The following is a 127,898-nucleotide window of genomic DNA, read 5'->3' as shown; positions in this document are numbered from 1 at the left end:
CCGAATCTGCAATAAAAAGTGGGGGTTGCTATTTAAGATTTTAAAGTTACCCCCTACCCCACCTCCAGGGGGTGGGTTGGAGGGTCATGTTTGGTGTTATTCGATAGGTTTTCGAAAAAGATTAAAAATCTGTTTTTTGGTTTCTCATTTTGAAGTGTATTTCGTGAGATATTAGACCGTTTCTATAATTTACCTATGGTATCAGGATAAATCGTTTTCCCCAATTATAGCGCCATCTATCCGCAGTTCGAAAAAATGTCTTGAATAAAAGTTGCCTACTTTTACGTAACGAATCCAATTTTGAAAGAAAAACTGGGGGTTTTCATTTGAGATTTTAAAGTTACCCCCCACCCCAGCTCCAGGGGGTGTTGTGGGGATTGGTGTTTGGTGTCATTGGATAGATTTTTGAAAATAATTTAACACGTATTTTTCAGTTTTTCGATCCGATGTATAGTTCGCCAAATATTCGACCGTTCCGCTACTTTTGGGACATCCTATATATAATTATATAATATACCTAAAATTAATTTTAGATATAGTATGTGAATACAGCTAGAAGCTAAAAAACTTACCTCAGTGCCACCAAATCAAAAAGAGTACTAATCTGTAATCACCATAAGCAGGTTGGTCTATGAAAAGATGAAAAGAACTGAAGAAAATAAGCTTCAGCTTAGTAGCCGGTTAGTAGAAGCGTAGCAGGTTATTTTTCCCGTTTTGCCAGCCGCCGAGTAAGCTTTTTCTCTAAACTTACCTTAAAAATTTCTTACTTTTATGAAAAAATCCCTCGCCTATTTACAAAATTTGAGAAAATACCTATATTAATATTGAAAATATATTTTCAAATATTTTGATTTTTTTAAATATTTTAAGGGCGTTTTACAGCTTGCAATTCTACCTGCAAGACGCAAGAAAGTTGCATAAAGGCATGCGCAGTATGTCGTCAGTTGATTATTGCATTCAACTTCTTGCAATAAAGGGCGCTTTACAGCTTGCAATTCTACCTGCAAGACGCAAGAAAGTTGCCTAAAGGCATGCGCAGTATGTCGTCAGTTGATTATTGCATGCAACTTCTTGCAATTGCGCGATAATCGGTTTGGTGCCATTTTTTCTGCAAGTTTTCATGCAAGTCTAGGGGAATTTGATTTTTCCACAATATCAAATGTCATTGACGACACGGATTCACGAATACATGCCGATCATCTGTTTTCTGTTTGTGAAATATATCAACGATGGAAATGAATGAATAATGAAATGGCACTTTCTGAGATTCTATAATTATTTTAAATTGTATATTAAGCTACGGAAGCTCTCTCTCCTCTAGCTAAGTACCTTACAATAATAATTAATTTGTGTTTCGCAGAAATAGTATTTCGAAATATAGATTTCTTTGTAATTGTTCAATTTTTCCCAAGGGTTTATTAAAATGTACATTCATTCCTAGAAAATTAGAGTCATTTTCATCATCTACTTGGATAAATTCTTCTGTTGGAGATACATTATTACCCCTCTTCTTGTTCAACTAAGATCTTACTCACCATCTCCGATCTCGGCGTTCTAAATTAGTGACTAAAAGGCTGGCTGCAGCAATAACAATACTTAAAGTTGCTGCTACCGCCTTTTTCCTTTTATATTTGGTTATTTCTGATAGTCTTGGCACTTCGAAATTTACCAAGTTAAATAAACAGCAATAAAGTAATTAAAAAAAACAAAAGTTTATAAGTTAGGTTAAGGGTAAAACTTTCAAATTGCATGCAAGCCGGGTTGCAAGCTGTAAAAGAGCATGCAATAGACTTGCATGCAAGAAATTGCAGCAAGTTTTCTTGCAAGCTGTAAAGCGGTCTTAGTCTTTTCATCGATTGTCATTTGTTTCGAGCTTCTGCCATGTGTCACATAATATTAATATATCTACGCCATACGTCTTTGATTTCTATTATTGTATATACCAATATTAGAAATACGTGTGACGTAGATATATTAATATTATGTGACACATGACAGAAGCTCGAAACAAATGACTGTGAATGAAAAGCCCTATTGCGCGATAATCGATTTGGTGTCATTTTCTCTGCAAGTTTTCATGCAAGTCTAGGGAAATTTGATTTTTCCACAATATCAAATGTCATTGACACGAATTCACGAATACATGCCGATCAGCTGTTTTCTGTTTGTGAAATTGAAATATATCAACGATGGAAATGAATGAATAGCTAATGAAATGGCACTTTCTCGAGATTCTATAATTGTAAATTGTATATTAAACTACGGAAGCTCTCTCCTCTAGCTAAGTACCTTAGGATAATAATTAATTTGTGTTTCGCAGAAATAGTAAGGTATCTCGAAATATAGATTTCTTTCTGATTATTTGTTCAATTTTTCCCAAGAGTTTATTAAAATGTACATTCATTCCTAGAAAATTGGACTCATTTTCATCATCTACTTGGATAAATTCTTCTGTTAAAGCAGCTTTACATTAAGGCTATGCAAGTCCGTCTTGCATGGCATATTTCTTGCCTAGCCTGACCTTTTTACATCAGAGCTATTTCTGTGCAATTTTAGATACCACTTTCATTGTTGCCAATAGAAGAAATATATCAAAATATTAACTTTAGATATTTCGCTTGGAAATTTCAGTCCATAATTAAATATATTCAAATAAAAATCACAAATTATTACATCCAATAAATACCATTTAAATTTACACAATAAGGTTAAGTTTTTTTCTAATCTATAAATTTTGTCATATTGGCAACATAAATTTTGACAGGACTTACATCAAAATAGCATGAAAAATAGAACATGTTTTAATTTTTCGTCTAGCACAGGAATTGCATGGAAATAGCTCGTGGGCATGCGCAGTAGCGTGATCTGTCTTGCATGGCTCTTGCCTAGCATGAAAATAGCATAATATAAAACTGTTTTTATTAGAGATACATTATTACCCCTCTTCTTGTTCAACTAAGGTCTTACTCACCATCTCCGATCTCGGCGTTCTAAATTAGTAACTAAAAGGCTGACTGCAGCAATAATAATACTTAAAGTTGCTGCTACCGCCTTTTTCCTTTTATATTTGACTATGGCCCGGTCTTTTCACCTCCGAATAACTATTTATTGGGAAGTTTATCCGGCATATTACATGTAAATCTGTCAAATAAACCTCCGAATAACTTTTATTAGGAGGTGAAAAGACCGGGCCTATTTCTGATAGTCTTGACATTTCGAAATTTACCAAGTTAAATAAACAGCAATAAAGTAATTAAAAAAACCAGAAGTTTATAAGTTAGGTTAAGGGTTAAACTTTCAACATTAATTGCATGCAAGCCGGGTTGCAAGCTGTAAAAGACCATGCAATAGACTTGCATGAAAGTCTACCATGCAAGAAATTGCAGCAAGTTTTCTTGCAAGCTGTAAAGCACCCTTTACAATTTGGACTGGAGCAAAAATTATCTTTCGAGTTAACTTTTTCCCTTTTATTTTGAAAATTCTGGCAAAAATAGAAATTTCTCTCCGGGTGGCAACACTTTCGTTGGCGTGGGCGTGACATCAGTCAGGGTACCAAACGAAAAGCTAACCAAACCGAACGTAAAGGCCGCGTCTCACCATCAAATAATTTGATCAAACAGTTTGAGCAAACTCCGGAAGTACGTCAAAGTGACGTCACAATTGCAGTTTTTTTGAAATTCTAAAAATCTGTGCTCTCACTATCAGTCTAGTTTGGTCAAATTTTTGTATTGAGTTGTCTAATGGCTGTATGACACTATACATTTTCTTGTATCATTTCTAATATCGTTTCTGATATGTCAAAAAAATGCATAGTGTCATACACAGATACAAGAAACGATACAAGAATTTGAGTCAGACACAGATTCCTGTACAAGAACTGCGCAAAGAGCAAAAACGTAAAACCTGCTGGTAAAACATCTAAAATGTCATAATTACTTACTCATAATGGCGGCTGAAATGAAAATGGGATCATGTATTGATGAATTTATTTGTGTTTTTGTAGGTATTATTTATAAATCTTTTATTGATACTTAATATACCGTTTGGTATGGACTACTGTTCTACTAATAAACATATATTTATATAGCTCCTAGTAAAGTTCAAACTATAAATTTAGGTTTCATGGTGCATAATTTTTTAATAGACGAAAATACAATAGTTCCTAATTTGGATCAAACTGAAGATAATTCTAATGCAAATATTTTAGCACAAATATCAAAACAAAATAAAAACACAAATAATAATCAACCTCAAAAAATCAACGTAAAATTCTGGTTAACATTAAAATGTTAATTAAAAGTTTATAAAATCTTTAAAATCAGCTGTAGCTGTAGATGCATTACTACCATAACGTGACACAGGGTGACAAACAAAATTTCGACCAATCACGTGCCGAATTTCATACAATTTTCGATACAAGAACTTGCATAGAAGGTCACAGGGCACAAATGTACGCACAAGAAATGATACAAGAAACGATATTAGAAATGATACAAGAAAATGCATAGTGTCATACAGCCTTAACTTGTTTGTACTTTATTTAAAATAAAAATGTTTCATTATTATCCACAATGAACACTCAGGATGTGACGTCACTAACTGTCACTTTCAGTTTGCTCAAACCAGTTTGATCAAATTATTTGATGGTGGGACGCGGCCTTTAAGCCTGCAGCAAAGTTGCTACAAATTTGACTCATATTTGACGCAGCAATGTAAACTCGAAGAAGAATCAAACTTGCCATAAGTTTACATACTATCTAATCGAAAACTGAATGTATTGTATGACAGAACAGTGGCAATACTTATAAAAAGTCTTTCAATTATTTCATTTTAATTGTGGATAAGAAAATTTTGAAATGTAGATAAAACACAAACAAGTCATTAAGGCTGTATGACACTGTATCATTTCTAATATCGTTTCTGATATGTCAAAAAAATGCATAGTGTCATACACAGATACAAGAAACGATATCAGAAACGATACAAGAATTTGAGTCAGACACAGATTATTGTACAAGAACTGCGCCAATTTCTGCGCAAAGAGCAAAAACGTAAAACCTGCTGGTAAAACATCTAAAATGTCATAATTACTAATTACTCATAATGGCGACTGAAATGAAAATGGGATCATGTATTGATGAATTTATTTGTGTTTTTGTAGGTATTATTTATAAATCTTTTATTGATATACCGTTTGGTATGGACTACTGTTCTACTAATAACCATATATTTTTATATTTAGCTCCTAGTAAAGTTCATACTATAAATTTAGGTTTCATGGTGCATAATTTTTTAATAGACGAAGACGAAAATACAATAGTTCCTGGATCAAACTGAAGATAATTCTAATGCAAATATTTTAGCACAAATATCAAAACAAAATAACACAAATAAACCTCGAACAGTCAACGTAAAATTCTGGTTAACATTAAAATGTTAATTAAAAGTTTATAAAATCTTTAAAATCAGCTGTAGCTGTAGATGCAGTACTACCATAACGTGACACAGGGTGACAAACAAAATTTCGACCAATCACGTGCCAAATTTCATACAATTTTCGATACAAGAACTTGCATAGTGTCATACAGGGCACAAATGTACGTACAAGAAATGATACAAGAAACGATATCAGAAACGATATTAGAAATGAAAAAGAAAATGCATAGTGTCATACAGCCTTTAGACAACTGTCGATAGCTTTGTTTCAACAATCCAACCGTTTTCGTTTTGACTGGTTTTGACACTGACACAGAATACCCCAACCAACTTTTGACTATACACTTAGGTTTGTTCCAACACGACCGAGAACCGTCACGAAACGGTAACGCTTCTGCGCAGTAAACAAAATCCGTTCCAACAAAAATATGATCGTCATCGGATCGTCCTTCCCACTGTTCCAACAAGAATTGTGATCTTTCGGTGACGGTTTCGTGATGATCATTTCAGTAATCTGGCAAATGCATAAGGTTTGTTCCAACATGAACTTTTGGACGGTCCAGAAACCGTCACGAAACTACTTGTACCGTTTGTTGTGCGCATGTTCGTAATTGTATCGCCCAGTTATCGTCCCATGACGGTAATCATATATTTGTCATTTTTGTTGGTGACAGCTTGTGTGCTTTTAGTCGATCAAAGGCTCAAAAACTTTAAAAAGAATTAAATCCTAGTACGCAAGTCAGTCCAACCAGCACATTATGCATTTGCCCGATTACTGAAATGATCATCACGAAACCGTCACCGAAAGATCACAATTCTTGTTGGAACAGTGGGAAGGACGATCCGATGACGATCATATTTTTGTTGGAACGGATTTTGTTTACTGCGCAGAAGCGTTACCGTTTCGTGACGGTTCTCGGTCGTGTTGGAACAAACCTATAATGTGCTGGTTGGACTGACTTGCGCACTAGGATTTAATTCTTTAAAGTTTTTGAGCCTTTGATCGACTAAAAGCACACAAGCTGTCACCAACAAAAATAACAAATATATGAGGTTTGTTCCAACACGACCGAGAACCGTCACGAAACGGTGACGCTCCTGCGCAGTAAAGAAAATCCGTTCCAACAAAAATATGATCGTCATCGGATCGTCCTTCCCACTGTTCCAACAAGAATTGTGATCTTTCGGTGACGGTTTCGTGATGATCATTTCAGTAATCGGGCAAATGCATAATGTGCTGGTTGGACTGACTTGAGCACTAGGATTTAATTCTTTAAATTTTTTGAGCCTTTGATCGACTAAAAGCACACAAGCTGTCACCAACAAAAATGACAAATATATGATTACCGTCATGGGACGATAACTGGGCGATACAATTACGAACATGCGCACAACAAACGGTACAAGTAGTTTCGTGACGGTTTCTGGGCCGTCCAAAAGTTCATGTTGGAACAAACCTATGATTACCGTCATGAGACGATAACTGGGCCACATAAAAAGAACAAGCAGAAGGCCCACTCTCTTTGGCGGGAGAAGTACGCGCAACTCGTTTGCGTCTGAGGAATCGGCCATTTGTTGAGAGGAAGCAGTGCTGTTCAGTGGAATTTTACCTTGTGTGCATTAGAAAGTTCAGTGGTAGCGTGTATTGTGTATTCACTGTCATTAATTTGTGTTGTGTTGTTATTTTGTGTGAGTTATCGTGTGCTATACATAAATAAATATATTATATACTTACATATATTATTAATAATATAATATAATTATTATTAATAATATTTATATTTTTAATAATAATTATAAATTGTTTATCTAATTTTAGGCAAAATTGGCAAGTCACATCTAGTATGTGCAGCAATAAATTGCGACAGCAAAGCATATAATTGCAATTTGTCTTTTTTTGGTTTTCCGAAAGACAAGGAATACTGAATATAATGCAGATGGCAATTTAAGTTGAATTATCAAATAATTATTATTAGATTGAAGTTTACTGCTGTAATTCTTAAATTTGTTTTAAATATATATTTCAACTTCGAAGATCTGAATACTATACTAAAATCACAATAAAGATCCACTAGAAATAAACCAACAAAAATACATTGAATGTTACAAGGAGCACTCCCAAAACATGATTTACAATGTACATACATTGTAAATCCCAAATAATGATTCGGGAGTGCTCCTCGTAACATTCAACGTGTCTTGGTTTGTTTATTTCTAGTTCATTTTTATTGTGATTGTATTATAATTGTTCATTTTCTCACCCATAGGAAAAGTAAAAAAATTTCATTACATTTCAAACGGGTCTTTTTACAATTTTTAACAGCACGTAATATGCGTCCACCCCTTTTTTCCACTTATATTCACTTTACTTCTAAAATAGTCAAAAAACTTGCAATAGGGCTTTTCAACGATTCTCATTTGTTTCGAGCTTCTGTCAAGTGTCGTTTGCCCAATAAATGACCGTTTGGGAGTGCAATTTCCAGGGGTAACTCCGAATTGCATGAAAATTTGGATTTAGGTTCTACTTACCCTCCACTTCAAAGTTGAATTTGTACCGTTGGTTGCTTTTACTTAGGGGGTGACATTTACCCCTTCTCGGGGAGTGAAAAACGCGTGTTTAAAATAAGTCCGGAAATGGATAAATTGACTTATTTTAAGCACATTTTGTTCTATAAAGTTTTTTTACGTAAGTCAATACTTTTCGAATTATTCGTGATTTAAAATGTTGATTTTTCGACAAAAAAACTACGTTTTCAAACCGTTTTTCCCAAATAACTCAAAAAGTAAATATTATATCTAAAAAAATATTTTTAGCAAAAGTGTAGCCTATAAAAAAAAACGAAAAAAATTGTGTACCAGTAAAGTCTACAAATTGAATAGAAGCAAAGTTATAGCTCATGAAAAATACGTTCTTATTCGTCTAATTCCAAATCGAATAATTCAACGCGAAATCACCGAAGAAAGAAGCGTTTTTCGGGAAAACCTTATTAACATTTTTTAAGTATCGAAAAAAAGCTTATTATTTGTTTTTTACAAAAGTTTACAGCATCAAAAATAAACGAGTTACACTGAAAAAAAAAGTTGGCCCTTTTTTTTTGTAAAAAAATCGTGAAAACCTCCCTCTATTTAGCACCCTAAATGAAATTAATCGTTTGGCTTTACCATATTTTTTAACTGTGTGTGTATTGTTTATATGATCTGTAAGTTTGATTGGTTTGAAGTGCTTATTTTTGAAAACATTTGGTTTTATATTAAAAAAAATTTCTAAAAATTTTTGAAAAATTTCATTTTTTCAAAATAACTTAAAAAGTATTAGTGATAAGAAAAATCTTAAAGAGTAAAAAAAATGTAGGTTTTGCTATTATAAATATGATAGTTTCATTTTGTTTCTCCGTAAGACAAAAATTGGTTAAGATATGGCTGTTCAAAATTTGCATACACTCGTGATTAGTGACCCATTCCAGCTTTCTCAATTATAACCCTTTCAAAAATAAACACTTTAAACCGGTGAGACTGACAGATCATATAAAAAATAGATAGGTAAGTAAATTGTTTGTAAAGCGGTAGCGAATAATTTCATTTGGGGAGCTAAACACGGCGAGATTTTCATGATTTTTTACAAAAAAAAAAGAGGACCAACTTTATTTTGAGCGTAACTCGCTTATTTTTAATGCTAAAACTTTTGTTAATAATTAAAACAAAGCTTTTTATAAACTTTTTAAACAAGTTTAAATGGGGTTTTCCCGAAAAGTGCTAAATTTTTTGGTGATTTCACCTTGAAATACTCGATTTGGAATTAGACGAATAAGAACGTACTTTTCATGGGTTACAACTTTGTTTTTATTTTATTGATAGACTTTACTGATACACCATTTTTTGGGTTTTTTATAAGCTACACTTTTGCTAAGGATATTTTTTTGATAAATATTTACTTTTTATTTGCGAAAAACCGTCTGAAAACGTAAATTTTTTTGTCGAAAAATCAACATTTTCAATGGCAAATAACTCGAAAAGTATTGACTTACGTAAAAAACTCTATAGAACAAAAGTTGCTTAAAATCAGTCAATTTATCCATTTCCTGTCTTATCTTGAACATGTTTTTTCACCCCCTAGAAGGGGTGACTGTCACCCCCCAAGTTAAAGCAACCAACGGCACAATTTCAACTTTGAAGTGGAGAGAACCTAAATCCAAATTTTCATGCAATTCGGAGTTGCGCCTGAAAATTACACGGTATCGCCGAATTTCCCGTTCATTTAATGGGCTATTTGTATTTATTTATTACCTAATTATGTGAAAATTTAAAATTAAAATAAACAATTTATGAATGTCATTTGTCATTTTTATTTATACTAATTTTCCACTCAATTAATAAATTCAATTATCAGTTGTTTATTAACGGGATAACAAAATGTTTTATTGTATTATTTATTATATTTTAATTCAGTACATTTCAATTATATGTTTATCCAGGAATAGAAAAATTAACCAAAATTGATTCAAATTAAATTTGTTTACGGCAACCATAGACATAATAATATACAATATTTCATGTCCTACTTTTACTTGAAGAATACACATGAAATTATTTCAAATTTACTAAATTAAGGTCTGAATATTTAAATTACGGTTCTGTCGTAGCTTGTCACAAATTTCTCAATCCGAACCTGTGCTTTTCCTCAATACAAATGGCGGGCGCGTACTCGCAAACATCAAAGGCGGCATCCGAGAGTGGGCCTTCTGCTTGTTTTCTATTCTGTGACTGGGCGATACAATTACGAACATGCGCACAACAAACGGTACAAGTAGTTTCGTGACGGTTTCTGGACCGTCCAAAAGTTCATGTTGGAACCATAGAGTTATATATTAGCATAGAGAGAGTGTCATTCAGAGCTAAGTGACGACACCATCTTTTTTATTTGGATTAGTGCTGTTTCACTCTTACGCATAGTAAAGCTGCTACAGTTTTCCTCTTCTTCCGTGCCTATATTCACACTGAATGTCATCATAGATTTTCGATACAATTTGTTAGAAAGAGATGCAGCAAACCAGTCCATGAGATCTTGTCGTCAGGAAGCGCGGAAAGTAGGCTCCCTCTATGTTAATATATACCTCTATGGTTAGCTCAAACAGCTGCGGCTAAAACTCGCTCTGATGGAATACAGTGTTGCCAAATTTTGGCTGACAGAAATTTCACTTTTGGCGGGCAATTCAAATTTCAGTAAGTCACTCAAGGACAGTAGACTTTAAAACTTAGACTTCAGTTCAAAAAGTAGACTTCATTTTTTTCAGTCATTTCAGTATTTATGGAGGACGGAGGCTACTGATTGATAATTCCGTTCGTCTTAGATGTGTTCAATTGTATGTAATTATTATAATATGTATAATATGCAAATATTTGTTTGTATGATTGTTTTTAGACTACAAATAACAGAGATATAATATAATACCATACATTAATTAAAGAATAGGATTGAAATTGATGTCTATAATTTTTTTTGTTGAAGTGTTCAAATGCCAAGAGCCAGGAAGGATGTAGTAAAACTGAAGAACAAAAAAAGGAATACATGATATGGATTAATAGTAATAAGGTGTAAGGTGTACGGAAAAATGAAACGAAAGCTTAAGAGATAACCAAAACAATGATAATAAATAACAAGGAAGGCCTAAAACAACAGAGAAATAAAGTGCAATCAGATAACATTAAAAAAAGTATCAACCTATGAATACCTAGGTAGGGAGTATAATAACTCACGACGGGAAAATAGACACTGAAATTGCAAACGAAGGAAATAAATCGACACGAATATTTTATACCTTAAATAAACCCATACTAGGACATAAATACATACAAATGGAAGTGAAAAGGAAGATGCATAATACAATAACAAGACCAGTAATAACCTATGCAATGCGAAAATTGGACAATACAGAAGAAACATGAGTCAAAAATAGCAGCAATGGAGATGAAACACTTAAGAATGATTGCAGGAAAATGAAAATGGGGTAGAATAAGAAATGAAGAAGAGAAATAGAGCCAATATTATATCACATCCAAAATAAACAACTGGAATGGTATGGACATATCATAAGAATGAAACCAGAAAGGATGGCCAGGAAAATTCTGGAAATGGGAAACACAACAAAAAGGAGAAGAGGACATCCCCGAAAGAATTGGAGGGATCAAATAGAGGATATAGTACATGTACAAGGGAAAACGAAAGAAGAAATGAAAAGCCTAGCCAAAAACAGAAAAGCATAGAAAAATGGGTGAAAGAAACAACGGACCATAATCCGACACAGTAATAGGCATAAGGAAAAAAGACAAGAAGAATAGATAAACTAAACAAACATTCATTAAAAATTCTTGTTTTATGTAAATTCTATCTATAAAATTTACATTTATATTGAATTTAAATATATGGATTTGTTGATACTTTTTTCAAAAAAAAAAAGTAGTTTGATAAAGAAACAACAGTTCAGAATAATTATAATTATTTTATTTGTTCTTAAAAATATTACAAAACTAAAATAAAAATAATACAAATGAAAATAAAATATACAAAACTACAACCACCCATTTAATATGAATATACCTTTGGCCGCCCTTTAATGGTAAATTAATTTACAAATGCTTGCATGTAAGATCAATGTAAAATTAGTATGGCAGAGGATCACCAGGAAATAATACGAAATTAAATAGCATTTCAACTTATTTTTGTAACTCTACACAGAAAGCAAACATTTTGTTTTTATTTTAACTAAAACTTTGGTTTAATAGTAAAGTTTTTATTATTATTTTGTGTATCTGATGAAACGCATTTTTTTAATACTTAAAAACTTAAGTAACATCAATTTTTTGGTGGTTTCGGTCTACCTGGGGTAAAAACTGAACATACTTTTTTATGAGAAAATGGTGGAGAGTCTAAATTTGGGATTTAATATTGAAACAATGAAAAAGTGAAGCTGAAAGTTTCAAAATTTTATGTCTATTTTGTATAACAAAGTATAATAATATGTCCTTAGACTGCTCGTTAAACATGTCTTACACAAACATATGGCAAATATCATCAAAAGCTAAACGAGTTAAAAATATTTACTATAACTTTTTTCTACTCCCGCAAGAAGTAAATTTAATGTTGTTCATTATAAAAATAAGATATTTATATTTTTAATTAAAAATATATGTTTTAATACTAGGTAATACATACAATACTGGAAGTATAACATTTAAAATGAAAATAAACCAATAATTTTATTGCATCTATAAGTAAGCGTCCTATGATGGCCACATCTACACTAAATTTAAAATTAAGATGCAGTAGAAATAAACAAACCAAGACAAGTTAAATGCTACTATTAGGAGCACTCCCGAATCATAATTCACAATGTACAAACTTTGGAAATCATGATTTGGGATTTACAATGTATATACATTGTAAATTATGATTCGGGAGTGCTCATAGTAGCATTTAATGTGTCTTGGTTTGTTTATTTCTACTGCATCTTGAATTTAGTATAGTATATTTCTATAAATATTTAGGTAAATTTAAATACCAAAACAAAATATAATATGTTATTACCACTGAATGTAAAAAATATTTAAGTACAGTAAAAACTATTAAAACTCTATTTTGTCTATTTTGTGAAAAGTTACTATTCACAAAGTTTATTTAGCAATTATGTATCAAACACGGTTTTACCACATCTGTGAAAGACAGTACCTCCGTAGACTAGCGTAGGTTTCTGACTATGGCCACTAATGTAGACACAATGAAATTCCAGGTTAATGTATGTAAGTGTAAATAATATGAAATGGAGATTTATTATTTTTATAACAATACAATAATTTCGATGGTTAAACAGATTAGGTTAATCTTCATTGTACAGATCTATTTATTCTTACGAGATCTTTCCTTAGAACACTTAGAAATCAAATGCACATTGTTTCTCACTGGCCCTGGGAATAAAAATTATGGTTACTATTAATTTGTACACCAAGTTACTTCAGGCAGGTAATATTTATATTAACCATATACTTTGTTTCTATAAATGTTTAGATCAATTAAAAATGGTCTTCATTTGCCAATCTGTTAACATTTTTTCAACTCATGTACTGAATGTTCCATTAATTTCACATTTTCCCTAAAACAATATCAATGTAAAATCAAAAATATTCAAATAAAATAATTTTTTTTTGAATAAGAGCCGAAAATTGCAATTCGAGGGACTGGACTGCGCTCCGTATTCTAATTGAAAAGTAAGATTGTTTTGCCTTCGCATTGCAACTGAATTAAAAATAAAAATTTTATTTTATTTTTATATTGGTCTTTACTCCTTTGAGTAACTAGGTCCATTTTCTGTTGGAATTTACCAGCTGAACAGACGGGGTCGTAAATTGTAAGTTTTTTGAATTCCCTCTTGTCTTCTACGCTTCAGCATCCATTTGGCTTGCAAATTTTAGAAGCCTTGGAGGTGTTACCAAGGAAATGGACCAATAAGTTTTCGATTTAAAAATCTTTTAGTAATATTTTAATATTTTCTAAATATTATTAATAGTGCTATTAGGATCGAAAACTTCATCTTTCAAAAATATTCCTTTCATGATTCCATTTATTTTTGGAACTTTACATACCTTATACTTACATTTAACAAGAGTAGAGACATGTTTACATTTTCCACTATTTTCTGCTTTAGAAGAACATAACATTTGGCTAATGCTCATGCCATTTGTGAAAGATAGGGTTCCTTTAATTTCGTGGGGATTGGACCTTACTGAAGGAATAAAGCATATTATATTTTGATGGTATGCTCAGAACTTTCCTCTATTTTTGCAGCCAAAATAAGATGACTAGAGTTTAAAACTTCTTGAATTTTCAGTACCCAAGAACTTCAAATATCCCACGATACTACTTAACTTCATGACTAAAAAATAGAACCAAATAGAAAATAGAACTTCAACAAAACAGACAAAATATAACTTTGAATGGTGGATGTGTGAATTGTTCCTAAGGGGATTTTTCCACATTCTCTATTTCATCTATTTGATTTCGTACGAGTGGTCGTTAAACCAATAACCTTGGATCTTTGGCTCACTGAGTGTGTTTCAAAGATCTACATCTTATGTTTTTAAACATATATTTTACTTACTTTAAGTAATTAGGGAATTAAAACTTGAGACTGTCATTGTCGGATTTGCCGTAGACTTACGCACCTTCTATGTCTAGGTCTCGAATGTTGTTTTTTGATTAGAATGTGTCTAAAGATATTCAACCTCTTGTCTTTACCGACGAGCCCAGAGAGGTTGAAGAGGGCGAAACACATTTCTAAGAACTGGTGTTTGGATCTTTGATTCTATTCGAAAAATTTTTCCCAGCCCGAAATGGTGGATGTGTGAATTGTTCGTAAGGGGATTTTTTCCACATTTCATCTATTTGATAACTTTGAAAACAAAACCAAATTTGTTTTTGACAGAATGACTGGAATGACAGACGATTTGTGACGGAACGGAACAGTAAATTTGGCAACATTGTATTCCATCAGGGCGAGTTTTAACCGCAGCTGAACAAACCTCTTGACGGCGGGTACGAAACCTTAATTCGCACACTTGATCCAACGTTGCCAATTGTACGGGTAACAGTCAATGCGCGGTAAATTTAAAAAAGTCGATGCATTGTGCCAGCACACAATGTGACACAATCATAATATAATGATTAGTAATATATTAATTTAATCATTAAAGGTAGTCAGTAACTGCGTGCGTCATACATATTATATTTTCAAGTTTAATTTATGTCTTACTAATATACATACATGATAAAACTCAAGCTAAAATAAGTTTATTCAAGCGTTTAAGCTATTAGGTCAGGATCCCGCGTATGAAAAAAAAATTGATAAATAGCAAGCTGAAAATTTGTTAATAGGTTAAGGGTGTCTAGTCGGACAAACTTTGATATATGGGAACACTGGAAATTTTAATTGTGGAACAGGTTAAAAATTTGGAACGGTCAGACCACGAAAACGTCACATGTATTTTGTCCAAAAGAACTTCCAATTGATTTGTTACCCTTTCATGCAAAAATCAGACTGCTATTTATCACCTGCCATAATTCCTGTCATTTGACATATTCTACGTGTTCCACTCATTTATAATTCTCATTTGGTGATAAATAGCAACCTGATTTTTGCATGAGAGTTTAATGAAAGGGTAACAATTCAATTGAAAGTTCTGTCGGACAAAATCCATGTGACGTTTTCGTGGTCTGACAGTTCCAAATTTTTAACCTGTTCCACAATTAAAACCCCTTTTCCTATATATCAAAGTTTGTCCGACTAGACACCCTTAAGCTATTAACAAATTTTCAGCTTGCTTAATCAACTTTTTTTTCATACGCTGGAGCCAGACCTATATACATATATGTACAAGAACTGCAAGAAATTTTGTGAAAGTGGCTTACGAAAAAAAAAAAAACAAACAGATCGCTTCGTAGCGGCAATTAAGATTGCTTCGTAGGGGTAACTTCAGACATGGCCTGTTCTGTTGGGCCATAACAGAGGGTTACTTTAAATTGTCGGCTCGAGTGGGGAAAGAATTTGGTAAGATACTGGGTGCTATGTAAATACCACGTAAATTCAGAACCAAGTACTAACGTTTATTACAGGAGTGAAATGGAAAGAATAAGCTAAAGATAGCCTAACTCAGCGACCTTTAATATATTACTCAGACACATATTTGCTGTTTATTTAGCGTTTGCCTCTAAATCACCGCCTTTGAAATCAATAGGCAGTGATGTGTTGTTGCCATATCAATTTCTAAAAGTAAAAGTTGATATAAAAATAGTGTTTTTCAAACTAAGCAAAACGAACGTATATAGTCGTACCGAATTTATTTTGCAAACATGAAGTTGGTCAAGTGCAATAAATTACACAGTTTAAAAAAATACCTCTAATACAAAGTATAACAATACTTGAATATATGCTATACAGGGTGTTATAACAGAAAAAAATAATAAGCAGTAGAATATGATCGCCGTTTACAATTAAAAGAAAATATGATTTAAAAATTGTGGCCTTCTATGGAAAGTTTTTGTTATCAATGGGTTAAAGTGTTTTTCACTCAATAATATGTAGTATGTGTAATAATATGTGTAGAGCACCAATTCAAGTTAAACTTGTTATTGATTTTTGTGTTTGTTATTGTTTTGTATTTTTTATGACTGTAAGCATTGTCTATAAAATTGTACAATTCTCCATGATAATAAAGCATATTTCTATTCTAAGTTGTCTATTTCTTAAACCAAAGCATTGATTTTATTACTACGAAATATTATTTTGTAGAAGTTGTCAAACAAATAAAATATTTGGGAATTATTATTGATAATTTATTTAATGGAAATTAAGGTAATAATAATAATAATAATGTTTATTCAACACAAATATAACAATATACATAAAATAATAAACTATAAAATCTTCATGCGACTAAAAACATATCAAAGTGTAGATATAGTTAATAAGAATAAACATAGGAAGCCACAAGAAAATAAATTTGCACGTAGCTATAGCCCAAAGTAACTCCTGTTGTTTATCCAAATCTTCACTAGTCAAAAGCCTTTAAAGTAAAGTTCCAGCAGTTTTTCCTTTTTCTACATATATAAAATAGCTGGTGTTTGTTCCTAAAAACAAATACATAAATAAAATTTTTACGTTGTGTACCATAAAAATCATACAAATGTGGAAAGTACCACAAAAGTACAGTACACACTTGATACTCCGACATGCTCGGTAGTCTGACCTTTTGGTCCCATACCTGTCGGACTATCAAGGGACAACTGTATTTTAATATTAGGACAGTTACACCTATAAGGTTTAGGTTAGTTTAGTTAGTTTTATATAAGGGCAGTTGCCATAATAAGCCACAACAAAAAGGTATTAAAAGAAAAAGCTATAGACCTGAAATGGGAAGCTACTATGTTTAGTTTATATATAAATGAAAGTAAAACAAAATATATAGAGTGCACAAAGTAAAATCAACATGAACATCTGAAGGTAGAAAACCATACCTACGAATATGCCTCCCATTTTCACTACCCAGACTCAATAATAAATGACAACAACGCCAGTCAAGAAAAGCATGGATTCTTCGCAGCAATAAGTGATTTTATGCATACAAAGACTTGACGAAAAGTAAGTTACTAAGTCTAACCTTAGAATCTACAAAACAAATCTACACATTGCAGTGATGGTTTGTGGAGAATTAAAATGAACACGAGCTGGATAATACTAATGCAGAGCGCAGATATTGTTAGAATTGTAAAATCTCAAAGACTAAATTGGCTTGATCACTCAGAAAGAATGCCAGATAATCGAGCTGTACAAGTAATACAGAGATGGAAGCCCCAAGGAAATAGAACAAGAGGAAGAACCCATAAAAGATGGATAGACGATATAGAGGGGGATCTTAAAACCATGAACATCAGAAAAGTATCTGGCAGGGCAGAATGTTGCTAAGCACACCAAGACTCACAAAGGGTTGTAGCACCATTAGAAAAAGATTGAAGGACAGTTTAGGCTATATGCATTAAAACATGGTAAGCTTTGCATCTAACCATATTGTAATAAACTATATCTTAATATCTTATACTTACATGGTCAAGAGAAGTCTCTTCATTATTTTCTTTACATTTACTTCTTTCATCAGCTCTTCTCTTGCATTCTAGATCACCTTTTCTTTTTATTGCCTGCTTTGGTAACCCATGTTCCATGTTTTAGTTTGGAACTATTTACATTTATTTTTAAAAGATAATCTGTCAATTGTCAAATTGGTGTCAAATATTGAGATTTTAGTGACTTGGCAACGTTGGATCAAGTGTGCGAATTAAGGTTTCGTCGGCGGGTTACGAACTGTCAATTCTGACAGTATTGACAGTTCATTGGTATTGTTTTTGTTCCGTGGATTTTGTTTATGTTTTGACGTAGACGTGGATTTACCAAAAAATTTTGTTATAATTTATATTAATCTCCATCTCCAATTACTGAAACATTATAAAATCATGTTTCATCAAACTGAAGTAAAACAAGAGGTGAGACAAACAACTGAGACAACTTGCAAAAGAGAAATAGAAATAATAGATAATGAAGTACTACAGGATACCTTTAAAATTGAAGTTAAGGAGGAGCCTAAGCCAGAAAGTGCCTGTGATACATTTGATTATTTAGACGTGAAGAAATGTCCTATAAAATCTGAAATAGATCACGATGATGGTAAGTAAATAAAGAGTTTTTATGTACTCCCTGGCCTTACAACCCTTCCTTTAGCCGACTCGACAACATGCCTCCACTCAGTGGCGTAACAAACTCCGTCGGGGGCCCCCCGCAGAATTGGAAATTTGCCCCCTTTAAAAAATCACCCAATGCGACATATGTGTAACAAATACCTATACATGTTACAGCCCAGTAGATCAACGTAAAATATGGCGATACCGTGTAATTTTCAGTGTCACCACCGAAGTGGTCAACTCAAGACTTTTCGGGTTATTTACGAGTAAAAAAAATGTTATTGTTCAACAAAAAAAAAATGTTTTTATAAAAAAGAAACGAATATTGTTAGAAAAAATGTATCTAGCTTATATAAAAAAGTGAAACAAAATGAAGTCTATCGACTCAGTAAAAGAAAACTTGTAGCTCATGAAAAGTTTTTCTTATTCGTCAAATTTCAAATCGAATATTTCAACGTGAAATAACCAAAAAATGAAATACTGTTCAGGAAAACTCATTAGAACTTTAGCGTTATTTTTTACAAAAGTTTCTAGCATCAAAACTAAGCCAGTTACGCTCAAATTACAGTTAATCCCATTTTTTGGTAAAAAATTGTGAAAATCTCCCCCTATTTACAAATTACCTAACTTTTTATACGTCCTGTAAGTTTCACTGCTTCAAAGTGCCTATTTTTAAAAGGGTTCTAGTTTAACGGCTTGAACGAGTCACTAATCACGAGTATATGCAAATTTTAAACAGCCATGTCTTAACCAATTTTTGTCCTACAGAAAAACAAAATAAAGCCAAAATATTTATAAAAGCAAGACCTACCTACATTTCTTTACGTAAATAGGCGCAGATTTTAAGCGATTTTTTTTACCAAAAAAGGGGCCAACTTTATTTTGAGCGTAACTCGTATAGTTTTGGTGCTAGAAACTTTTATATAAAAAATAAAATAAAAAATTTTTGAAACATTTAAAAAAGTTTTAAGTGTTTCCCGAAAATTGTTTCATTTTTTGGTTATTTCAGATTGGAATATTCGATTTGGAATTTGACAAATAAGAATAATTTTTCATGAGCTTTAACTGTGCTTTTACTGTGTCGATAGACTTCATGAATAAGTACACCATTTTCTGAATCTTATAAGCTACATTTTTGCTACAAATATTTTTTCGATATCTAATATTTAATTCGATAAATATTTATTTTTGAGTTATTTGCGAAAAGCCTGACTGAAAACTTTGTTTTTTTTTAATAAACATTTTCACTCGCAAATTACTTCAAAAGTATTAGCACAGATAAAGAAACTCTATAGAAAAACAAAATTTGCTTATAATTAGTCAATTTATACAATTCCGGACTTATTTTAAACGTATGTTTTTCACCCCAAGGAGGGGTGTCAGCCCCTCCAATGAAGTAAAAGCAACCAACGGCATAAATCCAGCTTTGAAGTGGAGTGTAACTAGAACCTAAATCCAAATTGTCAAGCAAATACATCCGTCATGACACTGATAATTTCACTCCAAAACTGTCATTTACTGAGCTATTGGGGTATTCATGCATTGTTTATGACAACTTACATTTTTCATCTTTACTGGTATAGAATAAAATAGAACAAAAATTACTAAATGATTACATTAGTATTATTCTATGAGATGAACACCTTTCTTCGTGCACTATCTACTATCAGCGAATATATCTACAATTTTATTAATTCAGACAGACAACTTAATTTTTAATACTGCACTGCTTAAAAAACGTATGTATGAAAATAATATAAAAACACATTTTTACATATATTAGACAACAAGATGGGGCCCTTGACATATTGGGGCTTCATTCCGCAAAGATTAAAGAGAAAACCCATTTCGGCAAATTATAATTCTCAAATCTTTCATTAGTCACGTACAAACCAATATAGTTTATTGTCAAACCATAAAATTTCGGTAGGCCGGAAGGGATTAAGTTTCTAGATATTATGAGATGATTCACTTGGCAAATACATCTATTTAGAAATTTACGTTTTTAATTTTAAACACACAACGTAAAATAATATAACAATAACAGTTTTTTATATAATACCAGATGACACGATAGGGCCCCTAAGCGATTGGGCCCCCCGCAAGCTTCACGCTGTGGGGGCCTCTGTTACGCCCCTGCCTCCACTGTTCAAAATCACTACTATTAAATTTGTTTGCATTTCTACACATTCTCTGTAAGGGTTTATTAATTTACAGTATAAGTCCGATTATGGAATTCTACATAAAATAAGTCTTGGGGTTTTTTCTTTTTTTTTTTTGGGAAGGAGGAAATTTTCCTAAGACCGTCAGGGTAGACCGCAGCACCCCAAAAAATTAGTGTTCTGCCCTCTACCCTGGTGTGTGGGATTCAGTCTGCTTGCCCGATTCAGACACCCGTGAATCCGAGCGAATCAATCGTGAAAACGCAACTGCCTACCCACTAAAACCCCCTCATTCCAGCCGTGGACACCCGGTACGTATTTTAAAAAAACGTTACTTCAGATGCCCCGCTGCTGACCCTATCTCTACTCCATGTCGGTGGAGCCGACTGTGAGGAGTAGTTATTCTTTTATTTGTTCTAGAAATAAAACATTGAGTACTCTGTACAAAAAGAAGAGTATATAAAAAAAGTTAAAATAAAACGAAGTGTACACAACTGAAATAAAATAAAGTAAGATAAAATAAGTATTCATAAAACATTGTAAAGATAAAAGTGTATAGATAAAGGTGTATAAGTAAAATAAATGATAAAATATCCTTGACGATGTCTTCTGTCACTCTCTCATCTCCCATCTTGTCTCGATCTCTCTCGCGTTTCCTTTTTTTTTATTATCTCTGTTATTAGGTCTACTATCACATTGAAATTTTCTTTGCTTTGCATGGCTACATTCATTATAGTCTCTGGTGTTATCTCACCTAGTTTTCTTCTCATGTCTTGTTGTTTATCATGGAAAACGTTGCAATGGAATACACAATGCTCTGCGTCGTCACGCACTCCACATTCTATACATAAGTCATCTTCAGTTTTCCTTATACGATATGTGTAAGACCTGAATGAGCCGTGCCCGGTCAGGAATTGAGTAAAAAAGTAATTTATTCTTTTAAACCTACATTGGTACCACTCTTTCACATCTGGAATTAGTGTTTTCATCCATTGTGCTTTTTCTATCTGTTGCTCCCATTCTTGTTGGCATTCGTTTAGCATTTGCTCTCTTACCTCGGCTTTCACTCCTATTAGGTGACCGTTATCATTTTCGTATATAATCTTACGCTCTTTTGCTAGGAGGTGAATGGGGAGCGTACCTGCGATCACCTGTAGGGCTATCGTCGATGTAGTTCGGTATGCACTTACTACCTTCAGGAGGGGTTTTCTTTGACTTCTCGTTAATATTTCCTCATATTTTTTGTATCTCAACGCTTCAAGCCATACAGGTGCCCCATATAGGAGGGTGGATTGTACTACCTGGAGATACAATTTTCTTTTATAGTTGCTAGGTCCGCCTATATTTGGCATAATCTTTGTCATAGCAGCAATTTTCTGTTCAGCTTTCTGAACTGTATTTATAAGGTGTTTAGTATGTCTCAAACCTGAATCAAGGTGTATGCCCAGATATTTAGCACAGTTACTCGGTTCTATAATGCTACCATTTAAATCAAAGCTCAAAGTTGGTCTCTGTCTTGGTCCCTTTAATATTACTATGTCTGTTTTATTACTTGCCAACTCTAGGTCATTCTCTGTCATCCACCTGTTGACTCTTCTGTAACAACTTGTCACCTTTTCTTCAATATCCCCGTTTATGTTAGACTCTATTAGGATTCCAAGGTCATCTGCATATGCTATGGCGTAGGTGTCTTGCCCATAGTTTATTTCCAATACCCCGTTGTACAGTACATTCCATAGAGTAGGTCCCAAAACGGACCCTTGCGGTACTCCTGATGAGAGTTTCATGTCTGTATTATATGCCACATTTAAATATCTGTTTGTCAGGTATTTATTTATAATATTTATGATGTAGTCTGACACTCCTGCCACTTCGAGCTTCGTTAGTATGTGATGCCAATTTGCAGAGTTGAAGGCGTTCTTCACGTCGAACATCACAAGAATGGCCCATCTTTTTTCTGATCTTTTTACAGTATCAGAGATCTTCTTCACCGCATCTATAGCCGATCTGGATTTTCTAAAACCGTACTGTCTATCTGAAATTTTTCCCAGAATTTCAAGTTCGTCTTCAAGACGTTTCTTTATGAGACCTTCATATAATTTTCCTATGCAATCTAGTAAGCATAGAGGTCTATAGAGCTGGCTTCGTCCGGGTTCTTTCCTGGTTTTGGTAATAATACGAGTCTCGCCAACTTCAGTTTATCTGGGAATTCTTGTGTGTTCAACAATTCATTGAATACTTTGCGCATCACTTCAGGTTTCTCTTTTACTACCAGTTTTATTGCTTCTGGCGTTACTTTATCTGGACCTGGTGCTTTTCCTGGCTTTATACTTTCTGCTGCTTGTATGATCTCTTCAGTAGTGAACTCTGCAGGTCTAATATTATTGTCTATCCGTAGGAATGTGTTGTCGGGCTTCCTTGGAAATAGAGTGTTCGCTATTTCCATCTTTCGTTTTGCACAAAGGTTATATGGGGACTCGAACCTTAGACTTTTCATGGCGATCTTATATGCTTCGCCCCATATGTCTTCTTCCAGCGCGGCACACAAATCCTGCCAACATGTGCGTTTAGCCCTTTTAATTTCACTACTTAATTCTTTTTTGGCTCTCTTATATGCCTCCTTATGTTCTTCTTGGTTTCTATGCCTTTGTGCTATTCGCCTGCGTCTTAAGCATTCCTCTCGCTTATTTTGGATTTGGTCATTCCACCAGTAGGGTATTGTATATGTAGTGTGCCTATTTATGGTACTTCTTCTGTGTGCATTTATGATATTTTCTCGGAGCTCGTTAAAGTTGGTAGTTTCTTCTTGTAGGTTATTTATTTCTCTTTTAAATTTTTCCTTGTCGAATACTGCTCTCTTCCTGCCGTATTTCGTGACCTTGGTGCCAATTTCGTAAGTAATGTACCTGTGAAAGGTGAAAAGGTTCTCGTCCAGTACGTCCCAATCCCTGATCTTTTTGGCAACACCACCGCTAGCTATGGTGACATCTATGTGGCTTTTCGATGTACCTCTCACAAAGGTTGGTTTTCCATTGTTTAGCACTATGAGGTCCGCCGCGGAGATCCACTCATTCCAAATTTCACCCCTCTCGTCGTTTCGGGGGGATCCCCATAGAATGGACTTTGCATTTATGTCTCCCGCTACTAAAAAATGTTTCTCCCTCTGTGTCGTGTCTATTATATTCTCCGCGTGTTGTCTGTAACGCTCTCTAGTAATATTCGGGGAAATATAGCATGCTATATGGTTATTTTGTCGATTTTTATTGTTACATGCCCCTCTTTTCTTACTATTTTACAGTCTTGGGTTCTGGTGTCTCCACAGGGAGTACGGAAGTAAACTTTTTCCAAAATAGCACTAGCATCAATGCCTCCTCATATTAATTTATATATAAATGCTACATCTAGCAATATTCACCTTTCTTCAAGAGTAGGTAGGCAATTTAAGTAAAGGTTGTAAAATAATGAATGTATTCAATTTCATTTACAGGTATTCTCAATTTAGAGCTTCTCAATTCTTTATTCAGCCTTAATGTCCTATGAGAATCATTGTATTAGTATAGAATCTGTCTGTAACAATTTTCCTGAACACAAGTTCATTCTAACAGGAGACTACAATCTGCCAAATATCGAATGGATAAAAGAGTTGTCTTTAGTAATAATAGTAACACTGCTACTGATACTTTAGTTGATACTTTTGCATTTTATAACCTATTTCAGCTTAATCACATCACAAATGGTAACAGAGTTTTACTTGACCTAGTTTTTGCAAATGATAATGAAAATGTAACAGTTGAAATTACTAATGATTATTTATTGCCTTGTGATCGTTATCATCCTGCGTTATCTATTTCTTTAGCTATTAAAGATAATATGCCTGAGCTTCAATATGATAGTTTTGCCTTCAATTTGAGGAGAGGAGACTATGTTGCTCTTAATATGTATCTTGCTAGTATCTCCTGGGAGAACGTTTTAGGTATTTGCAGAGATATTAACAAAGCCACGGAATTGTTCTACTCCATATTGCAGTTTGGTATCCATTGTTCATTACCACGTGTAAGATTAAAAAATCCCAAATTTCCTCGTTGGATGACTTATGACCTAAAATCATTAATATTTAGGAAAAAAATTGCTCATAAGATATATGTATAAACAAACAAATTCTTGGGACGATTATCTACTTTTCTCTTCCTTGAGAACCAAATGCAAAGAATTAAGCAGGTCATGTCATGATATTTATATAAGTCAAACTGAATCTAGAATTAATTCAAACGTAAAGCACTTTTGGAATTTTGTCAACAGCAAACGCAAAAATAATGGCCTACCAAACACTATATTTCTTGGAAACACAGTGATTAATAATGGTGCAGGTATCGTTAATAATTTTGCGCAATGCTTTCAAAATATTTACAGAACAAATGATGATGATTTAATACAGCCCATCTTAGAGTATGAAAAAACAGTGAGTCTAAATTCTTGTAATGTATCTATTGAAATCATATTTAAAAAATTAGGCAATTTAGACATTTATAAAGGCTCTGGATCAGATGAAATTCCACCCATACGTAGATGTAGATGTACTTTAACCAGTCCCTTATATTTTCTGTTTTCTCATTCACTTGACTCAGGTATTTGTGGAAATCTAGTTTTATTGTTCCTATTCATAAATCAGGTGGCAGGAGTAATATACGGTAGGAAAAATGAAAGAATACCTATGAACGAACATATAAAACATGCTGTATTTTCCTGTCACTGTGTCAGACAAAAATTTGGCCAGCGCAAGTACATATAATAATTATTATTACATGTACTTGCGCTGGGCAATTTTCTTTGTGACACGGTGACAGGAAAATACAGGTTTTATATGTTCGTTCATGGGTATTCTTTCATTTTTCCGACTGTAGCTAACTACAGACCAATAAGCATTCTTTCTTCTATTCCTAAAATTATAGTGAGTATAATATGTGACTCTATTAAAACACCTTCAACGAATCTTTTACTTTTCACGCAATACACATCTGATGCTTTGGAAGGGAGACTACAGGTGGATGCTATTTATACAGATTTCTCCAAGTCATTTGACACTGTGAATCATAAATTGTTGTGTAACAAGCTTAAAGCTTTTGAATTTACAGGCAATCTGTATAACTGGTTATGTAGTTACCTAACTAGCAGAATACAACTTGTTAAAATTAAACACTTTCAATCTAGTGAAATTTCCGTAACATCTGGTGTTCCACAAGGACGCCACTTAGGGCCTTTATTTGTTAATGACATTAAATCTCAAATCAACTATAAATTTCTGCTATTTGCTGATGATTTAAAAATCTATAGAATTATCGAATCCGTCTCAGATTGTGAAAAACTTCAAAATGATACTAACAAAATTATGGCATGGTGCAATTGGAACCAAATGAGCATTAATGTTGGAAAATGTCACTTTATTAGTTTCTGCAGAAGAATTAACAACCTCTTTTATAATTACAAATTAGCTGAAGAACCACTGAAGGCTGTATCAACTGTAAGAGATCTAGGTGTTCAATTAGATTCAAAACTAAATTTTTGCGCTCATTTTGATTATGTGAATAACCAGGCATTTAAAATGTTAGGCTTCATTATTAGAACTTCTAGATGTTTGCATAACATTAATTCCATCATACTGATTTACATTTCCCTAGTTAGATCTGTTCTTGAGTATTGCTCAGTTGTTTGGTCACCCACTTATGAAGTCCATAGTCCATATAGCCAAACTTGAAAAGTCCAAAATAAATTACTTAAGGTACTTAAGTTTTAAATTAAACAAACCTTTAAGTGACCATTCCTACTCAGAAATTAGAAATATGTTAAACCTTCCTAGGCTATCTTCCAGACGGATGTATGCTGTTTCTTCATAAACTACTGAATTCAAAAATTAATTGCAATGATCTACGGTCTCTAATTGACTTTAATGTTCCCTCTAGAGTTACTAGAACATCTCAAAATTTTGCAATTAAATTTCATCGCTGCAACTTTGGTAGGCATTCTCTCCTGAGTAGAATAATTCTAAATGGAAATATAATAGACTTTGATTTGTTGCTGTGCGCTTCGGAAAATGTTTGTAGACAATGTTTAAAAAAAATTTGTAATCTTATGTGATTTATATTTGTTATTTACTTTATATTATTTTACTATTTGTTTTTTTTATAGAGCTGCATCGCCAATTTTTGTAATACATATTTACTATATCTTTATATTTATTGTATCACTAGATAATAATTATAATATTTTGTGTATATATTAAATTGGGTGGTATCCCGTTAATAAATAAATAAATAAAATAAATTTAAAATCAATAAATCTTAAGAACTTTCTCTGTACTCTTTCTAATAGATCTTTGTAGCAGTTATAATGCAGAGACCAAATATTGCTACCATATTCCAAAACCGATCTAATAAGGGAACAGTAGATATTTATGAGACAATAAATATTATCAAGTTCGGAGAGTCTACGTTTCATGAAACCTCATGGTTCATATAAAAAGTGGTCCCTGAAGCTTACTGTAGGGTCAAAAATTACCCCAAGATTCTTAAATGTTGTGATTACCTCTGTTTGTATGTTTTTTTCTAAAAAAATGCATTACCTTGCATTTATTTCAAATTCAAAGCATTTAAGTTATACCAAAATCCAATAATGTCTCATTGACTGCCTCACTGCATCATAGCACGGCCCTGTCCACAACTCACTTCTAGATCAATCTTAGATATAAATTCAAATATACCCTATTCCACGGACATACGCCTGTTTTGGATTACTTCGACAACGAATATTTTACTGTGCAAAATAAGAAGAACGAAAGTACATTGCAAATTACATTGTTGTTTATTGGAATAATTATTAGCGCCATTTACTTTCGTACTTCTTATGTTGCACAGTAAAATATTCGTTGTCGAAGTAATCCAAAACAGGCGTATGTTCGACGTTCGTGGAATGGCCCATACATTTAATACAGTATAATCACAAATTTCAACACAAAGACTATTATCAGAGTTTACAGCTGGATAATATGTATTATTAGTAATATGTTGAATTAAAAAAAGTACTAAACAAATTTGCTATATTTTGGGAATTATCAAAAGTTATATTCTCATATTTCACTGTGTTTGGCAAACCAAAACATTTTCTTTTATAACAGTAAAACCTGTCAGTAACGGCCACTACAAATGAAGGAACTATTGGCTGATGTAGAAAGGTGGCCGGTATTGCCAGCTTTTGTAGTCCACAAATACATAAAAGATAATTGAAGGGGTTAGAAGTAAAACCGTTTAAGTGCAATTTTCACGAAAACGACTTTAGTGCTGTGTCACGTTCTGAATATCTTATATTGTTTGGTAGTAAAATCGACTATGCTCTAACCCTACTTTATTGTCATCTTTTGACGAATGGAAAAAACAACCAAAATGAAATTCACCAACCGTTAAGAACAGAAATCGTCTTAGTGCACCTAGGCTCTTTTACTTCCAAACAAGCGACTGGAAATAAATTATATTTTTATTACTTATGTTGTTTGGGTTTCACTCAACGGTTTGCATTTGCTTATGGAGTGTAGGTTATACTACTCTAGTAGATTAATATCAGTGTTTTAAGTGATAGTGATACTATTGTTTGCAGAAATTATATATTTTGTCATTTGTCATTACAATATTTGGATCATGTTTTTGAGTCAGGTAAGTTATAATGATTTTCGGAAAAAAGAGAAAATAAGAATCTATTAGTTAAGAAATGATCAAGTAAATGTGATTGATTACAGTGACTCATGCGGCGTGCAGAATAAGAATAAAAATATAAGAAAATTATTCATACACATAGTTCGCACTACACATATTGAAAATATTGACCACACATTTTTTGAATCTGATCACTAATATTTGGAGTGTGATCGGAGTTTCGCTCTAATAGAAAAACTGAAAAATAAAAATCCTGAGATATTTGTACCTGATCACTGGTGTGACTTAGGTAATAAAAAAAGTGTTCAAAAAATTTGGTGTTCATAAAATGATAGGTTTTGTGTCCCTTTCAAATTTAATTTTCCCTTTTCTGTGATCCCTTTCTAATTTTTTACTGTGATTTGTTATTCTTAACATTAATCATAAATTTAAAAGGTACCTACTGCAACAAAAAAGTTTGTAAACGCAGCCTTCCTTTTTGTCGCTGATACCAATAATTTTTTTATTTCCAAATCGGTATTATTATATAGGTCATTAATATCTGCGTACTTTTTTTCAATTCACTCCACAACTCATTAGCCTTATTTTGACAAAAAACACCACTTTTATCGGGGTATGCTTTCTTAACTGCATCATATAGATCTTGATTTTTATTTTGTTTTGATTTCGATGCCATTTTTTCTAAAGTATAAATACGACTTGACTTACTAACTAAATAGAAAACAATATTTTATTTCTATTCATTCGTTCAGAACTATTGTTTCACACACAGTATGCAGTATATAAATGAACTAACAATTTAATATTTTTTTGCTTCCAGATGTTGTTCTATACATAGAAGCGATTTTTTAAACCCAAAGAACAATGTCTTATTGTTTGTTGTCCTGTACAACAGTGCTACACCTAATATTATTTTAACGCTGTGACTGATAAAAACGAAATGAAACGTATGCGATAAAATTATCTAGAATAGAAGTATTCTTTTTAATTTTAACAAAGGTATATTTATTCGTAAACGTTTTGTTTTATTTTCAATTTCATATCAAAAACTATACGTTTTTATACGAATATCTGATACTTTAATGCTGGTAGAAGCTAGTAAAAATTATTTTTATAGACAATAGCGACAAATTTAAATATACCAATATATTAAACGAAGTCGAATGGGCACTCATACCCCCTCCCCCTGTCGTATTCCGTCGTAATAAGCAAGCCGCCCCCCTCCCTCTTCTCAACGACGTAATTTATGGATCATCCCTAAACTTCATCAAAAACTGTAGAAGAAATCCTTGCTTTAAGCATCATCATATTTTCATCTGACATATCCCTGTAACCGATGGGTTTTTATATTTTTTCTATACTTTATTGGCTTGCAAATTTACACTAAGTGAAAATGCTTTATGGTCACTGAAGTGTCCCTCGAAAACATTTGACCTGTAAAGATGTGGTTTGATATTTGTCAATATGTAGTCCAATTTTGTAGATGATGTTTTACCCACTTTATCTAAGAAAACTCTTGTAGGAACCTCAGACGTGACTCTCAGATTATAACTTACTAAAATCTCGTTAAAAGATTGCTTATTATTAGACATGACAAGATAATCAATGTTTAGATCCCCACAAATATAAATATCATGATGTGACTTACTGCATAGCTCCAATATGTTATGTAATTTATACAGAAAACTCTAAACTTCTGATGGCGAACGATAAACACTAATAACACAAATTTTCCTATTGGCTATAAACAGAGAAATCGCCGCACAGCACTCACACACCATTTCTTCACTAAAGTTGGAGACATCTAATGTTTTGAATTTAATAATATCAGCTTTGATGTAGATGATGGATCCTCAATGGATATGGAACTTTCGATAAAAATAAGAGGCGATGTTGTATCCATTCAAGGTCATAAATTGGATGTTTTCTTCCGTGCACCAATGTTCTGATAGACAAATTATATCAGGTGTTTCTTGCAATGTTAAGACTTCAAGTTTGAGTAACTTATATGTCAAAGATTAAGCATTTACTTGCAATATTTTTAAACAACTGTCTGGTGATGATAAAAGCAACGTTTCTCTTGGATTTACTTTACTAAAAAAGAGTCTGGTCTATCTTCTCCAGTTGACAGACGACTATTGTGATGTTCTCGATCTAAAAATCTTCTTCCTAACCTAAAGTCAAATCGTTCAATGCCAATTCTTTTCAGCCAAAAAGCAGGATTGTAAATTTCTTCCCTTAAATCAGGTAGTACCTACACCTGTCATGAAACATTGATTATCCCTTCTTTTATGGTCAGTTGGTAACAATTTTATTTGTATATCCTCACAGTTTGTCTTAGTTATGAAACTCTTGATGTGGTCCGCATTTACACTATCCGGAACTTTTGAGATGAATAGCCACAATTTTTTGTCTGGTTTTTCGGATTTTCCATGGAAATCCTTATCACCAATTCCAGTTCCCATTATTTTCCTGCGTCTTTTTGTCACAACCTGATATCCTTCATCGTTCGTTTTATTCTCTGAACTCCCCATTGTGATATGATTAAGATTCATCTTTGGGCTTTTCTCGTTTTCAACAGTTAAATTTGTAATGTAGTCACATGTTTGTTTGGTTTGAATTTCCATTAATTGTGCATTTAATTCGTTTTTAGTAATTTTTTAATTGCCCTGTATATTGGAATTCCTTTCAACATGTTTGGTGTTTTTATCATTAAAATTTTTATTTGAGTCAGTTTCATTGTTTGTTTTGTATTTAGAATTTGTTAACTGGACACTGGCCGTATTCTGTCCAATATTCTCCTTCACTTGTTGTTGGGTATCGGTTGTTGCTAACTTGTTTGTTTTGTTGACAAAATTGTTGACATCTGACTGAATTGGTTGTTTATATTTATGTTCGATGTTTTTATTTTCTGGGTCATTAAGTTTAATTGGTATTTTATTTTTATCTTTGGTCATAGTTTTTTAATTCAGTCTTTAATAAATCGACTTTTTCTTGCAGCAAATAGTTATTACATTTTAAAAGTTCATTATTATTTATCAGTAATTTATACTTATCTTCTTTTTCCTCCAGTAAGTGCCTTAGCATTTTATTTTCTAACTGCATAAGGTTCATGGGTTCGGTAACATCAGATTGTTTTTCACAACATACCATGCGCGTGTCACATATTTTAGAACATTTTAACTTGCTTTTGATGGCACAGGAAATATGATAACTTTTTCCGCACAAAACACATACTATCGTTTTATTTGGCTTAGTATTACAATGATTTATCTTCAAATGTTCCCTCATCTATTTGAGAGAGAAGTCACATTCACTCCGTCCGCCATCTTGGATGTCATCCCAATAGTCCGTAAATTTTGGAATTGGCAGTGGTAAACTATCTGAAATTAAATTTTTAAAAGTAGTGCACATAAGTCAAATGTTATCCAGTCTGTTTGGTGAATTTGGCTCCAGAAAAGTGCATCCAGGCCTGTGTGTTATTAAATTCATCGTATTGCAAGGTCAGATATATTTACATTAATAATTATCTATCACTCCCACCATGTCAACTAGTCAAACCTGCGCTAATTGTTTGAAAGCGATCGACGAACGTGAACGTTCGGCCCTACAATGTGATGCCTGCAAAAGAGGAATTCACCTAGCATGTACCGAGCTTCGCCAAGACGATCGTACAACCAGATGTAAGGTGCGAGGAATTAAAATTATTTTTGAAGTGTGTAAAATAAATAATTCTTAGCTGAGCGCTTTCGGCTTATAAAGCCATCTTCGGAGCTATGCTACAATAAAAGATCTCTAATGAATAATTTATCTTAGAATTCAAAGTTTAACTTACGTCAATAAGGTCAAAATACCACTATGAAGAGAGATGGGTTCCATGTACGATATAAAATACTTCTGTTTCTTATGTAGTTTTTTATTGGTTGGAAAAAACCTTGTCTGTCTGTTTAAAAAATTGTTCAATTTGCTGTTGGTTGTTTTTGTATCCAGAAAAGTTAAACATCAAGAACGAGCACAAAGGACTTTCACACGAAAAATTACATTACATATAAAACGAATATTTGATCATTGTAAGGTCAAAAAAACCCTACCTTTTGAATACTACGGTGTCAGATAGCAGAATGGTCGCCTCGCATGGAGGATTTTTAATGACAGCCGATGTAGACAGGGTGTGCTCGTTAAGGTGTCTTCACATTTTCTCATATCAAGTGACAGTTGATATATGACATTTTAGCAATCGGATTGAACAACTTTTCAACAAAGTCTGTAGTTACATAAATCTGGTTTTTAAAAAATAATGAAATACATATTGAAAAGAGACTTAAGGTCTAGTATAAACCAATTGACAAGTTATCCTTCACAAACCAAACTCGAATCGTTTTTGAAAATTAATACATGATGTAAAGAAACTTGATGGTGAAGTTTTTTAGGAAGATGGGAAATAAATTAACAATGAATTTTGTGAAATGTGATTTTTAAAGAATAAGCTGCCAAATGATTTATTACATTACAAATATTGTTTTTTTAATGATGCTTTAGTAAAGAATTAAAAAATGTAAAAAATATTTAAAAAATGATTTTTTTTTTAATTGCATGAGGTCAAACTTCTTCCTCCAGAGTCTCCCACAAGAGTCTGAACCAGTGGCGTGCGGTGACTTTTTCTAAAGGGGAAGCGATTCAATAAGGATATAAAAATATTTTCTTAAGGATCGAGCATCGAGCCACTTCCCACCTGATAACACTCTGATGCGCTATAGGGGCTCTCTATCAGCAAAGTGCTTATGTGAGACGTCCTGGGTACAAGGAGTCACACACTAAATCCTACCCCGATCAATGCGTGAGGCACTCTATTGCCGCTATTTCTAGTGACTATAGTGACCTATCATTGATCTTTATTGCTTGCTCGGGCCTTAAGTCCTCGCTCCGGGCTTCGTTTCCTAAAGAAGAGATCTATTTAAATGTTTTTTTTTTTAATTCCGAGGCATTTTCCACAACACACAACTTTCAACAATATGACACTTATTTATACTTGAGCTCTATTCTCCTATCAACTTCTGATAATTGTTGAATTCGGTCTTTTTCAATGGACTTGTAAAGTCTGTCTTCGCTTGTTGAATTTCTTGTAAAACTTTTAATGCATTTTAATACTGAAAAACTTCGTTCAACTGATGCACTTGTGACTGGGATAGTTTGTAGTAAATCACACAACTTGGACACTTCACACAGGGACTTTTTTAAACCAGTAGTTATAAGAAATACCCAGATTTCTGAGTATACCTTTATCACTAATGTGAGTTGTTTCATAAACAACACTTAACTTATAATGCAAAGTTGGCATATCAAAATATTTTCATTATTTAATCGTAGTGAAATAAATTCCTCTGTGGGAAATTTTGATGAATTATAATTAGAAATATTAAATAAGAATATATTATATAATTCTACAAATTTTAATTCGTTAAAATTTTGAAAGCGAAAATTCATTTTTTGTAGAATGTTATCAAAAGGTCTCTCTGTTGTCGACATTATCAATCTTCATTCTTTTTCTTTCATGTTCAAACCCCATATTTTCAGTTTTATCCCAAATATTTTTAAACTGCTCTCGTTTTTTAATTATCGTATTAATAAAGTCATCAATTTGTCTTATACAAAATGCAATGTCAATTGACTTCATCTGTAAAATGTCAAATAAAAGATAAAAGGAAAAATCTCTGCAAACAATTTAAATCGAAATATTCTTTAAGCGAATGTATGTACCTAAGCACCCCTTAGAAGCAGTAACAGTCAGAGCATCCCACTCTTGGAAGGAGATCGAACGATCGCTTCTGCAGGGTACCAAAATTCGCGCGACTAGTGGGTGCCGTCATTGAACCCTGACCAATTTTTATACGGGACAACTGCATGACAAGCGGCGATTTTGAGATGCGCTTCTGTCAGGGGTGGACCGAGTAGTTGAATTGTGTGCATAGCGCATATTGAGTTCCTTCCTATGCGATTAATTTTTAATATTTTTCAATGCCTATTGCCTAGGTAATAATATGTAGATTACTGGGATTGGGGAAAATTTTTGATAATTAAATATTAGTTAATAATGTATTTTGTTATATCGAAGTATATAATAGGGAAGCGGCGCTTCCCCCGCTTCCATGGACCGCACGCCTCTGGTCTGAACAAAGGTTTATAGTTGTAATTAAGATTGATTTGTGTATTCAAGCAAAAATCAGGATTAAGTTTCATTTCTTTAGTTATCTCTAGATCTTCTAAAAGGTTCATTTGTCTATCATTTTAGAAGATCTAGAGATAACTAAAGAAATGAAACTTAATCCTGATTTTTGCTTGAATACACAAATCAATCTTAATTACAACTATAACCCTTTATTCAGACTCTTGTGGGAGACTCTGGAGGAAGAAGTTCGACCTCATGCAATTAAAAAAAATCATTTTTTAAATATTTTTTACATTTTTTAATTCTTTACTAAAGCATCATTAAAAAACAATATTTGTAATAGATCATTTGGCAGCTTATTCTTTAAAAATCACATTTCACAAAATTCATTGTTAATTTATTTCCCATCTTCCTAAAAAACTTCATCATCAAGTTTCTTTACATCATGTATTAATTTTCAAAACGATTCGAGTTTGGTGTGTGAAGGATAACTTGTCAATTGGTTTATCCTAGACCTTAAGTCTCTTTTCAATATGTATTTCATTATTTTTTAAAAACCAGATTTATGTAACTACAGACTTTGTTGAAAAGTTGTTCAATCCGATTGCTAAAATGTCATATGTCAACTGTCACTTGATATCAGAAAATGTGAAGACACCTTAACGAGCACACCCTGTCTACATCGGCTGTCATTAAAAATCCTCCATGCGAGGCGACCATTCTGCTATCTGACACCGTAGTATTCAAATGGTAGGGTTTTTTTGACCTTACCGTGATCAAATATTCGTTTTATATGTAATGTAATTTTTCGTGTGAAAGTCCTTTGTGCTCGTTCTTGATGTTTAACTTTTCTGGATACAAAAACAACCAACAGCAAATTGAATAATTTTTTAAACAGACAGACAAGGTTTTTTGCAACTGATAAAAAACTACATAAGAAACAGAAGTATTTTATATCGTACATGGAACCCATCTCTCTTCATAGTGGTATTTTAACCTTTTTGACGTAAGTTAAACTTTGAATTCTAAGATCAATTATTCATTAGAGATCTTTTATTGTAGCATAGCTTCGAAGATGGCTTTATAAGCCGAAAACGCTCAGCTAAGAATTATTTATTTTACACACTTCAAAAGTACACTTCTCCCCCTTTTACCTGTTGTCATGAGTGTGTACAAAACTATTTCAGTCTTTACATTTATTTAAAATTATTTGTAACGGCTGCTCAAGCAATATTGAAGCGTTCTCAAATTTAAAATCCATTCTTAAGGAATATAATGATTATTTACAATTAAAAATTAGTCAAATTATTAAAAGGTCGCTGAAATTTCAACGAAATTCAATGATCTAGAAATTAAATTATCATCTGCTGACCAACATTCGTCACCACAATTTGCTGAAAATATCGCCAATGAAGCCGTCGATCGTATTAATCATGCCAAAAATGTTATTGTCAGAGGCGTACCAGAATCTACAGGTGATATTCAAACTAAAAAAGATAAGGACAAAAAATTTTTGCAGGAAATTTTATCGACTGTAGAATGTAATGCTACTCTGGTTACTTTCTTTAGAGTAGGCAAAGTTGGTGATAGATTTCCTAGAATGATTAAAATGGTAATGAATAATGAGTATGAAGCTAAGCAAATTCTACGAAATAAAAAGAAACTCTTAGAAAAAGCAAAAACAAAAAATGTATCCATAGTTGACGATAAGACACCTATGCAAGTTAACCTTTTAAAAGAATTGCGATCTGAGTTAGAGACTAGAAAAGAAAACGGAGAGCAAAATTTAACAATAAAATACATACGTGGTATACCAAAAATTTTCGACAATAATATTAAAAAAACCTGCTTTTGCGACTGGCTCTGCTTTTATACCTATTTAGCGACATTACATTCTAAATTTAATGAACTATTATATTATATTCAGGATTTAAAACCTAAAATAATACTAATCACCGAGACTTGGCTAACACGAAAAGATTCTGACAATTTATACAATATAGATGGATACTCTCTTTACAGATTTGATCGAAGGAATCGAAGAGGGGGAGGCGTGTGCATATACCTGTCATTAGAAATTTCTGAAACTTTTTCTGTTGCTCATCTGGATGTTGTTGTATCTAACATTGAAGTTTTATGTTTAAAAATTTCTCTTAATTCACTTGGCGTGCTTATATCGTCCAGGTAGTACTGCCCTAGAAGGTGACCGAATTTTTATTGAAAAAATGGAATTCCTTTCAAACCTTGAAAACCTTGTCTTATTTGGTGATTTCAATTTTGCCGATATCTCTTGGCCTTTGACTATTGTAAGCAATGAACAAACAAATGCGAGAAACATTTTTACAAACTTTGTTTAAAGTTCTAATCTACACCAATTGATTACCAATCCAACTCGTTTCAGAATGAACAATTTGCCATCAACGTTAGATTTGATTTTTACAAATGATGACCAATTGCTTACAGATCCGGTGATTCGCACTCCAGTCGGCAATTCTGATCATGTAGTTATCACGACACACATACAGTTTATTACGGAATATAATCATCTTGGTGAAAATACAGTTATACATGAAATAACAAATTTTGAAAACCTCTCTCTTCAATTGCGTGATGTTGATTGGCCGTTAATACTGGGAAGTTTAGAACATCCGGAAGAAGTTTGGAATAATTTCATAAACATAATTGACAATTACAAAAGACTCAACACTACAAAAAAAACTTACTATAGGAACAAACTTAAGCCATGGATTAACGGTGAATTGATATCACTTATAAGACACAAAAGAAAATTATGGCGAAAATACAAACGTACAGGTGATACACGTGACTTGCAAACTCACAAAAACTACACAGGAATACTAAAAAAGTATACTAATGAAGCCATAATGGCATATGAAGAATCTATTGTAAGCTGCAACGACTCTAAAAAACTATAAATATGTTAGGTCTGCTATGTCCTCTAAAGTGTCCATCCCACTGTTAAAAAATAATGATGAAACGATTTGTCAGAATACGTATGAGGTCGCTAACATTCTCGCAGATACATTTTCTAAAGTTTTTGCCATTGAACCGTCTCAAAATCAGTTTCCTATAATCCGTAATCCACGAGTTATTCCAAAAATTGATTATATCGATTTTTCACCTGAAATCATTCAGCGCCATATTGACAAATTAAAAAACAACTCATCTCCAGGGCCCGATAAAATTTATACATTATTTTTGAAAAAATGTTCAGAAGCCTCTCTGTTCCACTTTCACTAAGATGCGTTCATCTTTTAATGCACACTCTTTGCCTTCAATTTGGAAAAGTGCTTCGGTGACACCTATATTTAAAAAAAGGAAATAAGTTAGATCCCAATAATTACAGACCAATAAGCCTTACACCTGTTATTTGTAAAGTTATGGAATCAATAAGCACAGAGTGTCTTTCAGAATTTTTACTTCGAGAAAATATTATTCCTCTACAACAACATGGCTTTGTGAAAGGTAGATCAACCATGACTAATTTACTTTGGTGTGTTAATAAACGATAAAGCATTTGATAAAAAACGACCTGTGGTTGTAATATATTTAGACTTTGCAAAAGCATTTGATCGAGTACGAAGAAGAAAATTGATGTATAAACTAGAACATTTTGGCATTCGCGGACAACTTCTTGAGTGGTTTAATGATTTTTTAACAAATCGGGAGTTTTGTGTTGTAGTTGGCAAGTCGCTGTCATCTAAAAAACCGGTTTTAAGTGGTGTTCCACAAGGATCTGTTTTGGGTCCACTACTATTTGTGTTGTATGCTAGTGATCTTGAATCTCATATCAAATCTAAGAAAGCTTTCTACGCAGACGATACAAAAATATTTCCTGACCCACTCTTAAATGGGCAAGACTTACAAAGTGACTTAGATTCGATCATCAAGTGGTGTCTAAATAGAGATAAGTGTGTGGTTTTACGTTTGGGAAAAAATATCCCTCGTTTGTCTTACTCGATAGACAGGCATTTACTGGATACCGTGGAATCATATAGTGACCTTGGTGTAACAATTACTGAAAATTTGAGTTGGCCAGAGCATATTTCAAACGTTACTAAAAAAGCGAATAGTAAGTTATACCTACTCAGTAAGACTTTTACAAAAATATCATTTTCGGGTTCTATTCGTTTGTATAATACTTATGTCCGACCCCTACTGGAATACTGTGGAAGGGTTTGGTACCCAGAATTAGTGCGCGATAGAACTCATACCTAATAGGATGAAGAATGGTAAGGCAGTAGGACCTGATAAAAAACATGTGGACGTTTGGAAGCCTCTGGGAGAGAGAGAGAGAGAGGAGTTAATATTTTGTGGCAAATAACGAGTAGGGGGTATATGAGAAAGGATGCCCGATAAAATTTAAACTGACTTAAACTCGATTTACTATTAAAGGGTCTGATAAAAATTACTGATAAAGTTGAAAATTCAATAGCAAAAACTTGCCAGCGTTTTGCACTTTAATGTTGAAAGAAATATAACACATGAGTCTTTCTAAAATAGGTAAAACACCGTACAGTTTATTTAAGTAATGTATAAAACACGAATGTCGATCAGATTAGCCAAGCGGACTGAGGCGCACGATTGACAAATCTATAGTGGATATGCGGTCGAGGCGATCTAGGTTCGAGCCCCAGCCCGGTGAATAGAAAAATAAAAAGGCTGACGTCGTAGTCTAAAATTCTAAAAAGAATCTACGACTTGGTCTGGAATAAGCTGGTGTCTGATCGGCCTATGGAGGAGCGGTACGGCAAGGGATAAGGGCTTGCGACTCGGTGACACTCCTCCATAGATCCCTACCGGAAGGGCGTTGACGCCTAAAAAACGGTGTATATATATAAAACACGAATACCTAATCTTTTATTATTACAATTTATACGACGTATACAGACATATTTCTTTAACATAGCCTAGATTTGACTACTCCAATTATACATTACTTCTCATTTAGTTGCATTTTATTAATTTAATAGAGGATTATAATTTTAGGTCTCGCTTGTAAAGATATGAAAACTGATGCCAGTAGCCTCTTAACAAATGATGATAGAAGTGGCAGTAATTTGAACCAATATATAATTTCCAATGCCAATGTGAACCCTGGAGGACAACGTTTTATATGTTTCATTTGCCAGAAACCATTGTTCAGTAATTCTCATTTAGAACTTCATATGAGGATACATATTGATGAAAAACCATTTGAATGTGGAATTTGCAACAAACAGTTTTTAACGAAACCACTTTTAAAATCACATATGACAGTGCATACTGGTGAAAAACTAACATGTGAAATTTGCACCAAACACTTTACAAGCAAGTATTTATTAATGCATATGAAATTGCATACTGGTGAAAAACCATTTAAATGTGAAGTTTGCAAGAAACAGTTTTCAATGAAAGTATATTTAAAATCGCATATGAGGGTGCATACTGGTGAAAAACCATTTAAATGTGAAATGTGCACCAAACAATTTTCAACAAAGAAATATTTAACAATACATATGCAATTGCATACTGGTGAAAAACCATTTGAATGTGAAGTTTGCAAGAAACAGTTTTCAACGAAATTATATTTAAAATCACACATGAGAGTGCATACTGGTGAAAAAATATTTAAATGTGAAATGTGCAAAAAACAATTTTCAACAAAGAACTATTTAACAATACATATGCAATTGCATACTGACGAAAATCCATTTAAATGTGAAATTTGCGCCAAACAATTGTCATCAAAGAGTAATTTAAAAGCACATATGACAATGCATGCTGGTGAAAAACCATTTGAATGTAAAATTTGCACCAAACAGTTTTCAAGAAAAGAAAATTTAAAATCGCATCTGAGAGTGCATACGGGTGAAAAACCATTTGAATGTGAAATTTGCACCAAACACTTTTCAACAAAGGGTTATTTACTAATGCATATGAAATTGCATACTGGAGATAAACCATTTGAATGTGAAATTTGCAAGAAACAGTTTTCAATGAAATTATATTTAAAATCACACATGATGGTGCATACTGATGAAAAACCATTTGAGTGTGAAATTTACACCAAACAGTTCTCAACGAAACCATTTGTAAAATCGTATATGAGTGTGCATAGTGGTGAAAAACCATTTGCGTGTGAAATTTGCGTTAAACACTTTTCAACAAAGAGTAATTTAAAAGTACATATGACAGTGCATACGGGTGAAAAACCGTTTGAATGTGAAATTTGCGCCAAACAGTTTTCAAGAAAAGAAAATTTAAAATCGCATATGAGAGTGCATACGGGTGAAAAACCATTTAAATGTGAAATTTGCGCCAAACAGTTTTCAATGAAACTAACTTTAAAATCGCATATGAACGTGCATACTGGTGAAAAATCATTTGTGTGAAATTTGCGCCACTTTTCAACAAAGGGTCATTTAAAAGTACATAATATGGGAGTGCATACTGGTCAAAAATAATTTGAATGTGAAATTTGCACCAAACACTTTTCAATAAAGAGTTATTTTTATGAATGCTTTTGAAATTGCATACTGGTGAAAAACCATTTAAATGTGAAAGTAGGTACCCCGCACAAACCTTATGGAAATTAGGTCCCAGTGGATTTCGTTCATACTTTGGAAAAATACTCTTTGAAGCATCCTGATAAAAAGTTCTCATGGGTACAACTCAATCGTATGAAGGATTTTCAAGATATATAGAGGTACAAACTCAGAAAATTATAATATTTACTGGGTATTCCAATTCCCTGAGTTACTGGTTATCTGGCAACATGTAGAAGTTTGGATCAAGGAAAAATACTAGTAGTCTAGGACTTTTTCCTGGCGACCTTTACTTTGACCTTGACCTTGAACGGACGTCATCTTCTAGATTTTCGAGGGTTTTCGGCATGAAATTAATATAAACAGATTACTCATAGGTTTTTGCGATCGCTAAACATGAATATGCCATCAGAATTGACCTCCGGAGGACGTGGTGGCCAGGACCACTGCAAGGGACGTCACCTAGAGTTTCGATGGTTTTCGGCATTTAATTGATGCAAATCTGCTAAACACGAATATGTCACAAAAACCGATTCCCGGAGCACCTGGTTTCCAAGTTCAATGAAAGACGCTCCTGGAGTTTCGAGGGTCTTTGGTACTACATTAATGCAAACGGATTAGTTACAGGTTTTTGGGGTTGCTGAGCACGAATACGTGTTCAGCAAAGGAGAACCTGGTGCCTAAGACAGGTTATCTTCTGTAGTTAAATAAGAGTAATTCATTTGATTCCTCCGAAACTCCAGAAGATTACCTGTCGAAGGATTTGTTCACTACGGAGAGCAATGGATTGTATCCTCGCCTAGTATCTATTGTTGTCGTCACCCTTCGTATTTATATTTACTCAGTGTTTGTTGTACGTTTGCCGACAGTATTCCTGGTATTGGATACATGGGTACGATACATTGATCGGAGTAAGGCTTAGTGCCTCGTAATGAACACAACTTTAGGCACCAGGTGCTCCTGTGTCTGTGCTGATCACGTATTCGTGTTCAGCAATCCCAAAAACCTATAACTAATTGCATTAATGTAGTACCAAAGACCCTTGAAACTCCAGGAGTCCCTTTCATTGACCTTGGGAGTCGGTTCTGGCGGCATTTCGTGTTTAGCGACCTCAAAAAACCGTCCAGTAATGCATTTGCATTAATTAAATGCCGAAAACCATCGAAACTCTAGAAGATGACTTCCCTTGCAGTGCCCTGACCACGACGTCCTTCAGAGGTCAATTCTGATGGCATATTCGTGTTTAGCGATCCCAAAAACTCATGAATAATCTGTTTTAAATCAATTTAATGCCGAAAACCCTCGAAACTCTGGAAGATGACGTCCGTTGAAGGTCAAGGTCAAAGTAAAGGTCGCCATTGGATAGCCAGGAAAAAATACTAGAGTACTAGTACTTTTCCTGATCCAAACGTCTACATGTTGCCTGATAACTAGTAGCTCAGGGAATTGGAGTATCCAGTAAATCTTATAATTTTCCGAGTTTGTGCCTATATCTTGAAAATCCTTCATACGATTAAGTTGTGCCCATGAGAACTTTTTATCATGATGCTTCAAAGAGTATTTTCCCAAAGTATGAACGAAATCCACTGGGACCTAATTTCCATAAGGTTTGTGCGGGGTACTTTCAGAGACATGTAAAGAGAATAGACTTGGCTAGGGATATGCCACTCAATGCATCGGGGTGTAACGTCGATATCAAGTACGGTGGTCTAGCTATCTTTGTCTGTCGTGCGAGTGTCAGCGTATCTACCAAGAGGTGGGAGTAACGGAACGACAGTGACAAACAGGCGGCGGCCATCATATGCTAAAGAGAGAAAGTTAAGCGCCGGTAGAGAGAGATAGACCACCGACCAGAACTGCTCCGCGTTACGCTATTTTTCGGAGTTGGCCAAATATATGTGTATAAGATCTTTGGGTACTTTACACCAAACAGTTTTCAACTAAACCAGTTTTACAATCGCATATGAGAATGCATACTGGTGAAAAATCATTTAAATGTGAAATTTGTACGAAACAGTTGTCAACGAAACTTTAATACAAATTTCAATTTAGTAGCTTGTGAAGTGAATACTTTTACTTATGAAATTAATCTTATATAAACATCAATTGTTGTTCGTTAGTCTCGCTAAAGCTCAAGAATAGCTGGACCGATTTGGCTAATTTTGATGTTGGATTATTTGTGGAAGTTCAGGGAGTTTATACGATTTTATAGTCATTTTGGTAGCCACCAACATGTTTACATCTATGTGTATAAAATGCTCTTTTCACAGTGTTTGTTGCCATACTCCTCCGAAACGGTTTGACCGATTTTTATGAAATTTTACCCCTACAGTTGACAGGACTGATAATAGTTTTTTTTTATATTTTTTTGGCAAATTTTTTTTCTTAATTTTATATGATGTTGAACACAAAGGTAAATGCAACTTTCACTTTTTTATCGCTAACCGTTATTTTTTAGTAGACATCTAAATATTTACCTCCTCCTCTATCTGTTCTCCTTCGTAAGGATGTAGTTTCGTCATGTAAGTAGTTTGACTATTTTTGTCCAGTTCTCTCTCTCCTGCGCGTGTTGCTTTGCTTCGGAGAATGAGTAACCAGTAATGTCCTTTATTTGGTCCGACCATCGTAATGGAGATCTTCCTCTTGATCTTCTGCCCTGTACGTTGCCTTCAACTATCATTCGTTCCATGCCTTCTCTTCTTCTAGTTATATGTCCAAAATATCTCAGTATATTTTGGTTGATAGTTGTGCTGAGTCTAGTTTTTATGTTAAGTTCGGCTAATATTGAATTATTTGTGCGATGTGCGGTCCATGGTATGCGCAACATTCTCCGGTAGACCCACATTTCAAATGCCATTATACGTTTTGAATCTGCTTTTTTGATGGTCCAAGTCTCTGAAGCGTAGGTGGCGATAGGAAATATTACCGCTCGGACAAGGCGTAATTTTGTGTGTTTTGTAATGTCAGTATTCTTCCATATTTTTGTGAGTTTGGCTGTTGCCGATCTGGCCATTATGATGCGCCTACGAATCTCGTCTTCGCATCCTCCACTGTTAGTAATAACGGAGGCTACGTAATTAAATTGTCTGACCACTTCGTAACCTGCCAAGTCTCTTATCTCCGGTTGGTTGTTTCTGATTCTATCGATGATCATTACTTTGGTTTTCTGTATATTTATGTTCAAACCATATTCCGTACTCACCGTTCCTAGCCTGTTCATAATTTCTTCCAGTTCTTCTGGTGAAGACGCCAACAGTGTCATCAGCATAACGTAGATTTTTTTATTTTTCTTCCTCCTATCGTTGCTCCACCTTCCATTCCTCAAAAACTTGACGCATAATGTGTTCACTATACAGGGTGGTGAATCGTCAAACGGGCCATAGGAAACTCAATGGGAAATTCTAAACTGTTGAATTCCTGCTTCCCTAAATATTTTACATCAAAAGTCATGGGAAACTATTTGTAGAGGACTGAAATCTGTATCGAACACAAATGTTAAAATTGTCCTACGAATTAAACGTACTCCAAAATTTTGCAAAAATATAATACATTTTTCAGGCTACCCCTAAAAGTCAGGCCACACGTATTGCAAGAATATATTATGACATAATGTTGCGTTTGGGCATATTGACGTTTCTGATATTTGACAATTATTTGAATTGCCAAAATATTATTTATTTTGTGATTTATTGTTTAAAAAATAAAGTTGATTCAAAAATGTACTCAGTTGAGGAGAAATTAGAAATAATAAAACTGCTATATTTAGGCAATAGTGCGCGAACTGTCAGATCTTTATTTAGTGTAAAATATCCCGATAGACCAATTCCAAGTCATTCAACAATTCAAAGGATTTTACAAAATTTTGAAAATACTGGAACCCTGATTTCTAAGTGTACCTGTATAAACAATTTTGCTGAGGTACCAAGAAATTTAGAAAATCAAAATGAAATAAATGTATTAACAGCGGTAGTAGAAAATCCTAAAATAAGTTCTCGGACTATTGCAGACCAGTTTAATATTCATAATTCCACGGCATTAAAAATTTTGAAAAAGAATAAATTCCGTTCTTATAAATTTCAACGTCATCAAGAACTAAGACAAGGAGATGCTGAGAGACGAGGGGAATTTTGTTTTGAACTTTTAGAGAAGGCTAATGCAGACAGACAATTTTTAAAAAACATTTTGTTTAGTGATGAATGTACATTTACATTGAATAATGAACCAAATGTTCAAAATTATAGGGTTTGGTCGACAAGAAAGCCTGAAAACATTATTGAAAGCCATACCCAATACCGTCGAAAAATAAATGTCTGGTTGGGAATATTTAGACACAATATTATTGGGCCATTTTTCTACGAGGAAAATTTAAATTCAGAAAAGTTCTTAGACTTGCTACAAGAAAAGATTTTACCGAGACTTGCAGAAGTAGCTCCAGATGAAGAAGAAATTTGGTTTCAAATGGATGGATGCCCTGCGCACAATAACCGTGAGGTTAAAGAATTCCTTAAAAACAGCTTTAATAATTGTTTGATTGGACCTAATTGTAACATTAAGTGGCCTCCGAGATCGGGAGATCTAGCTCCAAACGATTATTTTATCTGGGGCTATCTAAAATCAAAAATTTATTCTGATCAAAAATTTACCGATATTGAAGCATTAAAAATTAGAATTATTGAAGAGTGTGCAAAAATAACGCCACGCGTTCTAGCTAATGTTAGACGAGAATTTTACGATAGATTGGGATACTGTTTAGTACAAAATGGCGGATTGTTTGAACATTTATTATAGTTTTATGTTTAGAAATTATCATAATTTATTTTTATTCGTTCCTTAAATAATAAAAATGTATAGTTACAATTTAGGAATAAGGATCACAGTAAAATTATATTGAAATTCTTTGAATTGTTGTTTAACCTGGAATTGAATTGGAGTGTATCATTATGTTAAATAAAATCTGGCAGTGCTCGCACTATTGCCTGAATTAAACATTGCGATTTTTCGTCAACTGAGTAGGTACATTTCATTAACTTTACTTTATAAACAATAGAATTTATTATCTAAAAAATGTAATTATCTAAACAATACAATTTACTGTTTACAAAGTAATATTTATTGTTTACTAGTGTAGTAGTAGTATTTTTAATAAAATTTATTGTTTATAAATATTTAATCATAAAATAAAAATATTGACAATTCAAATTGTCACACATCGTACATCAATATCATCAAACGCAACACATCATAAACATTCATGCACTACGTGTGGCCTGACTTTTAGGGGTGGCCTGAAAAATGTATTATATTTTTGCAAAATTTTGGAGTACATTTAGTTCCTAGAACAATTTTAACACGTGTTTTCGATACAGATTTCAGTTCCCTACAAATAGTTTCCCATGACTTTTGATGTAAAATACTTAGGGAAGCAGGAATTCAACAGTTTAGAATTTTACATTGAGTTTCCTATGGCCCGTTTTCCGATTCACCACCCGGTATATATTGAGTAGAATGGGGGATATTATACATCCCTACCGTACTCCAGATTTTAATTTGAAGTTTTTCGAAACCACATTATTAACTCTTACATTAGCGGTGTTATTTACATAAAGTGCTTGTAATAGATATGTTCTGGCGTACCCATTTCTCTAAGTATATGCCACATTTTATCCCATTTTACGTTATCGAAGGCCTTGGAGTAGTCAACAAAGCACAAATATGTTTCTATGTTAAACTCTCGAGATTTTTCGATAATTTGACTAATATTAAGAATGTGTTCTCTTGTTCCCCTACCTGGGACGAATCCGCATTGTTCTTGGGGAATTTGCGGTAAGAGAATGGATTTTAATCTTTCATTGATTATTGTTAGAAGTACTTTGCTCGCGTGTGATATCAACGCTACTGTACGGTAATTACTGCAATCTGTCGGAGAACCTTTTTTGTATATGGGGATAAACGTGAGTTTACCCCAGTCATTTGGCCACTTTCCGGTATTCCAGATCTCATTGCAAATTCTAAGCATTACTTCCGTCCCTAATTCTCCCATTTCTTTGAGTATTTCAGCTGTTATTCTATCCTCTCCTTGTACTTTTCTATATTTTAGCTTTTTTATTGCCGACTCAATTTCAGATTTCAATATTTGAGGTTCTTTTTCATAACTTCTTTTCTCATTATTATGTTCTGGGTCGTTGTTAGAGAATAGTATTTCACAATATTGTTTCCAAACCTCTGCGATACCGTCTGGGTTTATTATGGTATTTTCACTATTATCTTTGATGATCTGTGTCTGTGGTTTAAATTCTCTCGCTAGATATTTGACTTTGGAGAAAAGTTCTCTAGATTCTTGGCGGTCAGCATGTTACTCTAGTTGTTCACATATGCTTTTTATATAATTATTTTTGTCCCTTCTGCACAAGTGTTTTATAGTTTTATTTATGGTGCTTATCTCTATTTCTTTTTATATTGAATTTGACGTGCCGTTTCTAAGTTTTCGTCTTTCTTCAACAAGGTTGGGAGTTTCTTCAGTTATCCAATGTTTTTTCCTATCTATTTTTTCTTTGGCGTTTGTATTGTTGGTGGCTTCGGTGATCAACTTCTTTGTATATTCCCACGTTTTTGTCAGGGTCTCCGGTAGTCGCTGGTAGGTCAGCTTTTGCTAGTGCCTCTCTAAACTTTTCCGGGGGTTTTGGAACCAATTTTTGTCTTTTGTTTACAATTGTTTTACTTTGCAACTTAATGCGAAGTTCTGCTTGTAGCATTTTATGGTCCGAACCACAGTCTGCAGCTGGTTTTGTCTTCACATTGATTACAGAGCTCCTCCATCGTTTAGTGACAAGAATATAATCTATTTGGTTCTTGTATCGTCCTCCAGGCGAAGACCATGTTGATAATCTTCGCGGATGATGTTTAAACATTGTGTTTACTATACTGAGATCCATATCGATGGCAAATTGAAGGAGCCGTTCACCTCTGTCATTTCGCTCGCCTAAGCCATGCTCACCTATCGTTCCTTTCAAATGTTCGTCTACTTTCGTTCTTCCTATTTTTGCGTTCCAATCTCCTATTATCATCATTGGTTCTTTCTTAGGTATATTAGAGATGGTTTCATGTATCAGATGGTATGTTTCTTCTACTATATCTTCTGTCGCTTCGGATGTTGGCATATATACCTGTATAATGTGCATTTTGACTGGTTTAGCGTTTAGGGTTATTTTTATTATACGATCGTTTATTGGAAGGTATTCATGTACATATTTTGCCCAACGTTTTTGAATAAATATTGCTACGCCTTTTTGTCCTGATTTGTTAGCTCCTGACATGAAAACTTTATAGTGAGTAGCTTCCCAATGTCCTTGGCCTTCCCAGTGTGTCTCAGATATCCCGCAGATATCTATCTTCTCCTTGATCAGTTCATTTTCTAATATATACAATTTACCTGGCTCTAGCAGACCCCTAACATTCCATGTTACATCTTATATATAATAATCAATTGCTGTTCGTTAGTCTCGCTACAACTTGAGGGTGGCTGGACCGTTTTGGCTAATTTTGATGTTGGATTATTTGTGGAAGTTCAGGGAAGGTTTATACGATTTAATGTAGTCATTTTAATAGCCACCAACATTTTTACATATACAGGGTGATTGATTAGTGAGGATCAATAGCTCCGCTATAGTAATAGATAGCAATAAAAGTTACATGCTAACAAAAATTGTAGCCAACTTTGAGCTTTACATTACAAAATTAGTTAGAATGTTACAGGGTGTTCGATAACACAGTGGCAGACCAAACTTATGTTTTTTTTTTAATGGAATACCCTATATTTTATTTTATATTCGAAATCCTGTTAACTTCTCCATCACAAAAATATAAAGGTTTGTAATGTTATACAGGGTATCTACAAAGTTATAACAAATTTTGTATGAAAATCGTAACAAGTTTAACTCCCCGTATAAATAAAAATAAGCACAACAGCAATGGTTTATTAATGCCATATTTTTTTTATTTATTGTCAAAATTTTCAAGAATTATTGGTATTGCTAATTTTCTTTATATCAAATACAGGGTGAGTCAAAACGCAAGTACTATATTTTCTCAGTAATGTTAAATGGAACACCCTGTATTTTATATCATTGTTGAAAAGTAACATTAACGTACTTTAATTTTTATATAACATTCTCTATGCCAGAATTTATTAGTTTTCGAGATATTTTCATTTTTCAGAGCAAATTATTTTAGGTGTTTAAATTTATCTAAATTTTAAGTAAGCCATGACTGAATTGACAATTGACGATTACCGATTATCAATCCGGTAATCAATGTAACACTGTAGCAAATAAAGAAATAAAAAAAATGTATTAGTAATACATTTTATAAACAAAAACACAACCACAACATGCAACATTTTTGAAACAATTAAAAACCACTTATCTTTTTATGTAAATGCAACAAATAAACAAAGAAAATTAGTAATAAATTTTACAAAAAAACACACAAACACAAAATACAACATTTTGTGAAGACAATTAAACACTACTTTTGTATGTAAATGTAACATTGTAACAAATAAAGAACGAAACATAATTTTTCAGTAATACATTTTGCAGAAAAAAACATGTTTGAAAAAATTAGGAACTTTTAATAAAATATTTTTAATATTTAATTACATAAGGTGTACATAGTTACATAAAATTATCTCCCTAACACATATATGCACGATTAAAAACGATCATTGAATGAGCTACTTACTCTACGAAGGATTTGTAAATTAACACATCGAAATACACTTTATATTCTATTTTTCATCTCATCCCTTGTTGTTGGAGGTATTTTCTAAACTTCATTATTAACGTAACCCCAAAAAAATCAGTCCAGTTTATTAAATTCTGGTGATTTGGGTAGCCACGCTACTGGTCCATTGAAAAATGAAAAAATTTCGAAAACTAATTTATTTAGACATAGGGAATGTTATCTAAAAATTAAAGTACGGTAATGGTACTTTTTAATAGTGATATAAAATACAGGGTGTTCCATTTAAAATTACTGAGAAAATAATGTACTTGCGTTTTGACTCTCCCTGTATTTGATATAAAGAAAATTAGCAACATCGACCATTCTTGAAAATTTTGACAATACGTTAAAAAATATGGCATTAATAAACCGTTGCTGTTTTGCTTATTTTTATTTATACAGGGAGTTGAACTTGTTACGATTTTCATAAAAAATTGGTTATAACTTTGTAAATACCCTATATAACATAACAAACCTTTATATTTTTGTGATGGAGAAGTTAATAGGATTTCGAATTTAAAATAAAATATAGGGTGTTCCATTAAAAAAAACGTTTGGTTGCCACTGTGTTATCGAACACCCTGTAACATTCTAACTAATTTTGTAATGTGAAGCTCAAAGGTGGCTAAAATTTTTGTTATTAACTTTTATTGCTATCTATTACTATAGCGGATCTATTGTGCTTTTACCCCACTTATCAATCACCCTGTATATGTATAAAATGCCCTTTTCACAGTGTTTGTTGCCATACTCCGAAACGGTTTGACCGATTTTTATGAAATTTTACGCCTATATTCGGCAAGACTGAGAATATATTGTTATCTATTTTTTATAACCGTACGTCACAAGGGGGGTTGCCCACCTGATATTTATTTTTATTTTTTTGGACAAATTGTTTTCTTAATGTTATATGATGTTGAACACAAAGATAAATGCAACTCTAATTTTTCACTTTTTTATCACCAACCGTTATTTTTTAATAGCCATCTAAATATTTACATCTTATACAGTGGTGTTAAAAAGTAATGCATCACCTTACCGTACTACGCGGTCTGTGGTCGATTTTTCCTTGTTCAGCATACTTCTTAATGACTCTAATTACTGTAGATTGATTTCAGTTTACTGCGGATACTATTTCGCAACTAGATTTGTCGTTTTTATGGTGAAAAATAATTTCAAAACGCTTTTCGTCCGATAATTTAGTTTGTTTGGTCTGGGATGACCTGATTTTGACCTTTTTATCAAAAATCAAAGAGCGAATAAATGTGTTAGGGTAACTACAGTGTTTATATAGTCAAAATATGTGGCAAATTTGTCATTAAGATTCAATTTAATAGTACTTTAACGACTTAATAATCACCTCATAATTTTCTCGGATTATGGGAAATCCCTTCAATCAGATTATTTTAATCTTTTCTATAGAATTCTTAGCTATTAATTAAAAAAACATTATAGGCTATTGATTATGTACTATAGAAAGGAACTACAACGTTAACGGGGTTTTATTATTTCATATGGTCAATGAATCTCTATATATGAAAAAACCGCGGAATTCTACCATTTAAAGGGGTGCGTTTTTGAGAAATAAGTGAATTAGTCCCTGGGCACAGATTACATTAGGGCGAGTTCTATACACTTTTGGTACAAACACGTCTACATAAAAATTGTTCCTGGTTAAATTTCCTATCTAAATATAGCTTTTCAAAGTCAAAGATACTTTTTTTTACAAAAATATATTCAAAAGAAAAAGCACAAAGAAACCCAAAAGAAAGAAATTTTGTTTTTTGTCCCATAACTTTTGTCCACGGGGATATAGGTATAGACATTGCTTCACAGAAAAAATACTTACATATTTTCTCTTTAAAATTATGTTTGGTAGAGGTCATTAGGGTTTACAGTTTTCGAAATATGATTTTTCGAAGTTCGCCACTCACAGCAATTTTCCTTGTTATTTCGCAAATATTGTTCTGTAACTTTTTCCTACGCAACTTTAGGCATATGCAATGGTACATGTAAGAGAAATAGAAATCAATTATCTTTAAAATGTTCTACTGTATAATGTTGTATGACTTCTTTTACAGAGGTTAACTTTTTCAAGATTTTTTATTTTTAACAAGTTTTTATATTTTTTACGATTATTTTTTAAATTTCCCATTATAACTTTTTTTTCTACATTTTGGTATATATTATATAATAAAAAAGAAAGCTTATTCTGTTTACTTTAAAAAGTGTATTATAAAAAATTCTAGGATTATTTTTGAATAAGATATGCTTTTTCAAAATGTTGTAAGTACTTGCAGCGATTTTTGATTTTAGGATTATTTTTTAAATTTCTCATTATAACTTTTTTATGTGATTGTGTGTTATGATTGAATCTTATTTTTTATAGGTAAGTAATACTTTGGATCCACTTGACTCGGCCGGGCAAACTTCAAAATATGGATTAATTCCAATATTTACTGTTAAAGCTCCTGCACCACAAGCTTTGCTTGAAAAAATAGCATGTAAATGTACCAAAGGATGTACAAAAAACTGCGGTTGTAGGAAGATAGGAATTAGTTGTTCAATATTCTGCAAAGGGTGCATGTGCATGGGTACTAATTGTGGGAACTCTAAGATATCTGAGTTGTCAGAGGAAGATATTGAAGCTGATGCTAACGAAGAGATGGACTTTGATTTTGAAAATTTTTTAAATGTCAACGTTTAAAAATTTTTAACTAAAGTGATGTTTTCTAAGACTAATGTTTATGTTATTTTTGTAAAAGAAATAATTTTAAATAATACAGGAAACAAATATCAAAGAATCACTCGGTTTCTATTATTTAAATATAGATGATACAATGATACACCATTTTAAAGAACAGAAAGAAAGTCCTCTTTATTGAGCAATATATAGTATATTCATGCACAAGAAAGAAAAGTTATAATGAGAAATTTAAAAAATAATCCAAGAATTTTTTGTAATACACCATTTTAAAGTAAACAAAATAAGCTTTTTTATTATATAATATATAATATAATATTATATTATATATACTATATACCTATAATATAATATTATATAATATATAATATATTATTTAATAATATTATTTTTTTTATATTATAAAAAATCGTTAAAAGTATAAAACTTTGAAAAACCATAATCTCTTTAAAAAAAGTCGTACAACGTTATACGGTAGACCATTTTAAAGGTAATTGATTTATATTTCTATTACGTGTACCATTGCATATATAGTATTTTTACTACAAAAACGTTATTACGTAGGTCAAAATTTTTGACGTAAGAGAACTGTCAAAACATTAGAATGTGACTTTTCACTATTGCCATGTTTTTATAAACATGACAATAATGAAAAGTCACATTCTAATGTTTTGACAGTTCTCTTACGTCAAAAATTTCGACCTACGAAATAACGTTTTTGTAGTAAAAATACTATACCTAAAGTTACGTAGAAAAAAGTTACAGAACAATATTTGAGAAATAACAAGGAAAATTGCCCAAAATTGCTGTGAGTGGCGAACTTTGAAAAATCATATTTCGAAAACTATAAATCCTAATTACCTCTACTGAACAACGTTTTAAAGAAGAAATATGTAGGTTTTTTTTTCTGTAAAACAATGTATATACCTATATCCTCGTGGACAAAAGTTATGGGACAAAAAACAAAATTTCTTTCTTTTGGGTTTCATTGTGCTTTTTCTTTTGAATATATTTTTGTAAAAAAAAGTATCATTGACTTTAAAAAGTGATATTTAGATAGGAAATTTAACCAAGAACAATTTTTATGTAGGTATGTTTGTACCAAAAGGACATAGAACTCACCCTAATGTAACCTGTGCCCAGGGACTAATTCACCCATTTCTCAAAAACGCACCCCTTTAAATGGTAGCACTCCGCGGTTTTTTCATATATAGATCATCATTGACCCTATAAGACAATAAAATCCTGTTAACGGTGTAGTTCCTTTTAGCTATCTTATTTTGAATATAATCAATAGCCTATTAGTAAGTATACCGATAATGCTAATTACAAGCACAAACTTAAAATGAATTAGCGAAAATATACAAAAAACTTGTGTTAAACCTCAAAAACTTGGGTAGCGCTTAGGTGATTTTTAACACCACTGTATATAAAAATCAATTTCCCTTCGTTAGTCTCGCTAAATAGTCCATTCTTTCACGGTTTTTGCTCTAAATTTTAAAGAACCGCTTGGATTGACATGAAATTTGGCATACGCATAACTAACATGTCAAAGAAAAAAAGTGATATTGTGCCGATGTGTGCTTTTGCCCTGGGGGTGACTTTCACCCCTTCTTGGGGGTGAAAAAATTTAAGTCCAAAATAAGTCCGGAAATGAATAAACTGAGTAATTTTAAGTAACTTTTGTTCTATAGAGATTTTTCGACAAGTCAACACTTTTCGAGTTATTTGCGAGTGAATATGTTCATTTTTCAACAAAATAACTACATTTTTAGACGGTTTTTCGCAAATAACTCAAAAAGTAAGTATTTTGTCGAAATAAACGTTCTTAGCAAAAATATAGCCTGTAAAAAAGTAAAGAAAAATGGTATACGCGTTTCTGGACCTCGTAAAACCAGAGTTATAGCCAATGAAAAATAGATTCATATTCACCAAATTTTAAATAGAATACTTCGAAGTGAAATATCCAAAAAATTAAGCACTTTTTGGGAAAAACCCATTATAACTTTTTTAAAGTGTTTAAAAAAAGCTTTATTTCTGTTTTTATAAAAAGTTTTTAGCATTAAATTTAAGCAAGTTACGCTCAAAATAAAATTGGTCCCTTTTGTTTTGGCAAAAAAAATCAGGAAGACCACCCCCTAATTAGCAACTTAAATGAAATTAATCGTTACCGCTCCACAAATTATTTTACTTATGTTGTGTTTATATGATCTGTAAATTTCATCGATTCAAAGTGCTTATTTTGGAAAAAATTTGGTGTTAAAGAAAAATTTTTAAAAATTTTAATTTTGAAAAATATGGTTTTTTTCAAAATATCTTAAAAATTGTTAGAGATACCAAAAATCTCGAAAAACAAAAAAAGTCAGCATTGCTTTTCTGAATATCATGTATTTTTTTGTTTTTCTGTTAGACAAAAATTGATTAAGATTTGGTGTTTCTAAATTTGCATACATTCGTGATCAGTGACTCGTTCAACTCCTTTTAACTACAGCCCTTTCAAAAATAAGGACTTTGGACCGATTAAACTTACAGAGCATATAAACAATACATACAGGAGTCAAGAAACTTGTGAAGTCGTAACGATTAAGTTCATTTGAGATACTAATTAGGGGGTGATGTTCCCGATTTTTTTACCAAAAAAAAAAGGGACTAACTTTATTTTGAGCGTAACTTGTTTACTTTTGATGCTAGAAATTTTTTTTATAAAACAAAAATGAAGCTTTTTTTAAACACTTTAAATAAGCTGTAAAGAGTTTTCCCCGAAATGTGCTTCATTTTTGGTTATTTCACGTTAAAGTATTCCATTTGGAATTTGACGAATATGAACCTATTTTTCATAAGATATAACTCTGCTTCTACTAGGTGTAGAGACGTGATGTATACACCATTTTTTTAAATTTTTTGTGGGCTATATTTTTGCTAAGAATGTTTTTCGACAAAGTACTTACTATTTGAGTTATTTGCGAAAAACCGTCTAAAAGCGTGGTTATTTTGTTGAAAAAATCAACATATTCACTGCCAAATAACTCGAAAAGTATTGACTTAGTGAAAAAACTCTATAGAACAAAAGTTACTTAAAATTAGCCAGTTTATCCATATCCTGACTTTCTTTGGACGAATATTTGGACACCCCCAAGAGGGGGTGAAAAGCACCCCCGGGGCAAAAGCACATATCGGCACAATATCACTTTTTTTCTTTGACTTGTTAGCTATGTGTATGCCAAATTTCATGTCAATCCAAGCGGTTCTTTAAATGTTGAAAGGGTTGCCAATGCGGTTTTTTTAAATTTAGAGGTTTTGCAATATTTTACCGTTAAAGAACGTACTAAAAACTCTAGAATGGCTGGACCTATTTGGCTAATTTTGATGTTGGATTATTTGTGGAAGTTCAGGGAAGTTTTATACGGTTTAATATAGTCATTTTAATAGCCACCAAAATGTTTACATCTATATGTATAAAATGCTCTTTTCACAGTGTTTGTTGCCATACTCTTACGAAACGGTTTGACCGATTTTTATGAAATTTTACGTATATATTCGGCAGGACTGAGAATAGGTTGTTATCTATTTTTCATACCCGTACGTCATAAGGGGGGTTGCCCATGACACCATAACTCTCATAGGACTGACGTGAAAAATACGAAATTACATAGGTAGACTCCTTGCTAGGAGAACCGTAGAACGTAGAATTCCGAGCAGAACCGTACTAAAAATTTTTCTCTATAGCAACCGGTGTCCGAAATACAATATCTCGAGCAGTAGAAATATTCTGAAGACAGAAGAATAACGAGTGACAAATTTCATCGAAGAAAAGTGCAATTATTTAACTTTTGGACTTAAATTGGACAAAATATGAATTTTTTAATATTTCTAAATTTTCAAAAAAATATCTCTAAACGGTACTTTTCTGACGAACCGTGTAACGATGCAGACACACGTTAATTTCTTAAAAGAATTCCATCTCACTTGGAGAAGAAAAAGTCTCGTATCACACTGTGAGTGAAATTTCGCCGTGAAAAAATTCCTAAGTAGAATCGTAATGTTTCTACGCTTTAGCATAGATTGATTTATGTTGGTATTTTTACAGTCTAAAAGATAAAAGGCTCTTCGAGGTAAAAAAAAACACTCCAGTTCCATTTAATGAAATGTTTATACGCTATGGACTATTAGAAAATTTAGGTGTTTATACAAGTGTCTGTTTCCTTTCGTTAAAGAACACAAGTGAACTTTGAGTGGTTCATTATTGTTCACCATAAATATAAGCAACTTCAACGTTCGATATAAAGTTAATCCCTTTTCCATGTCAACTCATATCCAGAATAAACATTGAGAAATTAAACGTAGTGATCTAAGTGCCCTGTTTGTTGTTCTTCTTACTTAAGTCAGCTTAATTTGGAATAAATTATGATCAATCTTTTGTCGTAATCTAATGGAAATATCTTGCAAATGTAAACACTTTAAAACTTATTTATTTTCCTAACTAATAGTCGCATACTCAAAATTTAGCGAAAAAGATGACGATGCAAAAATCTAAATCATCGTATTCTGTTCTGATTTGCTAAACATTGTGTCATGCAAAAGAGCAGGGCTTAGTATTTTGCTAGGATTGGTTAATATTTGTTATCTGGAATCACGGTATCTCATTTTTGATTGGCTAGACTAACGTTTTGTGATATATTCGGGAGAAATGGTGCTTTTCAGGGCTGTTCTTGTTTCTGTAATTGGTTTTGGATTCGTCAATTATTTTGTCATGAAAAGGACAATATTTTCTTGATTGGTTGGTCGGATCATGAGGTGTGAGCTGGAGGAAAGGTGCTATGTTTTCTGGGGTAGGAGCGATGAGGAGGTAGCTAAGATGAAGGATTATCGATCAGCCAACGAGTGAGAGAGGTCGAACTTCTGATTGTGTAGTGTCCAGTGATGTCTTCGTAAAACACTGGGAGAGTTTGCACTTAGGTGCAATTATGGAGATCGTCGATTTGGCTACAGGGTTTGATGTCGGTAGTCATCGACTTTTATTTCGGTCTAGAAGTCACCCCCTGTTCCTTTTGGAACGCATTTCATATTAATCAAGCAGTTTTTATTAATAATCATGGTGAAATGAAGTCGTGTATTTACGTCACAACAAGTTACATAAGTTACTAAAACCAGTAAAGCATTGCTGAACTTTTCAAACTACATACTCCTGTAAATTCGAAAATGTACCACATCAGTATTGTATTTTTGTGGTAGTCAAGTGAAAAGTGCTACGACCGTATATCTGGACTTAGCGTTGGAAGCTGAAGGACATTAAAGCAGAGACACAAAGGTACCTACTTAATGTTGTATTTATTTGTATTTGTGGAAAATCCCTTTTACAAAAAGATGTAAAACCAGAAAGAGGTCAACCTTAATTTCTTTTCTTAATAATTTTTTTTTGTTGTTTAATAAATAGTATTAATTTTTAATAATGTTGGCTTGTTACTAATTATCCATCTCCCTTCTATCTGGTCAACTGAGTAAGAAATAATAAGGTAGGTTTTACTTATCTTTCTTATCTTTATTACATATCTTTATATGAATTTATATTTATCTTGAAATGATTATTTTTATTTAACTACCTTTGAATTTTTTTGGTTTATTTAAAGACCTGTTCTTTGTCTTCCCTTTTAAAACTAAAAGATCAAAGTGGCGCCCTTTTCGCTTAATATTGATTCATTATTTGTTTAATTCTTTTATCCATTGTGTCCTAGTTTAGCTCTAGTAGCTATTTTCCCTTTTTTATTTTTTTTCTGTCTATTATTCATCTATTTCCCAGCTAATAAGAAAATATAAAGAACCACACCCACATCTCTAACCGATTCTGAGCAACGGAGCCTTCGTTCATCCCATATGTGTTAACTTTTTCTCCTTTCCATTTTATTGCCACAACCGCAAGCAGGAGAAAAATTCTGAACACACGAAAAGGACAAGCAGCAAATTATAAAATCTTATTTATTTTTTATTAATTTTGTTTAATTTTATTTGAATAAACAAAAAATATATTTAATAGTTTCAGGTATAATATCACAAGAGAGTGAGAATAAATTGACAATAATGCGACAGTTTTTCCAAAAAATTTGTTGTCTGGCAATAGACACGAGAGCCCGCAGGGCTCGAGTGGCAATTGAATGTGAGGAAAAAAGAAGCATTATTGTCTTATTTATTCTTACTGTCGTGTGATATTCGTCAGATTATTTTTTAATACTTACATATTAGACAAGGCGAAAACGGCGGGTTCGAAGGGAAAAATATTCCCATGAGATTTTTTTGCATAATCACATTCGTGAGACATCCCAGAATAAGGTTCAAGAAGTCGCCCAAGTGAAAAGTGGGCCAATTTTTTTTTAACAATTTTTTTTTAATCAAATTGCAAGAATCAATATCTTTGGTCCGAACAATTTTTTCTTAAATTTTTTGGATCATTCTGGACAAAAAATGTCTCTTATAATTTTTCTCTAAAGTTGATCGTTTTCGACTTATAAGCAATTTAAAATTGAAAAAAACGAAAAATGGCGATTTTCAAGGCTTAATAACTCGGTTAAAAGTTATTATTATGAAAGTCAATATATGACTAAATCAAAGTTTGAAGCCCCCCCTACAAGATCCTGAAGAAAATTTTGTCATTATTTTATTACTAAGCTGTTATTTTTAAGTAATAATAATAAGCGCCATGCACGTGTGCGGGGCTGTAAATGCTGAGTGCGAGAGAGAAGCTACTGCAAGCGCCAGTTAACTTGGCGACAGCGAATACGCACAACGACACAGACTGATGATCATCCCATAAGCCACTGTGCAATGCGTCTCGCCAAGTTAACTGGCGCTTGCAGTATTCCAGCAGTCCAATTGTGCATCTTACTCGCACTCACATTTACAGCAGCGTCAATACGATACAACCACTCATTGTTATTAATTAAAAATAACAGCTTAGTAGTAAATTAATGACACAGATTTCTTCAGGATCATGTAACGGCGACTTTAAACGCGAAGTTACATAGAACAATACTCTAGGTGAGACCTGACCAAGGAGAAGTAAAGAACTCTAATACTGGATACGTTTGTAAAATCACGAGTTGTTCTTTTTACAAAACCCAACATTTTCGTAGATGTTTGAATATATTGATGATGTGAGTATTGAAACAAAGAGAATTTTCCAGTGTAATCCCCAAGTCCTTGATTTTGTTTACAGTGGTGAGTACGGTTAAAATTAATTACGTGACATTTGCTGGAATTAAGGTTCATACCGTTAAGTGAACACCATACAGAGAGGTTAGTCGGTTCTAATTGCAATATGGCAGCATCATAATGATTTTTTATAACTTTAAAGCACTTCAAGTCATCAGCAAATAGCAAGGCGTTACAATTGTGATAACAGTTGGTAATATCATTAATAAATATATTAAAGAGTAATGGACCCAAATGGGGCCCCTGTGGTACACCTGACTGAAAAATTTAGTGAATAAAAGTGGTTCACTCGGACCTGTTGAAATCTTTCAGTTAAATAACTCTGTAACCACTACAACAAAGGTCCACTTGTGCCATAGGAGCTAAGCTTTCAAATCAGGAGTTCATGATTTACTCTGTTAAAGGCCTTGTAAAAGTCAGTATAAATTGAATCAACTTGAAGTCCGTCTTCCAAGGCTTCAGACAGAAAATCAACATAGGTCACAAACTCAGTTCAGCAGACTTACCTGTAGTAAAACCAAATTGCTGAGAGTTTAGGATTCCGGAGCTATCGAAGGTGAGGAAATCAGTAATAATACTTTCAAAAACCTTTGGTATAGCACTAAGAATAGATATAGGGCGGTAATTACTAATATTAGATTTATTACCAGATTTATATATTGGTGTGACATAAGAAAGTTTCCAGAAGTCTGGAAACTGACCTACATTCAAAGATTTATTAAATATATGAAACAAAGGTCGTGATAGTATAAAACTGAATTCCCTAAGAAAATTAGGTGGTATACCATCAGGCTCAGGACCCTTGTTGACACTTAATGATGAAAGCTTTTCGTAAATTTTGGAAATATGGATATGATATGATGAGATATTGAGTTTAGACTGAATATGGTCAACATTGCAATTTAAAGTAATATCACTATAAACTGATGAAAAGTAATCTGCAAATAGGTTGGCAATATCATTGCCACATGAAGTTACAGAGTCATTGAGTCAGGTATACAATTGTTTTCACGCTTGCTACCTACAAATTTCCAAAAATGCCTTGCGTTATTTTGTATAGAAAATTCGGTGAAACGTATGTAATTTTGATAACAACATTTAGATAGATTTTTACAATTTGTTCTCAGATGACAAAATGCAGCATAGCTTGCAGGAGTCTTTAAGGTTTTATAAATTTTATGAGCTTTTATTTTTTCATTTAACAATTGCTTAAGCTCGGAAGAATACCAACAAGGAAATTTCTTAGTATGTACTAAAATATTTAACGGGAGTGAAATGTTCAATAATAGAGTAAATGTCATAAAACAGCAATCATGTCGGAAAGATCTCTACCACGAAACAGGTTATCCCATTCTATATATTCTAGACGTTTGCTCTATAAACATGTCCGCAAATGCTTAGTTTCCGAGACACGGGGTGTTGAAATTTTTATTTCAAACTACCAATTTATTTGTTGCTCTAAGACCAGTTGAGCTATGAAAATGAAATTTGGTGAGTTTTAGGAGGTAGTTATTACGCATTTTTTTACATACAATTAAGAATTTTGTATTCATCATTGGCGCGCCTACGGGTAATGGTCTGAATTTTTTTAAAGAAAAAAATAGTACGCCACTGAGATATTTCGAATTAAAAATTATTTTTAAATTTTAGGTCTAATTTATGATAAAAAACCTTTCTTGCCTTTTTTCATATGATGCCCGTTTTTATGCAGAAAAATAAAACATCTTGACGTGTATTTTTCATTTTTTTACATTATCAAGAGATATCCAATATAATGATACTAAGTTGGAACAATAACAGAAAATATTACTACTAAGATTTTAACTAGGTGCAGAGCTACAACAAATGTTAAAAATGACCTCCTTTAGAGGTTATAGAAGAATTGTATATTCATCATTGGCGCGCGTACGGGTAATGGTCTGAATTTTTTTAAGAGAAAAATAGTACGACACTGAAATATATGTCAAATTAAAAATGATTTTTGAATTGCTGGTTCAATTCACGTCAAAAATCTTTCTTGCCTTTCATATGCGGCGCCGTTTTTATGCAAAAAAAATAAAACATCTTAACGTTTACAAAGTATTTGAACTAAGTTTCTATGCATATGGAAACTACCTCAAATACTTTGTAAGCGTTAAGATGTTTTATTTTTTTTTTGTATAAAAACGGCGCCTCGTTTGAAAAAAAGGCAAGAAAGATTTTCTGTCGTAAATTGAACGAGGAATTCAAAAATGATTTTTAATTTACATATATTTTTAGTTTAGTAGACATATCTCAGTGGCGTACTATTTTTTTCTTCAAAAAATTCAGACCATTACCCGTACGCGCGCCAATGATGAATATAAAAATTTTCTGTTATCTGTAAAGGAGATCACTTTAAACATATCTTGTAGCTTTGCACCTAGTTGACATATTATAAGTAGTATTTTCTGTTATTGTTCTAGTTTAGTATTATTATATTGGATAGTTCTTGATGGTGTACTAAGAAATGAAAAATACGCTCCAAGATGTTTTATTTTTCTGCATAAAAACGGTGCATCATATGAAAAAAAGGCAAGAAAGGTTTTTTATCAAAAATTAAACGTGGAATTTAAAAATAATTTTTAATTTGAAATATCTCAGTGGCGTACTATTTTTTTTTCTTTAAAAAATTCAGACTATTACCCGTATGCCCGCCAATGATGATTACAAAATTTTTAATTGTATGTCGAAAACTGCGCAATAACTACCTCCTAAAACACACCAAATTTTATTTTCATAGCTCAGATGGTCTGGAATATAGTGTTCCCTTAACACTATACACTATATTCAAAATTAATTTTATTAAGTTTTTTAGTAAAAGTTATGAAGTTGCACTTAGTGATGTTTAGATCCATGGCATTGATCTCACACCACTCATCAAATCTGGCCAGATCTGATTGAAGTTTAAGACAGTCCTCTGGGGAGGATATTTTGAGGTAGCATTTCAGGTCATCTGCAAAACACAAGAATTCAGCAAATTAAAAACAGTCCTAAATATCATTGACAAATAATACATAGAAATCGACCTGTTTCGGGATTTTTAAATTCGTCGGTTTGCGCAATATCGAATTTATTCCAGACATTTACACCATACTGTATTCTTTTCACACCTTGTTTTTGCACTGATAGGTATATACATAACTTGAAAGATTTAGCAACTAACGCCATACTGTCTGTGGGCGCATGCGCGCAGTTTAATAAAAATTCAGTCCCAAAATTAGTATAACCTCAATAATGGTCTAATTAGGCAATCCAAACCACGTGATTTTTAGTGACAGGGCGTATGGCAGGCAATTCAGCGTTGCCAGAGTTGTTACAATTGTACCAATTTGATACAATTAACAACCAAACTTTTGATACTAAAGTCTCCTAAAGTAAAAACCTAAAATTTTGTGACATACGAAATTTGCTTCAAATAATATTAAACGACGTTTTTTAAGTTTTTGTACAAAATGTGTTGGTTTAGTACTTTGTGTCACTATTCCAGTAATTCCGTAGCATTTACAAAAATTTCTCTGGCAACACTGCACACAAGCGATTTTATTGGATACTTTATTTAAATTAAAATTTCAAATTTAATATACAATGTGGTATTACTAGGTACCTAAAATAATAAAATATATATTACCCCGATTAATTTACCTAAAATCTATTTTAGGGATGCTCAATATTATATTTTATTAAACTTATAAAATATCAAATTTGTTAACCTAGCTTTCTTCAATCTTCCAAATTACTTAGTTAAAACTTTTTAACTACTTATTAAAGTTTATTGACGTAAGCAATATTTTTTACTATGTCACAGAAGTATTTAGCAATACTTACACGGACATAAAATACGAAAATTACTTTAAAATACTAAAATAACACTATACTATCATATGCCTTCAATGTATTGCATGCCAGCCGCCAGACATATTGGAATAGTTTGACAGATCGTTGGATTCCCTAATACTTGATGCAGTGAACGGTTTATTTGAACTTTTTCCTTTGTGTGGTTGTTTCTAGAGAGGGCTTTGTTTCTTGAGGCATCTTTTATATATTCACCAATTTTGCCTATTAACTGCACTATTCATCGAAAGTCATAATACATTTCTTATCGTTTCATTATACTGATTTAACAGATAATTATTATTTTAGGTGTCTCTTGCGAAGACATCCAAAATGATGAATGCAATGCAATATTAAAATATCCCGGAAATAACTTGAACCAAAATTTAACTGCTGCTACCAATGTGAACATCAGAGAAAAATATTTTGTTAGTGAAATATGCTCCAAACAATTAGCAACAAAGCGCTCTTTAACAATACATAATATGAGTGTGCATACTGGTGAAAAACCGTTTAATTGTGAAATTTGCACCAAAACGTTTTCATTAAAGCAAGGTTTAAAGTTCCATATGAGAACGCATACTGGTGAAAAACCTTTCACATGCAAAATTTGCACTAAACAGTTTTCAAGAAACACACATTTAACTGGACATATGAGAGTGCATACTGGCGAAAAACCATTTGAATGTGAAATTTGCACCAAACAGTTTGCAAGAAACACAGATTTAACTAGACATATGATATTGCATACTGGTGAAAAAACGTTTAAATGTGAAATTTGCTCCAAACAGTTTGCAAGAAACCCACATTTAACTAGACATAATATGATAGTGCATGCTGGTGAAAAACCGTTTAAATGTGAAATTTGCACCAAAACGTTTTCACTGAAGCAAGGTTTAAAGTTCCATATGAGTTTGCATACCGGTGAAAAACCATTTGAATGTGAAATTTGTACCAAACAGTTTTCAAGAAAAGATCATTTAAAATCGCATATGACCATGCATACTGGTGAAAAACCATTTGAATGTGAAATTTGCACCAAACAATTTTCAGTGAAACTAAATTTAAAATCGCATATGAGAATACATACTGGCGAAAAACCTTTCACATGCAAACTATGTTCAAGACAGTTTTCACACAGCTATAGTTTGAAATTACATATGCAAACTCACCGGTGAGAAATGTAAACGCACATCTCGCTCATCCGCAAAAAAGTGACACAACTCAAAAATGCATAAATCGAGTTATCTTGTTAAATTGACTCCAAATATATTATGTTTACATCCAACTTCGAAAGATGGCGGTAGTGTCATTATTTCTTTGGCGGTAAACTAAATACTTTTATTCCGGAACAATGACACTTTTCAGTTATGTTGACATTCGGCGTGAACTTATCGTTATTTATCACAAAAACCGTTGTATTTCGAGGGGTGTCCTAGGTATTTTTCGTTAATTTAAACAAAAAGTGACCAACATTTTAAAGAAAAGTGACATAACTCAAAATTTTGATAATTTTTCTTTATTAAATCAAATATGTATTATGTGTTTGTAAATTTGGTTCCTTAGTTATTAATGTAATAGTTATTTTGAATTTACTCATTTATTTTTAGACACTTATATTTAAATAAAAACACTTAATTAATATTATTTTATTTACAATCATTCTAATTCATTTAATATTTACAAAAACAATTAATACTAAAAACAAGTAACTAAAAACTCACTCATAATTCTTCTTCTTCTTAACGTGCCCTATTAAATCCTCTTGACGTTGGCGATTAACACTCCCTGATATTCTTCAACCAAGAGGCCTGTTTTCTACCAATTCATCTACGTCGTTTGATTTTATCCATCATAATAAGTTGAAGAATATTATATTGGTCTCCCCTTATTACGTGTCCCATCTTTCTGCATTTGATATTATCAAGCAGCTGGCGAATAGCATTTGGTCTCTTAAGGACTGCCACATTTGTCATAGTTATCCATGGTATTTTTAATTTACGTCTGTGCAGCCACATTTCAGAGGCCTTCAAACGATTAATAGTGGATATTTTTAATGTCTACACTTCGACACCGTATAAGAGGACTGACAAATGTAAAATTCATACGCTTGGAAGTTGAAGTTGCAAGTTATCATTACAGAAGAATGACCTCATTTTTTAAAAATGTTGGGCGGGCTATCTCGATTCTAGATTTTATCTCTTTATCTGAATCTAGTTGTTCAGTAATATGGCAACCAAGATATTTAAAACTGGGTACTCTTTGAATTATATGACCATCAACATATAACCGTGAATCTTGATGGGCCAAACGGCTAAATACCATGTATTTTGTTTTTGAACAGTTTATGTTTAGGCCAAACTCTCTTCCTACTGTGTCAATAGAATTTAAAAGGTGTTGTAATCCATTTATATCATGATTAATTATTTATATGGGAAATAAGCCACAATTAAAATGAAAAAAATAATTTTATTAACGTTTCGACGTTAATAAAATTATTATTATTATTATTATAAAAGAAGGATATTGGATATGAGACTCAAGTGTATAGAAAACCAACACACACCAACAGATATCTCAATTACAAGTCAAATCACAACATCAACGTTAAAAAGGGAATCATTAAATCCTTATATGATAGAGCCAAAATTACTTGTTCTAACGAAAATTCCTTTTTAGCAGAAAAACAATTGTTAACATCTGTTTTATTAAAAAATGATTATCCTTTATCGTTTATAAATAAGGAATTGTCAAGATTGGATCGAATGGAACAGAACAACTTAGAACGGGATCCTACAACATTTACCAGAAATAATACGAGGAAAATATCAATACCATATATAAAAGGACTATCCGAGAAACTTAAAACAATAGGAAATAAATTCAACATTTCAACAACATTCAAAACAACAAACACATTGAGATCTATTCTATCTAAAACTAAACCTAACAATGATCAAGAAAGAACAAAGAATTGCATTTATAAAATACCTTGTGAATGCGAACAATTTTATTTAGGTGAGACATCAAGACCATTAGACGTTAGAATAAGTGAACATCAATCTTATATTAAAAATAGAGAATTTGAGAGATCTCAAATATGTCAACACGCATGGGATAATGAACATAGAGTTCAGTGGAGAGATTCAAGTATAGTCCTGAAAGAATCAGATAGTAAAAAGAGAAAAATCAAAGAAGCGGCTCTAATTATGCTAAATGAAACCAATTGTGTCGCAAATTCCTCGGTAGAATGCAGTAGGATGTGGTTACCCATACTGAAAGAGGAAGTCAATAGAAAGAAAATACCAAGATTAGTAAGTCAATAATATCGAGCTAGTACCGGGTGGCCAACTAAGAACGGCCGTCGGCTATATCTCAGAAACGGATTATGTCAGAGCTTCGGGATAAAAAATTTTATGACAAAAGTGACCTCGAGAAAAGCCTGGAAATTATTTTTAGAATTGTAGGTCTACCGCTAGATGGCGCAATTTAAACAGAAAAATTTAAAAAGGAAAATTTGACAAAATTTTACCAATTAACAGGCATTCAAAATACGATCATCTTATTCTTCATAAAATTATGCGTATATTTTGTAATACAAGTTTTGGTCAATCTTTTAAAATAAGAGGTAGGGGAGAGTGGGAACCTTGTTACGGAAAAGTGCTTGTAAGTCCGGTTCTGCTTAACCGATCTTTACAAATTTGGTCTTGTTGTAAACAGCTCTTTACTGGCAATGTAGGAGTTATAATGTCGAAGCAACCTAATATGTTTGGTACCTGCTAGAGGGCGCTATTTAATTTTTATTTTAAATCTAGTTTTCCTTGAAAAATATTAAATAGAAACATACCGTTTTATTATCAGATTATAAAAGAAGAATAAATTAGCAATAAAATACCGAAAACAGCATGTCGATATCTTCTTCCAATCCGGAGATATCTTAAAAAACGTGTTAAATGGGAGAAACTTTTATGCATATTCTAATTTCGACTTATTATGTTACTATATTATTAGGTAAGTAGGTATATTGTACCACCATTTATCTTATGAATCAAGGACTGATGAAAAGTATTAGGAAACTATTACCTAAGTCGATTAATCAGTAACAGTCAAATTATTACACTTCAGTAATAAGTATAAAATAAATTGCCCTTTACATACCTACAAGCAAGGCTATGATTAACAAATGAATATCGCTTCTAATGTCAAAACTTTTAATGGCGTTGTAATTGTGTCTATTGTTTATGTTGTTACCTTTTTAATTAATTACATTCGTTAATATAAATATAAAAATATGATTATTACAAATGAAGAAGCTTTTGACATGTTGGCAGTTTATTTTGAATGTATGAGAAATGCCACTGTTGCTGCTAGAGTATATGCACAGCAGTATCCCAACAGACGACATCACGGTAGACGAGTTTTTATTCGAATCGCACAACGTTTACGTACGACAGGAAGTGTGCATTTACCTTTGCATCGAAGACGTCGTATAGGTCGCACTGAGGAAAATGTAATAAACGTTTTAGCGTTTATAAATGTAAACCCCCATTTAAGCACAAGAGCTATCGCCAGAAGTTTGGGAATAAGTCGAACCACTGTCCAAAATATTTTAAGAGACCACAGGTAACTTTAGTAAATCATATTCGTTTACTTTATTCGCAATTAGAATACGCCATAATTTTTATAGTTCATCCAATATTTGAATGATAGTTTGTAAATATTTATATTTTCCACATTTTGCAAAATTTTAATTATCTCAAAATTTACTATTTTAGATTGCATCCATATCACCTTGTCCTACACCAACATTTAAATGCTGAAGATTTCGATACCAGGCTGGATTATTGTAACTGGCTACTAAATATGATAGACGACAACCCCGAATTACTTTCAAGTATTATGTGGTCAGATGAGGCTACATTTCGTAGTGATGGCCATGTAAATCGCCATAATATGCATTACTGGTCTGAAACGAATCCCCATTGGATGCAGGAGGTTCGGCATCAGGGTCGTTGGTCTGTTAATGTATGGTGCGGTATTCTAGGTGGACAAATAATTGGACCATATTTTTTTAATGAAAATTTGAATGGAGAAAATTATTTAGATTTTCTAATGAACCAATTGCCACTACTTTTAGAAGACGTACCATTAGCAACTCGTCGAGACATGATTTTTCAGCATGATGGGTGCCCAGCACATTACTATAGAGGTGTTCGGAATTTCTTAGACCAAACCTATCCTGATAGGTGGATAGGACGTGGAAGCCTATTTGCTTGGCCAGCAAGGTCCCCCGACCTAACGTGTTTGGATTTTTATTTGTGGGGAAGAATAAAAGAGATAGTTTTTATTAATAGACCTACGACAAGGGATAATATGATTCAAAGAATACGAGATGCAATACAAAGCATCCCAGTAGCAGAAATTGAAGCTTCCGTTTTATCCACTCGTCGGAGACTTTTGTCTTGTATTGCAAATGATGGACAACATTTTGAGCACCTTGGGCGCCATTAGTCTTAGTTTTTTCTCAGTAATTACTATTTTGGAATTTACTTAGGTACTTAGTTTGTGTATTATTGGTAGTAGGTAAGTATAAATTTTAATTTATGTAGTTAAAAGCCAATTGTATCTGAGCATTTTTTTTTATAATTTATGATTTACAATGTATTGTTATTGTAAATTAATGTAATTTGTAAGACCTATGCAATTATTAGTTAAGTTAGTGGGTTTATAACTACTGTTAAGTTAAGCATAAAAGTTTCTCCCATTTAACACGTTTTTTAAGATATCTCCGGATTGGAAGAAGATATCGACATGCTGTTTTCGGTATTTTATTGCTAATTTATTCTTCTTTTATAATCTGATAATAAAACGGTATGTTTCTATTTAATATTTTTCAAGGAAAACTAGATTTAAAATAAAAATTAAATAGCGCCCTCTAGCAGGTACCAAACATATTAGGTTGCTTCGACATTATAACTCCTACATTGCCAGTAAAGAGCTGTTTACAACAAGACCAAATTTGTAAAGATCGGTTAAGCAGAACCGGACTTACAAGCACTTTTCCGTAACAAGGTTCCCACTCTCCCCTACCTCTTATTTTAAAAGATTGACCAAAACTTGTATTACAAAATATACGCATAATTTTATGAAGAATAAGATGATCGTATTTTGAATGCCTGTTAATTGGTAAAATTTTGTCAAATTTTCCTTTTTAAATTTTTCTGTTTAAATTGCGCCATCTAGCGGTAGACCTACAATTCTAAAAATAATTTCCAGGCTTTTCTCGAGGTCACTTTTGTCATAAAATTTTTTATCCCGAAGCTCTGACATAATCCGTTTCTGAGATATAGCCGACGGCCGTTCTTAGTTGGCCACCCGGTACATATTTTATATTTTAGTATTACTTATATATCTAGTATTATTAATATTATTTATAATTTAAACATGTTACAAGTCAGAATTTGGTATTATTTTTTGAGAGTAAATTAATGTAAAACCAAATACTTACGATGTCGGGATAGTATCACAAGGTTTTTTCCTGGTTTTCCCTTGTGATTTACTATGAGGTCTCTAACGCGAGAATTTTACTGTCGTTGCATTTGGTTGTCTTTTTAAAGACAGATCACATGCTATAATTTTTTATGACGGATATTCTTGAGTTGGGGTTGATTTCATGTAATCGAATGAACTATCTTTCAGTAAGTCGTCCCAGGAACGCAACTCATAAATATTGGCAATATCATTTTAAAGTCTGCTACTTTAAAATGTATAACATATGTCTGAATTGCCAATATAAATGAGTGAGATTAAATAAATTATTAGAAGAATTTTTTTGCTTAGCAACAACACTTTTGTTTATTTTAGTAATATTTTGTATTTTGACAACGGCACCCGATTTGGGCGTCGAAACGTTAATAAAATTATTTTTTTCATTTTAATTGTGGCTTATTTCCCATATAAATAATTAATCATAAAAATGCCACAAGGAAATAGCTTCAGAAAAACCATTTATATCATCACTTAAAATAACTGTATCGTCTACATATCTGATTATATTTATCAGAATTCAATTAACTTTCACACCCCATTCCAAATTATGCAGCGCTTCCTTAAATATTCTATCTGAATATAAATTGAATAACAGTGGGGACAGTATACAACCCTGTCTGACACCTCTTTGTATTTTGCATATTTCTGTTGATTTTCCATTTATGCAAGCTGTCGCTGTTTAATCAACTCCTTTATCCTTTAATATTTTAATTAATTTGTGATGTTGTACTCCATCAAAGGCCTTCTCATAGTCAATAAATACAGCAAAGACGTCTTTCCTTTGATCTCGGCATTTCTCCAATAATATATTTAGTGCAAAGAGTGCGTCCCGGGTTCCCAGTCCATTTCTGAAGCCAAATTGTGTTTCATCCTGGTCTTCTTCACATTTATCTCTGATTCTACTGTGGATGGTACGTAGAAAGATTTTCAAATTGTGGTTCATAAGGCTTATCATTCTATAATCGCTACAGTTTTTCGGACGTTGTTTTTTTGGTAGGGTTATGAATTCGGACTTTAACCAATCTTCAGGGATATCACCAGTCGAATAAACATCATTGAAAAGTTTGACTAGTATTCCAATGTTTTCCTCATTTATGACCTTTAACATTTCTGTAGGTATGTTGTCAGGACCAACGGCTTTCTTGTTTTTGACAATTTTATAGCATTTAGTATTTCTGATTTTAGTATTTCTGGTCCTTCACCTTCATCTAAAGTCTCCAGTTCTTCGGGTCTATCATCATTATACAGTTCATTTATATAATTATACCAGGTAGTTCGAATTTCGTGTTCTTCTATTATCATTTTTCCCGACGAATCCGTTATGGTATGTGGAGTTTTCTTATGATAAAGACCAGCTACTTCTCTAACCTTTTTAAACATATTAAACGTATCATGTTTTTCATTCAACTTTTCTAATTCCTTTCATTTATCCTCCATCCATTTTTCTTTAGCTACCTTTATTTTTTGTTTAATTAGTTTCTGTTTTTCTTTGTATTCTGTCTTGTTATCTTTCAGTTTTCTTCTCTGCTCCATCAATTCCAGGATTTCATCAGTCATCCATTTTTGTTTTTTGTGCCTCTGCATCGTTGTTGTATATTTTTCCATTACTTTCCAGGTAACATCTTTAAACGTGTTCCATATTTCTGTATTGTTTTCATTTGTTGAATTCTTTAGCTGATTGTTCATGTCATTTTCTATTAGCGTTTTGTTGGATGCTGAGATATGTAATTTTGGTGTTTTGGGGCTTTCCTCGACTTTTTTGAGCTTCACTTGGATGTCAGCTATTAGAGGGTTATGGTCTGAACCGATATCTGCACCAGGATATGTCGTTGATCTCTTGACACCATTAAATCTCTTGTTTACTAGAATATAATCTATCTGATTTCTAATTATATGAAGTGAGTTATCTCCTGGTCCCTTCCATGTGTATAATCTTCTTTTGTGTAATTTGAACCATGTATTTGCGATTATCATGTCATGTTCTTGACAGAACTGGTATAATCTATCGCCTCTTTCATTGCTCTCCCCTAGTCCATATTCACCTACCAGGTCAGATCTTCGTCCTTGACCAATTTTCGCGTTAAAATCTCCAATAATATAATAATATGTGATTTCGTTCCTTTTTAGATTGTTAAGTGTCTGTTTTAATTAATTATAGAATGATTCCGATAAATTTGCCATTTACCATAGATTTACCATTAAAGAAACTGAAAAAAATTACTGATAAGTTGAAAATTCAATAGGAAAAACTTGCCAGAGCTATTGTCTTTTATCATTAAAAAAATATTACACAGGGGTATTTCAAAATTAAGTATTAAGTAACTGGAAAGACCAGTTTCACTTTTGATTTAAGATTTGGATGCAAACTGGTGTTGACGTTCGGTTATTCCATTTTTTTTTAAATTTCATGTTGGTAACGTCTCGTCAAATAAAATGCCTTCTTCTTCTTTACGTGCCATATCTAGTGTTGGAAAATTCTCGAGAATCGAAAATCGGAGAATATTCTCGATATGGAGAATTTTCTGAGAATGAACCCCCTGACGCCCAAGAATATTGTTGAAGATGAAAAGTATTGTTTCAAAAATCATGATCTTATATACAAAATTGTGAGACGAAACAACAGTGTTCTTTGTATACAAAAAAATACAAAAACAACAGAAAACACAAAATTTCTTTGATAAAAAAATGAAATTTTCTTTTTAACAGCAAATAATCGATGTGGTATGATAAAAGATGAGACCTCAGATTCAGAATCTATTTCTATCATTAGCTCATCCTAGTCATCTACAATCTGCATTTCAATGTACTGATGAGTTGTGGGATTTTGTTTTCTCGAGTGGCCAGCTCAGTCATGGATTGGTTTACGTCTAACAATTTTAAATTGTGAGCAATAAAAGTTACCTTACGAGCTGGTTCAGCAGTGTTTCTTTTAGAGAAGTGGATAAAAAAACCATAAGTACTGAAACTTCTTTCAGTCGCTGCACTGGATGAAGGCATGCTTAATATATCAACTACTATTTTAGTTAATTTTGTTCCGAAACATGCACCTTCTCACCATATGATTAAGTCTAGTTTTTCAATTGATTTTACAACGTATGGTTTTCCAAAAAATCCCTCCATAGTGCCAAATCTGCCATTATTTCAGCCGACTCATCACCATATTTTAAAGTTACTAAATTATCTACAAACTCAGTTTCCTCAACTTGTTCTTCTCTGCTTAAACGAACACCATTCTAATTCTAAGTTAATATTGCACCAAAACAATAAATATTGACACTGTAAACACCCTTGCTAGTGGTTCATGGGATTGGCAAAAACAATATACCTACATATTTGTTAAATTACAGTAGAGCGTCGATAATCCGAACAAATTGGTACAGGGTAGTTCGGATTATCAAATTGTTCGGATTATCGAACTGTTTAATATACATACAAAGCTCATAAACATAGTACATACAGTTGAGTCCGCGAGTCTTTACCCGTACGTCATTAATACCTGGCGAGATAAAACACATACTTTTTATTTAGCATCATTCTCTTCCACGCATGAAATTAATGACAAACCAACTGCCGCCTGTTATTAAGTAAAAACACATGTTATTTTTATGAACGATTTAGACTCAGTGTATTGAAAAGAGATACGTACAAAGAAAGACGATTGGGGATGTCTTCACATATTTTAAGTACAACTTCTGACGTTTTGGTTTGTTTACTGTTGTGGCTGTCAGTTTGTTGAATTTTTTGCTGTTATTTTGTGAATTTTTTGCATTTTAAAGTTTTTTATAGTATACAAACAGTTGTTTTCACAACTAATTTTATATTGGAGTTATAAATTTTGTAATAAGTTTATGTTATTTTACGATAAATTTTGACAACGTACAAAGCTAACCTCATTGTTGACACAGTTGAACGCTTGTGTTTAAGGTTCCGCCAAAGTGAATAAAATAAAAAGAAAATATGTTATTGAATTCTTTTATAAATTGTTTATTTATTTATTAACCAATGATAATAAAATAATTTATTAAGCTACGTCAAATGTAGCTGAAATTATGCACCAAAATTTTAAAGCAAAACTTAAATTTGACATTCTATTTATTTGATAACGTCAAATTTTATACTATAATCCGTGATCGGAATAATATCCACTTGCCGTTGCGTTTAGTAAATTTCCGACTTATTTCGTATGCTTTAAATGATGACGCACGGGTAAAGACTCGCGGACTCAACTGTATGTAGGTACATACGTTTTAGTTACAAGAAATAAAATGTTTTGCCCATATTGTCATATTAAATCCAAAAATTCGGTCTGCGATCATATTGTTTAATTTTATATTTTTTTGCGTTCGGATTACGAGGGTTCGGATTATCGACGCTCTACTGTATAATAATTTGACCCGTATCTAGTTTTTATTTTTGTTTCGGTTTTTGAAAATATAGAAAATTTTTGCCGAGAGAGAATATTCTCGAGAATATTCTCTTGAGAATATTCTCTTCTAACATCACTAGCCATATCAGAATTATCCGACGTTGGCGATCACCATCGTGAAGGCTTCTCGATCTTCTGCAATGTGGAATAATTGTCCTGCATTTGATATTTGAGTCCATTCACGAATGTTTTTTTAACCAAGAAACTTGTTTTCTTCCTGCACCTCTACGACCCTCTATTTTGCCTTTAAGGATCAGTTGTAATATTTTATATCGACTTCCCCTCACTATATATCCCAGATAAGACATTTTTCGATGTTCTCGTGTTCTCTATCTTTGTTGACCCTCCTTAGTACTTCTTCATTAGTTCTTCAGGTATCTTCAGCATCCGTCTATGAATCCACATTTCCAATGCTTCAATTCTGTTTATGATCGATACTTTTAGCGTCCACACCTCTGCACCATACAAAAGTGCGGACCAAGCATAGCACTTAACCATTCTTTGTCTTAGTTCTAAACTGAGATAATTATTGCAAAGAAATGACTTCATTTTCATAAAAGTAGTTTTAGTCGTTGTTATTCTACGTTTTATTTCTATGTCTGGATCTAGTTGGTCCGTTATCACAGTTCCCAAATATGTCATTTTGTGAACTTTCTCAACTTGGACTCCGTTTAATTGAAGCTTTGTATCGGGATGTGGGTCACGACTAAACACTAAAACTTTGGTTTTGTTAAGTTTATTTTAATGCCCATTTCCTCTCCTACCTCGTGAATACGATCAAGCAGAATTTGGATACCTTCAATATTATCTGACAGAATTACTGTATCGTCTGCATATCTAATCACACTAAGTATTTTCCCGTTGATTTTTATTCCATATGACTGTCTCTCAAGTGCCTTTTTAAATAACTGGTCCGAGTAAACATTGAACAATGTTGGCGACAAAATGCAACCTTGTCTGACTCCTCGTTGTATGGAGATTTCATCGGTGTAGTTATCTCCAATGTTTACGATAGCAGTTTGATTACAGTACAAATTTTTAATGACAAGAATATCCTTGTCATCTATTCCGATATTTTTCAATATTTGCATTAATTTTACATGCTGTACTTTATCGAATGCCTTTTCGAAGTCCACGAAACATGTAAAGACATCTTTTCTTTGGTCACGGCATTTTTGTAATAGGATGTTAAGCTGTTAAGCGCAAAATACCTGCACGGTACCAAAATAAAATTCAGAAAATATGGAAAAACCGAACGTCAACAACAGTGCGCATTCAAATCTCAAATACAAAGTGAATCTCGTCGTGCTGGAGTAGTTACTTTCTTGGAGCTGTGTATAAAACACGATTACCTAATGTTTTATTTCTTTCAAACATATTTCTTTAAGGTACTAGTACACTTTAGAGGACCAAAAAGAAGCATTTTTTCAAGATATTTTTTCTCAGACCCTCTCTTAAAAATAAACATAAAACTTTTTACATATTAATATCTAACTCTTAGAGAATACAAAAAATATATCTTTTTCATTTATGCACGTACACTAATACTGTAGAGAGCGCCAAAGTTGAGGCCTCGAAAAAAAGTAATTCCGATGGCGGACAGTTAATCTCAGGATTGGGATCTCTGGAACAAAAAAATCGTACGGCATTTGAAAAAGGAAGGTTTCTTACGTGACAATTTACCACCGTTAGTGAAAAATTCCGCAAAAAAAAGATTTTACGGAAATTTGAAAAAATTTTGTGAAAAAATCGCCCGTTTTTCTTCAGTTTTTCATGGTTAAAAAATATATATTTTTTATTTTTTGGTCAAATTGTGGTAAATTGTCACGTAAGAAACCTTTCTTTTTCAAATGCAGTACGATTTTTTTGTTTCAGATATTCCAATCGTGAGATTAACGCCCGGTGTCATAATCAACTTAAAGTGAACATTAACTAAAGTTCACTTTAACGTTGACATTTACCCATCTGAATTGCATTGACAAGGGTACCAACTTAAAACTTAAAGTCCACTTTAACTGATTATGAAACCGGGCGTAACTGTCCGCCATCATTTTTCGAGGCCTCGACTTTTGCGCCCTCTACAATATTATTGTGCGTGCATAAATGATAAAGGATATATTTTTTGTACTCTCTAAGAGTTAGATATTAACATGTAAAAAGTTTTACGTTCATTTTTAATAAAGGTTCTGAGAAAAAAATTCTTGAAAAAAAAGATTTTTTTGTCTTCTAAAGTGTACTAGTTACCTTAATACAGCCTAAATTTGACTACTGCTATTATACATTACTTATTCATTTAGTTGCAATTTAATTGATTTAATAGAGGATTATAATTTTAGGTCTCTCTTATAAACATATGAAAACTGATGCCAGTAGCCTTTTAACAAATGATGATAGAAGTGGCAGTAATTTGAGCCAATATATAATTTCCAATACCAATGTGAACACTGGAGGACAACGTTTTATATGTATCATTTGCAAGAAACCATTGTCAAGTAATTCTCGTTTAGAACTTCATATGAGGATACATAGCGATGAAAAATCATTTGAATGTCAAATTTGCTCCAAACAATTTGCAACGAAATCACTTTTAAAACCGCATATGAGAGTGCATACTGGTGAAAAACCATTTAAATGTGAAATATGCGCCAAACAATTTTCATTAAAGAGTAATTTAAAAGGACATATGTTAGTACATTCTGGTGAAAAACCATTTAAATGTGAAATGTGCACCAAACGGTTTTCAACGAAACAAATTTTAAAATCCCATATGAGAGTGCATACTGGTGAAAAACCATTTATTTGTGAAATTTGCGCCAAACAATTTGCATCAAAGGGTAATTTAAAAGAACATATGACAGTGCATTTTGGTGAAAAACCATTTGAATGTGAAATTTGCACCAAACAGTTTTCAACGACACAAATTTTAAAAATGCATATGAGAGTGCATACTGGTGAAAAAAAATTTAACTGTGAAATTTGCACTAAAAAATTTTTAAGAAGGGGTGAGCTAAACCGACATAGTAGAGTGCATACTGGTGAAAAACCATTTGAGTGTGAACTTTGCTCCAAACACTTTTCAACGAAACAAGTTTTAAAATTACATATGACTGTGCATACTGGTGAAAAACTATTTGAATGTGAAATATGCGCCAAACAATTTTCATCGAAACAAGTTTTAAAATTGCATATGAGAATGCATACTGGTGAAAAACCATTTGAATGTGAAATTTGCATTAAACAGTTTTCAACGAAACAATCTTTACAATCGCATATGAGAGTGCATACTGGGGAAAAACCATTTAAATGTGAAATTTGCACCAAACAGTTTTTAACGAAACAAGTTTTAAAATCGCATATGACAGTGCATCCTGGTGAAAAGCCATTTGAGTGTGAAACTTGTACCAAACAGTTTTCAACGATAACCCTTTTAAAATCGCATATGAAAGTGCATAGTGGTGAAAAACCATTTAAATGTGAAATATGTGCCAAGCAATTTTCATCAAAGAGTAATTTAAAATCACATATGTCAGTGCATCCTGGTGAAAAACCATTTAAATGTGAAATGTGCACCAAACAGTTTTCAACGAAATCACTTTTAAAATCCCATATGACAGTGCATACTGGTGAAAAACCATTTATATGTAAAATTTGCGCCAAACAATTTTCATCAAAGGGTAATTTAAAATGTCATATGACAGTGCATTCTGGTGAAAAACCATTTGAATGTGAAATTTGCACCAAACAGTTTTCAAGAAACTCACACTTTACTAGACATATGAGAGTGCATACTGGTGAAAAAAAATTTGATTGTGAAATTTGCACTAAAAAATTTTTAAGACAGGGTGATTTAAATCGACATATGAGAGTGCATACTGGTGAAAAACCATTTGAGTGTGAAATTTGCGGCAAACACTTTACAAAAAAGACTAATTTAAAAGTACATAATATGACAGTGCATCCTGGTAAAAAATCATTTGAATGTGAAATTTGCACCAAACAGTTTTCAACGAAACACGTTTTAAAAGTGCATATGAGAGTGCATACTGGTGAAAAACCATTTGAATGTACAATTTGCACCAAACACTTTTCAACAAAGGGTAATTTAATATGTCATATGACAGTGCATTCTGGTGAAAAACCATTTGAATGTGAAATTTGCAAAAAACAGTTTTCAATGAAATTATATTTAAAATCACATATTAGAGTACATAATGATGAAAAACCATTTGAATGTGAAATTTGCACCAAAAAGTTTTCAACGAAACCATTTTTAAAATCTCATATGAGAGTGCATACGGTGAAAAACCACTAGAGTGTCAAATTTGCGCCAAACAATTTTCAGTGAAATTATATTTAAAATTGCATATGAGAGTGCGAGTACTGGTGAAAAACCATTTAAATGTGAAATTTGCACCAAAAAGTTTTCAACGAAACCATTTTTAAAATCTCATATGACAACGCATACTGGTCAAAAATAATTTGAATGTGAAATTTGCACGAAACACTTTTCAACAAAGAGCTATTTTTATTAATGCATATGAAATTGGATATAGGTGAAAAACCATTTAAATGTGAAATTTACACAAAACAGTTTACAACTAAACCAATTTTACAATCGCATATGGGAGTGCATACTGACTATGCAGAGAATACAAAGAGTGATATAAAAGTACATAATATGAGACTGCATATAGGTGAAAAATAATTTGAATGTGAAATTTGCAATAAACATTTTTTAACGAACCATAAAACAAGTCTGGCGATTCTATTGTTGCTAGTTCATTTACCGTTACCCAGGGTGCACGTGTAGTATTCTACTACGGACGCGGACTAGCTTCACACCCCAGTGTAAAACATTTGTTAAAATCGCATGACAGTGCATACTGGTGAAAAACCATTTGAATGTGAAATTTGCACCAAACAGTGGAACAGTGAACCCATAAGATGCAAATTAGTAATTAACAAAGAACTAATTGAACAAGTCTCGAGATTACAATATCTGGGAGTCGAAATATGTAGTTATGGAGATGTTAAAGAGAGCGTCCGAAAGCAAGCAAATAAAGCCAATTACGTGTCAGGATGTCTGAGGGATGTCATCTGGAGAAACAAAGATATGAGAGAACACACTCAGAGAAAGATATAAAACGCTGAGAGACAGAATACCGAGCGACAGAATAAGATCTCTGTAACATACAAGATATAGTACGGTGGGGAAGACAGAGACGACAAGAGTGGAATCAGCATGTGACGAGAATGGACAGCGAGAGAATAGCCCGTATAGCCAGGGATTCGAAACCAACAGGCAAGAGACCAATAGGAAGGCCCTTTAAAAGGTGGCGAGATAGCTGGCAGTCAACATCACAGCTACGAATATAAGCTCAAAATCGGTAAGGAACAGGCCAAGAGGCATATTATAAGAAGAAGAAGAAGTATATGAAAGTGCATACTGGTGTAAAACCATTTAAATGTGAACTTTTCACCAAACAGTTTTCAATGAAACAAGTTTTAAAATCGTATACGACAGTGCACCCTGGTGAAAAATCATTTGAATGTGAAATATGCATCAAAGAGTTTTCAACGAAACCACTTTTAAAATTACACATGAGAGTGCATACTGGTGAAAAACCATTTGATTGTGAAATTTACACCAAAGAGTTTTCAACGAAACCACTTTTAAAATTACACATGAGAGTGCATACTGGTGAAAAACCATTTAAATGTGAAATTTGCGCCAAACAATTTTCATCAAAGAGTAATTTAACAGCATATATAACTGCATCCTGGTGAAAAACCATTTGAATGCGAAATGTGCACCACACAGTTTTCGATCAAATCGCTTTAAAAATCGCATATGAGAGTGCATACTGGTGAAAAACCGTTTAAATGTGAAATTTGCGTCAAACAATTTTCAACAAAGAGTAATTTAAAGTACATAATATGAGACTGAATATAGGTGAAAAATTATTTGAATGTGAAATGTGCAATAAACAGTTTTTAACGAAGCATAAAACAAATTTTAAAATCGCATATGAGAGTGCATACTGGTGAAAAATCATTTGAATGTGAAATATGCACCAAAGAGTTTTCAACTATAATAACAGTTTAAATTTAGTTTCTTGTGAATACTTTTACTTATGCAATTAATATACAGTAATAGTAAACACGAATGTCTAATTTTTTATTATTACGATTTCCACGACCTATAAACATATTTCCTTCACCCAATCTAGCTTTGACTACTTGTGATGTTGGAACTAGTGTTTGAATAGATAGATAGATAGATAGATATTTTCATTTACCCTTTGTTACATACACGTATGCATAGAGCATGTCAAAAAGTACAATAAAATATTACAAACACTACAGTTACAATCAAAAGTAATATACAGGACCAGACAAATTAACAATAAGTTGCCCACAATTATTGTATAAATCATGTTAAATACAATAATTAAAATTCGCCCCAGACACTGGACATCTTCTAAATAATTAGAGCTAAGCATTCTGTAAATTCACGTACTGAATAAAAGGCGTGGCTTATTAAGAATTACTTTAAGTTTTTTTGAAATGTTCTTAGTGAATTAAAATTTTTAAAACTAGATGGTAGTGTTGTAAAAAGTAGGGAACGTGTATATTCAGGAGATTTTCTAAAATTATAGTAAAACCTGTGTTACCAGCCCCCTGCCAAAAACGGCCACCTTTAAAATTCCCCAAACCAATTATATCTAGACTACAAAAACTGGCAATACCGGCCACCTTTCTAAATCGGTCAATGGTTCTTTTATTTTAGTGGCCGTTACTGACAGATTTTACCAGTAAAACCTGTGTTACCGGCCACCTGCCAAAATCGGCCTCCTATACGCTGTGAGCTCGTACGTAGAGGGGATATTTACAAATTCGCGAGCGCCAGTAGTGACGAGTCTATAAACGTTTACCGGAAATTTGCCATAAATGTCGAAGTGATTAATTTAAAATTAAAATTAAAAACATTAATTACAAAAATATTAGTTGGTCAAAGCTGTGGTATATATTTTTACCTTAAATATACTTACGTTGTAACTACTGAATTTAAGTTTTTTTAATGTTCCGTAATATGTAATTATAAAATAATCTATTAATCTTAGCGCCATCTACACCATAATTGTGAAAGTATCCTAAGTAAGAAATTCATATTTTATCAATAGAACGTCAAAATGATTACCAAAATCTTAAAAAAATCGATTACAATTTAATTACTTTTTTGTGTTGTAAATATTAAGCGACAACAATTAAATAATAAATTTAAAAATTACCGGTGAAAGTTGAATTAGTAATCCGCTAGGAGCGACACCAGCGAAGCTCAGAGCGTATACTAATGGCCAATTTCAAAATTCCCCAAACCAACTATATGTACATTCCCTTATTTATAACTTTGTATTTACGGCCACCTTTATAATACGGACGCGGCCAAATAATCACATATTTTTAAAGCCCATTTTGTAGAAATTTTCCTGTGAATGTCGGCCAAAATATTTATTTAACGGAAATACTCAGTACTATTAAATTTATGGTCTATTGTATCTACCTAAAAGGGGATTAAACAACGTGTATAATTAAAGTCTTATTATAATATGTCATAAATAAGGAAACGTTTGTCACTATTTATAAGTATGGTTTAAGTTTACAAAATTGGCCGAAAATTATGGTGTTGTAAAAACTCAAATTATCAAAGGATTATTATAAAAAATAAAAATGAGTTGAAAAATTCATTAAAAACGCTTAACATCTGTGTTTTCCGCGGTATAGTATGTACCTAGTTTTGTTTTATAGTATTAAAGTAGTTTTATTAGTTTCCGTTTATGTACATAATAATTTATATTTTGCTTTTATTAATAAAATAAACAAAGTTCGTCTATGTATTTATTGGCTTAAAAAACTGGCAATACCGACCACTTTTCTATATCGACAAATTAATATTTCATTTTTAGTGGCCGTTACTGGCAGGTTTTACTGTAATTTCTTTTAAACGCATAATATTCAATTTATATTACCAAACCCGGTCAGGGCTTAGACACATTGTTTATACAGTAGACTTCCTCTATAACGAGAACTGAAATGGCGGACTAATTACCTCGTTATACGCGGATCTCGCAACAATAATATTGTGCATACCACCACCACTGAAATGTCTTGATGCCTCTTACATAGTTTATTAGCTGTCGATGGACCTCAACAATGAAATTTGGCCATCGTTAATTTGTAAATTTCCTACAATATTCAATATCCGTTGATAGATAAACGAGAAAGAAGAAGTTTATTACCGGCCGGCGGTGGAATTTATTACAGTACACATCCGGCGGTGGTCTCAATAAGCACACAGATGTTGGATATTCCTTTATACAGACAGTTATGGTATTTATTTATGGCCATCACCACGCCAAAAACAGGTAAAGAAAGAAAGAAACATTCTTCGATTTTATTTTTTCTCGTTATAACCAAATATGCCTCGTTATAGAGGTGTTATAGTTCAATAGAAATTTCATGGGACATCTTGTGCACCTCGTTAGAAGCATGATACAATAACGCAAGATACGACACGCAGCGTTCCTAATTTCGTTTAGGTCGCGCATGACGTCACGTTGTGAGTAGATCCTTTACATTTCGAATGCATTGCCATTATGATTTGGGGATTTTAGCTTTTAATATCAGTTGTGAAGTTTTCGAGAAGTGCTGTTTTGTTTAGTATGATTAAATATAATTACAGTGGGACCTCGATAAGCCGGATTAATCGGGACCGCAGCCAATCCGGGTTATCGAAAATCCGGGTTAGCCGGAGAATATGGTAAAAATTGATAAAATACGGTATGTATACTTACAGATAAACTCCATTATAATTGATAAAGATAGTCTATCGCTAGTAGATTAACGACACACGTACATTTTTGTGCTCCTAGTAATTTTCAAGATTACGCTGTAAATAATAATAATTTCGCAAAGAAATTTTGCATACCAGTTTCCATATACCAATAGTCATTAGTGGTTGTAAAAAATTTTGTGTAAAAAAAGTGCAATTACAGTGAACATAAACAACTGTGAGTACCATTTCACAATTTATTAATAATAAAACAAACTATACTAATTACATACCAGTAAAAAACCCGATCATGCCTTCTACCTCAGTTTGTTCTAACTGCTCCAAAAACATAGCAACAGCTGACCGTAAACTTCAGTGCGATGGTTGTAAGCGACAAATACATATCACATGCACGGATCTTTCTTCCGACGATCGCGTTACTCGACAGAAAATTCGTGGGATAAGTATCCTATGTAATTCTTGCAGCTCAAATATCTCTAATTTTTCGGAAATAAAAGATCTTTTGCTGGACTTTAAAATGGAAATTCGTACGAAAATTAATGATTTTGAAAGTAAAATAACTGAGTTAAATAACAAGCTCAGCCAAATTGACTTGTTTAAGTCTACCGAATTCACGGATAATATTGCAAACGAAGCTGTAGATCGCATGACACGTGCGAAGAATATTCTAATCAGAGGCGTTCCAGAATCTTCCTCTGGGGATGCACAACGCAGAAAAGATGACGACGCAAATAAGATTAACCTTGTCTTGGCAACTGTTGGCTGTCAGGAAAAGCAAATCACTTTCTACAGAGTCGGCAAAGCGAACCAACGTTTTCCCCGAATGATAAAGGTAGTAATGAGTTCGGAATACCACGTTAAAGATATTTTGAGAAATAAAGCAAAACTTTTGGAAAACAAAGCCACGGAAAAATTCTCAATAATTGACGATAAGACGCCCATCCAACAAACACGCTTAAAAGAACTCCGAAATGAACTAGAAATTCGCAAAAATAACGGTGAACATGACTTAACAATTAAATACATTAATGGCACTCCCAGAATCACGAAATTTCGTTCATAATTTTTCTACCGATAGATTTAATGATTGGCTATTTCTATATACGAATTTAGATTCACTTTCTGCAAAATTTGATGAATTTGTATGCACAGTGCAACTTCTTCAGCCACACATTATGTGTATTGCTGAATCCTGGCTTAAACCCTCAATCCCTGATTCTTCTGTTAACATCAATGGATATACAATTTATCGTAAAGACAGAGAAAATCGTGTCGGTGGTGGTGTATGCATTTATTTATCTAATATTATTACCACAACTTTCAAAATTAACATTAACCCATTAGATATTCCTGGAATAGATGCTATTCACGTGTCTAAACTAAATGATTACTAAAAATCCATTTTGCCTTAATTTAGTCTGTATATACCGTCCACCTCTTACAGTACTTGCACACGATAATATTATGTTTACTAAACTTGAAGAACTATCATCTCTCGATAATCTCATTATTACTGGAGATTTTAATTTTCCGGAGATCACCTGGCCAATAACTTCGTTATCTGACACCGAAAACTCTCATAATTTATTTAAAAGTTTTGTAGTAAATTCGAACTTACTACAGCTCATTACAGAACCTACCAGATTTAGAACTAATAACCAACCATCTACTTTAGATCTGGTGCTTATTAACGACGAACAGCTGATTTCATCTCTCGAAATCAGCTCTCCTATAGGAAAGTCAGATCATGCAGTTATAACGGCTCACATCCAATTCAATCAAATTCTACCCCGCAAAAATAATATTGTAACATACACCACAACAGATTTTTCTGAAGTCGACGCTGAATTCTCTCAAATCAACTGGAATTTGTTTTTTGCTGACTTAAACGACCCTTCATCAATGTGGACTGCATTTCTCGATACCGTCCACAATATAATTTCTAAAAATACTACCATCCGTAAGACTTATAAAAACAATCTTAAACCGTGGATTAATCAAACGGCAACAGAAAAAATTAATCACAAACGACATCTCTGGCGGAAATTTAAACAGACCGGGCTTTACAGCGATTTTCAAAACCACCGCAGATTTTCAAATAATTTACAAACATTTCTAAAAACTTTAAGACGTAATTTTGAAACAAGTGTTATTGAAAGCGGTAACATTAAAAAAGTTTACAAATACATAAGATCCTCATTGACATCTAAAGTGTCCATACCTTTACTACAAAAACCTAATCAGACTTTATGCTCTTCTGACACAGATTCTTCCGAAACTCTCTCCTTAGCATTTTCACAGGTTTTTACTAAAGAATCGAATGATGGCAATCTACCTCCTATTAGGTGTAACCGTGTCGGCGCATCCTTAGAGCAAGTCGAATTTACAGTGGATCATGTCAAACAACATTTAATGAAACTTCGCACAGTCGCTTCACCTGGTTTAGATGGTTTAACACCAAAAATGTTAAAAAGATGCGCAGACACGCTTGCAATACCTTTAACGTTAATTATGCAGACTTCTTTTATCCAGAATTCCTTACCCCCTAGTTGGAAATTAGCATCCGTCACCCCTATTTTTAAAAAAGGCAACAAACTCGATCCCAACAATTATCGCCCGATTAGCTTGCTGTCAGTAGTTGGTAAGGTCATGGAAGCCATTATTTCCGAGGAAATGACTAAATTCCTTCTCCAGGAACATGTCATTCCAACACAACAACATGGATTTGTGTCTGGCCGCTCTACTCTAACCAATCTCCTACATTGTGTTAACGACTGGACGCTATCCCTTAACAGTTCGCAGCCGGTCGACGTTGTTTATTTAGACTTCTCTAAAGCCTTTGACCGTGTCCCTAAGCGCAGACTTCTACATAAGCTAGAACATTTCGGAGTTCGCGGTACTTTACTTCGTTGGATAGATGATTTCCTGACAGATCGACATTACAAAGTTAGAGTTGGCGAATCTTTCTCACAGGACAGGTTAGTGGAAAGTGGAGTGCCTCAGGGTTCTGTCCTCGGACCTCTGCTTTTTACGGTTTATACCAGCGATGTTCCTTATTATGTTTCCAGTAAAATATCGTTCTATGCTGATGACACAAAAATATATGCCAATCCTATGACAAACCAGTTAACCCTCCAAAGGGACTTGGACTCTATCTTTACTTGGTGTTCCCAATGGTTACTACCCTTAAACGCGGAAAAATGTGTAGTGCTTAGAATTGGTAAAAATAACCCACTTGTGCCGTATTTTGTTAACGGGCGACCATTAGATTCAGTGTTCTCGTATAACGACCTTGGTGTTATCGTAAACAGCAGTCTAACGTGGTCCGACCACGTTACTTCTATTTGTAAACGTGCGAACTCCAGACTATATCTTATTCGGAGGTGTTTTTCGAGAGTTTCAATGCAGTCATTCTGTAAACTTTACACTATTTACGTAAGACCGATTCTTGAATACGCTGGTCCAACGTGGCATCCTGATTTGGTTCGAGACAAAACATTGTTGGAAAACGTCCAAAGAAAAGCAACTCGAATTCCATTGGGACTGAGAAGACCCTCCTATGCAGAGAGACTTAGTATGGCCAATCTAACTTCCTTCGAACTTCGTCGACAACGTGGAGACTTAATAACCACTTTTAAAATATTAAAATTCAGTTTCGGAAATCTCGACGAAATGTTTACTATAAACCAAGATGAACGCCTCAGAGGTCACCAGTTCAAACTTAAAAAAGAGAACTTTTCTACGAGATCAAGGCAGAACTTCCTACCAAATAGAGTGTTCGAGAGTTGGAATAACCTTAGTGACAACATTGTCACGGCCCCCTCTACTAACACGTTTAAAAACAGACTTGACCGTTTCTTATTATAGCTGAACTATTTTATTTTTTTTTATGTAAACAAAAATTATATCTTTTTTCTTTTGTTTTATATTGTATCTACTAGTAGGTTAGTTATGTAATTTCTTTGTTTTTGGGCATAATAGGGACTTGTCCCTCTGCCCTTGCTTATGTATAATAATAATAATAATAAAAAAAATTGCAAAAACATGAAATACGTATGCACAGTACATGTAAATTACGTACAGATGTACAGTTTTGTTTATTTCTGGATAAAAAACTCAGTCAAAGTAAAAAAATGTTTGTTTTGTCTGATCAAAATCGGTCCGAGTTAGCCGGACTTCCGGGTTATAGGAGGCCGATTTATCGGGGTTACACTGTATTGAGAACATAATCTAATAATAGAAATCAATTACAAACATGATTTTTTATTAGGCAAGATACGTCTCATTATATATTATACTGTATAATACACAGCGTTGCTCTCTACTGTCGTTTTGAAGCTATGTTCTTTGGCATTTTTGTAATTAACTGTTTTTAATGGGAAATAAGCCACAATTTTACCAAAAAAATGATTTTACGTTTCGACGTCCAAATCGGATGCGGTTCTCAAAATACAAAAAATATTAATGAATTAAAGAAAAATTGTGTTTTGCTTAGTAAAAAATTCTTCTAATAATTTATTCAATCTGACTCATTTATATCAGCAATTCAGACATATATTATACATTTTAAAGTAGAAGACTTTAAAATGATATTGCCAATTGTTCATTCGATTACATGAAATCAACCCCAACTCAAGAATATCCGTCACAAAAAAATCATAGCATGTGATCTGTCCTTAAAAAGACAACCACATGCAATGGTGAGAGTAAAATTCTCGCGTTAGAGATTCCGTAGTAAATCACGAGGGAAAACCAGGAAAAAACCTCGTAATACTATCATGACATCGTAAGTATTAGGTCTTAATATTATTATCGTAAGTATTATATTATAATCTGGTATTAGTTTTGAGAGTAAACTAAAGTAAGACCTAAAACTGACGATGTCGGGATAGTATCACGAGGTTTTTTCCTGGTTTTCCCTCGTGATTTACTATGAAATCTCTAACCCGAAAATTTTACTGTCACCGTTGCATGTGGTTGTATTTTTAAAGACAGATCACATGCTATGATTTTTTTCAACAATTGGAAATATCACTTTAAAGTCTTCTCCATTAAAATGTATAATATATGTCTAAATTACCGATATAAATAAATTATTAGAAGAATTTTTTACTAAGCAACAACATTTTTGTTTACTTACTTAAGCCGTCCTCTTGTACCTTACGGTGTCGAGGTAAAACATTTTTGTTTAATTCATTAATATTTTTTGTATTTTGTCTACGGCATCAGATTTGACAACGGCATTAAAAATAGTTGCTCTCTACCAGAATCCACTTTGCCTTTTCCCGCTTTGGCTAAATTTTGGGATGGATAGCTTCTCTTTTTAAGGCATCGAAAATTTTTAGGAGAATATCCAAGCAGCTCGTGTTTCAGATTGCATTCATAATAGTCACTGTTACAATGTGTTGAAGAGATACGAGCGTTGTTAACGTTAAAATTGTCTGCACGTTTACGTTTACATCATTGTTTTCACACACATAACACTTTTTTGTCTTTTGGGAAACTAAAAACTTGATGTTCGTATCGAAACCTTGTGATTGATTGTAGGCATTACAACCAAACACGGCACACTTCATTTTTAATAAAAGTTTAACAAATTATAAGTAAAATTCACCTTAAACAAAAAAATAACCACCGTTTACTATACGACAACACTGAATTTAATGCTGTTCCGCTCACAGAGTGACCTAGCTACATAGGCCCCGCCCACCGACTCCATGTCATATAGGTATTCAGTTATTGTATCATGGTTATAAGCGAAACCTCGTAATACCCGTGTCCGTTATAGAGAAAGTCTTAGGTATTACGTTGTCTTGCGTTTGTGTCGCAGGTGGATTGACAAATATAATTTACACTATTTTATAACAAAGGGTGCTACGTTTTCTCGACTCTGTTTTATGGAATGGAAGCTTGGACCTTGAATGCTGCATCAATGAAAAAACTAGAATCATTCGAGCTGTGGGTGTACAGAAGAATTCTGAAAATATCGTGGACAGAACACGTTACAAACAAAGAGGTTCTGAGAAGGATGAATAAAGAAATGGAAATCCTAAATACCATCAAAACAAGAAAATTGGAATATCTCGGACATATTACACGTGGAGAGAGATACAGCTTGCTCCAATTGATTATGCAGGGAAAGATTCAAGGAAAGAGAAGCATAGGGCGACGCAGAATATCGTGGCTGCGCAACCTGAGAGAGTGGTACGGATGTACATCAAATGAACTTTTCAGAGCAGCCATCTCTAAAATACGAATAGCTATGATGATTGCCAACCTCCGCCGCGGAGATGGCACTTAAAGAAGAAGAAGATAACAAAGGTATCAATTGAAACTCCTTGATCCGGATAAGAGAGAGGCACATGCATAGGCATACGTGCCGTTCTATGATCATACATTAAGTCTTATTTCGTTACTCTATCCTGTATCCCCAGACAGCAAAAAGTCGTGAGGTGCGAAAATGATATTACTTCTTCATGTGCCGTGCTCGATTATCGAGCGTTGGCTATAGTAATTTTGTTGATTGCAGCTCGGAAAAGGGATGCAGAGGATCTGTGAAACCATTCTCTCAGGTTTTTAAGCCGTGACGTTCTTCTTCGACCTGGCCCCCTTCTTCCGTCTACCGTGGATTGTATTATTAAATGGAGTATTATATTATATATCTCTGGGTATTTGACGACTTCGGTGACTTTTCCCATCCGATGCCAAAACAACTTCGTTACAAACTATATCCACCCTACTTATTCGTAGGATTCTCAGATACACCCAGATTTCAAAGGCTTCCAGTTTCTTGAAAAGTGTATCCGTTACAAAAGAGTAGAGAACACATAATATCTCACTAATCTAATTTTCAGATTAAAAGTAATGTTTTCACATATTAATTTCTTTATCAAAGAATGCAGCTCTGGCCTTCTCTTTACATATTCTACTTTCTTTGGTCATATCCAAGTTCTCATATAGATTACAGCCAAGCTAGGTGATACTATTAGTTCTCTCTCCAGTCCACTCATTCACCATAAGCTGTTACTACTTCCGGTTGTATTGGCGTCTTACTGACAACCATCACCTTGGTCTTCGCGGTGTTTAGATTGAGTGCATATTCTTCAAACGTTGTGGTAATCCTATTAATCAGATGTTGAAGTTCTTCGTAATTGCTTGCAATTAACACCGTGTCAAACACTGCTTTATTGCAAACAAACTCAGAATAGATGTTAAATATTAGTGGAGACAAAATGCAGCCCTGCTTCACTCCTCTTCGGATTTGAAGTTCTTCAGATCAGCGGTTCTCAATCTGTGGTACATGTACCACTGGTGGTACATTTCATTTTTTGAGGTGGTACACAAAACGCAAAAACAGCCAAAATCAGCACCGCTATTATAGTTAATTAGATCACCTAGTTAGATATGTATTTCAGTTAGGTGGTACCAAAAATAATAAAAAGTATTTGGTGGTACATGACACAAAAAGATTGAGAACCGCTGCTTCAGATGATACTACAAGTAAGAAATGTACGGCTTTAGCACATTCAGAACATTATTGCTAAGTCTTGTCTAACACTATGTTAAAACTATTTTATTTACAAGGAGAGCATAATTGACTACTCATACCTAATAGGATGAAGAGTGGTAAAGCAGTAGGACCTCTTGGAATACCTGTGGAGGTTGGAAAAGTTCTGGAAGAGGAAGAGGTTGATAAAAGAACTGAAAAAAATTACTGATAAAGTTGGAAATTCAATAGCAAAAACTTGTCAGTGCTATTGTCTTTTATCATTAAAGAAATATTACACAGGGGTCTTTCAAAATTAAGAAACATACTGTACTTACAGTTTAATTAAGCAATAATTTTCTAATAATAATAACACTAGTTTACAACCAATTTGTGACTCGAATTCAAAATGCTGTTTTTTGTTAATTTTTGCTCTCTGAATATGATTATGATGGTAAAAAGTTCATAACACGTAAGATTTTTGAGTTATGATTTTTCAAAAAAAAATGAGTTATGATTTTTAAGTTATGAGTATTTTACTAAAAAATTTTTAAAACAGGCATTTGTAATAAATATATTGGGTTGTGATCTTATCTAATTAACGTTTTTCCTAAAAATTGTGCCTAATTTTTCAACACTGGGACATCTAATGTCTACGAATAACACATTAACATTTAAATAAAGAATAAACCAAAGGTAATCCTTAATCAGTAAACCTACCCATTTAAACTTATATAGTTCTAAACCATTTTAACGACTGTTACTCCTGCATAAAAGTGTCTGGGTTTTCAAGGAAGAGTAAGCATAAAATTGTATATCCAGATATTACCTCAGCAATAAAACCAGTTTTTCATGGAGAAGATTTACCAGCTCCAGGACCTCCGCAAATTGGGAGAAAGATTTGGAAATGTATGGTGATAAAACTGAACCTGATGATGTATCAAAACATAATGATTCTTATTTTCCCGAAAGCGACGAAAAAGCACCTTATTGCATCCAACAAGCAGAAATACAGTCGGAAAAATGAAAGAATACCCATGAACAAACATATAAAACACGCTGTATTTTCCTGTCACCGTGCCACACAGAAAATTTTCCAGTGCAAGTACATGTAACAATAATTATTACATGTACTTGCCAGGAGCGTCATTTGAAATTTTGTTTGGGGGGGGCAAGCACTATATATACAATACATTATGATGTTATGATGAATATTGATGTATTTTTTGTAAATTTCAGTCATTTTTTAGGGCCAGGGGGGGGGCAAATGCCCCCCCTGGATGCCCAAATGACGCCCCTGGTACTTGCGCTGGCCAATTTTTTGTCTGACACTGTGACAGGAAAATACAGTGTGTTTTATATGTTCGTTCATGGGTATTCTTTCATTTTTCCTACTGTACATGATTTAGTTCGAGACCTTCACTTGTCCAAAGGACATGCTTAACCCTTAGGTTCTAGAATACAATAATGGATTTTTTTTAAATGGAATTTACTAGCCAGTACAACTTACAATATTTAGAAACCGTAACCAGAAGCTATTCTCGTTTTTTACTATGCAGGATAAAATCTATGTTTGTGTTAATACAAATAGTGTTATGGGAAAATTGGGATATGCACAAAATTGTGTACAAAAGACTTTTGTGTTACAAAAGACTATAGATTTTGTTTCTAGTTCTGAACTTTATGTGTATATAGTATATAAGAATTTTTATAATAACCAGCAATATTTGATGCATTCTATGACTCCAAAACCTGACCAGATAATGTACGGTGGGCGCCTACGTAGAAATGCGCAGCACTTTAAGAAGAAGATAACTCAAAATATATACGTGGTGAAAGATTTTGGTGTTCAGAATTCGCATTCGGGACGCTTTAAACTCCCCGGTGCAGCCATTTTATTATCAGTCGCAACCTTTTTTTTTGTTTTTCTAGACGAAAAGGGGGTAAATACGTGGCCTAAGTGTCCTTTATTTGCTTTCTTCTATATCCGTCGTCTATTGTACTTATATATTGTAAAAGCCGGAGATACGGGATGCAGCCAGAAAGCAGTTTATTAACGAAAAATCTTGGATTTAAATTATTGTTTATTATTTTTATTTCAATTATTATAATTGTATAAAAGTAGTAACCTTTCCATCTGGGGGCTTTTCGTCTTCCTCGTATTACGAGAGATGTCGCTGTTTGCGTCTCAAAAGGTGAATTCATTGCATCGCGATGTTTTCCCTTAAATAGGCAGGGTTTGTCGATTTAGGTTTAGAGTTGTGAGTGCATAACTCCACTGAGGATGCATAGATGCTGAAATAGCTAAATGGACATGGTGGTCCAACTCTGAATCTAATGGAAACAAAAACTGCCTTTATCTTTTTTTTTGTTTATTTGTTGACTAGTCTAATTAGTGCCATAGTTCAAAGATATTTCTTTAACACAGCCTAGATTTGACTACTCCAATTATACATTACTTCTCATTTAGTCGCATTTTATTGATTTAATAGAGGATTATACTTTTAGGTCTCTCTTGTAAAGATATGAAAACGGATGCCAGTAGCCTCTTAACAAATGATGATAGAAGTGACAGTACTTTGAACCAAAATACAATTTCCAATACCAATGTGGACACTGGAGGACAACGTTTTATATGTATCATTTGCCACACACCATTGTCAAATAATTCTAGTTTAGAACTTCATATGAGGATACATACTGATGAAAATCCATTTGAACGTGAAATTTGTTCCAAACAATTTTCAACGAAACAATTCTTAAAATCGCATATGACAGTGCGTCCAGGTGAAAAACCATTTAAATGTGAAATATGCACTAAGCAATTTTCAAGGAAATCACTTTTAAAATCACATATGAGCGTGCATACTGGTGAAAAAAATTTTGTGTGTAAAATTTGCACCAAACAATTCTTAAGAAAAGAAAATTTAAAATCGCATATGAGAGTGCATACTGGCGAAAAACCATTTAAATGTGAAATTTGCACCAAACAATTTTCAACGAAACAAGTTTTACAATTGCATATAGGAGTGCATACTGGTGAAAAAAATTTTGCATGTGATATTTGCACCAAACAATTTTCAAGGAAAGAGAATTTAAAATCGCATATGAAAGTACATACTGGTGAAAAACCATTTGAATGTGAAATTTGCACCAGAAAGTTTTCAACGAAACAAAGTTTAAAGTCGCATATGACAGTGCATCCTGGTGAAAAATTATTTGAATGTGAAATTTGCACCAAACAGTTTTCAACGAAAACACTTTTAAAACTGCATATGAGAGTACATACTGACGAAAAACCATTTGAATGTGAAATTTGCACCAAAAAGTTTTCAACGAAACCATTTTTAAAATCTCATATGAGGGTGCATACTGGTGAAAAACAATTTGAATGTGAAATTTGCACCAAACAGTTTTCAACGAAACAATTTTTAAAGTGGCATATGAGAGTGCATACCGGTGAAAAACCATTTGAATGTGAAATTTGCACCAAATCATTTTCAACGAATCAAAATTTAAAATCGCATATGAGAGTGCATAGTAGTGAAAAGCCATTTGAATGTGAAATTTGCACCAAACAGTTTTCAACAAATTATTATTTAACAATACATATGAAATTACATACTGGTGAAGGACAATTTGAATGTGAAATTTGCCCCAAACAGTTTTCGACAAAAACACTTTTAAAAGTGCATGTAAGAGTGCATACTGGTGAAAAACCATTCGGATGTGAAATTTGCACCAAACAGTTTTCAACGAAAACATTTTTAAAATCGCATATGAGAGTACATACTGGTGAAAAACCATTTCAATGTGAAATCTGCACCAAAAAATTTTCAACAAAGAGTAATTTAAAAGTGCATATGGCAGTGCATACTGGTGAAAAACCATTTGATTGTGAAAATTGCACCAAACAGTTTTCAACGAAATCACTTTTAAAATCACATATGAAACTGCATACTGGTTAAAAAACCATTTGAATGTTAAATTTGCATCAAACAATTTTTAACAAGGGATTATTTAAAAAATCATATTATAACAGTGCTTACTGATGAAAAACCATTTGAATGTGAAAGTTGTACCAAACAGTTTTTAACGAAACAAGTTTTAAAATCGTATAAAAGAGTGCATACTGTGCTAAAAACCAATTTAATGCGAATTGAAGACCTTGGGACCAGAAGGGGACATGCCACCAAACAATATTTTTCAGAAAATATCATTTTTATTTTCAAATCCTGAAATCCAATTTTTACATTTTTGTCGTTAGTAAGGCCCATAATTGTTTGGAAATATGTTATTAAATACTGAATAAAAGTAACACACATGTTTATGTAACAGTTTTTGAGTTTTTGAAAAAATATGAGGTTTACTCCCTTTTCTATAAAAAATTATATTCCAAAAATGAACATAAAATGCAACAGTAAAATAATTCAGTTGTCAATATTTTCAATATCTGAAAAGTCGTCTAAATGTTCAATGTCTTCCAGTGGTTCATTATTCTCAGTATCTGATAGAATCTTTTGGCAAGCAAAATTTTCTGTCTACACTGTCTTGTTCAATCGCAAGATGCACCTAATTTTTTGGTTCTATTTTCTTCTATGTTGTATTTATATATTCGTAATCTAGATTTGTTTTAGTCTTGCGCTTAATTTTTTTTATGTATACCTACTTCGTCTAATTTACTAACCGTTGCACGTCATCCGCGTCATAGCCTGTGACGTCGCATGTTACCAACACGAAATATTTAGGCGGTAGGTGTGTTCTTTTTTAGAATCACTTTGCCGAGTACACTGGAATTACAGCCACTAGACATATTTTATTATATACGCGTAGAAATAATATTTGAAGATTTCTATTAATGTTAACCTAAAGAAATACACAATAATATGTTTCATTTAATTTGTATAAATGGATTATAAAGCGTTTTTATGAAACAGATTTGTTCGGAACACACTGTAACTGTAATCGAACGAAGGTGACATTTTAGAATAAATTGGTAACATCTATTTGACAGTTGCGGTGATTATAATATTTGTTTACATTCTTTACTATAAGTATCCGTTTTATTATATTTTCTGTTTTTACTACTTTACTATAAAAAGCTCCTCTACTATAAAAATATAAATTTCACCTAATTTTATTACGACTTGAAATAATCGAGGTATCTGACAACTTTTTTAGTTGTTATTGTAGATACAAAGAAACCTACCGGCTTCATGCCAAGAGTTCGGAGCCGTTTTTAATTATTAACAATGCAGTGCAAAAACGCTTGCACTGTAAATCTTAAAATATTATACATAATAGCTTAATTATTGTTCTCTATTTCTTAAGTTTTTACTTATTTACATTGAATATTAATTTGTTTTGTTGTATAATCCACGTTTACAATAATTATGTGATATATTTGATTTAAAATGGATTCAGGATTTTTTTATACTTTGGGAACTATGTCAACGTAGATCTCTGGCGTAGATAATGACGTGCAATGGTAAGTAAATTAGACGGACTGTAGTTGGGTATCCTTGTGTCTCCATCTAGAAGGCGCCTTCTTTTCTGGTGTTGGCAAGACACCTCGGGAAGTCTGTGGGGTATAAACATATTCATTTTCCTACAATAAAGTAGGTATTTTAATAAAAAGTGACAAGCCACAAAAAACCTTTAGAACAATCCTAATATGTTTAGGTTCGAAAAATATAACATAAGGGGACAAGCCACTCATTTAATAAACTTACCGTTCCTAAGTTTATATTTTCCGAATCGCTGTTACTCCCGGATACTGTATAGTCTTTGTCATTAACTATTTAGATGGGAAATAAGCCACAATTAAATTGAAGAAAATAATTTTCGACGCCCAAATCGGGTGTCGTTGTCAAAATACAAAATACTAAGTATTAGTAGTAGTATTCAGTGGCGGCTGGTCCTATATGAGGCAGGTGAGGCAGTGCCTCACCAGTATATCAATCGACTATTTACGTTATTTCGTTATTTCATCATCAGTTCTTTAAATACAATTTAACTGTTTGAAATTTGCTAAATAACTTTATTTTCGTTATTTCATCATCAATTCTTTAAATACAATTTAACTTTTTGAAATTTGCTAAATAATTTAATTTTTATTATAAAATTTAATAACTTTATTTTTATGATAAAAAATAAAAATAGGTACGGCCCTGACCCATCCATCCAATGGCACTACAGCCCAAATCGAGCCTTGGCCTCCTTCAATAAGCTTCTCCAATCATTTCGATTTACCGCTGTTCTTTTCCATGAACGCGTTTAGGTCTTCTTTTTAGGTCTTCCAACAGGTCTTCCCTGCATTCTTGCATTCAGCAATTTTCTGGGGATTCTATTCTCCTGCATGCGGACCACGTGCCCTGCCCACCGTAATCTCTGCAGTTTAGTGTGTTGTGCTAGAGTTGGTTCGCTATATTGCTCGTATATTTCTCTATTATACCTAATTCGCCAGTTGTTATTTTCACTTATTGGGCCCAGTATCCTACGTAATACTTTTCTTTCCTTTCCTTTTCCGACGAGTATATTAGATGTAAAAAGCAGACGTGGCGCAAGCTGTGACTCAGACCATCTACTAGTGCAGACACGGTTTAGATGCAAAATCAGTCGACAGGTAAAGGAAAAATATCCAAAACAAGAAAAACTAAACTTAGATAACCTAAAAGTCCCTGAGGTACAAGAAAGATTTGAGAGAACAGTGGATGAAAAATTACTAGCTGAAAACAGAGCAGACTCCACAATAGAAAATCAATGGAACACCATAAGCAGTATCATACTAAACACAGCGAAAGAAGTCATAGGAACAAAGACACAACAGAGAGAAGAAACATGGTTCGATGAAGAATGCAAACAAGCTATACAAGAAAGAAATGAAGCACATAAGAATTACATACTCAGACGTACTAGAGAGAGAAAAACAGAATTTGAGAACAAAAGACGAAGAGCAGATAAACTGTGCAGGCAGAAAAAGAGAAAGTACGAAAACCAACGGATACTAAACATAGAGAGGGAGTTTAAGGAAAACGAAACACGTAGTGCATACCAACTTATTAAACATTTAAGACAGGGATACAAACCGAAGACTAGCCTCTGCAAAAATAAGAAGGGTGAAATCATTAGCGATATGGACGAAATTAAGATAACCTGGATGCCATATTTTAAGGAAGTATTAAACAAAGGGGCACAACCACCATTACAACAACAGAGGCAGCAGCAGGCACGGCAGGAGATACAACAACAAGAGCTGGGGGAAGATGGAGAAGAAAATGAATTAACTAGACCCCCAACGCTAGAGGAGGTCCAAACGGTAATCCACATACAAAAAAGCCATAAAGCACCGGGAATAGATAAAATACCGGCAGAACTACTCAAGCAAGGAGGAAGGAATTTGGCACAACAGATGTATCAGCTAATACGAGAGATATGGATAGAAGAAGAAATCCCCCAACAATGGAAGAAAAGTATAATCTGCCCTATTCATAAAAAAGGAGACAAACTGTTGTGTCAGAATTATAGAGGCATCTCTTTACTTTGTTCGGGATACAAAATATTCACAAACATCCTTAATCGAAGACTTCAACCTCTCACGGAAAAAATCATCGGGGAATATCAAGCAGGGTTTAGGCAAAATAGATCTACCATTGACCAACTATTTACAGTTAAACAAATACTAGCCAAAGCATGGGAATATGACATGGACGTTTACAATCTCTTTGTAGATTTTAAACAAGCCTATGATTCAATAGATAGAACAATTCTACCTAATATATTGGAAGAATTTGGCATACCATCAAAATTAATACGACTAGTGCAAATGACAATTGTGGTATTATAATATCACCCTGTACAAAATATGTTTAAAACTCATTCAAAGTCATTAATCCATGTAGTATCTGTTCTTGTATCAATAACCGCAAGTAACATTGAATTGTCATGTTTTGTTATTATTTAAATGTGTATATAAACATTAACTCGGTGGAGAAAGATTATTGTACTCAGTTAGTAATTATTGTTGTAGTAGGTCGTTACTGTTAAATGTAAACATATTGTTATGGTTAGTCGTTGATGGAGATGAGTGTAAATATAATGTATTTGAACCAAACAATAGAGTTTTAATTAATTGGGACCAGAAGGCATAACATCACACTATTTAATACATGGCTGATCCTGCAGACTAGTGGAGAATCTTCTGTAAGGAACAAATATGGCGGCACCAGCTTGGAAGTATAGACGGCGAAAACAGACCAGGACAGGAAGAATGCAGAGAACCCAGTGAACAAAGACACAAGTGGAAATAAAATGTAAGTAAGAATGTCTATCTTTATTAAAAATGCTTCCCTCGTTTTTATATTTTTATTGAAAATTGAATATTTATCTTTGCTGATTTTTGAATAATTTATGAAGTATCGATTTTTTTAAGAATATCTATAAATTTTGAAATATGAAGTGATTTTTGAATTGAATATTTTTATAGAAGTTTATTATATATGCTATTATTGAATTTTTATTGAATTTTGAATCTTTATTGAATTTATTTGAAAAATCTCTATCCGATTTCGATTTTTAGTACGGTTATTTTTGAATATTTTATGGAATATCGAATTTTTTTTCCAAAAATTTCTATCGAAGTTTGAGATATAAACTTATTTTGAATATTTTTATCTAACTTTTGCATATGCTATTTTTTTATTGACGAATATGTATACTATTATTGAATTTTATTAGCCAGTTGTTTTGTTATTGAGTATATAGATACATTTTAATCGATTTTGTGTTAAATTTTGTATGATATGAACCTGAATTAATATTTTTTTGAGTGATAAATGATATATAAATGATTTTTTTTGAATGAATAATGATTAGTGATGACATACGTTGATATAAGAGCTTTAAGACAAACATTGCTATAAGTAAGATATATATTTTTAACAAACCGACCTGATGAGTCGAGATAAGGAATTTGAAGAAGAACTATATAGATAAGAAGAAGAACTAACAATATTATAAGCTAAATATTATGAGGCAACTTGAGACAATAAAGGCCGCGTCTCACCATCAAATAATTTGATCAAACAGTTTGAGCAAACTCCGGAAGTACGTCAAAGTGACGTCACAATTGAAGTTTTTTGAAATTCTAAAAATCTGTGCTCTCACTATCAGTCTAGTTTGATCAAATTTTTTGTATTGAGTTGTCCAACTTGTTTGTACTTTATTTAAAATTAAAATTTTTCATTATTATCCACAATGAACACTCAGGATGTGACGTCACTAACTGTCACTTTCAGTTTGCTCAAACCAGTTTGATCAAATTATTTGATGGTGGGACGCGGCCTTAAGAAACCCACTGCTCTTGTCAAATTGGGAAGGTACTAAATGATTTATAGAAGCTTGAAAGCTTATTAGAGACCCACTCTGTGTTTTGAGAGTACCTATTTTATTCATGATTATTCGTGAATAAACAACGGCCTCAAAGCAAGGGAATGAGGTTGTGATATTTTTAGAGGAATTTGAACCGCATAAAATACCTATTTCGTGTTTTGAGCTAACTATACCACCTTAATGGTGCGTACAGATCAGGGCGAAAATTCGGGTTAATATTGGCGGAGAACTAAGACATCCGAGTGAAACCTCTTTTATTAAGGTAAAACGAAGGTATCGGAGCTAGTATATGAAGTGATGATTATGATGTTATATGAAATGATATATGAGATAAATGATATATGATTGTTAAATGAAAGATGTATTTGAAGATGAATTATGTACACTGTAGAAGTGTTATTATGTGGAGAAAATGAAGAAATATAGTTGTAGTACCAGACAAGAAGAAGAAGAGAAAAAAGATAATTTTTTTATTAAAATATGTGGGAAAAACGAAATAAGACACATAAAAATTGCAAGAAAAGAAGCAAAATTAAGAAGATACTAAGCAAATAAGTAGCTAATCATTGAAATACGTCTAAGAATTAAAGCTGTAAATTTTTTTTTCTGAAGTAACGTAAATTATAAATAACTTATTTTTAAATGTAGATAATGAATTCAGGTTAAATTTTCGCGGAAAATGGAAGTGTTTGAATTAAGGATAGACAATATCTTATAGTGTTAGTAGATAGTAAGCAAAGGGACACAAAAAGTGAAGTTTTTAGAGAGATTAAATCTTTATTTGAGCTACAAGAGAGTTATTAGAAGTTTTTTAGAGAAATATTAGAAGTTTTTAGAGAGATTACATTTTTATTATAGGTACATTATTTTAAAGTTAGTAAGACATATATAAATAAATCAAAAGAAGACTGAAATAGGAATTATTAATAGAGTAAAGGATACATTTTTTTTACTTATTCGAGTAATATTAGCTTAGCTTAGGACTTTTAGGTAGATACGAGATTTTTAGTTAGGTATTCCCCCGCTTATATGAGATGCCTATAGGCACTAAAAGACTATTTAAAAGTTAGGATCAATTTCATTCACTGTGGACACTGTTTTGATGAAGTGAATTAGTGAACGGGAAAAAGGACGAAAAGACACGACGTGAAAGTACGTGAACTAGTAATAAGTTATAAAATACCAGTTTTAGTATAGGGAAAATATGAACTTTTGTGTAAAATAGGAAAAAGAATATACATGTTTAGGGAAAAATCGATTGATCTGAAATGTACCATGTTACAGTTAGTTAGGATAGTTAGGAAATTTAATTTTTGAAAATAGTATTAGGTAATCATAAACACTCTGTGAAAGGGAAAGAGGGATATACACTCAGATATTCTTCTTCTCTTCTTAGGACTTTCTTTTTTTTTTTTAAAAAGAACGGCGATGATAGACAATCAATCTTATTTTAAAAATATGTAATTTTAACAAAACGAGGAGGTGTGGTATTATAATATCACCCTGTACAAAATATGTTTAAAACTCATTCAAAGTCATTAATCCATGTAGTATCTGTTCTTGTATCAATAACCGCAAGTAACATTGAATTGTCATGTTTTGTTATTATTTAAATGTGTATATAAACATTAACTCGGTGGAGAAAGATTATTGTACTCAGTTAGTAATTATTGTTGTAGTAGGTCGTTACTGTTAAATGTAAACATATTGTTATGGTTAGTCGTTGATGGAGATGAGTGTAAATATAATGTATTTGAACCAAACAATAGAGTTTTAATTAATTGGGACCAGAAGGCATAACATCACACTATTTAATACACAATGACAGAAACAGAAGCACAAGTATGTATTCAAGGACAGATCACTGATGCGTTTACGATAACGCAAGGACTGAAACAAGGCGACGGACTGGCTCCAACGCTTTTTAATCTTGTTCTTGAATATGTAATTAGACGGTTGACGGTGAGCGGAAATAACATACTTACAAACAAATCTACCCAATTAGCAGCATACGCGGATGATATAAACATAATAAGCAGAACAATGAATGCAGCGGAAGAAACCTACGTTGAGTTGAAACAGAGTGCAGAAGCAGTAGGGCTAGCAATAAACACAAATAAAACAAAACTACTCATACAAACCAGATCAAATAGACCGGCGCAACAACACTTTATTGACGATATAGAACATGTGAATAGATTCACGTACCTAGGAATGGATCTGGTTGCAAGCAATGAAGAAGAACCGGAAATAAATAGAAGGCTTGTGCTGGCAAATAAAGCCTATTTCGCGATGGGCCACCAAATCGCGAGACGTACACCGGAAAAGAAAACTCCGCGTATATAAAACGGCCCTGACCCGTTCTTCATAAACACACCGATACCTACTCTACTCAAATTATATAGCAGATGCGTGCCTCTGATGGTGCCTTGTCTAGCATATTACGAAGCCGACGGAGATGGGCCGGCAGCATGACTGAGAATAATTTTTGGAAGCGGGATTAAGTATCCTTTCAGAGGCAGGCAAAAATATGCCTATAGCGTGGTTTTGCAGTTTTTGGTAGTGTGTTAGAGCAGTTTGTTCTAGTTACGTGTACTTACTATTAGTATAATTAGATGTTTAAAATATGTTATCATGCTCTGACTGGCTGAAAGCCATTTGCCAATGTCAATTAAATAAATAAATTAAGGTGATACAGTAGCGATCAACAGGTAGACAAAACGCATTCCAAGATTGCGGCTGTAATTTTAAATATTTTTTCGAGATATTTGGCACACATATTCGTAATATAATAAAGAATGGCGGTACACAGCCCAATTTGAAAAATATATTAATATGTGGAAATTATTCTGTAATTAAATACAATATTAAAAAAACGAGCCTGTACCGCCATTAAGAAGAACAAAAGAATACACTTTCTTCAAATAAACTTTTTTATCCGATGCCTAGATTTTGTGTCATTTTGGAACTACTAAAATTTTTTTATTTCATTGGTAAAATTTTGTGTCAAAATGACACAAAATCTAGGCATGGGATAAAGAAGTTTATTTGAAGAAAGTGTATTTTTTTGTTCTTCTTAATGGCGGTACAGGCTCGTTTTTTTAATATTATATTTAATTACAGAGTAATTTCCACATATTAATATATTTTTCAAATTGGGCTCTGTACCGCCATTCTTTATTATATTATGAATACGTGTGCCAAATATCTCGAAAAAATATTCAAAATTACAGCCGCAATCTTGGAACGCGTTTTCGCTACCTGTTGATCGCTACTGTTTCCTCTTAATAAAAAAATTAGAAATTATGATTTCTTTCATAATAATTCATTTACTTTTAAGCACGTTGTTTATAAAATAAATAAAAAACCAAAAAAATAAAATTAAACCCTTAGTTTATTTAACATAAAAACAATCTTATAATATAACCGTAATTTGCTTACTTGCTTGGTTCTACAATGAAATTATCACGTGTTTGCAGGTATATTGTTTGTGTACCATAATTTCATTTTGGCAAGTGATTAATAATAACAGAATCAGTCAACGGTCAAACCAGGATGATCCTAAGGGGGGCTACAACTGGTGGGTCTCTGGGGGTATGGAATTAAGGAGGATGTTAAGCGTATGGGGGGCTTATAACCCCCAAACCCCCCCAGTTACGCCACTGGAATCAGTTGTCCGTTGTTGTCATGTAGTATATAATGTAAATTTTGCTTAATATGGCTGTTGAAGTGTTCAACGCTGATGAGACCAAGGACGAAACATCTGATTCATACTGTTTTGATATGTGGTATCATATTAATTATTATTTTTAGCTAAAAAACAGCTACTATGAGTATGAACCTGTTAGAGCCTTAGAACTTTCGTGGCTATTCTTTTGCGATTAAAATTGTTATTTAATATGGTTTGCAAGCCTTAAAATAAATACGGTGCCGTTCTGTGACCTTATGACATCACAAAATCGACCTTCCGATTATTAAAGAAAAGCTAACCATAATAATTATATTCCTCAAATGTAGTGTGCCTCACCATATTGTACTATCACGAGCCGCCCCTGTTAGTATTATTATATTAGGGAGTTGTATTTTGACGATACCCGATTTGGGCGTCGAAACATTAATAATTTTTTTTTTTCAATTTAATTGTGGGTTATTTCCCATCTAAATAGTTAATCATAAAAATGCCACAAGGAAATAGCTTCAGAACAACATTAAGTCTTTGTCATCTTCGCTTTCATTTAAAAACGGATCTTGGTCACTGTGTTCAGAATCAAACCCAGAAAAGTCTATTTTCCGTTTACATGCACGGGAATGTTCCACCGCCATATTGATTACTACTGTGGCTTGTCTCCAGTTTTTATATAAAATAATGGTGACACAACCCAGATAGCACAAGTACGTTTTATGGACGTCCAATGGACGTATTTTAATTATTTAACATTATATACAATTTTGTTTACTTTTTAGTCTAACACAGTTTTTGAAGAGATGGTATTGAATTGTGTGTGTTTTTATTATGTACTGTGAAAGTGTTGTTTAGTAGGTAATATGATACTATAAATAACAAGATAGGATCTTCACGTCGCGCAAATACACCCGAGTTCGCGCATCTCATGACGTAACAGGAGAAATAAATTTGAATTCTTGTTGTTAGTTTACAACCGCGAACAATTTAAACTAATCGGACATTACGAACTTACAGGTCTCCAGTTACGTCACGAGTCACTTCTCTTCAGGATGCGCAATATATTATCTTGTTATTTATAGTATCATGGTAGGTACCATTGTAATGAAGTACAAACATTAATAGTCGAGGAAATGAAGCTGGAAAAATGGCAAAACCTCGCAATTTTTTCGTCCAGCATCGATTTGTACAAAAATTTGGGATTAGGCTCATTTCACCCTCTAGTTCCTATATTGAGCTGTTGTACGCTTTTGGTTTTTTAAGGGTGAAAACCAACCCTAATTGTAAAAAATTGTAAAATAACATTTTAAATTTTAGTATTGTCAACATTTGCTTCTTATTAGTTACATAATGATTGTTTTATGCTTTAAGATATAGTATCATAATATTTCAACCCTTAAAACCACCCTTGTTGGAGCTATATATAAAAAGTTTACTTATCCTAAAAGAATAATTTCGGCTTGCATCAATTAACATAAAAATTTGAGGTTAGGATCACCTTACTTCATATTCTATATCATGCTTAAGGGCGTTGATTATTTTTAGGGGTGTAAACTACCCCTTTTTTCAAAAATTGTATAAAAACATTGTAAACCTTAATATGGGTAAAATTTGGTTTTGACTGGTTAAATAATGATTGTTTTATGCTTTAGGATATAATCATTTATACCAATCAAATTGACCATGTGCTGATAGACAAAAGGGCAGCCAGTAGTATCTCCGATGTGAGAACACGACGAGGAGCATGCTGTGGATCAGACCATCTTTTAGTACAAACCAAATTTAGTTGCAGACTTAACAGGGAAAGAAACGAAAGACAACAAAGATCAAACAAACTGGACCTGGAAAAACAGAAGATTCAGGAATGTAAAGAGAAATTCGAACAAGAAGTCGCAAATGAGCTAAGGACGCTAGAACTGCACTCCATAGAGGGCAAATGGACTAATATCAAAACAGCAGTACTGACAGCAGCAGCGTCTACCCTGGGAAACAAGGAAAAGGAGAGAAGAGCAGCATGGTTTGATGACGAGTGCAGACAAGCAATAGAGAAAAGAAATGAAGCACACAAAATGTACATACAACAAGAAGAACACGGGAAAGACGAACATTATTTGAAGTCGCAAGACGGAAAGCAGACGAGACATATAGAAATAAAAAGAGAGCCTATGAAAATGGACAAATAGAAAAAATGGAAGAACATTTCAAAAACAACGAAATTAGAGGGGCTTACGAATACCTAAAAAAGATAAAAAGTGGATATAAACCTCAAACAAGTATATGTAAAGATGAAAGTGGGCAAATAATCAGTGACCAACAGAGAGTCACAGAAACCTGGAAGCATTATTTTCAGACACTACTTGGAACTCAAGTAGACATGGAAGATGAAATGGGTATGATCTACGTAGAAGAGAATGGAGTAGAAGCTCCAACCATAGAGGAAGTTTTCGAAGCCATTAAGGTCCAGAAAAACAATATAGCTCCGGGAGTTGACGAAATACCAGCAGAACTATATAAGGTAGGTGGCGACCACCTAGCAAGTCACATCCACGCGCTCATCAAAGACGTATGGCAAGAAGAGAAAATACCCGACGACTGGAAGAAAAGTATATTATGCCCGATCTATAAAAAAGGAGACAAACTCCAGTGCAAAAACTACCGTGGAATCTCTCTACTATGTACAGCATATAAAGTCCTCACGTATATTATAAACCACTAGCAGAAAATATTCTTGGAGAGTATCAGACGGGCTTCCGATGGGGAAAATCGACACTGGATCAAGTATTTACAGTCAAACAGATCTTGAGCAAAGCATGGGAACACGATGTTGATGTTCACAACGTGTTTGTAGACTTCAAACAGGCATACGACTCGGTCAAAAGGAACAAACTATACTATGTATATATTGGCTGAATTGGCAATACCACATAAGCTAATAAAGCCACAATGGATGAAACTCAGGCATGTGTACGAATACAAAACCACCGGACAGACTTTTTCAACATTTTGCAGGGACTAAAGCAAGGAGATGGGCTGGCCCCAACATTGTTTAACCTGGCACTGGAGTTTGCGGTTAGGCAAATGCAAACTGGACGAGGAAATCTACTGACCAACCGAACGGTTCAACTGGCCGCTTATGCTGATGGTATTAATATTATGAGTAGAACATTAACAGGAGCACAGGAAACATATGCAGAGTTAAAAACACAAACAAAATGCTAGGTCTGGAAATTAACAGAAAAAACAAAAATAATTACTCAGACGAGAAGAAATATAGTCCCAGAAAACATTATACATGAAGATGACATTGAAACGGTTTACATACCTGGGAGTAGAAATATATGCCGACGGATCAGAAGATGGAGAAATACGGAAGAGAATAACGCAGGCAAACAGAGCTTATTTTGCCCTCTCCCATATTTTTCGGTCCAAAAGTGTCCACCGAAATACAAAAATGAGAATCTATAAAACCTTAATTCGACCAATAACATGCTATGGCAGTGAAGCCTGGGTCCTGAAAGAAACATCCAAAAACAAACTCGACACATTCGAAAGGAAAGTACTTAGGAGAATACTAGGACCTGTGAGGGAAAACGGAATCTTCAGAAGTCGATACAACAACGAGCTTTATCAACTTTATAAGGAAACGCCCCTGTCAGACTTCATTAGAATACAAATATTGCAATGGGCCGGACATGTGATAAGAATGGGAGAGGATAGGCTACCAAAACGAGCACTGAATGCTAGAATGCAAGGAAAGAGACCGGTTGGGAAGCCACGAAAGCGCTGGGAAGACACAATAAACAGCGACGCACAAGTCCTTTTAGGAGCCCGTGTATGGAGAAGAGCAGCCACAGACAGGCAAGGGTGGAGGCAAAAAATAAAGGAGGCCAAGGCTCAATTTGGGCTGTAGTGCCGTAGAAGAAGAAGATATAATAGCAGAAATAACATATTATTTCAACCACAAAAACCACCCTTAATAATATTGCAATTTTGATAAGTAGATAGGTAATTTAATAGATCTATACAGAAAAAAAAGTAGAATTAAAGAATTACAAAAACATTTACACAAAAATAGGAATTTACAAATACATATGTAAAACTACACATACAAATAGTTTTTTAGTCATCATCTAGTATACGAACCGGTTCTGTGGTATTATATACGTTGGAAATGCTCTATAAGAGGACTATTCAAATTTTTCGAAAAAAAAAAATAGTTTTATAAACATAGCTCCTTCATTTTTGGCGATAAAAATTTTTTCAATAATGGTTTTGTAGGATTTTTTAAGAGTTATAAGACTAAGTAAATTACATTCCGTAGGATCCCTTAATTTTTAATTGAGGTGGGTTTAAAGGGCTCGAATAAGGGGGTGTTTGCTCATAAATAGATGTTTTAAACAGCTATATCTCGGTAACTATTCACTATAATGAAAATCTATGCATAAGGAAAGTTTAGTTATTAAAAAAGCTACAATTTAGTATAATTAGTAATCTATCATTTTTTTCGTAACTCCAGTATTTTCGGAGATATTTTGGAGAAAATGATAAAAAATGAGAAATTTCAAAAAACCAATTTTTCTTTAAACTCCAATTTTTCTAAAATTAGGTCTTTCAAATAGGTCAAACTTCTTGGGTGTATTGATAATATAAATATAAAAGGAATTACAGAAAGCCAAAGACCAATTTTTAATTACGGGGGTAGTTAGGAGGTTGTGTGTGTGTGTGTGTGTTTGAGCATTATTGGCTTCGGAGTCAATGTCCATTCGCCATCTTACCTTTTTGGGATTATTTGTATTATTTATGCGGAAGCTCTAAAGGAGTGCTTCCTGCTTTCTACTGATTTGTTCAGGTATGTATCCAATCACAATCCTGCTCCAATTTTACAAAGAACTATTTTATATACCTATATCTAATTTTCAACGATTTTTGTTTTTATTTGGAATTATTTCTTTCATTTCGATTTTTTTTATCATTTTTTTATGTATTTTTTATTTATTTATTTATTTATTTATTTTTTATTTTTTTTTATTTTTTTTTATATATATATTTTTTTGATATTTTTTTTTATTTTTCATTGTCTTTTTTTCAATATAATTTGGGATATTAGACTAGGACACAATTTGTCGCTCGGGGGTCGATCAGAGCATTTAGACGAGGCAGGTGGACCTCGGATAGGCATAGGGCTTAACACGAAAGGAAAAAAAACATAGGTTATAAACTTAATCTAATACATAAAATATGTTTGTACAAAATTTGATAAACATTGCAATCTTCTGCTCTTAATAGTTGAGTTAGGTTATATGGTCTGGTGATTTTGGGTATTTTGGCCATTTCTTCATTTAATAATTTAACCTCGTTTATTATTCTAGAACAGCCTAGGATCATGTGCTCCGCTGTACCTTCTTCTCCACATGAACAATTAGGAGAATCACTCAATTTTATTTTATATTTGTACTGGGGAGTTAAAACATGGTTGAACCTTAACCTGCACAAAACAGAGAAAAACCGCTTGCTTCCCGACAGTCTTGAGAACCAAGACTGGCCAGGAGGCTTGGTAACTATGTTTTTATAAAATTTTCCCTTTGGACTGTTACTATACATTTCTCTCCATTCGGCTAGTATTATGGGTTTTACGTGGCAGGCAATTTCACTGTGGGGACATTTATAACTTAAAAGCTCTCCAGTTCTACTTCCTTTCTTAGCATCTTCGTCTACTTCTTCATTCTCTTTTATTCCACAATGTCCTTTAATCCAAACTAATGATACATTGATTTTTTTTGTTTGTAATTCTTGAAGTTTAATAATTATATTAGTCAAAATATAATTACTACTGACTTGGTGGATATTTTTTATTTTCATAATAGCACTTTTACTATCAGAAAAAATTGCAAATGATTCTGCTGTAATTTTCATATTACTTATATACAGGAGAGCTTCTAATATGGCTATTATTCCTGCAGTATATATTGTAAGCTTTTCATTTAATTTAAAGGATTTTTTATGATTTTTTTGTGGATCAAATATAGCGCAACCTACTTTCTTGTTGTTCTTTGATGCATCCGTGAATATATATTGACATCTGGGAAGATACTTTTCTAAATCCTCCTCAAATATGTATTGTCTAATCCTTGGGTGAAATTTTGAATAGTCTTGGAGAAAAACACAGTTAATTGGATGGATGTTATAAATATTTATGCTATATAATGGATCTATATCTGAAGAGTATATTTCTTCTATTACGTTATTTATTACATAATATGACTCAGTAATAGTTAAACTTTTTTTCGACTTCCAATAACTATGGGTAAGATCCGATGTAAACAGTATATTGATTTTTTGGACTAAGTTGCTATTTTTAGAACTTAATTTAGCTATAAAATTGGAAGCTAAAAGCTTTCGGCGATATTTTAGTGGAGTTTCTGCTACTTCGGCAAATAAACAATCAATTGGTGTACTTTTTAAAGCCCCTAGGCATAGCCTTAGACACTTATTTACTACGTGATCTATTTTTTCTAGTTGACTTTTGGAAGCTTGGTCATAGAAGAAACAACCATAATCCAGTATTGACCTAATGTAGGATTTGTACAAAAGGATTGCTACGTTTGGATCTGATCCCCATTTTGTTCCACACACTGACTGTAAGATGTTAATTCCTTTTTCAGTTTTCTTGATTAAATAATCTATGTGGTTTTTCCATGTCATTTTTTTATCCAGATACATTCCTAGGTATTTTACAGATGCCCGTACACTATACTTTGTTGTATCCAATGTTATTTCTGTTGGAATGTGTTTTCTTTTCCTCGTAAAAATGCAGACTTCTGTTTTTTTCCTGGAAATTTTTAGGCCATTTTCATTGCACCATTTATTAAGGTTCTTATAGGCTATATTTAATTTTTTGCACCCTTCTTCAATATACTGGCATGGGGAATATATACAAATGTCATCGGCAAATTGTAGTATAGAAAGGGTCTCACTACATTTAATTTTACTTTCCAGATCTGCTGTATATATTAAGTATAGTACAGGGCTTAGTATACTTCCTTGTGGTAACCCAATATTGGTCGTTTTAGTTCCCAATGTTTCATCATTTATATTTATTGACACTGACCTATCGGAATATAGTAATCTTATACGTGAGGTCAAAGATTGGGAGATTCCCATTTTTTCCATTTTTTGATAGAGAATGTCTAATATGACGTTATCATATGCTGATTCTATGTCTACGAAAATTGCTGGAACGGAGTTGTTATTAGTAAAAGCGATATTTATATCACTTACCAGGTTGCCGATATTTTCAATAGTTGAGCATCCTCTTCTGAAGCCAAACTGTAATTTAGGTAATTTTTTATTATTTTCGAGCCATTGAACTAGTCTGACTTTGATCATTCTTTCTACAGTTTTTAATACACAAGAAGCTAGAGAAATTGCTCTATATGACTCTGGATCTTCCGCATCTCGATTTGGTTTCAGAATTGGGATTGCTGTATATTCCTTCCAGCTTGTTGGAAATTCTGCCCGATTCCATATTGAGTTAATTATGTTGCGAAAAATTTCAATACTTGATTCTGACAAACTAGCGAGCATTTTATAATAAATGTTATCAACTCCAGGTGCTGTGTTATTGTTTGTTTTAAGGCTTTGTTTTATTTCCATACTTGAAAATTCACTATCTATGTCATCCGTGCTCAGTGAAATAGTCGGCCGAATATTTGTTTCCACCCAACTTGGAGCAATTTTATTAAATAATGTTTCTACCCACTCACCTATTTGGATCCTATTTCTTGGGGGATTAAATGTATTTTTTATTTTCTTTATATACTTCCATATATCTTTTATTGGTGTGTTTCTGTTAAGTTGTTTGCAAAAATCTTGCCAAGAATCTTTTTTGCTTTGTAATATTATTTTTTTGGCGACTGCTACTGAATTTTTATATTTTAAATAGTTAGTTAAATTTGACTGCCTTTTATAAAGCAAAAAAGCTTCTTGTTGACATTTAATAGCATTTGCACATCTCTGATTCCACCAAACTTTGCTAAATTCTGATTTGATCTCTGTTCTCTTCTGTGGGATTGCTAGTTTTGTAGCATGATTTAGTGACTCTATAAAACTTTTATATGACCTTTCGTTATTACTTCCATCTAATTGTTCATCTACTATCTGAGAGAACAAAGACCAGTCAGCTTTATTTAAATTAACTTGGTTTTTACCAAGGATAAAAAGGATAATTTAGTAGTATTAAAATGTGTTTCAATTAGAACAGGAAAATGATTGGAAGTACCTATTGGTGTAATACCAGTTTTCCAATCACAATTTAAAGTCATATCTCTAGAGCATATTGTAATATCTATAGCAGATTTGTTATTACTTCCAAATCTAGGTATTAATGTTTCGCTTCCTGTATTTAAATAATTTAAGTTACACTCCTCTATAGCACCGAGAAGACTTGAACCCGCTATGTCTGAATAACTATTTCCCCATGCAGTATGATGACAATTGAAATCTCCTCCTACCAAAAATGGCTTTTCTAAGCTATCAAAAAAGGTAACCCAATCTGTTTCTCTAATGTTTAGTTTTGGTTTGGCATATATAGAGTATAGATGGATTTTTATATTTTTATTTATTGAAACTGATACCGACACACATTCGACATCCTTTATCGGAGTAAATTTTGGCTTAGGAAAAAAGGTAAAGTATTTTCTTAATAAGATTGCAACTCCTCCAAAATTGTCGTTACGGTCCTGTCTAAATATATTAAAATTATTAATAAAAAAATGTGAAGATTTCTTTAACCAAGTTTCCGAAAGCAAAACTACATTAATTTTATTGTCGAAAATGTATTTTTCAAAGTGACCTTTATTACACAAAATTGATCTAGCATTCCATTGCAGTATATTTAAGTTACTCATAGTCAGATAAAATTTGCGTTATACTGTCTTTTATGTTTTCAATGAGTGTACTATTTTTAATTTCCACATTTGAAAAAGTTAAAATATCTTTGATAAGGTTTAATAATGATTCGCAAGTTTTTATCTGTTTATTTACCGTGTTAGAGTCATCACAACCATTATTATAATTTGGTATATTTTTAAACTTATTGAAAACAGGTTCTGTTAAAGTTTTTGGATTTGAAATTATTTCTTTACGTTTTTCGAATGTTTCATCGATCTCTGGGGACATAGCTAACCTCCTTCTTTTTAAAGTAACAGTATAACGGTTAGAATTTGTGTTATTTTTTGCTACACTTGAAAAACTTGTTTCATGCTTAGAAGACGCCTCGGCGTATAATAGGTTTTCATATACCATAATTCTTTTTATATTCTTCTGTCTAATAAATTCTGAACAATTTTTTTTATCAGTAGCGCAATGCTTTTCTTTACAATAAATGCATATTGGTTCATTTTTTTGGCAGCTTTCTGCCTTATGATCTTCTCCACAGTTTTTACAATGTTCTTTTGATCTACATTGCAGACTGACGTGTCCAAATCTTAAACAATTCAGGCACTGAATTATTCTTGGCACGTATTTTTCGACTTCATACACCATTTTTTCTATTATTACCTTTGTGGGTAAAAGTTGACCTCTAAATGTAACTATAATAGTAGTTGTTGGAACAATTTCATTTTGGTCATTTTTACGTGAAATTCTTTTTACGTGACTTACTTCAAAATTGTTGCCCAATTTCGGTTTAATAATTTCTTTTAATTCCTGTTCCGATAATTCTAAGTCTATTTGTCTTACGACCCCCCTTACATGTGTAAAAAACATTGGGATGTATGTATCGTATTGTTTATCTTTTAAGGTCTGTGCTGTTAATAATTTATTTGCGCTTGTATAAAAAGTTAATTCGACCTTTATTTTATTAGCTCCTATTATTGATATGTTAGCTATGTCCTGTTTAATTTCTGGAACAGAATTAATAATCAGTCTAGAGGTAGCTACCCTATGGAGATTCCCTATTTTCCCTCTTTTACTTTGAACATAAACAAAAAATGGAGCATTATCTTTAGAAGAATATTGATTAATATTTTTAATGACCGTATTTACGTCTACATTTTTCCCGGAAACAGTTTCAGAAACATGAACAGTACTTATCTGTGAATTGGGATTTTGGAATCCTCTAAATTCCTCCACTGGAGAAGCTGGAAGATCCGGCACTGGAGAAGCTGGATGATCCGGACGGGACACATCCACTGCACATTCTAACTCATCTTTATTGGGGGGTTGTCCACCCCCGCTATTAACGCTCATGATTTAAAAAACACTTAGATTTCACTTTTTTAATATCGATATGTGTACTTTAATATGAATAACTAGTTTTTTAATTACGAGGTGAAAACACCGATTTCGTTAATTAGATTTTAAGTATCGCACGTCTTATCAATTTGAGGAACCGAAACAGACTCTAGGTAGGAGGTTGTTTTCACTATTTTTTTTTTCGTAGAGAGAAACAGGTACGGACTTTTTTTTTGATCATAATAAGTTCCTCAATTTTTATGCTAGAAACTTTTTATTATTTTTTTGAAAGATCTTATTGTATGCTTGAAAAAACATCATCTAAGTTTTCCTGGAAAAATGCAAAGTTTTTCCGTTATTTGGCTTTGATTATTTCAAATTATGCCTTTGACGAAAAATGCTAACCTTTAACATGCCGTATCTCGGTTTGTATTGGTCTGAAAAATATTATAGAAAAACAGTTTGGTTTGTGTTACTAAAAGATACCCAGAAGAACCACCCCCAAGGTTTTATATAGGAATGATATAGGAAATGATCCTTGGACTATTCCTTACCTTCTGTGAAAATTTCAAGTATTCATGCTGGACGAAAAAATTGCGAGCCAAAATGCTTTATTTCCTCGACTATAAAACCCCCTCCAATAACAAACATATTTATTCGACTACCAATCGATAAGAAACGGAGTTTAATAAAATGATTACAAAGGACATTAAAGACATTTTAGTTCATTCTCAAGGTCTTCATGGATGCGAAGTTAATTTTACAGTTCACCAAATACAGGGTGTAACGAAAATACAGGTCATAAATTAAATCACATATTTTGAGACCAAAAATAGTTCGAATGAACCTAATTTACCTTAGTACAAATATGCACATAAAAAAAGTTACAGCCCTTTGAAGTTACAAAATAAAAATCGATTTTTTCGAATATATCGAAAACTATTAGAGACTTTTTATTGAAAATGTACATGTGACATTCTTATGGCAGGAACATCTTAAAAAAGAATTATAGTGAAATTTGTGCACCCCATAAAAATTTTATGGGGGTTTTGTTCCCTTAAACCCCCCCAAACTTTTGTGTACGTTCCAATTAAATTATTATTGTGGTACCATTAGCTAAATTCAATATTTCTATACCTTTTCGTCTCTTACTATTTTTTCGATAAGGCAGTTTTTATCGAGTTGCGGCTTCTTTTTTAATATGTTTACATAAAAATTTTGTGGGGGTTTTGTTCCTTTAAACCCCCCAAATGTTTGTGTATGTTCCAATTAAACTTTTACTGCGGTACCATTAGTTAAACACAGTGTTTTTAAAACTTTTTTGCCTCTGTATTTTTTCGAGAAGGCACTTTTTATCGAGATATTACTTCTTTTTTAATATGGTTCAAAATATACCTAAAAATGTAAATCATAAATAAATTTTCATATTATTACCAATAGTGCTGTCGCCAGGGGGGTACAACGGCCTCCTTAATTCAGATGGACCTACTCAAGTTTTTTTATGTATTTTGACCCGTAGAACACGAATTTTGTGGGTAACAGTTGATCCGGATGTCGATAAGATTGTTATAAACAAAGAACTTGAGGAATTACACAACAGCGATTTTTCGCAAAACAAAACATTTTTTTGTATTTTTTGGGTGATTCTCAGCAAAAAATGGTCTTACAAGTTTTTTCGTAGGATGCATAGGTTTCGAGATAAACGTGGGTGAATTTTCAAAAAATCGGAAAAGTGCAATTTTTGAACCCGAATAACTTTTGATTAAAAAATAAAATAGCAATTCTGCTTACTGCATTTGAAAGTTCAAGTCAAATTCTATCGGTTTTGAGTATTTGCATTGCTAAAAATTAAGTTTTTATTTGATAAACAAAGCCATAAACACATAGTGTTTCCCGTGCCCAATGCATGCGTTTTAATGTACGTAATCTACGTAGAAATTTTCGTATGAGCGCCTACTCGTTGGATTTCAAATTAGAAATGCATTGAAAACATCATTCAATCACTATGTGTTTAAAGCTTTGTTTAACAATAAAAAAATTAATTTTTAACAATGAAAGTAATCAAAACCGATAGAATTTGACTTGAACTTCCAAATGCGGTAAGCAGAATTGCTATTTTACTTTTCAATCAAAAATTTTTTGGGTTCAAAAATTGCAATTTTTCGATTTTTTGAAAGTTCAACCGCGTTTATGTCGAAAACTATGCATCCTACGAAAAAATTTGTAAAAACATTTTTTGCTTAGAATGACCCAAAAAATACAAAAAAATGTTTTGTTTTGCGAAAAATCGCTGGTATGTGATTCCTCAAGTTCTTTGTTTATAACAATCTTATCGACATCCGGATCGACTGTTACCCAAAAAATTCGTGTTCTACGGGTCAAAATACATAAAAATAACTTGGGTAAGTCCATCTGAATTAAGGAGGCCGTTGTACCCCCACTGGCGACAGGACTACAAGTCTCCATAATCGTACTTAGCCATATACAAATATGTGGTGGATTTGACAAATATTCAAAATACATATTATCTCGATAAAAACTGACTTTTGGAAAAAGTACTAAGAGGCAAAAAAGTTTTTAAAATATCGTGTTTAGCTAATGATACTACAATAATAATTAAATTGGAACGTACACAAAAGTTTGGGGGGGTTTAAAGGAACAAAACCCCCATAAAATTTTTATGGGGTGTCCAAATTTCACTATAATTTTTTCTTAAGATACTACTACCATAAGAATGCCACATGTCTATTTTCAATAAAAGATCTCTAATAGTTTTTGATATATTGGAAAAAATCGATTTTTATTTTGTAACTTCAAAGGGCTGTAATTTTTTTTGTGTGCACATTTGTACTAAAGTAAGTTAGGTTCAATCGAACTATTTTGGGTCCCAGAATATGTGGTTAAATTTATGACCTGTATTTTTGTTACACCCTGTATAGATGAAAGTGTGAAAATGCGCGACGATCATGATGCGCATAGTAATGTAACGAATATTCGTATATGAACATCAGAAAAAAAATAATTTGAGGGGTAATAGGTTAATAAAATCAAAATCTATTCACATCTTATCTTTTTTTATTAAGAAAAAGTAACTTAACCTCATATAATCACATTATCAGCCTTCACGTTATTTTATTATTTGTTATGTAATAAGTAAAGCTTAAGATTCAGATTGATTTAAACTAAATATCAATTAGCTTCTCATTAGAACTTTAGAAAACATTAGATACAAAAATACAAACAAAATTTAAAAAAACTGAATATTCGCATTCGTATCCTCATTCGCGAATGTCGGTAGCAGATATTCGCATTTGTATTCGCGAATGTTCAAAAAATGACATTCGTTACATCACTAGATGCGCATTCGTCCAACGACGGACCTCGCACTGACGGTCCAGACAGGATAGAACCTATGAGCAAAATTCTGGCGTCCAAAGTAGCTGATAAAAAATAGCTAATAACTTGACATAACAATGGCCGACTCTTGGCTTCCGGAATAATTTCTTGATTTACCAACAGGAATGCATTAAATTATTGCTTAATATTGCCTTAATACATATTGTTACCTGTTTTACAATGTATTTTACATTAAAATATGTCACCAAATAAAATATTTATTATTTATTAACCACAAAAACACCTGTCAACGCCAACTTCACGTCAGAAATTGTAAACAGTATGTGACGTCAGTTCCGTCGCAGATCAGATGCATGTAAACTTATACACAGTTAGCCCGCTTGGTCCAGACCGTTTATATGCGCGTTCTCACTTCATTGTTAGCGCAGGCAAGGGAAATTTCACACTTTCAGCTATATTTGGTGAACTGTAGTGTAATATCTATTGTTGGTCAAGTGGGTTGAGAAAGGCACTCGTGCCGAAACAGTTGTAGTCACATAGTTTTTTTAATAAATTTTGTGCAAGTATCGAAAACTAAAGTTTTCAGTGTTTTATTGTTAAGGCCGATTCTCACCATCAAATAATTTGATCAAACAGTTTGAGCAAACTCCAGAAGTACGTCAAATTGACGTCACAATTGCAGTTTTCTTGAAATTCTAAAAATCTGTGTTCTCACTATCAGTCTAGTTTGATCAATTTTTTTGTATTGAGTTGTCTAACTTGTTTGTACTTTATTTAAAATTAAAATTTTTCATTATTATCCACAATGAACACTCAGGATGTGACGTCACTAACTGTCACTTTCAGTTTGCTTAAACCAGTTTGATCAAATTATTTGATGGTGAGAATGCGACTTTAGACTTCCTATTTTATATTTATTTGCCGATGGCTCTTTTTTAACATCTTAAACTGGCTTAAAATCGATTTACCATTAAAGTAACGGAAAAATATTACTGATAACGTTAAAAAATCAACAACAAATACTTGCCGGTTCCATTGTTTTTTGTTGATACAAGAAATATTACATAGGGATATTTCAAAATTAAGTACAATCCGACAAACGAGAACTGGCGGGTGTCTTGCGCGAAAATACACAATACGAGAAGGTCAGCCGCCAGCTCTCACTTGTCGGATTGTAAACTTCTGTACAGTTTATTGAAATTGGCAGTTTTCTCAAACTAAGAATTAGTTCGTTAATTTCTTGGAGCATATCTAATTTTTTTACTTTTACAATTTGTACCATGATACTATAAATAACAAGATAATATATTGCACATCCGGAAGTCGTGACGTAACTGGAGACCGGCAAGTTCGTAATCATTCGTAATGTCCGATTACTTTGAATTGTTCGCGGTTGTATTTTATATTTTATCTTTGACTGGAATCTCGACACTAAATTCTTGTCGAATACATTGAAGTTTAATGTTATTTTGCTAATTGAATAATTTCATCATATAATGCATACAAATCCCATTTAACTTTGACAAGAATTCAAATTCAACTTCCGGTCTCCAGTTACGTAATCAATGCGCGAACTCGGACGTATTTGAGCTACGGGAAAATACTACCTCTTTATTTATAGTATCATAGTATCATGATTTGTACGACCTACACCAGCGTTTCCCAATGTGGGGCCCACGCCCAATGTGATCCTTAAGGGGGTCAATTCGAATGTGGACTCGACACGAGTTTAACCCTTTCGCTCCAGGCCATTTAAATGCAATGCTAGATTTCGGTGAAAAAGATTAAATTCATCTATAAATAAAAAAAACAATAAAGTCTCTATGTACTGCTCATACTTCATCTAATAATCGTATTTTGGGGCTAGCTATCAAAGGACCCCGCAGAAACCTTATGGGAAATGGCTCTCTGTCAAATGCTCTGAAACTTTGGGTTCTGGTAGTCCTTGATGTGTAGAACAAAAGACTCAATGGGCGCGTAGCTCCAAAAACTCACTACATATCAAGTACGTATTCATTTTTAAGAAATTTTAAATGTCGAAGTTTAATTCTAGATTGTTCAATTTTCTGGTTTTACTCTGTATAATAAACATATTTTTTAAGTTTTTGTCTTGAATTTTTAAATTTTTTTCACTATCTGTTGGTTTGGATTAGCAGGGTTCGGATTTGCGGGGTTCTACTGCATAATTTTCTTTTTTATTCGAGCATTTTGTATTTATTTATTTATTAAGCTCAACAGGCCTTGAAGACCTAGGGCTGAAAGATTTAATTTTTTTTCTTACAGTTGATATTACATTATGTTTATATTTATAACACTATATCCTATACTACTATACTATATACAATATTACATTTATTTATATAAAACACTTAATATTACACACTTTCTTCTTCGTTTTTGTTTAGAAGACGTGTAAAGTAAGTTTGCCAATTTCTCATTATATTATTATTATATTATTATTATATTATTTCCCCTGGTTCATTTATTATTTATTAATATTCCTTCCTCATTTTTTCATATATGGGTTATGTTTCTTATATCCTCTTTCCATTTTTCTCGTTTCCTGGTAAATGGATCTTATTTCCTTTTTTTTGGAATTTTTCCTCTATCACTTTGAGTTTTTCTTTGTTGTATTTTCTTTTTTTTATTTCTGCATGTTCTCTTCATCATTCTCCTCAATTCTCCATATTGTTGTGTGCTAATATCACTATTATTTGTTAGGTTTTTTATTCTTATTTTTCTAATTTCTTCTGCTATTTTTTGACATTCCTCATCATACCATTCTTTTGCTTTTTGTTTTCTATTAGCTTTAATTAATGTTTCTTTACTGGCGTTTAAAACTACTTCTTTTATGCTTTTCCACTTTTCTTCCGGGTATAGTGTTTCTGGCTCTTCGTTTAGTCTGTTGGATATTCGTTCTTCGTACTTCTTCTGTGTCGTATTATCTTTTAGTAATGTTGTGTTGAATTGTTTTTTGATTTCTCTGTCCGTTTGATTGTCTTTCTTTATATTCGCATTTATTTTATAACCTGCTCTTACCAAAAAGTGATCCGAGTCACATTTCGCTGCTCTCATGCGTTTTATATTTATTACATTTTGGGCGTGCTTCCTCTCTATTAATATATGTGGTCTATTTGATTTATTGTCTTTTTGTCTGGGGAAATCCATGTTCCTTTATATATATATATATATATATATATATATATATAATTAAAAATCAAACATTACTATATATATATATATATATATATATATATATATATATATATATATATATATTGATGTGATCTTGATTATTGATATGAGATAATATTCTTATATGTTACTTAATTTAATCAATGTATTAATACTAATCCAATTAATTAACCAGATCACATATCAATATGTTTTCAATCTCAGGGCGAATTATAAATTAATTACTTACTTCCGTGGCTTCTAAATATTTCTTAATGGTTCCTAATCGGGATAGAAAAGAAAAGAGTAAAAAAAATACACATATGGGTTACAATTATAATCAAAATATTTTTTATTTTATTTAAAAGGCAACCAATGCTTAATATTTGCTATTTCTTATTATTCTTAAACATAACATTTACAAATGGGAATCTTATTTCCTTTTGGTTTTCAATTGAAAGTTTTTATTAACATTTAACTATTAGGAGTTATTAGGAACAACTCTATTTAAGTTTGATGAAGCTTTTCTGATATTATTGATTATGTTATTCAATTTTTTATGTGGAATTTAATACGAAAAACCCATACATTCATGTCCAAACAAATGAGACTGACCTTTTCCTGGTGAACTGAAAATGTCCTCACACAAAACCCTTTCCTGCTATCCTTGGCTGCGATCAAACCTCGTCCTGGCTTCCAGTGATGTTCTCCTTTGAAAAACTAGCTCGAATAGCTCTCGTTCCTGCTTTTGTCGTGATGCTGTGTTCTACCTTTTTCGAAACTGCTATCAGCTACCGGGACACTCTGGGCTCAAGGAGGTTCTTTTACTCTCGACCTGGCCTACTTCTCGTTCCACGATAGATACTCCACACTCACGGAACTACACCGGCTTTCTCACTCCTCGAACACTACCGTCTACTACTCGACTTCACTTCTCGACAGCTCAAAACATTCTGCTCTCACTTTGTCATTCATTCCCCTACTTTCTAAATATCCCTTATGCTTAATGGATATATGCTTAATGGATTTCAAAAGAAAATATTTAATTCCCATTCTAAAATACTTTCTAACTATTTACAAATTTTAATGACCTATTCTCTCTTTCAAATGAGTCTTATTTAGCATAGGCTAATGATCGAAACCTTCCGCGAAAAACGATAATGAACTATCATCTATTTCACTGAGTTTTATTTAGCATAGGCTAATGATCGACCTTCCGCGAAGAAACGATAATGGTACGCGTCATTCACTTTGTTTATTCTAAGCACATTGTTCCGAGTTTCGTACGCTTATTCTAATCACTTCTTAAAATTACATATAACAATTTGTTGTATACAGGTTGTTTTAAATTTATATGCCCGTGGTTGAGAAAATTGAAAATATTTTATATTGAATTGAATTTTGTTTATAATTATCAAAATTTAATTTTCATATCAAATAGAAATATAACAAATCCCCGCCTTGTATTCGATAAAATTTATCTGCATTTTTAAATAAATTTTCTCGAGGCAAAACCAACTCCCTGTATATTTCCTTACTTTAATCTACGTCTTATATCCTAACTTACTATCTACTTCATGTAATTCTGTCTTTTATTCGTGATATTTGTATACATCGTGAATATTATAAATTCCTCGGATCTTTTCCGAGTTCCTGTGCCTCAACTCATAACTATTTATCCCATTTTCATTATTCACGATGTACGGGCCTTCGAAAACAGGCATCAACTTTGCGCAAATGCCCCCAGGAAGATTTGATACTCGTAATGCCCTCACGAGTACTTTTTCACCCTTTTGGAAAGTCACTGGTCTTCTTTTTCTATTTTGTTCCTGTCTTTGGATATATTTTTCGTTGCTTCGCCGTAATCTTCTCTGTACGGTTTCAATCACCTGTTGATATTCTTTTGGCTCTTGGTCTTCCCATGGCCTTATCGGCAATACACCCTTCATGATGTATTCTGGGGTCTCTTTTGTTACTGTGCTCGGAATTGTATTTAGATACCTTTCTATTTCCGCCATTTTCCTGTCCCAGTGGCGATGTTGACCATCTGTTGCAATGCGAAGAAATTTCGTCACTTCCTGTATGAATCGTTCCGAAGGATTACTCTGTGGATGCCTGATGCTGACAAAATTTGTCTCTATTCCTCGTTCTCGAAGTTGTCCCTTGAAACGATCATTTCGGAAATACGTTGCATTGTCCAGTAGGATCTTTTTTGGTGTTCCTACTATGGCTATAAAATTGTCGATTTTTCTTAATATTTCCTCCCCCTTTGTGGTGCGGCAACTATATAATTTTACGTATTTTGAAAACACATCCACCATTACCAGAATATGTTTGTTCCTTTTAGTGGTCATAATTAGATCGCTTAACATATCTATTGCTACAATGTCTAGTTTGTTTCGGGCTTCAATATTTTTGGCAACATTTTCGTTTTTGAAATTCCGACTCTTATATTTTTGACATACATCGCACTTCTGGGTAATTTCCTTTGCAATGCGGTAATCCTGTCGGCTGATGTAATTTTCCCTAAAAACGAGCCAAACTTTTCTGCTACCGATATGCCCATTGTCCTCATGTAATTTCTTTATTATCTTTTCGGCCAATGTCTGTGTCACTAAATATAGTTCCTTTCCGTCTATTCTCTTAAAATATATGTCATTTTCTACTTCCGCTCTTCTTTTCTCTCTTTCCTCTAGGTCTTCTTGGTTTGTCCTTATCTCATTTAACGAATATATCCCTTCTTCTTGTATTAATCTATTTAGTCCCACCTGTAGAGTAATTGTTTCCTTTTTTCCCGTGTCCTCATCCCGTGTTAGAGCGTCGGCTATTATGTTGTCTTTTCCTTTTATATATCGGAACTCAAAATCATACTCCTGTAATAATAGAATACCTCTATGTATTCTATTATTTACTAATCTATTCTTCATGATATGTACTAAAGCTGCATGGTCTGTTTCGATTGTGAATTTTGCTCCCAATAAGTAAAACCTCAATTTGTTCACGCAATATAGTACACTGGCAAACTCCAATTCTGTAACACTATATTTTCTCTCATGTGTTTTAGTCACTCGCGATATAAAACATATCGGCACTTCTTGGTCGTTTTGTATTTGAGACAGAACTCCTGCAAATTTTTGTATGGACGCATCAGTTCGGAGTATAAAAGGTAAATTGTAAATGGGGTGGTATATTTTCGTTCCTTTTGCGAATTCTCGTTTTAATGTTTCGAAAGCTTCCTCCTGTTCTTCTTTCCAATTCCATTTTATTCCTTTTTTAAGCAACTTTATCAGAGGGATTTCCTTTTGGCTCAAATCGGGAATCAGTTTTTTAAAATAATTAATCGTGCCAAGAAAACCTCTCAATGTTTTCAAATTCGTTGGTCTTGGGTATTCATCTATGAGCTTGACTCTGTCTTCGGATAATCTTACTGTTTTGGTGTCCAATTGAAAACCCAAATAAATGACTTCTTTTTGAAAAAATTGACATTTTTCAATGTTTAATTTCAATCCCGCTGTGTCCAATTCTTCCAGAATTATTTCTATGTGTTTCAGATGACTCTGAGTATCTTGTGAAAAAATTAATAAATCATCGATATAATGAACTATGAAATCTTCGTGGCGATTCAAAATGGTATGTAGAGCTCGGACGAGTGCAGCACAAGCACTCTGCAATCCAAACGGCACTACCTTAAACCGGTAGACAATACCATCAATAGAAAAAGCGGTGTAGTTTCTACACTTTTCAGCTAACGGTATCAACCAAAAACTGTGTTTTAAGTCAATTTTCGAAAATATGTGTGACCCGGTGATTCTTCCAAAAATGGCCTCGATGTTTAGAGGTGATTCATATTGTGATACAGTGTGCTGGTTGATATTCCTGGCATCTAAACATAATCTCAATTCTCCACTGCTTTTCTTTACTATCACAATCGGGTTAACATACGGTGAATCACATCTTTCGATGATTTGATCTTCCAACATTTTATTTATTTCTTCTTTCACCTCTTGTCGATACTTGTATGGAATCGGGTAAGTCTTTGATCGAAAATTTCCCAAGTTTTTCACCTCAAATGAATGTTCGTACTTTTTAGCCACTCTGTTTTCCTCATTGATCAAATTTTCGTAGTTTCTTAACATCAACCGCAATTCTTTTTCTTTCCCTTCTCCACATATCAATTTTCTGTCTTTTTTCTCAGATTCTTCACACATGTTTACCGTGCATTCTGCATCCTCGTTTGCATATACCTCCTCTTCAAATACCACTGTTTCAATCATATTCTTTTCACTTTCATTTTTTAGCTTTATTTCTTCTTCTCCTGAGCCCGTCTCTTCTTTTGAGGAATCCCAGGTTTCCTTTGTTTCTGATACTCTCAAATTTTCTTCTTCTGGGCTCAACTCTTCTTTTGAGGAGCCACAGGTTTCATTTTCTTTTATCTTTTTCTGACCTTTTCTCCTTTTTCTTCTTTGTCCTTGCTTCGCTGCCAAATTCATTTCCACTGTTTGTTCTTTACCTGATTCGTCCGTATTTTGTTTCTCATGTTCCTTGTCCTGTTCTTTTTCTTTTTCTTCTGTTAGTTTCATCGTATTATTTTTAAAATCTATCACTACATGTTTTTCTGCCAATTCGTCCACTCCTACTATCATGTCATGTGACATGTTTGGCATTATTACACATTGTAGTGCATACATATTCTTGCCCAGTCGTACCATTACTCGTATGCCTTCATTTATAGTTGCCAATGTCCGTTTGTTTGCGCCCACTAAATTTACCCTAGGTATTTTATAAATTAAATTTGTTAAGTTAACTTCTTCTATTAGTTTTCTGTTGACCAATGTTATTTCAGATCCAGTGTCTATCATAATTTTAATTGGTTTCTCGTTGATAAATCCATCCACAAATTTTAAATTAACTCCATTTTTCTTTTCGTTGTTTCCTGCCAATTTAATAAACTCCTTGGGGTGACAAAAGATTCCTGTTTGATTTTTGGTTTTTAGTGAGCGCCGTCGTGAAAAGACGCCGGTTGCTCATCGTTGTTTATATTTTCGTCATAATGTCTCTCTCCGTCATATTCATCTGTCTGGGTATTATTCACTTCTCTTCTATTTTCTCTTGGTCTGTCGGATCTGTTTCGGTTTTCTCGATATCCCTGTTCATTTTGTCTACCATTATTTCTGTTTTCTTGATTTGAGCGTGTGGTGTTTCTATTCTGGTATTCTCGATTTCTGTCCTCATTCCATTGCCTATTTCTTTGTTCATAATTTCCTCTTCCGTTGTCTCTATTTTCGTTTTCCCTTCTGGGATTAAAATCTCGTCTTGTATAGTCCCTCCTATTTTGATTTATATCTCTGTAATCTTGTGTTTCTCGGGGCCTGTAATCTTCTCGCGACCTTCTTGATTTTCTTTCTCTTAGACGTGATTCTCTTATTTGTAGGAATTGGCATAAACTATCTATGTCTTTGTAATTTTGCAATGTGATATGGTCTTCCAGCGTTTCCTCGAAATGTCTTGCAATCAGTTCGACTAATTGTTCCGATGAGTAATTATATTGTAAATGTTTTGCATTATTGTAAATTTGCAAAGCATATGTCCTTTCTGATACACCCATCCTATCATTGTATTTCCCATTTTGCAATTCCTTGTTAATTTCCAATTGTTGGACCTTTCCCCAGAAATAATTCAAAAATTTTTGTTCAAATTGTTGCCAATTGCCGAATTCTTCTTCTTTACTATCGAACCATAGGCTTGCTTCATATTTGAGATGGTTTCTGATAGTTTCTTTTGCTGTATCGAAATTTCCGATGTGTTGTATTTTCTTTTTCAGGCTATTAATGAACGGCACTGGGTGTAATCTTCTTACATCCCCGCCAAACCTTATCTTCACGTCATCTGTGCTATGTATAACCATTTCTCTTCTTTCTCCGACATTTTGTTGCGTATTGATTTCCGCAATCTTTCTTTCCACTTCTTCTATGTCTGCTTGAATAGCGTTTTGCAACTTGTTTTCCAAACTTTCCATTTCTTTTTTCTGGCAATTCGTTAACTCCTTCATTTTATTTTGAATTTTCATTTCTTGTTCTTTCATGTGGTCCTTCATTCTCATTTCTTGTTTTTGCATGTGATCTTTAATTTTCATTTCATACTTTTCTATGCGTTCCTCTATTTTCTTATTGTTCTCTTCTATCGCTTGTTTTGTTTCCTGTTGATTGTCATCCATTTTTTTCTCCACTTTATCCATTTTCTGTTCCATTTTTTGTTGTGTTTCCTCCATTTTTTGATCCACTTTATCCATTTTCTTTGATGTTTCTTCCTGATTTTTATCCATTGTCCTTTTTGCTTCATCCATTGCTAGTTTTGTTTCCTCCTGATTTTTATCCATTGTCCTTTTTGCTTCATCCATTTTTTGTGACTGGAGTTGCATCAGTTGTAATAGTTTATCTATTCCTGATAATTCTTGCTGTTCTGATGCCATGATTGTCTTGTCTAAAATATCTTCTTGGTCTGAATGTTCTTTTTGTTTTTTGTTGTCCTTGCTTTGGCTTCTTGTCACAGACATTTGTTTTCAAGAAGTACTGTCCCCGCCAAATATGAAATTTTACTAGTATGTTACCAAGACGACTTTTTCTCACCCAAATATTATAAATTGTCAATAAATATATCAAATGTAAATATCGTAAAAATAAAATATTAAATCAGTTATGTAAAATTTGTACCTAAAGAGATCTAAAATTTTATGTTATCAAATGTAAGTATCTCACTTTTTACCACAGGCATATAAATTTTCAAATACCGGCTTTACTCTTTCTATCCTTCAAATTTGCCACTAGAAATACTTTACAATGCTTTCCACGTTGGACGACAGTTGATGTGATCTTGATTATTGATATGAGATAATATTCTTATATGTTACTTAATTTAATCA

The 127,898-nt window shown here is 33.0% G+C and overlaps 1 protein-coding gene and 1 long non-coding RNA gene across 4 annotated transcripts; one reads left to right on the top strand and one right to left on the bottom strand.

The window, feature by feature from the left end:
- Positions 1–11,920: 11,920 nt before the first annotated feature.
- LOC126892648 (uncharacterized) lies at positions 11,921–14,884 on the bottom strand. 3 transcript variants are annotated; one of them, XR_007700947.1, is made up of 3 exons: positions 14,586–14,884; positions 14,082–14,360; positions 11,921–13,580 (listed from the first exon to the last, which is right to left on the bottom strand). It is a non-coding gene; the product is annotated as an uncharacterized LOC126892648 (long non-coding RNA). The 3 variants fall into 3 exon arrangements; XR_007700946.1 differs by lacking the exon at positions 14,586–14,884 and having other exon boundaries at positions 14,071–14,575; XR_007700945.1 differs by lacking the exon at positions 14,586–14,884 and having other exon boundaries at positions 14,082–14,575.
- Positions 14,885–18,387: 3,503 nt separating this feature from the next.
- On the top strand, positions 18,388–80,970 carry LOC126890913 (zinc finger protein 208-like). The gene is made up of 3 exons (XM_050660079.1): positions 18,388–18,698; positions 39,751–41,129; positions 77,124–80,970. The coding sequence occupies exons 1-3, from the start codon at positions 18,488–18,490 to the stop codon at positions 79,113–79,115; spliced, it is 3,582 nt and encodes a 1,193-aa protein (XP_050516036.1). The 5' UTR covers positions 18,388–18,487; the 3' UTR covers positions 79,116–80,970.
- Positions 80,971–127,898: the final 46,928 nt, after the last annotated feature.

The sequence above is a fragment of the Diabrotica virgifera genome, chromosome 9 (assembly GCF_917563875.1).
Source record: "Diabrotica virgifera virgifera chromosome 9, PGI_DIABVI_V3a".
In the NCBI taxonomy this organism is placed as follows: domain Eukaryota; kingdom Metazoa; phylum Arthropoda; class Insecta; order Coleoptera; family Chrysomelidae; genus Diabrotica; species Diabrotica virgifera.
The sequence above is the reverse complement of the archived record's forward strand: the minus strand, read 5'-3'. Positions and strand labels throughout refer to the sequence as shown.

What these genes read in the sequence shown, in the direction of transcription:
- LOC126890913 (XM_050660079.1), top strand. Translation starts at nt 18,488, where the DNA reads ATGTTTCATCAAACTGAAGTAAAACAAGAGGTGAGACAAACAACTGAG. An exon ending in TGAAATAGATCACGATGATG is followed by an intron (nt 18,699 to 39,750) that starts GTAAGTAAATAA and finishes TTATAATTTTAG; the next exon opens with GTCTCGCTTGTAAAGATATG. An exon ending in ATACTGGTGAAAAATCATTT is followed by an intron (nt 41,130 to 77,123) that starts GTGTGAAATTTG and finishes TTGATTTAATAG; the next exon opens with AGGATTATAATTTTAGGTCT.